At 42.8% G+C, this 144,179-nt stretch overlaps 2 protein-coding genes across 3 annotated transcripts in view; one reads left to right on the top strand and one right to left on the bottom strand.

Annotated features, from left to right (window-relative positions):
- Nucleotides 1–34,812: 34,812 nt before the first annotated feature.
- LNPK (lunapark, ER junction formation factor) lies at nucleotides 34,813–107,425 on the bottom strand. 2 transcript variants are annotated; one of them, XM_083154729.1, is made up of 13 exons: nucleotides 107,275–107,425; nucleotides 79,816–79,893; nucleotides 77,538–77,579; nucleotides 72,602–72,789; nucleotides 72,422–72,480; nucleotides 70,780–70,820; nucleotides 64,572–64,652; nucleotides 63,991–64,042; nucleotides 51,867–52,091; nucleotides 42,419–42,524; nucleotides 39,284–39,354; nucleotides 36,383–36,550; nucleotides 34,813–35,779 (listed from the first exon to the last, which is right to left on the bottom strand). In XM_083154729.1, the coding sequence occupies exons 2-13, from the start codon at nucleotides 79,840–79,842 to the stop codon at nucleotides 35,598–35,600; spliced, it is 1,242 nt and encodes a 413-aa protein (XP_083010855.1). In that variant the 5' UTR covers nucleotides 79,843–79,893; nucleotides 107,275–107,425; the 3' UTR covers nucleotides 34,813–35,597. The 2 variants fall into 2 exon arrangements, with proteins under 2 accessions (XP_083010855.1, XP_083010856.1); XM_083154730.1 differs by lacking the exon at nucleotides 34,813–35,779 and adding an exon at nucleotides 35,845–36,260.
- A 26,908-nt stretch (nucleotides 107,426–134,333) lies between these two features.
- The window catches only part of HOXD11 (homeobox D11), a 106,753-nt gene continuing 96,907 nt past the window's right edge, over nucleotides 134,334–144,179 (top strand). Inside the window, exon 1 of the transcript XR_014450658.1 lies at nucleotides 134,334–134,391. The gene's annotated coding sequence lies outside the window, so the exon portion shown is untranslated. The remainder of the gene's footprint in view (nucleotides 134,392–144,179) is intronic.

Raw genomic sequence — 144,179 nt, 5'->3', positions numbered from 1 at the left:
TTGGTGTCTAATAATTTTGGGATAGTTTGCAGATCACTGCTACTGTTGTTACTTACCACATCATTGGGGGATCTCAGAGTCCTCTCTTGGGCCCCTCATAAAATGCCCTCAAACCTTACCTCACACCTTAAAATCCAATTACCCTACAGATTGTAAGCTTAGAAATAGGGCCTTTTAACATCATTGTCTGTCAGGGCCAGAATAACAATATGGCAAATGGAGTTGCATCTCAAGGCCTCCACATAAAAATATTCTTATCATCATGACAGGATGATGATCACCAGACAGACACCATCTGGCCACACGCTTGGTAATAAATCAAACAAGTATTAAAATTGCACTTCTATTTGTACATTTATGCACTTTTTGTAGTTATGAATATATAATATAGTAACAAGGATCAAAAACACAGGGGGCCAAACGTAATAGGGTGAGAGTTTCAGAAAGTGAGAGATTTTGGGAGCGTTTTCCCATTTGTTTTAAAGTGGCAATCATTTACACTGCAAAACCAGGTTGATTTTGCCATGTAAATGATTGCTGCTTTAAAAAATGGGAAAAACTCTCACAAAATCTCTCACTTTCTGAAGCTCTCACCCCATTACATTTGGCTCAGAGTCTCAGATGATGACTTTGTAGTTTATTCTCATCAGTAGGTACAGCATAGCAGGTGACATTCATATACAGTTGGTATCTCAGGCAGTAGACTCTTATAAGGCTCCAATGGTTCCTAATCTAACCCACACCCCTGGCCTATCACTCGGGTAGATAGTCCACCATCGAGAGCAAGGGGACTCTGCCATGGGAAGCCTTAAATCAGGACAATCAAGGTGCTGCTGATTACACTTGGGATTCTTCTACTGCTAACAAAACCTGGTCTAGATTCTCCAAATTACTTTCATGCAGGGAAATGCTGACTCTGCCACACTCCTCCCCACCCTTAACTTCAGCCACCCTGGTGAAGCTACAAAATTTTCAGGTTAGCTCTCATCCTCACCCACACCTACTTGTGTCATCTGCCCGAGTACACAGCCCTCCATCACCTTCCAGAGGTCGCCCACCTTGCTTTCTTCCTCCTCCCCTAGCTTCACCATAGGGTTGCTTGGAGGCTCAGGACCTACAAACCTCCTGGACAGGGCATCGACATTGAGGTGCTGTTTCCTCGGATGATGCCTCACCTTAAACTTAAATGGCTGCAAGGCCAAAAACCAACTGGTCACCCGAGCATTCATCTCTTTGTATGCATCCACGGTAAAGGTGCATGTGCTGTGATCAACAAAAACTCTTGCCCCAATAAATATTATCTTAGTGACTCAACTGCCAACATAATGGCCAAACACTCCTGCTCAACAGTTGAGTACTTGCGCTCTCTGGGCAATAATTTACGGCTAAGGTAGAGGATGGGCTTCTCCTCCCCATCTACCTCTTTGGAGAGAACTGCTTCTAATCCTGTCCCAGAGGCATCCGTCTTGTAAGACAGTCTTGGTACACAAAGATCGTCTTAAATACTGCCAACTAATTTCCACTGGTCTAGACCACATTATTTTGTCCGGGGACTGTTTCTTAAGACATTCGGTTACTGGAGCTTAGGTACTAAGACAAATGGATTATTCCACTCACTGGTGGATTCTTCTATAATCCCTAGGTGTAACATCTCTTCCACCTCTTGCTTTACTGCTGCCTGCTTTGCTTTGGGTATGCGATTTGTTTAATGACCACCCCGGATGGAGTCACAACATCATGATAGATGATCTGTGTCTTTCCCGGGATGGTAGAAAACACATCTTGGTAGCGCTTCACCAAGCTCACCACTTCCCGTTTTTGTTCAGGAGTAAGCATGACTTCTATAGGCACCTGGAATTCTGGAACCTTTTTAGCTACCAAGTTTTCTCTCAGGGTTTTAACAGGTTTACATGGTACATCAATCCTTCTGTTCCTGTCGGACCCTGTAATTAACTGGTCCCACCGCCTCTATGATCTCATAAGGGCCTGCCATTGTGCATACATTTTGCTTTCTGTGGTGGGTACCAGGACTAACACTTTGTCTCATTGGTTAACAGACCAGATGACTGAGGTAACCTTTGTTTCTGACGATATCTGGCCCTTTCCATGTGTTTGTTCAGTAGTTGCACAATCTGCCTTAGATGGCAATATAACTGGGCCACAAACTGAACGACATTGGGGTCCTGGCATGGTTGGTCTTCCCACCCTTCTTTTAATAAATCTATAATTCCTCTGAGCTGTCTCCCATAGAGGAGCTCAAAGGGACTAAACCCTGTAGAAGATCGGGGCAGGGGCGGATTGGGAATTAAAAGCAGCCCGGGAAATATCTTGAAGCAGCCCCAAAGGGGGGAGTGTTGTTGCGCGCCGGAGGCGCGACCGATTTTCTTAGGGGGCGTGGTCTATCAATATGGGGTGTGGCCTATTTAAACGAGGCCACGCCCAATTTTTGCCGCTGTAAGGGTATGGCTAGTGGCTCTCTGAGCTGCTGGCTATGTCCCCAGCCCCTCAGGCTGCAGAATAGGCGCATGCGTACAGCGTTTATTCTGCAGCCTGTGGGGCTGGGGAGATAGAGACAGGGGGTGGGTGACAGGGGGTCTCCCAACACAGTAGAGTGGCAGGGTGGAAGGAGATGCAGGGAGGGAGGGGGGGACAGAGGGTGGCGTAGAATGCTGGGAGGGGAGATGCAGAGTGTGAGAACGAAGGGAGTGAGGACTTACACAGGGTGGCACAGGACGCAGAGTGTGAGGGGGGCATGGTGGCACAGGATGCAGGGTAGGAGGGGGAATGCAGAGTGGCAGGGGATGCAGGGAGGGTAGTCACAAAGTGGTGGAGGATGCAGGGAGGGGAGACAGTGATGCCCATTATACATATGCCACACACCGTGATGCCCATTATACATATGCCACACACCGTGATGCCCATTATACATATGCCGCACACCCTGATGCCCATTATACATATGCCGCACACCGTGATGCCCATTATACATATGGCGCACACCCTGATGCCCATTATACATATGCCGCACACAGATGCCCATTATACATATGCCGCACACAAATGCCCATTATACATATGCCGCACACAGATGCCCATTATACATATGCCGCACACAGATGCCCATTATACATATGCCGCACACAGATGCCCATTATACATATGCCGCACACCGTGATGCTCATTATACATATGCCGCACACAGATGCCCATTATACATATGCCGCACACAGATGCCCATTATACATAATATTAAGAAAAGAGTAGATGTGTCAGGTGCGCACCAGCTGCAGGGGTGGTTATATCCCTAGGGTGTTTCTCTGACACCCAGAAAGACAAGTGTATAGGAAAAAAGATGGGATCAACCTCCACCAGCGCTAGATAAAAAGAGAAACAACTTCCCTTGTTGTGTATATCAACTCCTCTTTGTAAGATACCGGCGATACACAGATTCTCCTCAGCTCACATTCAGGTGTACATGTGGAGAGAATATATAATCCACATAGTGTATACCGGTATTTTTAATAACACAACATATGAGTACATCAAATACAGACAAAATGACAAGTAAAATCAAATGCATGCACACAATAAAATCCAAAAAGCAAGTGCAGATGGACAGGATAAATGCAGGGAATTACCAGCTATAATGTGAACCATACGAATATAGTTCAAATTGCGTATGTATAGTCACCAGGTGGCCCGGGTACCATCAGGATCCAAACACCGCAAAAGGTAAGACGTCCTTCACAATCCGTCCAATCTCCTTCGCTTGGCCGCCGACGCGTTTCAAACCCTGTCTGGGTCCTTTTTCAAGGCGTAATCAGTGTGCATTATCAAAGTCTTTTTATATCATTTCTATTGGTCCCACGACGTTACGCGCCGCCGCTGTGCCGTCCGGCACTTCCGGGTACGTCGCGGCGGTCGCGTCATTCACGTGATGACGCGCGCGTTCCATGCGTCATCACGTTATCCCACGATGGTGCTATGGGCATTTGGAAGCTCCGTAGCGTGACCTCATATGGGTCACGTGATCGGAGGAATATGCCACTGTCCAAGTCCATAGAGAAAAGAGCAGGCCGGCTCCACACGGAGTCACCTGACCTACAGGCGGATGGTCTCAATAGGCTGATTCAGGATACTTCCGCCCTTACCTCGTCCCTATACATAACATCATGACCTTAAAGGGAAATGGAAATATAATATAAATGAATATATAAATATGATTAAAAGCACGCATCATATTGCTAAAATCCATAAAAAGGTAGAAAAAAGGAAATAATTGGAAATTTAAAGAAACCATTTTAACTCAAAGTCAGAGTTGATACCGTGAGGTTTTAAAGTATTAAAATTGTAGATCATCTGCATTTCTAGTTTGGCTAATTGTACATCCATGTCTCTCCTACGGCAGTGTCCCTCTACATATTTAATACCTAAAAACATTTTAATCTGTGAGGGGGAGCTGCCATGATGTGTTCTGAAATGCTGTGATAGTGAGTGGGTCTCCACCCCCTTTTTTATATTTCTAATATGTTCACTTAATCTTATGAAAATAAGATTAAGTGAACATATTAGAAATATAAAAAAGGGTCAACCAATCCACTCAAAAGACACGGAAATGATTGGGAGGGGTGCCAGTGGAGCCCTAAACTCTGGCCGTGGAGCTGTCCTTTGGCACACTGGGCACACATTCCTGACAATACCTCTTAATGGAAGCATAGATGCCAGGCCAAAAGAACTTTAGCTGGATGTGTTGCTGTGATTTCTCCTCGCCCAGATGGCCATGCCACAAATGCATATGTGCGGCTTCTAATACCAACCTCTTCAGTTTTCAGGGAGCTAAAAGTTGATCTACCCTTTTCTCTTGTACAGTAGCAATATAATATAGCAGAACATTTTTCAAAACAAAGTAGGGTACACCCTCTGATGGTAAAACATCAAATACCCTGCCATTAACCACTTTAACAGTCTCAAAGGCGAGTACCAAATTGCTATCATCGCATTGATCTCTCCCAAACTCCTGTAGTGATATCTATTCACCAACTGGGTTCCACTGGGCCTCAGACTCAGTCTCTTGGGGTGGTTCAGGACTGGATGCATCTCCCCCGGATGCCAAACTTTGGTAGTCTCTGGCCCCTGAGTTGCATAAGTGGCTGACGGTTTGTTGAAGTCATGCCAGGTAACCAGCTCCTGCAACAAATGGAAAGTCATGGCCCAGGATCAGCGGTTAAGGTGGTCTGGAGTTCCACCTTTAATGACCGAACTTGAACGGTCAGAGGTAAGTAGACACATGGGCACTCCTCCACATCGCCATGGATGCACAGCACCCTGGCAGAAGGCTGGACCTTGTCAGCTCCTGGAAGAACCACGTTGGCCGTGAAAATGGTGAGTTCATCAGGGCCCAGATCTCTCGGTCTTCCAACTGCACCAATACCCGGAACAGGTAGGACTCTGCTTGGGATACACCCACAGCTGCCATGCTGACCAACAGCTGAGCCATTTTCTTCACACTGCAATCCATGGGCTCTCCTTGTTTCGGGCAGTCCCGCTGCACATGACCAGACTTGCCACACTCAAAGCACACTAAGGGAGGTGGAGCCATTGGTTTAACCACTGGGAGCCAAGTTCTGGGTTTCAGTATTGGCACATATCCTGACCTGGCTTTATTCTGCATTCCCAGCGTCAGGTACCACTCAATCACCACCATCAACTGCTCAAATTTCAGGTGTGCCAGCCTGTCAGACCATTCCTCCGCAGGCCATCCCAACCGTGTGGCCATGTGCTCAACTGTGCAAAGGAATGCCTCCATATTATCAGCTGGGCTGAGCTTCAGTAGCCTTTCCTGCTCTGCCTCACTTTATTTAAGGGCTTTTAACTCATCACACAATATTTGAATTTGAGTCTGCTGACTCTGCAACTAGGCTTGCTGACTTTCAGCCAGATGTTTCTGACCAGCACCCATCTTCTGCTGCCCCTCATATAATCATCAAGGGGGTATTCTGATTCAATTGGTCCCCTGCGCGTTCGCACAGGGGACCAATTGTTTGTGACTGCGTACGCACATAGGTTTTTATGCTCATGTGCAGCAACTGTGTGCAAACGCCCAAAGTGCTCGCACACAGAAGTGCAGACGGGGGGGGGGGGGGGGGGGCTGTGAATGGATGATTATGCAAATCATCCACTCGCATGCCTGTGGAGGTTCTGGGGGTGGGTGGCTGTGCGGGTGCCGGGTGGCCCTTAGTGGACTTGCAAGGCTGCGAAATTCACAGCCTTGCGAGTCAATCAGAATAAGAGCCATTGTGTGTGGGTGACAGATACACTTATATCCAGACAACTGCAGCATGCACTCAGACGATTTTCAGCACTAAAGTACGGTAGAAATGAAGACACAACCCATAGGCTATGTTGCCAACGTTTCAGACTGTTACATCCTTTATCAAGACATATAGTAAGCAAAATACAAACACTTGTGGTGGGTGGGTGTTCAGAGGGCGCTCCCCAATAAGACAGCAATTTTTGATAAAAACATAAATTTAATAACACTTCAAAACGTCCATTTGGATCAGCACAATGATTCTTTTGTTCACAGTTGTCAGATGTCAGAAACACAAGGGCCACTTGTGTTTCTGACATCTGACAACTGTGAACAAAAGAATCATTGTGCTGATCCAAATGGACGTTTTGAAGTGTTATTAAAGTGTTATTAAATTTATGTTTTTATCAAAAATTGCTGTCTTATTGGGGAGCGCCCTCTGAACACCCATTGTTGCATATTTATATATATATAGTATGGGAGAGCGCGGCACTCGGGACAGGGGTAAATGAATATACGTAGCCGAAATCCTCGGTTAACGTTTCAGCCCTTTAATGGGCTTTTCTCAAAACAGCTTACATAACGGGCTGAAAAAAGGGCTGAAACGTTAACCGAGGATTTCGGCTACGTATATTCATTTACCCCTGTCCCGAGTGCCGCGCTCTCCCATACTATATCATCTGGACTCGCCGCGGCGGCTCCAGCTTCGAAGGCACCGGGCATTTAACAACAGGCAAGGAGTCGAGTGCCGGCGCACCACCCCCATTATATATATATATATATATATATATATACATATATATGTATATATATATATTGTGACATGTAATCACATACACTGGATAAGATGAAGTCTTGGTCTTTATATATTTTGTAGCAGCTAAACAGCACAGGCAAGGATGGTTACAGCATTACAGCATACAGATGTCACAGCATAGTACAGACTCCTCAGTATGTTCCAGTGGTCCCTACCATAGCCCACAACCCAGCCTATCACCTCTGCGGTTTTTCCACCATCAGGAACAATGACCTCCTACCCTGGAAACACTTATATCAGAAAGCCACAGGTGTTGCTAATCAGTCCAACCCTGATCACAGCAGTTAGGAAACCTGGACTGGTTCTGATTTTCCTGCTGCTGCTCTAAAACTTGGTCTGGATTTTCCACATTATCCTCATGTAGAATATGCTGTATCTGCCACAATATATACATAAATATAGAATTTGATGTCAGTTAAAAACCCCTAGTCTGTACTAAACCCATTTTTGTCAGGAGCCATTTAGTATATTTTTGGATTGTTGGAGAAAACCAAAGTACCTGAAGGAAACCCATGAAATGTGGGGAGAATATACAAACTAACCACATTTATAGACATGCTGAGTATTGAACCCATGACCTTAGTGCTGTGAGGAAGTAATGCTAACCAATAATCCATGCACACTGCTCTAAAATGCTGGAATTATAGCAAATGTTTTATTATGCTAGCAATAGCTGCTTGAAGAAGCGTATTATCACGGCTAAAATATAACAGTATAGATCTACGATTTTAGTTTAAAGCATGTCATACATCGGAACGATTTCAGAGCCAAACGCGAAATTTCGTTGGGTCGTGCGATGCATTGTGTGTGTTTTGAGTGCACATCGTGAGGTGTTTCGGTACGATGTACAGTTCCGTGGGTGGTGAGGTCGATCCTGTGATCTTGTGTGCTGCACGTAAGATATGAAGATGTTACTAAAGATTTAACAAGAGACCTTATAATGATTTGTGTGCTGGTCATTCTTTTGTAATCAATGCAATGAAGTTCTCTAGACTAGAAGAAATACATACAAACATACGTTTTTTTCTTTCCAGTATTGAAAAAAAGATACAATTTACAATAATACATACATTTAAAGATACCAGATAGTTTAAAACTATCTTAGAACTTTACAATAAAATGATTTTAGAAAACCATTCGACAAGCAAAAATTATTTGAAAGCCACATTACTGCAAGCACTTTCGTTCTACACAATTTACCTGTAAAGATGGGTCTAGAAAAATTTTTAAAACATCATTCCAACCTGCGCAAATAGAAATGTGACATGTTTACCATGCTTGTCTGTTCTACTTATCCTGCTTTACGGTTTCATATTCGGAGCAAACATACAGTCTCTTCTCCCCAAGGGTTCCGGAGGGCATTCTATTTCATTTCTTCAGAAAATTGTATCTCAGGATTTCAATCTTCTTAGATGGAGATGACAAAATACAATATCAACAACACTTATGTTTTTTATTTCCCATATTTTTAAGAGCATAAATAAAAGATCAGTGAACATTTAGGTCATGCAATGACAAATGTGAGAAAAAAAGACAAATGACCATACGGTGAGAAGGATTACAATGACCACACATAAAACTGTTCGGGTTATAAAGGTTGCAGGCAAACAATGTTTGGTACAAAGAACAAAGGCAAGTTTTTGGAAGTGATAGCGGAGGAATCACAGTTAGAGAGGGAACATGTAATGAGCTCCTAGCATACAAGTTTGTAATTTTGTTAAGTGACTACTAGTACCGGTCGCCTCACAGTTGAGTCTGTATTTATATATATGTTTATATGTTTATTCTAGAAAATTTAAATTTAGGGTTTAATGAAACCCTAAGATTTTTTTTTAGATATATATATATTGGACGGGTTTCCTATAGTAAATGTTGTAGATATTGGGCCTAATTCATCATGAATCGCTAATCTTGGATGTTGCAGTTGACTGCGAAGACAAAGTAAAACGTCCCTTGCAAAATTGCTGGAGAATTGCAAATGAATCGCCAATCGCAATCTACTCGCAAATCCATACACAATTCGTAGAGACTCTGTGCAAATTTGAGTAGCTCGGGGGATTCTACTTATCTGCAACGGGGACAGGCTGAACAAAACTGGCGCTGACATCCGAGAACCACCCTGAAAATACCTGCATTTTTTCTGACACACCAAGAAAATGGCAGGTTTCCGCCCCCAAAAGCCAACTTCCTATTCGTCAAACTGCAAGTGGACTGTGTTTTCAATCCATACTCATTTTTTTGCGATGCATATTTGCAAATTAGCTGATTAGCGATCCATGTTGATTTAGGCCCATTAAACTCTATCAAGCAGTTTTGAAACATATAAAAGGATGTAGACCAATTGCTTTCAGACAGGTCCTGGGAATCCAAGGAGGCTTTTAGTATCCATGAAAAAATATTCTAAATTTATATGGATTTTCCAAATAAACACTGAAGCTCCACCAGTCAACATTTCTGACATTGGCCCTTATTGTAGTTGAATCGGACGGATGCGTATTTCGGACAGGAACCGAGTGTTCTTAGCCCCGCCTATCATACAGATCGCTCACACCGTCCAAATGTGGTAAAACGCCAACCGAACAGACCGTGAGTGGATGTTTCATGTGAACACCTCCTTCATCTGTGGGAACCTACCCCATCCTCCAATGGTCACCGACCATCGAATGATGGGCCGAGTGGTCAGACAGCACCAAGTGCTCTAGACCAGGGGTTCTCAAACTATTTTGCTGTGGGACCCCATCAGGCAATAAAATTAATGACAGGACCCCAGCAAAATACTGCAGAAGGTCATCAAATCACATGTGTGGTCAGCAGACAGCACATACATGGCAGCATTGTGGAGTCACAACATGATGTGAGGAGTCTAATATTACAGACAATTCAACAGACTTTTCAGACTCCTTGAATAACTGACTGAGATAAGAAAAGTAATCAGCCAGATGATCAGCAACATGGAGTCGCGACCCCATGCTGAGAAAGTCGGGACCCACTTTGGGGTCAGGACCCACAGTTTGAGAACCCCTGCTCTAGACCACTCTGACATTTCTTCGTATAAAAGCAGGGATATGGGCGGGCAGCTGGCATCCGGCTATGTCCGCTGTCCACCCCCACACATGCGTCACGGCCGCATTACCATGCGTACGCCCGGTGTTTTCATGGGAATGCCCATGAAACGCGGGGGGTACGCATATGGTAATGAGCCCAAACAATCCTTTACGCCCCTCTCCACCCCCTGCTTGGATAGTTCCGTACGATCATTTTCTGCACGGATCTCACGCCGTGTTATCTCTGGACATTTATTATCAGTGATCAAACCAATTTGGTAGATCCAATTTGCAGACAAGCCTTTTCATATACATCATAAAACATTTCTGTATAAGTTACAGTATGGCTGGAATAGTGCAAGAAGAAGTACCTCGAGATCGTAGGAGAACCTCAGTTGTTAAATGAGGAAAAAGTTGTTGTGATGTCATAATACATTTTAAGGTTTTAGAATAATCCAATAACGTGTGAAACAAATTACAATGTATTAGAATGCTTTATATGTTGGAGGTAGCAATGGTTTTTCATATGACATCATCACTTATGAATTCTAAACATAAATCTTCCGCTCCTCATTGATGGACTAAGAGAGAGTAGTGAGCCATTAGATTTTATATCACCCTTCCGGTATTTCAGTAGACTTGCCCTCACTCTTTGAGACATGGGGAATCTTAAATCTTCCAAGACAGTTCTATAGATGGACAGTTCCTCAAAGAAGAGGCGCTTATCATAGCAATTCATAATAAAGATAATTCTTTATATAATTGTTCAGTAAAAAAAAGAGGTTACACAAAATATACACAACAAAAATTATAAAAAAAAATAAATGAATAAATAAATGACCTCCCAGTGGTATAATAAATCAATAAACCATAACTAGTGGCTAAGCATTATAATTATGCAAACACTGATAAGAGTTGCGTGTGGATCATTTGGTCGACACAAGCATTAGGTCAACACGGGGAAGCTCAACAGTGAAAGATTGACATTCACGATTTTTGTCCCGAATGTTGAAACAGTCGACAAGGACACCGTATTGGTGCTTCTTTTCTTTGGCCCTCCATGCCCTAGTGGATGGTAGGGCATGAAATACCACCTGATGGCACATGTTGGCTCAAAAAAAAAGGGAAAAACCCATGCTAATGTTTGTGTCGACCTAATGACCCCGTTGACCTAAAGTCCATGTCGACTTTTTGAGAGTGTCGACCTAAGGTATGTCGACTATCAGTAGTCAACTTTTCAATGTCAACCTAGTAACCATATCCCTAGGAGTTAACGTGCACTGCCCTTATTGTAAAATGCCAACTATTTGGTGCCCAATCAATCTGGCTCACCAAATAGTTGATAGTCCTCCCAAAGGTCTATTAATCCAAATTAAGAATGTGGAATAGGAGTAGATCAAAGGAAAATATAACCCAAAATCTCAGCAATTTACTGACGCACACAACAATATTCAGTCAAGCCCAATAATGAAAAAAAATATTAAATTTGTTTATGGGAAGGGCATCTCCTGATTGATATGAAAGATATATCACAGGTGTGCTAGTGTCATTCAGAAAGGTTTATACTGTCCTATGTGTGTAGGTTGCAGTGAACATCAAATGAGAGGACACAATTGCAGTCAGAGAGCACAGAATAAGTACATGGACATCTGCTTCTGGACAGGCCACAATGTACTAGTCTAGTGATGGCTAACCTTGACACTCCAGCTGTTGTTAAACTACAGATCCCAGCATGCCCTGTATCAGTTTAAGCATGGCCAAATAGAAAAACTGAAGCAGAGCATGCTGGGATGTGTAGTTCAACAAGGTGTCAAGGTTAGCCATCACTGTCCTAGTCTACGATGTAAAGCAACAGTGCAAGGAACAGTCAGTGAGAGGTACCAGCAGTGAAAGTACCATAAAAAAGTAGGTAAGCAAGGTTTGGAAGATTTAAACTAGCTTAATTCGGCAAAAAAAAAAATGCATGTCATTGCAAAGGTTGAAAAAAATGGCCTTCAATTAATAATAATAATAATAATAATAATAATAATAATGATATTTATGTATCACTTTTCTCCCAATAGGACTCAAAGTGCTGTACCATTGTCTTTACAGCTCAAAATACAAAACAAGCTTAACAGTGGATGTCAGCGAAATGTTTGAGTAACTAGATATGTTTTTAGTCTATTTTTAAAGGATTCTACAGTGGGGGCTTCTTGCACTGTGCGAGGAAGAGAATTTCCCCAAGATCAACTTTTTAACCCCTTCCCGACATTGCCTTTTATGGTAATTTTTTTTTTTTTCCTCCTTGCGTTCAAATAAGCGTAACTTTTTAAATTTTCCGGCTATATAGACACATGAGGGCTTTTTTTTTGCGGGACAAGTTGTACTTTTTAATGGTACCATTTACTATACCGTATAATATTCTGGGGAATCAGGAAATAATTCAATGTGGGGTAAAAAGAAAAAAAAACGCAATTCCACAATTTTGCGCTGGTTACGGTTTTTTTGGAGTTCATAGTTCGTTTAAAATGATGGGTTATCTTTATTCTATGGGTCGTTACGATTCCGGTGATACCAAACTTATATAGTTTTCGTTACATTTTACCACTAAAAAAAAAAATAGAAAATGTTACGGTTTTTCGAATTTGCGCCGCGTCGCCATGTTCTGCGGCTTATAACTTTTTTATTTTTCCACCTACGGACCTGGGTGAGGGCTCATTTTTTGCGGGCTGAAGTGTACTTTTTAATTTATACCATTATGGGATATGGGGGACTTTCTGATCTCTTTTAGCTATTTTTTTTTGGGTAGGCGATGCGACCAAAAAACGTAGTTTTGGCGTTGGGGATTATTTTCCGTTTACGCCTTTAACCGTGCGGGATAACTAATGTTATATTTTAATAGATCAGACTTTTAGGAACGCGGCGATACCAAATATGTTTTTTTTTTTTTTTATTATTTATTTTTATTTGGGAAATGGGGAAAGGGGGGTGATTTGAACTTTTTTTTTAATTATTACTAATTTTTTTTTTTTTTTTTAAACTTTTTTTTTTTTTTTACTTTTACTACAAGGCCCCCTAGTGTACTTGACCACTAGGGGGCGCGATCGCCTGTACTAGGTTCAGCCATAGAGCTCTATGGCTGAACGTAGTGATTTTATGCACTTCCTATTACATCCTGCCTCAGGCAGGATATGATAGGTATGCAGACACGGCCAGCACAGGGGTCTACATTAGACCCCTGGCTACCATGGCAACCGATCGGCACCCTCCGATCTCGCTGCGGGGGGCCCCGATCGGCGCCGGAGGGGGGCGCCCCCCCTCCGATCAGCTATTTAAGCACTGCGGTCGCTTTGCCCGCGGTGCTTAAAGGGTTAAACGGCCACGATCGGCGAACTCGCCGCTCGTGGCCGTGAGAGCAGGGACCTGGCTGTAATATACAGCCATTACCTGCTCTCTTTCAAGCCAGCTCACTCCGTGAGCTGGCTTGATTCCCCCGCAACCGACATATGACGTAAATGTACGTCATATGTCGGGAAGGGGTTAATTTTTTAAGCACCAAATATTTACTTTAATGAAAAATAATAGCTTTTTATCATTTTTTACCATTTGTGAAAGAATTTAAGTATTCTCAAATTACCCTAAAATCAAGTTTTTCTCTACTTTTTAGCATTTTTCATTTAATTTATTTGTAATTAAATCAAATTAAATTGCTTTTTACCTTTTTTTTTTTACTTATTTAAAAAAATGCACAAATCATCCATTTGACATCTATTAAGAGCAGGGCTGGGCAACACCGGCCCTCCAGATGTTGATGAACTACACATCCCAGCATGCCTTGCATCAGTTTCAGTATGGCCACATAGCAAAACTAATGCAAAGCATCCTGGGATGTGTAGTTCATTAACATCTGGAGGGCCGGTGTTGCCCAGCCCTGATTAAGAGTGACTAATAGTCTTCTATGTGATTCTGCTAATTAAGATGTCACTTATTTGGGGTCCAGTTAATTCTCCCCATTTTTTCAGGTACTTCACCTACTGTAAATCTCATTTTGTAAAAAATGTGCACACCACACCACAACTACCACAATTTGGACTACCACTATTTAGCATTTCTAATTACATTTCTTAGGTATGCGCATTTGTGCAAAGCATGTTTCATGAAATAAACTCACATTCACAGCCTCTCACCTGATTGGCTCGAACCCTATGCTCTGTTCCAATAACCGTAAAGCATAGTCAACCCAACCATCACTATATGTCCAGTTTGGGGCAATTGACCTAAATCTTCATGTTTGTAGTTTTAAATCCAACACTGTTGAAAAGCTGCATATCGCTTTGTTAGCATGTCGGCATGCCAGATTCAACCTCACAGTTAGGAAGATTTATTACATCTTTGAGAGAGATAAAAAGGAGAGAGATAAAATACTAGCAGTCTGCAAAATTACAGATGCTGATTAGTTGCTACAGGCAACTTCACTTTATCTCTCTCGAATCTTTGGCAAGCTGTGGGCAACCCAGTAATATAAAGAGTCTAAATACTCTTTTTCCAGGAGAGATAGAGCTATAAAGATTTCATATTTGTAAGTAAAAGCACTGAGAAAGTTATAAGCCAATGTGAGCAATATGGAATATCAACTAAAACAACAGAAGAGCATTACAACAAAATGTTGGAAGAACACAAGCTTGGGAATCGGACTTGATCGTTTTTTTTTTCCTTACAAAGAGATCGATGACAAACAAGCAACGTTCTTAAGGCTTCTAGATCTTGAGATGAATCTGATTCTCTATGTTTTATCTTTATAATACAGCAAAACATCAATAAAGATACAATTTTAAAAAATGAACCCTGGAGCAGAGTTGTCTAAAGGGGTGTACACATGGTGCGAGGAGGCATGGGCAATTTTGCCAATTTTGCTGATTTTTACTTAGCCCATGGGCAATTTGGACTATGGCTGATTTGGCCAAAAACACTACACTGTGCATCATAGTCAAAATTACCTTGCCTGCAAAGTCCATCACCATAGGGCCACACATTGCTATTGCCCGGAGTGTATACAGAGTGCGACTCTGGCAAAAGCACTTGCAATGTGTGTACACGGCACTAGGGGGTGAATTCTCTCAGCTGCTGGACCAATTGCTGACTAGCACAAATGCAATAGGTGCAGCCTTGGGGCTTACTGCAAGCTTACTACGCACAGTGGCCTTCATTCAGATGTGGATGCAGCAGTGATAGCACTGTATGTAAATGCAGCAGGAGGCATCTATTAGAAGTAGACGCCTCTACTCTCTTGCTGCAATAGTGATCTGAGATGTACCATAGGAGGCAACAATGGATCAATGCAACACCATTGGGCAGCTTGCAGCAAGCCACCTGTTGTAGACCAGGACATTTCCACCCAGTGACAGAGATCCTGGCCTCTTACCTCCCCCAAAATGACAAATATACCTCCCGTTTTACAAACAGAGGCCATTGCAGCCTTTTCTCCACCTCCAAACGGCATCTGATTGTCAATCGTTAGTCACAGTCACATGATTCATCTAGGGATACAACTGAACTGAATTCCATCATTTATGTTAACAAAAAGTGTGATAAAGCAAGATAATTAGTTTTAAATGTACACAATATTATTTATGGTACTCTTTACCTAGCACGGCGCCCACGATTTTGATCGTGGGCATCGCAGGTAAAAAAATCGCGGGCATCGCGGCCATTGAATGCACTAAAAATCGGGTGCGACGCGACCGACGCGATGCCCGCGATTTCCTATAGGGAACAATGTTAAATGTCTCAATTGAACCGATTTTCATGTTCAATGCCTCAATTGACCCGATTTTTCCATAGGAAACCATGTTAAATGGCCCACAGAGGCCAAATAGCCACCCTGAAGTGTGAAATGGCCCCCACAATTGTTAACGCCACCCCACGATCAACGTCAACCCGAAGCGTGGCGAGCGCAGCGAGCCCGCGAGGGGCGGCGGTACGCGTCCTCTTTTCATACCCCCACTATCCACGCCGGCGTGGAGTTGAGAATAGAATAGTGTGGCGAGCGCAGCGTGCCACCGAGCCCGAAGCGTGGCGAGCGCAGCGAGCCCCGCGAGGGGACGCGGATACCTTCACAGGTAAACGCGTCTCTTCGCGGGCTTCACAGGTATGCTCGCTGTGCTCGCCACGCTTTGGGCTCGGTGGCTCGCTGCGCTCGCCACACTATTCTATTCTCAACTCCACGCCGACGTGGATAGTGGGGGTATGAAAAGGTCGTAGGACACGTACCGCCGCCCCTCGCGGGCTCACGTTGATCGTGGGGTGGCTTTAACAATTGTGGGGGCCATTTCACACTTCAGGGTGCCTATTTGGCCTCTGTGGGCCATTTAACATTGTTTCCTATGGAAAAATTGGGTCAATTGAGGCATTGAACAGGAAAATCGGGTCAATTGAGACATTTAACATTATTCCCTATGGGAAATCGCGGGCATCGCGTCGGTCGCGTTGCACCCGATTTTTTAGTGCATTCAATGCCCGCGATGGCCGCGTGATAAGTAAAGAGTACCTTATTTATTTATTATTTATTAACAGTTATTTACAGATGGAGCGCCTTTAATGTTTGCAGGGGCTGGTGGTCGGATCGCCAGCCGCCAGCCCCCGCCAGCCGCCAGATGGGGATGTGCGTTCACGAGAAGCATGCACATTCCCTTCAACCGGAGCTCCCCCCGAGTCTCCGCCACCTCGTCACCGGTTCCCAATGCCGTCCCCCCCCCCCAACTTCCTTATCCCTGACCTTCTCTCTGAAGCGGAGACGGGCAGGGTTCGCGTCCTGGCCCGCAAAATAACGGTGACACGCATGCATGCATCCCAGTCAGATGGAGCACCAGCTCGCCAGCGGGGGCATTCTGGTGAGCCCCAGTGCTGAACAAGAGGCGCTCCATCTGTATATCGCGCACACATATTCTGCATCGCTTTACAGAGAATAGTTGAACATTCACATCAGTCCCTGCCCCAGTGGAGCTTACAATCTATATTCCCTACCACATATACATGCACATACAGACATTCTAGGGATAATTTTTGTTGGAAGCCAATTAATCTACCAGTATATTTTTGGATTGTGGGAGGAAACCGGAGAACCTGGAGGAAACCCACACAAGCACGGGGAGAATATACAAACTCTGCACAGTTAGGGCCATGGTGGGAATCGAGCCCATCACATCAGTACTGTGAGACAGTAATTCTAACCATTACACCATCCATGCTGCCATATATTATAGGTTATGTATTCAGAGCATTCCATATGTATGTCTGTAAGTTGAAACAATAACTAAATGAAAGGAAACAATACTTATATCTTAAACAGTTACATTTACAATCCTAAACTGTATATTTGGCCCGATTGGGATATGGACGACATTTGCATCAATGTTGCATCTTTGGATGCAGTAGAGATGCAAAAATAAGCTAATGCCAAAGGTGGAGTCTGCAGACACCAGAGCCCACTTCTGGCATCCTAGACATGAGTGCTGTATCTGAACATTCCATATCAGATCATCATCGCAACTATCAGTTGCTGCATCAGCTCCTGAGTCCTGTCCCGGATCCTCTCCGGCATCTCTGTCTCTCCCCCTGTGCATGTGAAGTGATGACGTCACATGTATTATGGAGAACGCGGAGGGGCGGAGGGAGGCAGAGACCAGCACTGAGGTAAGACTCGGGGGGGGGGGGGGGGGGGTGTTAGGGTTAGATAGAAGAGGCCATAAGGATAGTCGCTACTTATGTAATATCTGGACTCCCGTTTTTCTTATGAGACCGCGTCCCCTCGTGGGGCTCGCTGCGCTCACCACGCTTCAGGCACGGGGGCTCGCTGCGCTCGCCTCACTATATAAAATCAACTCCATGCGTAGTTGGATAGTAGGGGTATGAAAAAATGGGGTGCATTTAACATGGGAGTCCAGATAATACATAAGTACCGGATAGTCTACAGGGTGGGAAGGTAAGGTTTAGGTTGTGGGGATGGAGGGTTAGGCACTAGTGGGAAAAAAAGTTTCTATATTATCTCAGACACTGAATGTGAATTCCAAGCAATCATTTTCTTGCACATATTTAGTGCCAGTTACATATCATGTCCCCAGTAGTTCCAGTTACATATCATGTCCCCAGTAGTGCCAGTAATAGATCATGCCCCCAGTAGTGCCACTTACATATCATGTCCCCAGTAGTGCCACTTACATATCTTGCCCCCAGTAGTGCCAGATACATATCATGTCCCCAGTAGTGCCAGTTACAGATCATGTCCCCAGTAGTGCCAGTTACCTATCTTGCCCCCAGTAGTGCCAGATACATATCATGTCTCCCCAGTAGTGCCAGATACATATAATGTCCCCAGAAGTGCAAGTTACATATCATGTCCCCAGTAGTGCCAGATACATGTCATGTCCCCAGTAGTGCCAGTTACATATCATGTCCCCAGTAGTGCCAGATACATATCATGTCCACATTAGTGCTGGTACAGATTTCCCCAGTAGTGCCAGTTACATATCATGTCCCCAGTAGTGCCAGATAAATATCATGTCCACATTAGTGCTGGTACAGATGTCCCCAGTAGTACTTTAGCAAGAACAATCAAGAAACAATACCCAGCACAAAATGTTCTATATATAGTCCAGATAACGTCCCAATGTGTGCAGCTTTTCAAAAGGATCCAACCACGAATCCAAAACAGAATGCTTATGAAAGAAGAATAAGTAAAGCACACCAGTCAGCAAATGTATTAAGTAATTTACTATAAAATCAGCTAACGTAATTTGTCACCCCCTAACGAAGTCCTTCTATGACGAAACGCGGTGGGTGTGGCCATCTGCGGTCTTGACGTTGGACGTCCTTCCTGGTCTGTGTATGTTTGCAGAGATCCCGGTCTGTGGTCGCTTGGTTGCTGGACCCCTTGCCCGGTGGAGCAGCGAATTAACATCTTACACGCTCCTGACGAGGCATCGTGATACCGATACGGCAAGCTGTTTTATCTAAACCCCCATGTACGTTACTTAATACATTTGCTGACTGGTGCACTTTTCTTATTCTTCTTTCATATATATATATATATATATATATATATATATATATATATATATATATATATATATATATATATATATATATATATATATGTATATATATAGATAGATAGATAGATAGATAGATAGATAGATAGATAGATAGATAGATAGATAGTAAACTCCACTAGGGCAGAAACGGACTGATATGAACAACTAAATATTCTCTGTACGGTGCTGTATAATATGTGTGTGCTATACAAATAATTGTTAATAAATACATAAAATAAATGTTTGATAAGCATCAGTAGAATAAACAATACGAAATAAAAATGCCCAGACCACCAATCGGACTCACTTTAGAGAAGATATTTGACTTGTAAGGGCTATTTCACATGCTCCGGCTCCTGCTGGTTGGCGAAACCCCGCACACAGTAGTTATTAATGGACACGATTGTGTCCATTCACACGGGACGGCCACGGCCCGGTCGCCCGGTTGCAGCTGGATCCCACCACTAGAAGGGACGGCTGCCGGGTTGTGGCCATCCCCTCCATTGCAAACTTCTCAGTGCGGCACAGCTTTTTGGCCATGCGGGGTTTCGCCGCCCGGCAGGAGCCGGAGCATGTGAAATAGCCCAAAGGCCCCATGCATCAGATATTTAATGGGGCAATACTCCGATCAGTTAACTGCCAGGTCAAGGGATTTGGGAATATTAAACATGCTTATATATCCTCCTTCCCTGTTCTCAAACTGAAAATGGACAGGATCAGCAATATGTTTAATTTCCACAATTCCCTGACAGATCTCTCTTAAGCTGTGTACACATGCTTAGATTTTCCCTGTTTTCGATATAGAAGCAAAATCGAATCCACATCGAATGGTTTTTAGGACACTTTCAATCTGCATTCGATTCGATGCGCGCTCCAGTTTTCTCAAAATCGAATAGAAAAATCTAATGTGCAGCCAAGGAAATCTCGAATTCGATCCAGTAAATCGAATGAGTACATTGTGCCTACATTTCGAAATCGAATCGAATGCAAAAGTACAGATCTAATGCCAAATCGAATGGGACAATCTAATGCCAGATCTAATAGAAAATCGAATCTAACATCAAATCTAAAGCAAATCTAAGCGTGTGTACAGGGTTTTAGTTCTAGTTATTGAACAAACTGATGCCAGTTTTTACTATACCTATATGATATTCTCAAGCTGATGCTCCCATTCATGTGCTCACAGGTAGAAAGACTAACTGCCCAGTTGGAACCCAAGGCTAGATGTATAAAGCAGTGATAAGAGAGGAGAAGTGAGCCAGAGGAGAAGTGGCCCATGGCAACCAATCAGCTGCTCTGTATAATTTTATATTATGCAAATGATAGCTGTTACTTCAGTGCTGATTGGTTTGCCAGGGGCCACTTCTCCTATGGTTCACTTCTCCTCCATTATCACTGCTTCATACATCTAGCCCCCAGACCCTACTGAACCTAGGGCCTCATTCAGCATGGATCGCCAATTCGATAATTGAGCTATTATCGAATGACAGCGCATGCACAGCATTCACAATGCATGCACGGGGACAATTAGAGAACAAATATCCATACGATAGAAGTTACCACAGTTTGATTGACAGGAAACAGGCATTTAGGGACGTAAACATGGTGTTTTCTCACTCTGTTTGTGAAGACGCACACGTACCCAGGCGTTTAAACGTTGACCGTTTCCAGCCTGGTTCTTGAACAGATTAGTGGAAGCTCTGGACTGGCGCAAATGGAAAAAAGTTCAGTATTTCGGTTTTTACAAATGGATCTGAGAATACATCACTACTTGCTATGTATGCGCAATTTTGTAAGCGGTTTTTGTTTCTTTGTGGCGGCTTTCTGCTCACAGAACACTGCAAATTCTCCGCTTAGCGATTCATGCCGAATTGGGCCCCTCCTGTGTTAACATTTTCACCATGGCCATTATATACTTTGGGGAATGCAGATGAGCTATGAAAAAAAGAGCGTAACAGTAAATATTTGCTATATAACCAAATGTTAAATTGCATATTTCCCCATTACAATATATAGAAATGTTTTAATAAGCATATATTTGCTTTCGTTTAGGTTGTTGTAATAAATCACCTATAAACAACACAACAGCGAGAAGATAACTTGTAATGCAAAGTGCAAACTACACGAGAATTGCCTATTGCACAGAGGCATTAAATGAAACAATTTCTACTTTGAGGGTGATTAAAGGTCTCGCCGTGATAGCCTGCAATGCTCCATTTGCTGTTTCAAAATTGAATGAGTCAGTTACGAGGTTTTCAGCCTCCTTAGTCCAAATGGACAAAGACAGGCAAAAGACCAAAACTATTTTCCTTCCCTAAGGATTGTTCCCTATTTATGTTACAGTTGAGCTGTTTCAATCTCAGAGTATTGTAACAGGTCTTTGATGTCAAAAGCCATATCAAAAGCAGCATATTATTAACCATTCACACATCTTGACAGTTACCTTCAACTTGAGCACTTGTATTTGTTTCTGTAATATATAGAGGGGTTTGTTTATATGTATTGCATCCCAGGAAATCAAAAGTATGCATGCATGAATTATGGGTAATAAATGGTGAGCTAGTGTTTGGATTACCTAGAAACAGCAATAAATTGTGCAAAATTCACACACTAAAAAAAAAAAAAAAAAAACTAATTTGTACACAGATGTTGCACCATAATAAAACCAAAATTGCTGCACAGTTACAGCCATGGTGGGAATCTAACCCATGACCTCACTGCTGTGAGGCAGTAATGCTAACCATTACACTGTGTATGCTACCATCATCATAATAAAACTAGATGATACAATTTTTCTGCGTTAACACATACTCACAGTACTGGTCACACCCACATAACAATGATCACACCCACACCGTCACAGCTCCCCTTTTTACTGTACTTTTTACTCTAGGCGCATGTGTCCCTAAATCTAACCTCGATCAAAGTTCAAAATATTAGTGAGAAGATCAAACTGAACAAATGTACATTATCTCTACTTATATCAATAAAACGTATATAGCCCAATACAAAATTGTCTATCCAAGTGGCAAATGCAAGATTTCTAGAGTGGGTTTCCAAATGCAGTCCACACTCTTCCACTCTGCAGAACTGTGGAGCAAGAGTCTGGGGGAGCGGTAAAAGAACCAATGTTTACATGATTGGTCTTTATACATTAATATTTACCACTATAGATGGTCTATAGTACATCCGGTACTTAAGTGGTATCTGGGCGCCCGATTTTGTGATCGGGTCGGAAAATCGCATCGAAATCGCATGCGATGCGATGTGATTCGATGCGATTTTGCATAGGATTCAATGTTAACAAGGTCCTGTTCATTTCCCCACTATCCAAGTGGACATAGAGTTGATTTTATATAGCGTGGCGAGTGCAGTGAGCCACCGAGCCCGAAGCGTGGCGAGCGCAGCGAGCTCCGCGAGGGGCCGCGGATTACTTAAAATGTTTTAGGCGTCCGCTCGCCAAGCTTCGGCCTCGGTGGCTCGCTGCACTCGCCACGCTATATAATATCAACTCTATGTCCACTTGGATAGTGGGGAAATGAACAGGACCTTGTTAACATTGATTCCTATGCAAAATCGCATTTTGCCGAAAAATCGCGTCGAATCACATCTGATTGTATGCCTTAAGGTAAGGCATACAATCACAAAATCGGGTGCCCAGATACTACATAAGTACCGTACATCCTGTATCAAACAATTACATTTTATAAATAAGTGGTCAGAAAAAGGTTAAACGTACCGTAATAAATAAATACACAAACATAATAGAACAAGCACTGCAGTTTCTAAGCTCACATTCTCCCACCTCATGGTAAGGCTCCTGTCTCTTTTTGCTGGCAGCTACTCTCTGGTCCAGTGTACTGACATAGGACACAGATCCAGACACACACACAGTGAACTTGGTAGAAAAAGCTCCTACTACTGGTCATGTGCAGTTCAGCTCAGCTCTGTACCATACACTGCATGATGTGGTGGCATCTCTAGTAATATTATGTACCATTGCTATTGCTGTCAGGCAATTATGTACCATTGCTATTGCTGTCAGGCAACTGGAACCCCCCACCACCCTGCATCTGTCTATGTACCCTTCCTCATCATGCAAGAGACTCCCGGAGAACTGCAGAGGCTCCTGCAGATCTCCTGGATTCCCCACTGCCCCATCACTAGTTCAAACAGTGTATGCATAGATGATGGAATGCAGACGTTACTCAGAAATATAAGGACCAGCCATCTTGGAGTTATGGTAGCATTTGCCTTTTCCCAGAAACCAGGAAGGTTTATATCCTGATTGGTTGCCTAATCTTTGCTAGCAGCTACTACTGTACTGTATCTGTGCTTATAAAGTGGACAAATTTGGAGAAGCTAGTGGCCAGTAAGAACATTAGGGGTCAGCTGTTGTGGCCACAAATTGTGCTCTTTAGAGTTAATTTTTTTTGGAGATCTATTCCAACAGTAAGTGCTGTACTACTTAAAAATTTTCATCCATCTGGAGTTACTTGACCACTCCTTATGTCTACTCCAGCAGGGTGATGAAACAGGGCTACCTCCAAATCAGTGCAGCACTGAAAAAGTCCAGCATTACAGGGACATTTTTCTTTTTACTCTAGTGTCTATATGCTAAATAAACTATTGAAGGTACCAGTAACAGCAATTGGGTCCTAAGGCGTAGCCCAAGCTTTGGAAAATGTCAGCTGACAATGACATGGAATCCTTTCTTGCCATCTTCGAGAGAATGGTGAATAGGGCAAAATGGTCACCAGAAGTATGGGTGGAGAAGCTGGCATCATTATTTACCATGGAGGCCCAGTAGGTTTATATGAACTTTAATGAGAAGAAGGCATTGGTATACGTGATCTTAAAGGCTGAGATACTGGCTCTTGACTGGATTACTAGACCAGCCTCAGTGCTTCCATGAATACTCCAAAGATACACCGGTCCAAACTCAGTTGGCCGCTTTAATCAAAATACTGGAGTCTGCAAAAGTGGGTGATACAGGCAGACCGCCAAACCCGTAAAGAACTCTTCATGCTGGGGATGAGATTCAGGGCATAGCATCAATGGCCAAGCCTCCTGACTTTGTGCCAAAACCTTTGCCAAGACAAAACTGTGGTCTTCCTCATGGAAAAAGAGGTGAACCACAGGCTGGCTAAGCTAAGATGTTTTAAATGTGGGAAATCCAGACATGTTTGCAAGGAGTACCTGACACTGCAGGAGTCTATTGCCTGCTCCTTAGCCCAGGAGACTAGGCCAGTATACCCAAGCTACTGTATCTGGAGTGTACAGAATGGTAATGGGTTATTTCAGATAACAGTCTGTTAACCAGAATGTGGTCCTGGCCTTGATGGATATATGCAGTAAACTCACTTTGGTTTCAGTTCTATGATCACAGTGGAGCCAGTGCCTCGGTTGACAAAAGTGAAGGTTCATATTAATGGGTCATCAGATAAATACCAGAAGACCCTCCTGTCAATCATCCTCAAGGGCAAGACTGTATGGATTATGGTGTCCATAGCTCCTAAGCTCATCTTGGAATGTGACTTCCCATTATTCGAGGAGGTGATCTTAAGGTGGCCATACATTACTATGAGTTACTGCATGCCTCTCTTGCATGCGTTACTCTGCCAACTGGGCACTTTTCACCTGCTTTCTCAGCCTGATGTGTTGAATTTGGGTGAAAAGTGCCCAAATCGTATTAGTGTATGGGGGCCTTTAGAGTAGTTCCTTCCAGACATACCAGCAACTCTTAAAGGCATGGACAGCGTGTGTTTGGCCTGTCAATATGAAAGGGTGAGGAGAAATCTGGTGTACTTAAGACCTCTTTAGACCATTTGTCAGTATGGCCAATGCCAGAAAGAGGCTGATGAGTAGGGAGTTGGTCTTTGTTAGAAAATGATGGGGCTATTAACATCATACTCTGCTAAATTACTGTTTTGCAGTCATCAAAAAGAAATAAAACAGCGGTGAAGGTGTTTGGAATCAGTGTGAATTAGGCTGCATTAACGCGGGTCTGTGTTAATGCAGCCTGACTCCTGCATCCTCAATGTGCAGGGCAGCTGCTGCTTAATTAAACCATTAGCTCTGTGTCCTGTGTGTCAGGCTGCTTACCTGTAGTAAGTCTCATTGTTAAGGAAGCTTGTCAGCCTTGGCTATCCTGATTGGGAGTGTTTCCACTCATAAGTTTAGCTGTTAATTACCACACACACACGGCATGTGGCTGTATGGTTCTGAAACAACAGCAACACTAGCATGTGATTAATTTGGTTGACCTTTCACAGTCCTATTATCTCTGCCTTGCAGAAAGTGGTCTTTGCATGCTTGCTCACAGTTACAGGGCTCTACATTTTGGGCTAATGTAGGAATAGTTTGTTATATACTTCAGTTGTCTTGATATCTATAAAAGGTCTTGGTACTTATGTAATATCTGGGCTCCCGTTTTTCTTATGAGACCACGTCCCCTCGCGGGGCTCGCTGCGCTCCCCACGCTTCGGGCACGGTGGCTCGCTGCGCTCACCACACTATATAAAATCAACTCCATGCATAGTTGGATAGTAGGGGTATGAAAAAATGGGGTGCATTTAACATGGGAGCCCAGATAATACATAAGTACCAAGGTCTTTATTGCATAATATATAGAATATAACAGAATGCATAGTTCCTACCTACTAATATCAAATGTATCAAAATGGAAAAGTAGCAGCATCTTCAGGAAAATTACAGATAAAAATGTATTCAGATGAAAAGGAATGTACAAAAGGGGAACGAGGCTGGCTTTTGATGTGACCAAAGCTACTACCAGGGCCATAGACTAGACACAAACCTTTACAAGGGCTGGGTTAACCATGCAGGTACACAGCTAGAAAACCAAAACATTTTTAAGTGTACATCTACTCAGGGCAGTAAAGAGCCTGGCTGGGCCAGGGTACTTTCCAGGGGGTATGGCCTAACCCTGGGAGGCGTGGTCATAGACATCATAGATAAAAATAGCACTTTAAGCAGCTGGGTTGAGAATAGCTGCAGCCAGGTAATGGGCGCCACTGGACCTCTCTCTCAGACCTGCGCATAGTGGCATATTTATAATGGTTGCAATGTACATGAGACCCAGGGGGGCCACACTGCACCCATGACTTACCTAAGAGTCTGGCGATGAAAAGCAGCAGCGATGCCAGAATCGGCATAAAAAAATGGCTGCCTCGCCAATTTTTTGGAGGTCTGCGCATACATGGTAGAGTCTGAGCACTCTTGCGCTGCGCTGTGGGGCGCTGCGGCCGGCAGAGAGGAAGAGTCCCAAACAGTTGAGGCTGTACGCAGGCCTGCTCATCTCTTAAAGCTCCTCTGCCTGGGTCTGGGTAATTAGTACCCCCCCCCCTCCCCTATCTTTTGGCACCACTGCATCCATTATGCTTCATAAATAAAGTTTAGAATGTGCCTTCATTTTTGCAAATGGGCAAAATCTGTATTGACTGCTGGATAATGTTCGAACAGTTGGCAGCAACAGCAGATAGTATATCGTTAAGTCATTTAGAAGCTTTAGTAAATACTAATAAACATCGAGGATACACACTTATTTAAATTGGCTCAGTCAGCACAAAAGCTGCATCCGTTACGTGTAAACTATAGCTACACTACCATCTGCAGACATTCTCTGCAAGGACCATCAGCTTTAAAATATCTTCACAATAAATGTAGCTCTATCCAAGTGTGCGATCATTTCTGCAATTATTTGAAACATATTAAAACAGTATTTATCTAGCCATAAATATGCATATTTTACCTAAAGAGTAAAAAAAGGTTATTACTTTTGCTAAGATCATCGATAATAATCAAAGTAGGAAATCATTGAATTGTTCATGTATGCTATAAAAAAAAAAAACCACCCACACGAAAACCCTTCTAAAGGTCAAACCCAAGACACAGATCAGAGCTTAAAGAACTACAACTTGTGAAAAACACATTACTGGAAATGCTAACATATATAAAGATCAAAATGTTGCCTAACTGTGATCCTCTTTATGGCTGGCGTAATTAATAAACCCAGAAAACAATTGCTAAAGAGATAGAACATCTTCTCTGGTGTAACAAAGGTAATTGCGTAGTTTATTGGCTGTGTCATATTGATATATTACTATGTATCACAGGTCACAGTTCTGTACTCGTACATTATCAAATTTAGAGCAATGCCTGATTCTGGACAATCTTTAAACAACTCATGGTACAAGTAGAAATTGATTTTTCTTTGTTAAAGGAAAGATTTCTGAGAATGAAGCAGATGTTTCAGTTAGCAACGGATCAGGTATTTAGGATGGCCGGGTTAGAAGTCATTGCAAGGATCTATTGAGACCATTCATTATGATAGAATGATCACAAGCATAAACATTTTAATCAGGAAATATGAAATAGTCTCAGGAAATATTACTATTTACAATGGAGTGACACCCTTTGTATAGAAATATTAGCTGAATACTCACCGTCTTTATTTTTTTTAAAATAGTTTCTTTATTACTTTGAAAGCAGCAAAAATGACATCAAGAGCAAAACATAGATAACACCAACAGTTATGCATTTGGGTTATACAAGTAGATTAATAACAGAGGCAACATGAGTAACTGTAAGTATTGATCAGATGCAGAAACATATAGTACCATCAAAAAGGGATCGAGAAGAAAAATAAAAAACAAACAAAAAATAGATGCAGTATAAAAAAACATAAGCCAGGGAAAATCGGGGTAATAGAAAAAGGAGCAGATCTGCTGGGAAGGTCAACCCCACTGCCATCCAGGGTCTTCATGCCTGTACAATTAGTGTTCCCGCTAGGCTGTTTTAGCGGGGCGCTTCGCCCTGCCCAGTTTTTAAAGGGCAAAATGCGCCCTGCCCCTCTAGCAGCGCCCTGCTAAAACAGCCTTGTGTCTGCCCGACACACCGCACGGGGAAGCCCAGCGCCGCCGTAAACGGCAATGTGCAGCGCTTTCATTACTTTCATTACTTCGTGGCCCGGGCATGCCCCTTTTGTGACATCAGTGGCCCGGGACCGCCCACAGCGGTGACATCGGCGGGCCTGGTCCAGCCCCCGGCGCCCTGCCCGCACAAAATCCTAGAGGGAACACTAGTACAATGCAGGTGACAGGTGCCGGGCCTGGCGCATGCTCAGTATCGGCGATGGCACAAGCGCAAATGTCAGGTTTCCGTGGGCTGCATCGGCTTCAGCCCACAGACGCTGGATAGGGCAGCTAGGCTGCCCCATTTTCAACATACACAGAGCACTCTGCTCTGTACACCTGTGCCCCAAAACATTGTTTTGGTGATGTACATTTCTTTAAAAACATGCTGCAAAGATTCCACTGCGTGCCACTCTCTGTTTAGTTTGGAAATATCTACACCTACCAGAGGGAAATGCGGCAGATGATTGAATAGAAGTTTGACGTTTGTTATAGCAATATATATACATGAATAAATATATATACAGTTGTGCTCATAAGTTTACATACCCTAGCAGATTTACTGGCCATTAGTCAGAATATGAATGATAACTCACAAACTTTTCTATCACTCATGGTTAGTGGTTGGGTGAAGCCATTTATTGTCAAACAACTGTGTTCACTCTTTTTAAATTATAATGACAACAGAAACTACCCAAATGACCCTGATCTAAAAGTTACATACCCCATTTAATAATACAGTGTATTGCCCCCTTTAACATGATAGAAACTTTCAAAAATATCAAGGGTTTCAACAAGGTACAGGTGGGAGACATTCTTCAGAGGAAGAGGAGCAACAGAACACGAGGACATGCACTGACACTAGAGGGAGGAAGATTCAGGGGAAATTTGAGGAAAAATTACTTAACAGAAAGGGTAGTGGATAAGTGGAATAGCCTCCCATTAGCGGTGGTAGATGCAAATACCACAGAGCAGTGGTAGCCAACTCCAGTCCTCGAGAGGTACCAACAGTCAAGGTGCACTCATTACTCACTAACAGATTTACAAAGATCCACAGGTGGAGCTAATTACTTCACTTGTGATTCTGTGAGGAAATCTGGAAAACATTAACTGTTGGTAGCTCTCAAAAACTGGAATTGGCTACCCCAGCTGTAGAGCAATTAAAACATGCTTGGTATAGGCATATTGATAACCTTACAAAGAAATAAGGATCAAATATAGTTTGGGTTAATATGTTTAAAAAAGGGGCAGACTAGATGGGCCAAGTGGTTCTTATCTGCCGTCACATTCTATATAGAATTTGTCTCCTATATAATTAAATGTGTTTAGGCATCTTTTGTTAATTTATTTGATTAACTATTGGGATGGTCAACAACATGTGTGCTCATTTGGGGTCAGTTATTTAAACCCTAGACCAGCACCACTTAAACCACTTTTGCTAAAGCTGCACTTAGCGGTGAAATGTGTCAGTCTATTTTACCAGCACACACTGCCATTTTTTGGGATCCACTTTGAATCACTGGTAATCCATCTGGACCCACTTTGGATAACTCATCTCAAGACAGCTGGCACATTCACAGACTGCCTATCCATCTAGACCAGATAATATAGACAGGATTTTTCCTGATACTGCAACAGAATCCAAATAACGCACCATTGGATCAGGTCGTTGGTAATTTTATTACAATATTGACTGTCTATGAGGAACATTCCGTCTTCCATGTCAGTATATCCGGTCCACTCCAGTGAATTATAGGAACAAGTCCACAGGTATTATACTCCAATATGGCAATCAGTGGTTGGGTTTTTTTTATCACTTTTTGAGTAATATTTATGTATAAAAAATTGCTAATTTATCTTGATATCCAACTATTTATTTGTTTATTGAGCGCAGCTATCTATTGGTTTTCTGTGTTTGCATATTGTTGGGTCTAACTACCCCATTTTTTTTTTATAGCAGCAACTCACCCGAGAGACCGCCAGCGCCCAGGTCTGGTTCCCTTTTGAAAGTTTCTTCTTAAGACAAATTACATTAAGACAACATAGAACATATACAATTTACCTAAATGTAATTGTGTTATTGTATTATAATGAACTGTGAAAGGGTTCTATGCAGTTGTTTCTTGAATGAAAATTACTAATTTTGCTAGCGTAGAGGTTTTCTATGCACTAGCCTTCTATAAGTGCCCACCTAAAGACCATTGTAAGAGTACACTCTTGGACTGCAGCACGTTTCTGCACTGCAAGGAGAGAGAGATCACATGGACCAATCATAACCACATTACTATGTAAACTGACAGAGGAGATCCCTAGACCAATGCACAGCTTTCATCCTGGATTTAAACTGAATTGGGTGTTTAATTGAGCAGTGCTTGATAGTGGTAAAAGAGATTTCCCATTATTAATGGTAGGGAAGCTCATCTGCTTCTCCTTAGTGCTTAATGATTGTCATTGTTTTTTTAATAGGCCGATTGCTTATTAGCATCTAGACAGTATGTAGTGGTGAATGTGAAAAGAACAGTAAAAGATCAAATCGAATATTTTCAAAATCCCTTAAAAAAAGCATTGATGGGGATTTAGACGGTTAAGAAAAGCAATGGAATGCATGGGGGTCATATATCAAGAGGGGCATAGACAAATCCAGGAGGCATTGTCATACCCCCTTGGGGAAAATTATTATATGCTTTGCCCTCTTGTTTGCTATAAAATGTCTGGTTTGACCACTTCAGCAGATGGCCCAGTCCACTCCAACAGCCCCAGGCAATTCGTACCCACTCAATCCATCCCCATCTTGATGCCCCCCCTTGCAGATATTCCAATCATTATTGAACACAATTATATAAAGAAGATTTTCTGTTTGATGTGTACAACTTAACACAAAGCATAAGTCTTGGGTTGGTATGCATACAAGACAGATGTCCTTGTTAAGGACATTTACTGTGCGCAAAGTTCAGACCACAAGATTCTTTTCTTAGGATGTTTTGCAAATTGTGACAGCTGAAGAATTTACACTTGGTGAGAGCCAAGTGTAAAAATTATTTCTAAACATTTTCTATTCCTGTAAAAGGAGTGCAGATAACTATAGAGGCTGCAAGACCATTTCCATTGATTGGAGGGCATTAAAATGTACAACTGCAGGAGCCATTGCATTTAAAAAAAAACCCTGTTCTTTGATATTTTATTTCTGCTACTTCCCACACACATACAGTATACAGGGCCACAAGAGTGCAACAAGCCTTTCGCTACTAGATGCCATCTGTCCCAAATCCTCTTTGCAGTGACAAATCTATGGTATTGGCAGGCTTTCTGAATTATTCCAGCTAAACATTCTCCTGCTATGGTGTAATGGTTAGCATTACTGCCTCACAGCACTGAGGTCAGGGGTTCGATCCCCACCATGGCCCTAACTGTGCGGAGTTTGTATATTCTCCCCGGACTTGCGTGGATAAATAAAATAAATAATACTTCTAATGATCAGGTTGTGGCTGTTATAACAGTAATCAGTTATTAGATCATTTTCATTCTGCCATATTGCATCACCACACAAACTCTAATACCAGGTAATTGCCGGGTTGGTGACGTGTCGACCCAGTTCAAGGTGTGGTGTGAAATCACCAAAGTTTCTAACCCGCATCGGCTAATACAGCAATTCAACACAGGTTATAAGGAGGATTAAAACCAGGGTCATCCTCTGTATAATGGGCAACCTGGCTTTAATGTACAAGCGCCAGACCCAGAATTGCAATTTGAAAGGAGAATAAATTTCCATCTATTAGGGTTATCTGTTTTTTCTAAAGCACCAAAATTCTTGAAAAGCAACAAGTTTATTGATCAATAGTTTGAATAAAGTATCACCTGAATTATTGACAGTAGGAAGTTAAGATTTTGAAAATGCATGACGTTAAGACCATCCAACTACTGTACTTAAAGGGTAATGCACACTGAGCGATTCTTACTTGTCTAAGCGAATTTCCTGGGGGTGGACGGAGTTCCCTAGCAGGATGCTAGGGAATGCCGTCCACCCAGACGCTCATCTGCTGGTAATACCAGCAGATGAGCGATGGCGGCTGGCAATGATGAGCGAGCGCGCATCAGTGCTCATCGCCAGGTCGTACACACTGGGTGGCTTTTGAGCTGAAAGCAACTCAAAATCATCTAATGTGTATGGGCCTTTCCACTACTCTTGTAGTGTGTCCTCAATATCTTTAGCACGTGAAAGTCTCTCCTCTTATAGGCCTGAGAGAGGACTTTTTAGAACCACCTAGCAGGGGTATTTTTTTCTTATGCAACAAGAATCAGAAGAATTCTTACGTGCCTCTAGCAGAACCAAAATTACTTTAAATGAGATGCCAGATTTTCTCAAGGATGACCAGTCAACCAGTTAAATTCATGAAGTAAAGAATGTTGAACCAGTCTCTTATGTAGAGGACATTGCCACATCTGCTCTGGAAGCACAAATTCTGCTAGTAGCAAACAAGTTATTCAAGGTCAGCCACAGAATTATGGTTATTGTGTTGCTTCATTTATCATTTTCCTAAATTTTATTCCAGAGGTTCCCACACATGGTCCTCAAGGAACCCTAAAAGCTCAAGGTTTTCAAGCCATACATGGCATGGCACAGATGATTAATTAAAATTGACTGAAGTACCATTCATTCATCTGAGGACAAACATAGATATACTTAAAACATGTACCATTGTGGTGTCTTGAGAATTATATTGGGGAACCTCTGACTTGTCTAAATCTTCATGGACTGGTCAGTGCATCGGTTTCTTGTGATCTCAGATACCTGTACCGTAACTTTTCCTTATCGGTGTTCTATGCCATTATGTCTTTTTGAGGAATTCTGCAGTCTGGACCCTGGATTCATTTGGTAGCAATTGAGGTAAACTACTATCCTATTACATTTCCAAGCTACATGCAGGGCTGACCATTATAGGACCGTTAATAATTTGGCCAGACTTACAACTTCTTGGTTTGCTTATAAATGCCAACACAACTGGTCTTGCTTCAGGATTGTTCCCATACACTTTTGTGTGTATTGGCCTGTACAGATGAGCTCAGTGACTTCTTATGAGACTTTTATTAATGCTATATACAGATTCTGAGAGGGATACTCCCATTCCCGGTAAGCTTGGGTCTTGCTACCAATGGAGAGCGCTTTTTATACTCCAAATTCCATTTATTACATTATTCAAGATCTTTGTACTATGATACTACTGCTAGCATTTCTTCATAGACCTCATATTAAACATTTACAGATGGTAGAGGAACACATTGTTAGACATACAGGTTGAAATGTAATAGAAATTAGAGATTCAGAAAGTGAGAGACTTGGTAAGAAATCTCCAGGTTTTTTTAAAGCGGCAATCATTTACACTACAAAATCAAACTGCTTTTGCAGTGTAAATGATTGCCGGTTTGAAAAGAAAAAAAAAAAAGATTTCTTACCAAATCTCACATTTCCTGAATCTCTCATCCTATTAAATTTCACTAACAATCTTGTCAGAAATATGTTGCGAGTATCATGAGACCACTTATACTCTTGGACAACATCTTGTGTCATCCTGCCTCTATATGGTTACTCCAGATACGCAGTTTGTTGCTGCAATTGATGATCCACCAGTTTTTCTGTAGAAGGCCTACTGCCGCTTACATTGTGCCCTGGGTTTTGATTCTATTATAATACTGTCCAGTCACAAACTAAAATACTGTTTTTTTTGTTTTTGTCTTTGGGGGGGTGTATTAACCATGATCATTACGGAGAAACCTCTTGTTCTAAGCATAAAGCAGTTTCAGTAGTCGTATTAAATTAAAACAAATTCTACTTGTAACTATGTAGACACAGAACACCTGATTTTTTTACTAATACTCCTTTTACACCAGCCTCAATAACCCGGGTTTTAGCACAGGAGCATGCAAAAAAAACATGTTTGCAGGTGGTGTAAACACACCCATTTGAAATGTTCCGGGTCTTGATACCCTGCATTTGTACCCGGGTAGCGAGCAGGGTGGAACACGAGTTCAACCCAGCTTGCTGTGCACTTTAAAGGGGAAACATACCCATTCACTGCAATGGAAAAGCCGGCGCTAGGAGATGTGATCGGATTCGGTATGGAATCCCGGCGGTCGGAATCCCGGCGTTCGAAATCCAGACAGGGGGGGGGGGGGGGGGTGTTAGAGAGAACGTGGAGCGCCCCCCCTTGCAGGCTCGCTGCGCTCGCCACGTAGTGGGCCTGGTGCCTCGCTACACTCGGCACGCTAATTTATTCTCCCTCTATGGGAGTCGTGGAGACCCATGGAGGGAGAAAGTTTCGGGATTTCGGAAGTCGGGATTCCAGCGTCGGGATTCTGAACGCCGGGAAATTGACTGCATCCCATGTGATCATATCCCAGCGCCGGCCTAAGACCCACCCCTGGTGACACCACCCCTTTCGGCATTATGCGGGGTTGGGAGGCAGGTGTAAAAGGGTTCACAAGTCGGGTTGCACCTGGCTTAGAGCCGGGTCAAAAATCCCGGGTACGACCTGGCTTGTCGGTATAAAAGGGGTAGACCTTAACATTAGAATTGTATTCCTAAAGTGCCGTGAGAACAAATGAAATAAAACTTTTCTGCAAATAATTTATAGTCCCCACGCTAAATAAATCAGACTTTATTTACACTTAACAAAACCAAAACAAGACACACAGAGAAAAAAAAAAAAAAACTCACGAAAGGCGCAACCCAACTTACGTACCATCATTGTACAATTATAAATATATATAGTTCAGTCTCTTCAAGTACATTACAAGTTCTTCCTAGGTTATTTTATGTAAACATGAACAAAACTGCAAATGCAGGTAGATGGTCTGTAAGTGAATTACAGAAGGACACCCAAGCACTTACCTACCAAGTAGGTGTTATAAATATTACTGTATGTTTTCCTTAGATCATAAAACCACAATACATACACTGTGGTGTATCTTGTGACGTTTCTCAATTCACAAGTAAGGTACCCAACAGTAGTCTCCGTTTTACCAATCAGACATATTGCCTATATCTGCAATTAAAAAAAGTCTCCCCAGTACAAAACCAGTTTACCCAAACACCCTGCTTTCTTGCTGCTACTTGTAAAATAAATAAACCTGAAAGCTTATTACCTTAAAATACTCAAATGGAAATAAAAAAAAAACGGTGTTGGCTATATTTGCTCCATGGTAGGTGATAGGCCAGGGAAACATATAGGCCCAACGCTAGCGTGATAAGGGGTTAAATGTCAAGTATACATTCCAAGTGCTATACAGCTGCAAATGTCCAATAGATATGGCACAACATTCTGGAAGTGAGGCAGTTCTAGCTATGACGAGTTGAGGTTTAATTCCTTGTATTCCTCAAGAAACAAATTGTAAGCTGCCATAAAATAAGGGAGGCACACAGTACAATCATTCTGTTTCCATGAGAGAATCTTCGCTTTCATTCACTTTGACGTTAATTGGGGTCTTCGTTTCAGTCGCGGTCATTTCGTCGCTTTCCTTTTCCGTTTCATCCCTCAGCTCCTCAGTGCACGGAATCTCCTCTTCAATTCCTTCCTCAGCACTCGGGGTGTCGCCGGTCTCTGAGGAGTCTATTTATAAAAAAAAAAAAAAAAAAAAAAAGAGGGTTGTTTATATCAAATAGTTCCTAAATATTTGATTGAATACAAAAATACACAAAACAGCATAAGAAAAAAAAAAGAATAAATAGGCGTCACTAACTCAAGCATAATGTATTAGAGACGCAAGACATTAGCTTGGCATTAGTAATGAATAGCGACTCCCTAATGTGCATCTTTTGATCGTTCTGCATTGAACATCGTGCCTTAAGGTGCGTACACATGGTTAGATCTGGCATTCGATTTCGATTCCATATGCCGTTCGATTTCTACTATATAATCCATAAAGAACTTAGCAGAACAGCGTTTCACATTCAGTCTGTTGGGGCAGGAATGCTGAGCAGGAGATGCACTAAGAAAACCCTAAAGTTGCAGCTAACAAAGTCACCTGGTGTCAAGTAAAAGCTTGATCCAGATCAGATTGGTCCGAAATAATTATATTGCAGAGAGAAACCTACATATAAAATTTATAAAAAACAAAAACAGAAGAAATCAACCCACCGAAACCTTTTAACTGTAGTAAAACACATTTTGTCAGGTTACACAAATAAATACCGGCTTTATTAATAATTATACCTGGGGATACTTTGTTTTCTAATTCATCTGCGGCAACCTGCATAGAACTAGTAGAACCCTGAGAATCCATTCTTGGCCTTCTTTCGAGATTTAACTCTTGAAGTCTGGGGGCTTGTGGGCGTGTTTTCCTGGCAGGATTCAGGAAGTAACAATAGGCGCATCTAAAAGCTAGAAGAGAGAAAAGCAAAAAAAAACAATAACCCCCTATAAATGTAGCAAACAGACAAGTAATACAGGCAGAAAGGTTAGGATAATATTAATAGACGTATTGGATTATAACGAATCACAATAAAAATAAAATAAAAGTAATACCGTACAGTTTATTGGGTTATGGGTGAAAGGGATGACATGCATTAGGTCGACAGTCAAAATATCAATAGGAGTTTTTAACTTTTTTGTCCTGAATGTCGACTTGGTCTACTTGGACACCATCTAAGGGGGATAGTCAATCCCGGGTCATGACTGTGGGGATGTCCCGGCAGTGGTGACCCTGTCCCGTTCTCGGCCCGCTCGACAGCAAAATGGGCAGGTGGGATTTTACGTCCCGTCGAGTGCCAAAGAGTGGGTGTGACCATGAGAAACGGCTGTGGACCGACCACATCCGGCCGTGAGCTCGACAATCCACAGCCGGTCTCGGCAAAACGAGCCCCCCTGCTTTTACTCGTTTTGCCAAGATGCCTCTTCAATATCCCGTTTATAGGTGGTGGGGGGGGGGGGGGGGGGGGTGATTTATAGATGTGTTTGGATATTCCGTTTTTCTTAAAAAAAAACCACAGCATTTATAGATTTGCGGGACAATAATGGGAACGATCTTTGTGCCCAGAAAAACTAGTCTATATATGGGTGGTTGGGGGCAAAGTTCCCTCTAATTTTAAGAAGACTGTGTGCGGCATAAGATTTTTGCTGTGCAACTTTGGAAGGAAAATTTTAATTTTTGTGCGTCACTTATATATAACTGGAAAATTACGTTCAGCATTTGTGTTAACTTAACTTTACTTCAAAATGATTTTAAACATTTAAAACATAGCACACAATGTAGTGAATGGGTGAAACACATTTATTGAGTCCACAACTGCAAAAAGGGACCACTGCTGCTTTGTGCGTTCTGTTGTAATGTCTGTGCGCATGCTCGTCGAGTTGTGTGTGCGCACGCGCACGCACAGCTTAGAGGGAACACTGGTTGGGGGGGGGGGGAATGAACAATACTCAGAGCTGTATTAATTGCAGTAGGACATTATGCATAGGTCTCTCCCAATTCACAATCATTAATCAATATTAGATATAGTATATTGATACTTGCTAAATTTCAAATCGCCTGGCAGATGTGCAATGTGTTGGTGTGTTAAAAGCGTTCATTCTAGCACCCTGCACCTTTAAAAATAAATGCAGTTTCTCTTTCCTGCCTGGGGTGTCGCTGTCTGCTTTGGTGCTTCAGGTACAGTCTGTTCTGTATTGAGAAAGAGGCCACAATGTGATAGACACCACAGCAGACAGCGACACCCCAGGCAGGAAAGAGGAATTGCACAGGCTGTGAAAGATGCAGGGTTCTAAAATGAACACAATGTTTAGAGTCTTTCGTTTTATACATATTTGATGCATGCACAGTATTTTACTTTATCCATGATCAAAACACTGGTCCACTGTTAGCATGGACTGTAGAGTATGGTTAATGCTGTCCTTGCACTCAAGGTCACCAATTTATTTTACAATATTTCAATATAGGAGCAGGGTGTAGCATTTATCCAATGAAAGTTTTAGGATGAAGATGTTTTTTTTTTTTTTTTAAAGAAACCTTGCAGCATTTCTAATGTACATATCTACCTGAACTATAGGACTAAATGAACTCTAACCATAAATGTAACAGATGAGTCCATGTTTTTATTTTGATGTATGTGTCATTTTATCTTGTACTTCAGAGTATTGTACCCATTACACTATATGCAGTTCTCTCTGCGACCTGTGTTTTACTATTATTGAGCTGGTAATCTTTATTGTAATGAGCTGGGGAACTATATTGCATACCTACTGATCAAGCTTTTCTAATGCCTATGTCATTTTACATATACACAATAAAAAGGTTGCATGCATGCATACATGCACTGTGGTGCGGTGTAAGCCTATTATACAGGTACATTATATAGTGCTGTTCCTGATCAAGTGATGCATAGGATATATTTTTTCTCAACTCTCATGTAATTTAAGATATTTGGTATATGGTTCTGAAAAATGTCAAAAATAGACAAATTTTGGCACTTGAGCATACAAAACAAAAGTTTCTCAGGCAAGAATTAACCATTTCAAAATACACACACAAAAACAAATACAGTAAAAGGCTGTAGTTTAATATACCACATGACTAGGTTGAAGGACATCAACAAATGTAAAAAAACATAGTGAGTAATTCAATTCAGGGTGTTTTAATCATGCATAGGAGGTGCAAGGAAAAACTGGCACAGATGACTTTACCGTATTATCACCAATAAGAACCCAGCGGCAAATAGTCTAAACTGAATCCCCCCCCCCCCCACACCCCTGTAATGCAATTTAATTGCATGAGGAGCCCCAAGGCTCAATTATTGTGGATTTCTGCTGCTCACACCCTCCTGAGGCTTTGGGGCTGGCAGCAGGGGACAGTTGCACCATAACTGCAGCAAACCCAGGTGCCTATCTTCAGAGAAGCCACTTGACACAGCTAATTCTGTGCATGAGAGGGGAGGAGGTGGAGGGTTGGTTGTGCAAACAATTGAATCACCCCCTCTATAAGGTTGTAGTGTATTAAATTAAACTGTATATATGACATGAACGTACTGGACCTCTAATATTTTAACAAATGTTTATACAATTTGAACATAACGCACTCTAGATATGGCTCACACAATGTCACAGATAAAGAATGCTCACCAACATATTCAAATTCTTCCTTGAGCGCCATTCCATTATGAGAAAAGCATTGCTGGCAGATCAAGGCGTATCTTCAAGAGTAAGAAAATGTTAGTCATTGACTAAACTTCATACAGACTAAACATAAAAAACCTAGACAAGTGAGATTCAGTACAATTGAATATGCTCCACATTTTAATATTTTCACCTTTTGAAGTGTTTATGCTATTTTATAGCAAAAAATATTCACATTCTAGCAAATAATAGTCACACCGGGGGGGAGCTTCATGGTTGCACGGAAAGGGTTCATAAAAAACGATGCATAAAACCGTATGAATCATAGATGCGTTGTTCTTTCACAAGCTCTACTGTTCTACCATCCCCATCTTTAGCCTTAAATGAATTCCGAATGGCTTGATCTGCTTTTAAATTTAAAGGCCCGTCCTGCATCGCCATGGTAAAAATAAGGAGGTACGCTGCAGCACTCAGAGGAAACCATTTAATGCAATCAGCGGAATGAACTCCTTATTTTCATGTTCATCACCAGCATCTAAGACATCACTCTTACCATCTCTCTAGCTCCCAAAAGCATATTTTAAAAGCAATTAGGCTTTACTCAATTTTAATACCATGATTATATTTCATTCATTCTCCATTTTAATGATGATCAAATTAATGACCTCTTGAATAACGCATCTGCAACTTATTTAATGTGTATAGAAAAGCTATTATAGCTATTAATGATTCATGAAATCTCCCACGTAATCCCATATAGAACCCATATTTGCTACATTTAATCTTGCTGTATTCGTACAAAAGATAACTGCACAATTATTTTTACCCATTCTGTACACAATGCACAAATTATATACAACACACAAACTTTCACGTTAATAAATGCAATAGATTAAAAACCTTCTAGACCACCATACAGAAAGTACAGGTCTCTATACCTCCGTAACACAAAAACTAAGTAAGCAGGAAGGGTACTGTATACCACAATGACCGTAAAACATTTCCCAGGAGATTTCTACACAGATACCTAGAGATAGTCATTATGAGGTTTATGTATAGTTGAACGTGTGGCTGTTTATGGAAGGTTTCTTGTACTACGTCTGTGTCGTTCTCCCAGGAAGTTCAATGAAAGACAGTGATGCGCAGGCATGCGGCAGTGATGCGTACGTATACAGGAAGCAGAGATGCGAATCGTGATCGCGGTAAGGCAAGCTGCTCTACACAGGACAGCTTTTGAATAAAAGGGACGTTCAGGCAGGGAGTTCTCTATATAGAGAACTCATGTTCATAACGGACACTGCTTGCATCCCTTCTGCTTCTAGAATAGGGCATGTAGAAGTGGGCACTGATGAGGGCTAGCGCATGCGCTACAGAGTACATAATACCCTTTCAATCTGGGGCTCACAAGAATTACACTGATATTGTGGCTGGCTAAATTAAAGCCTGAATTTCACTTGGTATGATCAGTCACAGAACGTACAAAGTCATAGGAGTCAATAGATATGGCCAACCACAGAGATGCAACCACATCTCAAGCTGTATACAGTTCTATATATAAGAGCAAATTCTTCTGTGCACACTTCTATTCAGCAACATGGACCCAATGTACAGACGAGACCTCATACACCGCACATTATGAGATGCATGGTGAGTGTGCAACTCGGCTAGCGTTCAGCATGTTTTTTTGCCAAAAACACATGGGACTGGGTTCCTGCAATTTCGACTGCGCCCCATGTGTAATCAAGATGTAGTTAAGCCATCAGAGTGACGACTGACTACTTCCTGCCTTCCCCAGTGATGGCCAAATGCGCTGCGCAGGTGACATCTAGTCAAAACTTTCTTGCCTGCGCAGTCTATTTAGCCGGGGCGATAGCGCCGCACATCGCTATAGCCAGGTTCTAGCCAATTTTGATGATAGCCCCATGTGTACACAGCTTAAGGTACAACACAGAGGCCATGACGCATCAGGCTGACTAATTTGATATGTGACACTTGTATATATATCTGAGTGCTTCCAAGTCTGTATATGAGGTACAAAATTGGAAATATCAAAAAAGCATGGCTGCTGCACTTCATATGCAGATCCATAGGCTCAGTCAACATATAACTAACGGTTTCATATCAAATTAATCAGCAAAGTCTTGTAGTGCCTCAGTTATGAAACAATAAAAAATAAACGACAGAAAAGAGACGCCGGATGCAAGCAGTATCAAAGAACATTGCGTGCCAAGAGAGGCTGTTTGGTGCAGAGTTGTATGAGAACACTAAAACATCTAAGCAGTGGGTAGCACCTCCAAATCATATTTAAATGGCATTGCTCCATATAAAAAATAGTCACAACGTGGAGATAAGAGGGTGATTTAAATAATACTTTGAGACTGGTGCAGGATTCATGTTTGTACAAGAAAACACCTGGACTTCTAAATGTGCGTCATGCAGTGTGTGTTTGCTCCAAAGGATAAACCTAGTCTTAATATAGAATATTCAATATTTGGGAGCTGCCTTTATACAATTCTGATATAAAGCACAAGAGAACGGCAGAGTACGCTAATTAATTATTTAACAGTTGCACCAAATATGAAAAAAAAAAACGCTCGTCACACCACTAACTGGATAATGCCGACCCACATATATTGTAAGCCTTTTGTAATGGACAATAGCTATAGTATATACCAGCCCGAGCCAAAAATTGAGGACGTTCTGTGCTGATCTTTGCATTTTAAGACTAACATTCCAACAAAATAACTAAAGCCACATACATACATACTGAGACATTTAGTTTTGTGTTCCCATGTTCGCTGGGCATTGCAACCCACTGCAATTACCATTAAGTAAAGGTGCCCATACACTAGTAAGATTTATCTTCAGATCTGGTTGGTTGGAACAAATACATGGTTATGGATGAGTGACAGTTTGTCAGTTTTCCAGTATTTCCAAGCAAATGGTCAACTGTCATTTGCTCTCATCCATAACCATGTTTTTGTTCCAACCAGCCAGATAAATCTGCATGTGTATGGCCACCTTAATAGATGACCAGGCTAAAGGAGAACATTTATGCACTTGTGGTCTTATAAGCTAGTGTACAGTACACAAAGTAAAATAGACAAACATACATTCACTATTTTTTGACGATTCAGTTACCTGTTCTGAGGACCGTCACCAACCAGGTATTCAACAACTTTATCCAGGGCACCCCTCTCTCGTGGAAGGATTGGCCTAGCCAATGGAGGCCCTGGTGGATGGATAGCTAGAGAGAACATAAGGACACATTGACAAAATAAGTCTTCTAGCAAACCCAATGGGGCGGATTAAAATGATTTAGCGCTATTCAAATGTAGCTTCTGTTCGGGCGCGTATGGCTGCCGGCACCCTCATTTCAGCTTGCACCACCAGGGGTAGCGAGCTGAAATATACAAAAAAAAAAATCAAACCCTTTTGGGGGTGCAAACGGGACTTTTTATAACATGCCCATTAGTCTGGTCAGGTTTTGCCGCTACGTACACCTCAACCTGACCTAATTGGCATAATCAGTGCTACAAAGGAAGGCATTTGAATATCGCCCAAAAATCTCAGCAGAATCCAATGTTCATCTTAATAGAATAAGTAAATTAAATGGAGGTAAACCTTAATTTTACTTAGGTTGTTAATAGAATTTAGCTTTGATCATCTTCCTACATTAAGTTTGCAAAAACAGTGGCCCTGTCATTTTCATTCTGTTACTTAGTTTGTTTCACATTTAGTAAACGCTACAGATGTCCACTAGGGGCCTCATACTTACTGGTAGGAAGCAGAAGCAACCTCCAAGTGGTTTGACCCATTCAATAAACCACATTCTGATTTCTACCGAACAAACAACGCCAGCCAACATGTGCGCAGCTGTGGTCTGAGACCGACAAAAAAACTGCTCTGTTTGACAGTGGGGTGCTTTTTTTTCCTCTGCATTTAATGTTGGTGCTGCATTTGACAGATATTATGACAAACGTTAAGGTGTATTTAGTATACTGGACGGAACACTCACAATAAATATTTTTCTTTAGCAATTAATACATCCTCAAAAGCAGCAATGGATATACGTTCAACATTTTAGAAAACAAACTACTATAACGTCATAGACCAGCGCTTGAGAAATTCTGGGCGACAGGCTGCCATAGCGACTAGGATTTTACACCTGGCGACCAGACTTGCTGAGACCCCAGCCTTTCAGCGATAAATGTAAGGTTTGGTTTATAAACAAAACTCCTTTCCATCCACTCCACATTGCATGACAATTGCCTCTAGCAGTAGTCATGCAAATGAAAACCCTCGCCCATTGTGCAATTAGTGAAGAGTTTTCTGAATGGGCCTGCAAGATGGCTACAGCGCTGCAAGAGTGTTGGACAGGCCCTCCGCACAATCTTGAAGTCCCCAGCTGCCTCCGATCTGCATTCTGCCATTGCAATTGAGGCTACCTCTGGGGTCCCTGGCACACCTGATGGACAGTGTAGGCTGGTTTGTCAGGAAGAACCTTTGGCTTCTCACGGCACATGTGCTCTTCCAACAGAGCGCAGATGTACACTAGCCATCAGTGACAGAGTCCAGGCTGCTGCATGAGACAAGCTCCCAGGACTCCTTGATAAGACTATTACCAGGATGAGCTCCACATAGTCCACCAAGTGCTCCTGCAGCTGCCCAACTACAAATAAGTAATGTACTTGTCCACCTATGAAGACTCAATAAGCCCATCCAGGTCATTATACTGGTGTCCAAGATCCCAGCCCAGTCAGAAGATAGTATGCCTGCCTCCTTGTACTATTTAATTTATATGATGCCCAAAGGACACAATTTGGATGCACTACGGTGTAGCATACTATGTATTGGAGAAACCCATGGCACCACAGTGTGGCATACTACATATTGAATCTACCCCTGAATGTACTTTCACAAAATGTTAACCCAAATGTACTGTCGAAAAAATACAGATGGACTGAACGCCATCTTTTATGGAAAAAAAACAAAAAAAACTTTCCAAATAAAAATGGTTTCCAGCATTTGCAAGCCTTTCTGGAAAGCTTAGGAGCAACATTTCCACATTTATATATGGCAGATTCTGCTTCCTGGCGACCAGATTTTTTGCCACCAGGGATGAAGCAGAATCTGGTCGTGGGCCAGTGTTGCCTGACCTCCCTAAACCCCCTCCAAACAGAGCTGAGCAGCGGCAGCATTGCCCGACCCCCCCCCCCTCCCCCTTCTAACAGAGCTGAGCAGCGGCGGGCAGCGTTCCCCTCTCCCCCAGAGCTGAGCAACGGCAGGCAGCTTTGCCCTCTCCCCCAGAGGTGAGCAGCGGCGGGCAGCGTTGCCCAAACCCCCCTCTAAAAGAGGTGAGCAGCGCAAGCAGCTTTGCCTGCTCACCCAGAGCTGAGCAGTGTTGCCCCGACCTCCACCTCTCCTAACAACTGAGGAAAAGAAGCCAGCAACCGCACCTCTTCCTCACTGCAGCCGCCGACACCACACTGTCCACCTCGTCGGGACACAGCAGCGCTGTGGCCAGCACACTCCACCCAGCACCCCTCACTCAGCAGACTATCAGCGGCGTGATTAAACACACAGCCTGGGCAACTACAGTACAGGGAGCCTGGACCAGGGCTGCATCTGGCAAAGCACCATTGGTCCAATAGAATTAATTTAATTTCAATTACTTCAGCCAGGTTTGTTTAAGGCACCAGTTGGGGGAAGGTTAGGGTACACATATATGGCTAGAAATATTATATATATATATATATATATATATATATATATATATATATATATATATATATATATATATATATATATATATATATATATATATATATATATATATATATATATATATACACACACACACACACACACACATATATACACACACACACACACACACACACACACACACACACACACACAGTGTGGGCAGTGGTGGGCAACCCCCGTTTTTCCCCTAATTTTTTTAGTAGGTGATATAGTGCCCTTACATGGTACGTTTTGTACAGAGCGAGGGAATGCGCTCTCTGAACAGTGCATGGTACAAAAAGTATTGCATCTAGTAAACCGCATGATGTTGTAGCACATTGCATGCGTTTAATGTGATGCGATTTTAAATAAAAATGTATGGTGCACATCGCACCATATATGGGCACCCTTAAACTTGTCTGGCTCCTAAACTATTGTCCTGGCTCCTAGAAATTGTCAAGCCCTGATATATGGTATATACAGATGGAGCCTTCTTCAGCTAGCCTTCGCTGGATAGCCATGGCTCACCAAGGCCTATTGTTCTCAGCTGCAATACAATACATAGAACAATACAGTAGGGGATAGAATAGGGTTACGTCCGATAGCGATGGCTCACTAAATCCTATTAAAGGGCTAGACGAGGATGGCTCTATCTGTATACTAAAAAAGGCACTGTGAAAACATTATTTAAAACCATATGGATTGTATGTGGCTTAAATAAGAAACCACTGTCACATGGAGACAGGTGAAAGGATTAGAACTCGTCCTATGCACTTCATATTACCAAAGAGCACTGCACACCTCCCTTTAGTGGTCATCGTCTGGTGATCACTATCGATTTAGTGAGCTCGCCAAGAAAATACCCCTTAAATCACTACGTGTAGGCCCCATAAATCCAAAAATGTGCACAGATATCCCAAACAATTTTTTAAAATGGTTATGTCTTGTTGATCCAATGTCACACACAAATGCATTTCATGCACCTTAAAAAAGTGCAGATTTTTATTACGAATTAAGGTGGAATCTCAAGAAATAACGGTTTTGTTTTATGGTAAAAAGGGGCTTTTAGTTGACATTCTGGAAATAATAATTAAAGAAAAACATGTTTTGCATACATAACGGCTAGTGATAGAATGTAAAATTATAAAGAAAAAAATCATGTGACCAAGACAAATGTAAAATATCCACATGTATAAGGTCATCAAATGGACCACAAAAAAAAAACAACAACCCACTATCGAAAAGTTCATAGTCATACTGGCAGCTACAAGCGATATTAAATTTCCTCGAATTAATTCAAGCTATGAACTAAGTATTTGTATACTTTACTAAAGCCATAACATCACTAATGAGAACATTTACATCTAAACCCAGCAATACGCCAAAGTTCAGTTTCAGTGTTTAAAGAGAAATTCCATGAAGTGCTGGAGAAGAAACGAGAAAAGTTCTCTAAACAAAAAAAACAATCTTAAAATGGTCTAATTTGGATTAACGCGCCTCTCCAGCCATGCATCTTGCTATTCATGCTGTTACCGACAACAGTAATTAATATGAACATCAGAGCAATCATTGTAGGACGACTGGTCATTTCTGTAGGCTTGGCGTACACTCAACTACCTGCTGGTTATTCATTTTCCCAACATATGGGAGCGCAGTAGCAAGGAATTATACAATTGATTTTTTTCCCCTCCCGCCACAATGATGTGAAATATGAATAGAACTGTTTAATAAAGATAATCAAATCCATTTACCTGTCTGCAGCGTGTGCATTAGTGACGAGGCAGAGTATAGGAAGCAGATGGAATAACGTAATGATTTAGATGCATTTAGTATAGCAGTGTAACCTTTGTAAATTATTTATTCGCTGCAATTTAACAGTATATTACAATCCAATACTTTTAATGTACAAGTGACTGTGGGAAACACTGTAAAATACTGATCATATCAGTTTGAGGAACATGTACAGGTCGGCCAAAATGAGGCATCTGCTACTCGGGCTGGAAATAGACAAGCTTGCCATATGCCCTACACACAGCAAGAGACCCTGCACACAATAGCCCAACAAGCCGGCTCTTTCATTCTTCTCTCCCTGCTCCAGCTAGGACCTGACGACTGTGCAAGCAGCTAGAGCCACTTCTCTAATATTAATCCAATGGCTGTCATGTACATCCTGCAAATGAAAATGCATATTCCACAACAGATTTAACAGCATACTGCTTCCCACATGGGGAATAACTGACATGAGAATAGATTCTCCCCTTCCTTACTTTCAAGAAAATAAAATCTAAATCCATCTATATACACACACATATACAAAAACTGCACACATGTTTTGATAGACACTATTTAGATCTGAGTAGATGCATTGATGTACAATAAAAGTATGATCTGGATATTGTTTCAGGGGATATGGGGAAATCACAGCAGCCTATTCATTGCTGCCGTTTCTAACAGCATTGAAGGCGGATTCTGACAAAACAGATCAGACTTTAAACACAAGTCTGTTTTGTTGGAAATGGACTTAGGGGGGTATGCAATGTGTGTCGACCTCCCGCAGCCATCTCCCGACGGGGGAGATGGCTGCGGGGCCCTATTCAATGCTGTCTTCTGACAGCATTGAACAGAGGTTCTCCGCAGAACGAGCCCGACATCATAAGCCGTCGGCTCGTTCTGCCGAGAAAAGCCGGAAATAGGCGAGTTCCCTGCCGGAGCTAGTCTGTTTCCGTCCTCAACTCAAGGCCACGCATTCATCTCGCCGCTCAGGGGCCGGGACATTGAATCCCGACCGCCGAGCTCACGTCGAGCAAAGCGAGAACGGGACAGGGGCACGGCTGTCGAGCTTGCTCGACAGCCGTACCCCTGACATTGAATACCCCCCTAAGACTGTTGAATTCTTTGACGATTTTCGACATTCTATGGTCATTTGCCCTGACACCCCCACTTTCCGACAGTCAGAACATTGAATTCCGACTGTTGAGCGGAACGATAACTGACTGGGATTCCAACAGTCGAAAACCAGATTGAATACCCTCCTAAGCACGTTTGCAACAATAAGGTGGACCAGTACACCAGTTTAAAAAAAATCCCCTTCCGCTCCACAGGCAGTTTCTGTCCTCCCTTAAGGTGACCATACACTTATGCAATTTTGGGCGATTTCAGACGATTCCTATGGATGAGACCAAGAAATCATGGTGAAAAGCAGCCAAATCGCATGGGTTCAACATTGGATCCAGAGATTAAACCTTCTGCAAACAAGATAAATTGGAATCGCAGCCATCAGTGCACATCGCAGCTTCATCCGATTTATCGCATCAGGTTTCCCTTAACCCCTTCAGTGGTGGGGTTTTGGAAGTGCTTCCTTAAAAAAAAACAAAAAAAAACACCACTGTCTCTTACGGGACCAGGCATCGTAGCTGAGCACTACATCAGCGGTTGCCCGGCCCTGCCCGGCGTGACGTTAGCAAGCCACAGCAAACACAGCCAGGGGGAAGGAGGTTGGGCCGGGCAGCCGGAGCCAGGCAGCAGCTGAAGCTGATTCAGCGCTCAGCGGCGCTGCCCGGCACTAAGATACAGACAGTGACAATCCCGAGAATTTTTATGGGTTTGCCAAACTGGGAACTTTAGCATAACCCAGAAAATTCTTGGGAGTGCCAGTGAAGGAGTTAAAACTCCCAAGGCAACTCCCTGGGAGCCATTCAATGCTGTTTTAACACGCAATAAAAAAAAAAAATCGCACTAATGGCATAAATGTGAGGACACATTGGTGAAAAACAAATATTGCCTATAAAAACGGTCAGTCCCATAGTCATAAATTACTTTTTTTAAATGTATTATTATTATTATTAGTCGTTGCACGCGACCGTTAAATTGAGCTCACAAGGCCAGAGCCAGTGTACTAGATGCCGTCCGTTTCATAACACAGGCGGTTTCCCACTTGCAGTCAGCATGCTACTGCCAGTGAATGGGCTGGTACCAGAGCTAATGAATATTCATTGCTGCCCAGAATATAGAGCAGGAAGTGCCACTAAATGTATCACATTACAAATTCTTACGGAAATAAGTCAGGTTAGGTTTGTAGGGTGGCCAATCCCGGTATCGGCGGGATCCCGGGATTTGGTGCCAAAATGTCCAGGATTTCAATCCCGGTATTGGAGTAACGCTGCCCGGCTGTTCCCAACCACGGCGTGTGGCTCTGCACACCGTGACTTTGTCATGGGTCACGCTGTGCAGGCCACACCGCCGCCGCTGAAACCGTCCGCCTCCCGACGACCGTTCCTGTTGGCATACAAGGACCTCAAACACCCATGTAACACCCGACTGCCTCTTCCTGCCCCGCTCCCCCCATGTAAAATTAATGTGGGGGAGGAGGGCATTTTTCTTTTAGGGATGCCAATCCCAGGATTGAGCATTTTGGAATACCGATTCCTGGGATTGAAAAAATGCCCCAGGATTGGCATCCCTACAAACTAATGTTCCAGTGGAAAGCAAGGACGGGACATTATGAAGAAAGATGGTCCTTTATCAAAACAGAAACCATGATTTGAAAAAAAATGTAAGAAAAATAAAAAATAGATGACCAAAACCATCTGAAACAAAAGAAAAATCGGTACTTGTTTCCTAGAAGGGCACCCATCGCAGGCATCGCATGTACATCGCATGCCATTGTAATGGCATGCGATGCGACCGATGCGATGGCCGCGATTTTACATAGAAATGCATGGTAAAATGTAAATCGCGTCGGTCGCATCGCATGCGGCCAAAAAAAATCGCATGCGATGCGACTGACGCGATTACCGATTTTACATAGGGAACAATGTTAAATGGCCCACAGACCCCAAATACCCACCCTGAAGTGTGAAATGGCCCCCCCAATTGTTAACGCCACCCCACGATCAACGTCAACCCGAAGCGTGGCGAGCGCAGCGGTACGCGTCCTCCGACCTTTTCATACCCCCGCTGTCGGCGTAGAGTTGAGAATAGAAAGTGTGGCGAGCGCAGCGAGCCACCGAGCCCGAAGCGTGGCAAGCCCCGCGAGGGGACGCGGAATACGAGCCCGAAGCGTGGCTAGCGCAGCGAGCGGACGCAGAATACATGTTAAGTAATCCGTGTCCGCTCGCCACGCTTCGGGAGCGTGTTCCGCATCCCCTCGCCACGCTTTGGGCTCGGTGGCTCGCCACACTTTCTATTCTCAACTCCACGCCAACGTGGATAGTGGGGGTATGAAAAGGTCGGAGGACGCGTACCGCTGCGCTCGCCACGCTTCGGGTTGACATTGATCGTGGGGTGGCGTTAACAATTGGGGGGGCCATTTCACACTTCAGGGTGGGTATTTGGGGTCTGTGGGCCATTTAACATTGTTCCCTATGTGAAATCGGGTCAATTGAGCCATTTAACATTGTTCCCTATGTAAAATCGCGGTAATCGCGTCGGTCGCATCACATGCGATTTTTTGGCCGCATGCAATGCGACCGACGCAATTTTTTTCCTTGCGATGCCTAAGATCAAATTCGTGGGCGCCCTTCTATGAAACAAGTACCGAAAAATCATCATCACTTGATAACCGCTACAAAAAATAAAATAAAATGTAAACCCTTGCTACTAACCTAGATGTTAAACAGTGTCCAACTAATGCTCAACAAAAAAAGCCTAATGGTGTGTACACACGTTACATGTGCCTTAAGATCCTATCCATGATCTGATCAGATCGTGGATAGGATCTTAAGGCACATCCGATTTGCATCCTATCTTGACTATATAGTGCAGATCTGCACTATATAGACAAGGCAGCCAAGATTTTCTGGCTTCCGATACGTGAACGCGCATTGGGATCGGGATCGCAAGGGTTAAAACCCTTGCGATCTGCATCCGATGCCGATCCGATGTTGACTATATCGTCAACATCGGAAAGGAAATCGGACCGTGTGTACACAGCATAAGACCTCTAAATGTCGACATTTGTGGCCAGCCATAATTTACACTCAAATGGTAAAAAAAAATAATAATAATACTAAAAAACAAACTATACTATGGGACATATTTGTCAAAGCTTGCAGAAAGTTAAACTGGAAAAAGTACAAACCAATCAGCTGCTAAAATGTAATTTTTCAAATACAGCCTGTAACACGGCCGCTAGAAGCCGATTGCTCTCTCAAATATTGATAAATATATATATAAATCATTTATGGGGAATCTCTCATTACAGGACACAAACACTTGGTGGTTTCCTAGAGCGATCTTATTTAAAATAAACTTTGATGAGAAGATCATCATCAACTTTCCAAATTAAGGAACCATTCCAGCTTTCTACAGCTGAAAGTTTTTTTTAAAGTTAATACTATTGTCCACATTTTGCAACCCAAACGGAGAGAGAGAACTCATCAGTTTTAACAGTCCAATTAGGATGGCTTAATTAAAAATTTCTAATAAACTGCACACACAAAAATAAGTGTTAAAAAATCCTGCAGGTATTTGTAAAGTAAGAACATATATTCTAGACGTGTTTGGCTTTATAACGGATCCATATAAATCTGAAGCTTTCCTAAACCCAGGGCTGTAAAAAGGTATGTTATATATCGTTGACTACAGAAAACGGCAGAGTTTTATTGCCGTTTAAACAAAGAAGCCATAACAGTTAAACGAGCTATAGCAATAGGCTTCAGTATCACAAGGTGCCAGCTGTAAAGAGTTATGGCTAATTGAATATGGAACTCCTGCTTAATCAGATAACTGTGCTCCTATTTCCAAATGAAATGCCATTTCCATGGTGTCTGAATATTACCTGGTTTATTGGTAACCAGAGAAAACTATATAAACTGTAAATAACAGTAAGTGCTCTGTTTACCCATTCCAGATATCAGAGTGGCAGGCGATCCGGGGCGTCTCTGTATGAGGCCTGCCTGTAATCCTTGCTGAACAATCCGCTCTGGGGGTCCGCCAGGAGCTGAAGTGTCCCTTTGAAGACCTGGAGTCGCTGCCAAGAGCCCTGGAACTTGCGGAGATCCCTGGCTGGAGTTTACTGGGGTAGACACACTTATATTTCTTTGAGCTGCCGTCCTCTGGCGCAGATCTGAGGGAAGGGTGTACAGTACATAAGAAATTTAATGATTCATTACGCACTGCTGAAAGCAAGTCACAGAGCTCGTGTAACATTATAAAAACATGGTCACGCAAGAATGAGGTGGGGGGGGTGAGGGGTGGGGAGTTTACATAAGCTACATGAAAAGGAGAGATGCCAAATAGTGGCATGACAGAACAAAAGGAAAGCAGGGAACATGTTGGCCAGATAACTAACATACGGCACTACAATTTACATCAAGCCATTCAAACCTGTGCATCAAACTGTCCTAATTATATTATATAAATACAATTTTTTTAAAAATTATATATTACACACTAATACATACTTACTAGATCAACAAGCATTCAAGAGACCAGATGCACTAAGCTTCAAAAGTGATACAATGGAGAGAGATAACCAATCAGCTCCTACATGACATTTTCCAAACACCGTCTGTGACATAGAAGGTAGGAGCTGATTGGCTGGCTGTCCAAGGTCTGGGAAAAGGAAATAGACTATCGCCAGAGAACAATGGGCCTTATTCGAGTTCTTTCTGACAAAATCCTTCTTAGATGGACAAAACCATGTGCACTGCAGGGGGGCAGATGTAACATGTGCAGATAGAAATAGATTTGGTGATTTTTTGGTGAATCTTTGCAGGGTAAATACTGGCTGCTTTATTTTAACACTGCAATATAGATCTCACTTTGAAGTAAAACCCCACCCAAATCTAATTAGATCTGCACAAGTTACATCTGCCCCCCTGCAGTGCACATGGTTTTGTCCATCTAAGAAGGATTTTGTCTGAAAGAGTGAACTCGAATAAGGCCCCTAGTCTGCTGTAATTCTTTTCCTGAACCATGAGTGCCGGCTGTACCATTATACTACATAGGTTTTGGGAAGGCAACCTGCCAAAATATGGACATTGCTGTGCCAGCATATTAATAGATATCTTGTACAGTCCAAGACGCAGGTACACAATTATAGCTCTGGGGGGGGGATTCAATTAGCCACAGTAATTATGAAGCTAATTAAGCCCCCGAGACAATTCAATTCGAGACGACTGTAGTTAAAAGTGATTTTTCCAGTTAACGGCAGACCCAAAAAGAAATCCCTGTTTTTGGGGTTCAGCAAACCGGTTTAAAACGGCTGTCTAGGAGCTTGGATTCCAAAAAATGTGTATTAAAATCTGAAAACCGCTAAATTTACTCTGCAAGTAAGGGGCTCTAATTGAACAGGATGGGTGGTAAAGTCTGAAGATAGCACCGTTTTACACCCCATTAAATTAACAGGTTTAATTGAATTGCTCCCCAAGACAACAAAATAGATGTTAATCTCTGCAAACATATATACATTTATAAAATTGGACCACAAATGATAAATGTAATATACATGGTGTAAATTTTGATCAAATGGTTCTTGAGCCCCACAACAGCAAGGTGACATCTTGATGATATACATTCTCATAGCAATAAAGGGTACATCCTTTTAGAAGGAACAATTTGGAGAAGATCACTCGCATGAATCTTAAATGAAATGTTCCTCAATACAGAGACCTACGCAGATCAAATGATGTATGTAAACTGCACCAGTTTCCACTTATGGGCAATTCAAATTATTTGGAATAAGGAAAGGCTAAGAAAAAAAAAAAGGAAATGGTCAAAATAAATTGGGTGTTTTTCTTTAACTATTTTATGATCATTTTATGATTATTTAAAACCGTGTCGCTCAGTTATGCTGACTAGGCATTATAAAATTGTCCAATCTTTCTGGCTGGAGTAAGCTGGTAATCAACCATTTGTTCTCATTAGCCATAAAATGGGCACCAATAGTCCTTTGGATACATTGGTTAAATCAATTTGTCTAAGCAGACATTTTTTTCTGTTTTCCCAGTGTTTGGAAGCAACTGGTACACTGCACCTCAGTCGATCTGCTTTAACAGTTAAGACTCAAGCGTGGATACCCTTAAAACCTGAACTGTAATTTGGTTCAACCGATTCGGATTTTACTTTGCATTCTGGACGGGCTGCTTTTGAGAACTGCCTTCACCTGCCATGAGCGCTAGCCTAACAGCGCTAATTGGACCCTGGCAAGCCAATCACCCACAGTAATCACAGGTAATTGGATCCCCACCAGAGTCATTCCAGGCCAAATCATCACAGCTTCCTACTCAACCATCTCCACTTTCATACAATGTGGTAGGATGATAGATCATGTAGCTTTCATATGTAAAATGTAAGCAAACATGACAATTGTGTTTTTTAATTTATGCTTACAAGGACCATTAAAATAAATCACTATGCTTTCTAATCATGGTAGAATTTTCATGTTGGTCTTTTTTTAAGTTGTTTTATATATTTATTTTACTTTTGGGAATTTCAATCCTATTTGTTCCTTAGTACTTTGCAAGGATATTCTCATGCCCATACCATGCATGTTTAAATTGCTGTATCATCAGGACGTTCCTCTTACAGAATGCTAAAAGAAAATGATCTGTTCTGATCATTTCTCAGCTAGACTACCGTCTCTTCACTGGCCTCCCATGTCCCCATTGCACTCCCCTCCAGCCTGTTCTCAATACCGCAGCTAGACTTGACTTACTCCCCAGGCCACATCCACCGCTATCCTCTGCCAAAACTATGGCTCTCACCCTCACATACCGTACAAGGCTCTCTAATCTCCTCTCCCTTCATACTGGCCCCTCCCCTTCCAGGCAGTCAATGACTCCCACCTCTCCTCCACCCTTGTTAATTTATAGCAAGCGCGGAACCAAGATTTTGCCCGTGCTGTGTCCCCCCTTCACTGAAACACGCTCTATCAGGCTCTCCCCAACCTTGCATAGCTCAGGTACAGAATACCCACCAGTTCAAAGCATACTCTTCAAACACATAACCAAGCCAGCAAGTTCTTCACTATACTCACCAGCCATCTCTACCTCGCTTACTTCCTGCAATCAGGTCCCTATCCACTTACTCCTGCCTTGTGTCATCAGATTGCTTCTATAAGCTCCAATGAGCAGGGTCTTCATCCCTCCTGTTACCTCATCCCTATTCTCTTGCACATCGCCTACAGCCTTCGCCTAGTCAGTGGCCGTTTAGCCTGGAATTCCTCTCGCTCCAAGCCACTCCTCATCTGTGCCAGTAGCAGCAAACCTGCTTGTGGCAATAATATAATATAATATAATATATATAGCATGAAACGTTTCAGTATATTCAGAATATCTTGGAGACTGTATTAATAAAAATACCGAAAAATACCGAATCGTTGATGCAAACACAAGTTTATGTCATCATTGAAACAAGTAGCGTGAGTGCCACTTTTGAGCATTATATGTGGAGCTGACCGGGCTGGTAACTTGGACAGTTCTATGAGGGCCCCCCCTCAAGCTACCCTCTGTTGTGTGAGTGCAGGACATTGCAAGCAAACAACACCAAAATATATATATCTATATCTGAAAGATTCATCCATGTGCAGAAGGGAAACAGATATAGTGACAGATGACATGAAGAACGATGAAGTACCAATCAGCTTCTCTCCCAAATAAGCAGCTGCTTTAGGGCACATCTACAGCTGTGACTATTGACCAATTGAGAGCACACACATCAGTGGAGAAAACAAAAGGTTATTCTATATTTATCTACCAGTTATGAAGTTTCCCTCCTATTTTCCAGCTGCAATGCAAAACTATACAGGTTTCAAGGTTAGTAAACTAAAATAAACTAGGTCAACAAATACCCAACACTGAAGTACGCATATATGACCAACAGAGCAAACATTTAAAAGAAAGCATATATAAGGTGGTGGAGAAGATTTATACATGCAGGCTAGGCAGAACATAATTAAATGTCAAGTATGTACATATATCAAGTGTTAACAAGTGCTTCAAGGCCATGCTATGTAAATGAGAGGGAATCTCTACAAACGTTTAAACATTTCAATCCTACAGAAGACCTACAACTTGACACTTCGTTCTACATGTGGTAGAACTTTTTTCTTTTTATGACCTTTCTTTTTCCTAGTGAAGGGCATTACAAACAAAAATTATGATGTATCAAGAAGTGAAAAAAAGTGGAGAAAATGAATAGTAAAGGTGCTCACAGCTTCTATCATTTTATAGAATGCACTTTACAAATGCCAAGTCAAATCTGATCGGTAGCTATGGGCAATTTCGCCACGGGGCCACTTCTCTCTGCTAGAAACAGGAACTCCTAACCAATGGATTAACACACAAAAAAAACCTCCAAAAAAATATAAAAATGTAACAAGCCTAGTTTGTAGGACTAAACCAAAACTACAAATAGACTACAGGTCTATTTAGGTATTTAGCTATAATGGAGTAAATGTATGAAGCTTGGAGAAGTGGCATCTACCCCCCCCCCCCCCCCCCCCATAAAGAATGTTATATGCAAGGTGATATTGTACCAGCCAATCAGCAATCAGCTCCAATATGTAATTTGACAGTTAGGAGCTGAATGGCTGGGACATTGTCACCTTGCACATAGCGTTTTTCATGGGGATAGATACCACTTCTCCAAGCTTCACACATTTACTTCTCAGCTGTGATAAGGGAGGAGAAGCTATAAAATGCCTGGTACTTTATCACTGGCCAATCAGCTTCTAACTGTCCTTTTTTAAACCCAGCCTATAACTTAACAGTCAGGAGCTTATTGGCCAGTGATAAAGTACCAGGCACTTCTCCTCCCTTATCACTGCTTCATACATCTACCCCTCAGTCTCTTGTTTATTTGTCCCACTTATTTTAAAATATACAAAAATCGGTACTTGTGTATTATAGCGGCGCCCCCGATGTGCATCGCGCAATGTTTTCATTGCATGGCATGCGATGCGATTTTTGCCCCCTATGCGATGAAAGATCGTATAAGCACCATAAAGGGTGCTTTTAAGCACCCTAATGGGTGCTTACAATGTGAAATGCACCCCCACGCCCCCCCCCCCCCCCCCCCTATAAAAGTGAACCCGAAGCGTGGCGAGTGCAGTGAGCCCCGCGAAGGGACGCGGATACCAGGCACTTTATCACTTCTCCTCCCTTATCACTGCTTCATACATCTACCCCTCAGTCTCTTGTTTATTTGTCCCACTTATTTTAAAATATACAAAAATCGGTACTTGTGTATTATAGCGGCGCCCCCGATGTGCATCGTGCAATGTTTTCATTGCATGGCATGCGATGCGATTTTTGCCCCCTATGCGATGAAAGATCGTATAAGCACCATAAAGGGTGCTTTAAAGCACCCTAATGGGTGCTTACAATGTGAAATGCACCCCCACGCCCCCCCCTATAAAAGTGAACCCGAAGCGTGGCGAGCCCGCGAGGGGCGGCGGTACGCCTCCTCCGACCTTTTTATACCCCCCACTATCCACGTCGGCGTGGAGTTGAGAATAGAAAGTGTGGCGAGCGCAGCGAGCCACCGAGCCCGAAGCGTGGCGAGTGCAGCGAGCCCCGCGAGGGGACGCGGATACCTTCACAGGTATCGGAGTCCCCTCGCGGGCTTCACAGGTATCCGCGTCCCCTCGCCACACTTTCTATTCTCAACTCCACGCCGACGTGGATAGTGGTGGTATGAAAAGGTCGGAGGACGCGTACCGCTGCGCTCGCCACGCTTTGGGTTCACTTTTATAGTGGGGAGGGGGGGTGGCGTGGGGGTGCATTTCACATTGTAAGCACCCATTAGGGTGCTTATACAATGTTTAATCGCATCACATTGTATGGCATTGTATGCCATGTACAATGTCATACAATTTTAAAATTGTATGACATTGTACAGTATCGCGCGATATCGCATCGCATGCCTTATGGGATGCGATGGGCACCAACAAAATACACAAGTACCCAAAAATCTATGCTAGCATATAAAACTACCATTAGATGCATGTGAAAAACGTGGTAGCCTGGGGCTTTAATGCCTGGGGCTATACAAACTAGAGCCCCCTTTTCATCAGGTAATTTCCTGTATTAACCAACCAGTTAAAATTACCTTGACGAACTGATTTCCCCCCTTCGTATTTAGCAAAAAAATGCACCAAATCCATACACTAGGTTTTCATCAGAGTAAACGAACACAAATCTTAAAATGGATGCTAAAACCTAGAAAATGGGACCTAGGTAATAAAATATTCTAGTTTTAAAAATAGGAGCTCCAGATTAGTGGTAGAAAAAAAAATCCCAAACTGAACCTTTCCTACAAAGTCCAAAAATGGGGGGGAGGAGTTTAAATAATTTCCAAAGAGAGACCCTCAAAAAAAAAGTGCCGACCCTTCCGCAGTGATAGGAGTCAGATGGTGCAGTGTAATACTCTACCGCAGCACTCAGCTCCTGTCACAGGTAAAGAGCCAGTAGTGCAGATAGCCTAGTCTCTGGGGATGCTAGACATGCCCATGGAGTGATGAAAAACGGGGTCGTAGTAAGGCCTTGTTCCTTTCAATTAGGCCATGCCCTTTTTGCCTCTGGCACTAAACAAAAAAAATTACAAGCACCCTTGCCAACTCTAGACTTCTAAAAATTTTAACCCTTTCAGATCCAACATCTAGTCAGGATCAACAGCCCTAGCACTAGTAGCAGATCCAATAGTGAGCCACTTTAAAATAACATTAATATGGTTCAACATTCAAAGTAGACCATTTTTGAATAAAAAACAATAACAACTTACAATTAATTTAAACCAGACTTTTCGAATTGCAAAAAAAAAAAAAAATTTGGACTGCAAAGGGTTAAGAACCACATTTACTGAGCAGGTAGACAATTACAAGGCAAGCAAGGCATGGTGGGTTTACTTCCCTCAGAGGTCCAACAAGTCAATATTGCCCATTACCTGTATGGACGCAGTGGCTCGATGGCAAAGTATCCCTGAAAAATATTATGAAAGGTTGGCTATCGTGCGGTTTGTGCAGATCAAGCCAAAAAATATACCCAAGAACAGAGGAAGCAAAAACTAATTTAATCAGTTAAAAAAAAAAAAAAAAGGCTAGTGCATTGGCAATATTAAAGATCCATATGCAACTACAGCAGGTCTTAAAAGCTACATGTCCACAACATGTAAAATAGGGCAGTTTTGAGATCTCCATGCACACCTGAGAACTGCCACATGGGGCAGTATTCAAAAAAATCTGGATTCTTTTTCTGTGAAGGGGCATGTTATTTTTATTCATGTGCTTATAGCACATAAATATATATTTAATTTTAAAAAAAATATTTTTTTAATTATTATTTTTTTTTTACACAGAGCAGCCAGCAGGGATCCGGAGCTCTCGAGCCGCTCATTAGATATTCATATATTCACTGCATCCGATCATTACATATGCACGATCGGGTGCAGTGAATACTGGGTCCCCCGCTGGCTATAGGGGGGGGCAGCTTGTGCTGCCTGGGTCCCGGGGAGCCCACCTCCCCTCCACATATGTTCTGGGGCAGCCAGGGAGACTTTAATCTCCCTGGCTACCACCGTCCCACGGCTCCCTGCCAGCTCCCTGCCACTCGTCCGCTGCAGGGGTAAAGACTCGCCGCGAGTGGCGGCGAGTCTTAACCACATTGAATAGAGGGAGCAGAAGTGGCAGCGAGCCCTCCGGAACAGGGCGAGTGCATGGCGAGAGAAAAAATCGCTCGCCATGCACATCAAATTTTTTTCATTGAATACTGCCCTTAGAACGCAGAAACCAACAAGCACTCCATACACAAATAGTTAACCAGAAGATGAATGGCCATCACATGACAATAAAAGAAAGCAGGAGCTTTGGGACAACAATTGGATCTTCTGATTTGTTTTATAATCATAGACCCGTACACACTAGGCGATACCGCGGATAACATTAATGATATTGGTGGTAAGTCCGGGCCATAAGACATTGTGCGTACACATTGAAAACATTGGTAAACGATAAAGTTGGCGTCACCTGGCACCCTCTGCCAGCATAGTGCCTTGTTGACGATCTTGTCAACATGGAGAATGCTGCACAGATAACAGGCGTGGGGGGCCTTTGGGGAAGTGTTGAAGGCGGGGTTCACTAACGATAATTGAACATACACACTGAACTTTTTTTTTTAAATGTTATCGCTCAGAAAAACCCTTTCAAGCAATATCTTCTCAAAAAAATTCTCTAGTGTGTATGGGATTTAACTTGTTCAATAGATATTACCTTGCTCTGTTTTAGTTCTTCAGTGACGGTTTGGTTTAGTTCTGTGTATTGTTCTAATGTATAACAAAAGTACAGTGCTGTGAAACATTATAAATAAAATATAACACTCATCCAGCGCAGATTTTTCCAAAAAGGTACACTACTATAACGGTGTCATCATCCATGTACACATTAAATACTTTTTAATGCTGCCTAGCCACAACTGTAAATAATTAGGATAAAGGAAACCTTGCTCTGTTGCTAATCTCTATGTAAATGTACAAATAAAGTTTGTCGAATAAATAACTTAAACATGTAATCATAACTACTTAAGCTAGAAGATATTTTGGGCAGTGTAACAAAATGCTATTTTCGGCACGCAAGATTTACAAAAGCAAATTCCTTTCTGAATGCGCACGGGGGTGTTACAGTCAATTAGGAGACAGATTGGGCCAGGAGAGAGACAGTGTTCCAAAACAGCCAATGCAATACAGACGCACCATACGCTCTCATTTTTGCACTAGCATGCAGATTACTAAGGCTTGCCATCTGCTATCCGATGGTTGAAAATTACCTCCAACTTAAATTCATTCAACAAGAACAGACATTGTAGTTCAGTGAGCTAATGTAGAAGATGCAATGGTAACATAGTCCAAGAAACTTTCGAGACACATTCCGTTACATGCAAGATTGAATATAAACTGTGGCGGGATGTTCAGTGATCATGCGACTCGTACATATGGGAACCCAGCATTGTGCATTTTCCTGCGCACTCCTTATACGTGTGTAAAGTAAAACGCACTAGGGATCTAACTGTGCGGAGTTTGTATGTTCTCCCCATACTTGCGTGGGTTTCCTCCGGGTGCTCCGGTTTCCTCCCACAATCCAAAATATACTGGTAGGCTAATTAGCTCCCAACAAATTACCCCTAGAATGTCTGTGTGTGTGTGTACATGTGGTAGGGAATATAGATTGTAAGCTCCACTGGGGCAGGGACTGATGTGAATGTTCAAATGTTCTCTGTATAGCGCTGCAGAATATGTGTGCGCTATATAAGAAACTGTTAATAAATAAATGATGCACTGGCTAGGAAACGTACTATTGCTGGACTAATTAGAACAGCAGGATTGTATGCATCACCCTCACATTACAGGTGTCATCTCCAATATCCAACATGGGACCTCAAGTATTTTGGATATCAGATTTTTCTATACTTTGGAATACTTGCAAACCATGATGAGATAGCTTTAGTATGGGACTCAAGTCTAAACACCCAAAGCATTGGTTTGGGTTTGCATTGCACATTATACACATAGCCTGAAGGTTAATTTTGTGCATAATACAAAGTTTATTTACAAATAGAAAATTAAATTAGGTTTCATATACAGTCTAATGCTCAAAACTATTACAAATATTGTATTAAATGATTTTTAAACAAAGTTTATGTACACTGAACCATCAGAAAGCAAAAGAGGTCACTATCCCAGCCTTTCTCAAACGGGATAGGTCACTAGGCCGACCCTATGAAAGTCGACAGGGCTTAGGTTGACACTGGAAATAGGTTGATGCAAGCATAAGGTCAACATGAGTTTGTCATGGGTTTTTTTTTTTTGCCAACAGGCGGTATTTCATACCGTGCCATCTACTATGGTGTGGTGGGAGACTATATATTAGTGTGCCAAAGGCATCGAGGCAACATGCCCTAAGCATGGAGAGTGCGAGGATGCAGCATACTTAGACGTGTCCATGTCGACTAGGTCGACATTCGGGACAAAGACATTTTAAAAAGTGTAAAACTCATGTCGTCCCTCCAACCCTGATGACCTTAGCCATGTCAATCTATTTCAGGTGTCGACTTAAGCCCTGTTGACCTTCATTGAGTCGACCCTTTCAAACAAGTCAGTATTTCAGAATTTGGGATATGGTAGACTCCACCTGTACCCATGTAACTTATTCCCATGCATACTTGATAAGAACACCTTTCAAGGTGGCTTTCCAGAGTGGAGGCGCGGTTTCACGGTCAGGATTCAAAAACAGGTGTTCATACCGTACCCGTGCCATTACAGAACAGGTGGCAGATCCGTCTCGCAAGCTTGTGCTTACAATTAAGCAAAAGCTCCATCGTAAGAAGAGTTTCCATGTAGTTCATTTCTGCAGTGGTTCCTCATTCCGGAATATGTGCTACAGTAATGGAATTCTACGGGTTTCCCATGATACAAACTCCACCCCTGTACACAATTATTACTACTAGAAAAGCTTGACCTTTACAGATATGTAGTAGACTTTTACCCAGAATGCCACCCTATGGGCCCGATTCAGGTCAACGCCGCCAGGCTGTTCGCACCCCCCACCCCTCCTTGCTACCATGCTAGGGATGTGCCTGAATGGAAGAGACATCATGTGAAGGCTGCGGACCATTGGATGATTTTGTAGCCTTCACTCTGAAAAGTAAATCCATGCTTCAGGTGGCCGCTGATCTCTGAATGTCAGCCGTCCACCCCGAGCAGGCATCGTCACGCCAGCGTTCTAAGGGAGAAAGCCCAGTGTTTTTATGGGGACGCCAATAAAATGCTGGTAATTACCCTGCTATCAACTCCTTCCCCCTCACAGTGCGAATGCCTCGGCAAGTGTGATGCTCGCCGAAGGCATTCGCACATAGGCAGACCCCCACAGTCGAAAAGCTCTGAATCAGGCCCATGTCTCTTCAAACTATTCCACTCCCTTTTCAACTGAGGTTTTTTTTTTTTTATTAGATAGACTAAGCTTCCAATGTGCTTCCAATGTGCGTTTGGGTCATTGAGACATAGAATTTGATAGCAGATCAGTCTGCCCCCCCCCCCCCCCCCCCCTTTTTTTATCCTTTAGGTATAATCTCAACCCTTTTTGATCCTTCCTTCTTGATAAGGATATCATCCCAAGCATGTTTAAATTGCTCTACTGCAAACATGTCCAAACTGTGGCCCTCCAGCTGTTGTGAAACTACACATCCCAGCATGCCTTGCCATAGTTTTAACATTCCCTAATAGTAAATCTGTTGCAAGGCATGATGGGATTTGTAGTTTCACAACAGCTGGAGGGCCAACATTTGGGCATGCCTGCTCTACTGTCTTGGCCTCAGCAACCTGAGAGGAGGCTATTCCACTTAGCCACTACCCTTTCTGTGAAGTCCTTTTCCATGAACATATCCCTCCAGTTTCAGTGCATATCCTCATGTTCCAATCCTTCTCTTCCCATGAAGGTGGTCTACCTCCTGAACCTTGGATCATAACCACACTTCCCCGCAACACTTAAAATACCCATAGCCTAAAGGCCCTATGGCTCACATTAGTCCCAGTTACACACCCCAAACACGTCAAACCAAAAAGACTCAATGCCATCTAGCCAATGCTGCGCACCTCCCCCAAAGCCCAACTATTAGAACTTCCTGTTCCCAAATACTCTACAAGAAAAGGTCTCAGGGAATTCCTGTCCTCATACAGAAACACTGGTAATCCCCATGTTATGGGGGCAACACATCCCTTAGATGCGTATTGATGTCATGCACATGTGGAGTTGAAAATTAGAACCACATGGACGTCTCCAATCTGCTTATGACCATAAAAAATAAAAGGTCTATATAATAAACACACCTCGGCCAGCCGCCTGTAAATACCACCCAAACAACTATTACACATAATGCAGTTATACTTTGAATTCTACCTCAATAGCGGGTTACGATTACCACCCAAAATATATTTACAGATCAAAAAGGTCATAAATAATTCAGAATATGCAGTACCTTGGCCAGGTCTGGGTGTATTCGGTGCTTCAGAAACTGAAAGTTCAAGTTCCTTGGAGGGAGAAAGATAAACAAAAAAGGTAAATATGAAAAACACGCGAAAACTAGGAGATATTTACAAACGACTTAAAAAAAAATTGCATTAACCCCAAGCAACCAACTTTGATTTCTGTAGACTTTAATCAGGATCTGTCATTAGGTTCTATGCTGCCTTTTTTTTTTTTTTACTTGTGCCTTGATGTAACAATCATAGTAAAAACAAAAACCACATGGCTCCTCTATGACCCCCTTTCTCACAGTTTGAGAATAACAGCTGCGAGGTATAGAGGAAATCTGACTAGGAGACTCCTGAAGACAGCCGGACTGTTTATGAGCCAAGTCGTCAGATTGGAGATGGATAACATGCTCTTCTCACAGGCAAATTACAGAGTGCACCAAGCACAATGTTCTAAGCACACAAAATTCCAATGTGGTGGCAGGGTCTTACGACAAGCAAATAGCAAGTCAGTTGCTTGGGGTTCCAGCACATCATTGTTCATACATAATACCCATAATAAGAGTTCTTCAATACCATTCTTTACCTTGATCTTTGTGTCCGGATCAAATCTTTCTAGGATCAGCTTGGCAGCCTTGTAAGTTTCTTTTTCCCTCACTTCCTCAAGCTGCAAGTCAAAGAACATTAAACGCAAGTGTCAAAAATAAAACTGGATTTGAATCTACATTGCTATTTGTTAGACCGACAAGAATAGAGTCAGGATGTTGCGCAGGGCCCGGAATCACTGCATCGCATGTACCACAACAACAACAACAACTGGTTTTCTCACCAACATGCAGCAAATACCTAAAGGGAAATGTTGAATTTCCATGTTACATTTCTACACCATGAGAAGAGCCCATCCAATATAATCAGAAAAATGAATAGTAATTCTCCATCTCCCCTTCACCCAGTTCCTCACAGGTGACATACGGGCACTCACCTATTCAATGCTGCCATTAATGACGGCATTGAAGGGAGTCAGATCCAACTTTTATCAAAGTCTAATCTGTTTTGTCTGAAACGGCCGTGGTTTCGCCTATCCACGGATTTTCCGACACTCAGAACATTGATTTCAGACTGTGGAGATACTGTCGGATCAGACGAAAAAAGCACGGGATTCCGAAGGTCAGATTGAATGCACCCCTTACAATGTTAGATCACTAGTATTACCAAAAAAAAAAAAGATAATACTCACTACCAGAACACAAAACTACAATTTAAAAAAAAAAAAAAAAAAAAAAAAAAAAAAAAAAAGGTAGAATGATGTGATTTTACAGACCGCACTGGACAATCTGCCAAGGGCCTACAACAGCCAGGTCATGATTGAGAATATATAGAGCAAAGAGTACATGAAATGGTCAGATATTACTACACTTTCTGTTCAACTGTTAAAACCGCTGCGCAAACAAAATATTGATGACCCCTCCTATATTAAAAAATATATATATTTTTTTATTTACATTGCTAAACAAAGTTAAATTTGCAAGATGCTTATCAACAAAGATGACATTGAATATTTATGGATGCCGTTATTTATTGGAGACTCCTTGGAAATTAAATTCTTATTTTTTTACCCCTTTCTTGTAGTGTGAGCGGCTGTTGAACACACGAACACACACACACACACACACACTAATATCATAATCTTATTTAGTTATCGGCAAATAAGTACCATAAAAGGAGAGCCCAGTTTTATTATTAGACACGGATCACGATACATTAATTCAGAAACGTTTCCCAATTAAACTATTTTGGGTGATAATGTAGAACGGAGTTTCAGAAATGAATATTCTAATATTGTGAATACATGGAGGGGAAAAAATGGTGCCCATTTACTTTTGATCAAATAAATTTCAGAACTGTGTACTGTATGAATATATTCCAGGTGGTTACAGTGATTACAGAACACTGCATTTCCATAGAACTGGCCTGAGACTGAATTCTAATCGCTTCTGCTGAATAATGGTGAAGTTAATGCCTCCTCTACAGCCATCGCATGTAACACTGAGCAGTACTATTCTTTCCCAGATCTTCCGTTACTTCAGTTCTTTAAAAAAAATATTTAAAAAAAAATAAAAATAGATAGAAATGTATTGCTGGTATTTAACAGCTTTATTGCAAGGAAACACCAAATGTTGCTAATTGTTTACATATAATGAGGAGAATAATTACATGCAGCAACTTCAATAATGGAATCTGCAAAAATCTATCAGCCATCATTATCGGAAGTTATTAGACATGACAGCGAATGACAGGCAATTCCTCAGATTTATTTCCTCGTACCATTTAATGCTATTAATTTAAAGAAGGTCGTTAGCCAAGCGCTTTGCTGAATAAAGTCTCTGTGCCAATTAACTGCTGTCAGCATCGATTGTAGATTATTTATTAGCAGAAGCAATTAGCTTGCTCCAAATGCTGTGAAAACTCAATAAGAGGAAAACATTTCTAAACTTGCCGGCTTGTCTTAAAAAGGTTAAAGCTTCATTTTCAGAGAGGGCTGGAAAAAAAAAAAATCTTTATTTCGCTTTGCAAGGCGCTAAGTAGATAGCTGTGCTTGAAGCTTTCCCTCCCAAGTCTCTAAATAAAGTGTTTGTGTAAAAGCAAAATATTGGCAGCGGGTTTATAGAAAAAGGTTAAGAGTCAGTTGAACGCACTTCAAAATAATTATATAGATACAAATTTAAAGCAAAAAGTTCACAGGCTTAGGAGATCTGTGAAACCCCCTTTGTAGCAAACAATGCTGAATTTACACTAGTTCTACTCATCGAAAATATGCATTTCCGTAAAATATAAGTTACTAGTCCTAAGGCCCGTCTTGTTCCACCTACCCTTCCAACCACAGCAGGGTAAAAGCTGCTGCAGCAGCCAGAGCAAGTCCCCAGCTATCCACCTTGCATTCCCAACCACAGAAGGGCAGAAGCTGCTGCAGCAGGCACAGAAGATCCTGAAAACTCTCAATAAATAAGCAATCAATCAATAAAAGAGGGTACTCTTTACCTAGATGGGCGCCAGCGATTGAAATCGCGGGCGTCGGGGGTAAAAATCGCGGTCATCGCGGGTAAATCGCGGGTACATAAAAATCTGCTACCCGCGATGACCGCGATTTTCCCATAGGGAACAATGTTAAAAAGGCTGATTGAGCGCGATTTTCATGTAAAATGCCTCAATGCCCGCGATTTGGCCATAGGAATCAATGTTAAATGGGCTACAGAGCCCAAATAGGCACAATTAACCCTTAAATGTCCCCCCAAATTTTTAACGCCACCCCACGATCCACGCCAACCCGAAGCGTGGCGAGCGCAGCGAGCCCGCGAGGGGCGGCGGTACACGTCCTCCGACCTTTTCATGCCCTACTATCCACTAGGGCGTGGAGTGAGAATAGAATAGTGTGGCGAGCGCAGCGAGCCACCGAGCCCGAAGCGTGGCGAGCGCAGCGAGGGGACGCGGATACCTTCACAGGTAGACGCGTCCCCTCGCGGGCTTCACAGGTGTCCGCGTCGCCACGGACACCTGTGAAGCCCGCGAGGGGACGCGTCTACCTGTGAAGGTATCCGCGTGCGCTCGCCACGCTTCGGGCTCGGTGGCTCGCCACACTATTCTATTCTCACTCCACGCCCTAGTGGATAGTAGGGCATGAAAAGGTCGGAGGACGCGTACCGCCGCCCCTCGCGGGCTCGCTGCGCTCGCCACGCTTCGGGTTGGCGTGGATCGTGGGGTGGCGTTAAAAATTTGGGGGGACATTTAAGGGTTAATTGTGCTTATTTGGGCTCTGTGGCCCATTTAACATTGATTCCTATGGCCAAATCGGGTCCATTGAGGCATTTAACAGTAAAATCGTGTCCATCGGGCCTTTTAACATTGATTCCTATGGCAAATCGGGAGCATCGCGTCGCGGGCATCGCGGGTACATTTATGGCCGGCCGCGACGCGACCGACAAGATTTCCATGTTTAACATGGGTTTCAATGGGAAATCGCGGGCATCGCGTCGCGGCCACACATAAATGTACCCGCGATCACCACGACGGGCGCCCATCTAGGTAAAGAGTACCATCAAGAGAAAAAAAATAACTGACTGGGGATCGATCTCACAACGATATCTACAGTGTTTGATTCAAAGACCACTCTGCCGATGAGTCGCTTATTAATTTTAGTTTGTCAAACGTTTTGTAAAGTTAAAAGTTTTCCATTTAACGGACCCTTATAGGCCTTTAAGGGTCTACGTAAGGGAGTCCGTTTATTGTTTTGTATTCCGAAAGTCAGGAGCTTTTCAACCACAGACCACAATGCATGAAAAACAACAGAAATAGCATGGACCCTTATGACAGCACCCTTAAGAATTCCTCCAATTAAACCCATCTTCAAACTTATATACTTATATCGGCCCTCAAGATAAGGAACTGTGCAAAGTTTGAAGATGATTAGTTAAAGCATTCAAGAGTTATCAAACATCGTTCAATTATACTTATGTAGAATGTTGGCCAACAGACACTGGTCCCAAGAATATAAATGTGCTTAAAGCAGTAATTACTGATACAATGTAACTCTACTGGTTAGGAGGGTGGTGGATGTTAAAGACTTGTTTTTATTGGGCAAAGGATGGCAACTAGATGCTTAGATTGATCACTGTAGTCTAGCATTCAATAGATTGCTGTATAACATGCACAGAATGCAGTATTTATAGTAACCACCTCCCAAGTAGCCACTCATCAGCTAGGCCCACACCGCAAGACAATAAAATAGTACAATTAGTAGTAAGATTTGTAACATACATATACACACACACACACACACACACACACATATATACATATCTAAAAAAAATAAAGGGAACACTAATGATCTGAATGAAATATTCTTATTAAATACTTTGTCTTTACATATCTGAATGTGCGGACCACAAAAATCACCAATGGAAATCTAATTTATTAACCCATGGAGGTCTGGATTTGGAGTCAAAGTGGAAAAAGTCATTACAGACCGATCCAACTTTTATGCAATGTCCTTAAAACAAGTCAAAATGAGGCTCAGTAGTGTGTGTGGCCTCCACGTGCCTGTATGACCTCCCTACAATGCTTGGGCATGCTCCTGAAGAGGCGGCGGATGGTCTCCTGAGGGATCTCCTCCCAGACCTGGACTAAAGCATCAGCCAACTCCTGGACAGTCTGTGGTGCAATGTGGCGTTGGTGGATGGAGCGAGAGAGGATGTCCCAGATGTGCTCAATTGGATTCAGGTCCAGGGAACGGGCGGGCCAGTCCATAGCATCAATGCCTTCATCTTGCAGGAACTACTGACACACTCCAGTCACATGAGGTCTAGCATTGTCTTGCATTAGGAGGAACCCAGGGCAACCGCACCAGCATATGGTCTCACAAGGGTTCTGAGGATCTCATCTTGGTACCTAATGGCAGTCAGGCTACCTCTGGTGAGCAAATGGAGGGCTGTGCTGACCCACTGACCCGGTCATGCTGGAGGATGTTACAGGCAGCAGAACATTCTCCTTGGCATCATGTCTGTCACGTGCTCAGTGTGAACCTGCTTTCATCTGAAGTGCACAGGGTTCCAGTGGCACATTTGTCCATCTTGGTGTTCTCTGGCAAATGCGAAATGTCCTGCATGGTGTTAGGCTGTAAGCACAACCCCCACCTGTGGACGTCGGGCCCTCATAGAGTCTGCTTCTGACCGTTTGAGTAGACTTGCGCATTTGTGGCCTGCTGGAGGTCACTTTGCAGGGATCTGGTAGTGGTCCTCCTTTTCCTCCTTGTACAAAGTCGGAGGTACCAGTCCTGCTGCTGGGTTGTTGCCCTCCCACGGCCTCCTCCGCATCTCCTGATGTACTGGCCTGTCTCCTGGCCTGCTCTGGACACTACGCTGACAGACACATCAAACCTTCTTGCCACAGCTCGAATTGATGTGCCATCCTGGATGAGCTGCACTACCTTAGCCACTCGTGTGGGTTGTAGAGTCCGTCTCAGGCTACCACTAGAGTGAAAGCACCGCCAGTTTTCAAAAGTGGTCTGTGGTCACCACCTGCAGAACAACTACTTTGTTGGGGGTGTCTTGCTAATTGCCTATAATATCCACCTGTTGTCTATTCCATTTGCACAACAGCATGTGAAATTGATTGTCAATCAGTGTTGCTTCCTAAGTGGATGGTTTGATTTCACAGAAGTGTGATTGACTTGGAGTTACATTGTGTTGTTTTAAGTGTCCCCTTTATATTTTTTTTTAGCAGTGAGACAGCACCATCTGTTTTAAACTAGATTTGAAATTATTGCACTCAAAATTTCTTGGGAAAATGAAAAATCTCAAAAAAGATCTAAAGTTTCCACTCATTTTCAATTAGACATGGAGTTTGTGGAGTTTTACCATTTAGCAAAATGACTGTGTAAACAAGGCGCCCATAGCTGTAGTTAGACTGTTTAGTAGCTCAAACAGTCCCAGCTAGACCTTGAAATTCCAGTTATTAAAACCACTAGTTTTGATTTTAATATCAAAAAGTTCTACCGCTCAGCTTCTAAAACTGTCCTCTGACCCCTGTGTGCGCTGAGGACTAAGTTTAAGAACCATCAATCTATAGGAGTCTGACAAAGGTAAGCATAGTGCAAGTATGAAATAGGAAATAGACTGTTTTACACAGTGATGTAAATTTAATAACAGAAGTCAACCTGCCCCAACGATGCAATGTTCAGTGGGGGGAGGAGGATAATTCAGTTTTACATGGGTCTGGGAAACCATAAACAGTCTACTCACAATTTTTTTCTTCTGTGCTTTTAAGTCTTCTAGTGCCTCATCTGTAATTACATACAACAAACAGAATTAAAATATAAATAGGAAAGGTACTTCAAAACCTTTTTTAATATAGAACACACAAAAAAATGTTACTTTTAGAGGTACCCTCATATCTTTGTTGAAGCTACACCAAGTTACACACAAAGTCAAGGGAGAATCTTATAGCATCTGGCATATTTGCCCTTTTTTTGACTAGGATGCACAAAGAGACTCTGCTGATTAATGCTATGGCAATTGTATATCTGGGTGCGACAGTCTCTGAATCTGAACACGAAGTGCTACAAGGTAGCAGCAGTAGTTTTTCCCAATACAAGTTGTCTTCTGCTCTGTATACAGACTCAGTCATACACAATATACAAGTGTCATATGTCCAACTAATCTGCATAGACTCCTTGTGAATCCTGGTTGCAATTAAGATGCATTTTCATCAACAACAAAAAAAAAAGGGATGCGTAAATTATACGCAGAGTTGCATAGGAACTGGGGGCTCTCAGATCAATAGAGCTACGTATTCTTCAGCGCTGTACAAAGAATATTCACATCAGCCCCTGCCCTAGCGGAGCGGACAATGTATATTCTGTACCACATGTACATCATGCACACACATTCAGGTACTTGTATACTATCACGGCTCCCATCGCATGCCATATGTAATACTCTGCTCCCATCGCATGCCATATGTATACTATCACGGCTCCCATCGCACCCCAAATGTCATTTTTCACACTGTACCACCCCCACTATCAACGCCAACCCGCAGCGAGCCCGCGAGGGGCGGCGGTACACGTCCTACGACCTTTTCATACCCCCACTATCCACGTCGGCGTGGAGTTGAGAATAGAAAGTGTGGCGAGCGCAGCGAGCCCGAAGCGTGGCGAGCCCCGCGGATACCTTCACAGGTATCCGTGTCCCCTCGCGGACTTCACAGGTATCCGCGTCCGCTCGCCATGCTTTGGGCTCGGTGGCTCGCTGCGCTCGCAACACTTTCTATTCTTAACTCCACGCCGACGTGGATAGTGGGGGTATGAAAGGGTCGTATATATTTATTTTTACACATAGCAGCCAGCAGGGGGCCGGGAGCCGAGCCGCTCATTAGATATTCATATATTCACTGCACCTAATCTTTACATATGCCTGATCGGGAGCAGTGAATATACCCAGTCCCCTGCTGGCTCTGGGGGGGTAGCTTGTGCTGCCTGGGTCCCGGGGAGCCCACCTCCCCCCCACATACGTTCTGGGGCAGGCAGGGAGACTTCCATCTCCCTGCCTGCCACCGTCCCACGGCTCCCTGCAGCGGATGAGCATCCGCTGCAGGGGTTAAGATTCGCCGCGAGGGGCAGCTCGCCCCTCCGACATTGAATACAGGGAGAGCCTCCGGAACACAGCGAGTGTGCAGCGAATTCTAAACAGGATTCGCTGCACACAGCGATATTTCACATTGAATACTGATGCGAAAGAGCTATGTATTATCACGGCATATTTTTAAAAAAAAAGTATTTTTATTCTCTATCATTTTTATTATTATTAAGTACATACATACATACATACATACATACATACTATGGTTGACAATTACAAGGAGGAACTAAAAAAGACAACTTACTATTTCTCTCTGTTCGTTTGGAGAACCATACAATTAGCAGCTTTCTAACGAACCATATTCTGTGTAAAATGGAGTTGGGGGAAAGGAGGGAAATGTTAAAAATATAAAAACTATATATTGCATTCTAGGTAAATCTGTTACAATGAAAAAAAAAAAAAAAATCGCACTCTAACAACTCACAATACTGGGAAAAGCAGAAACAGAGCAACAGCGAGGAGTCTTCCCGTTAATCCATCTGGAAGGTACCACAGGTAAACACCGACACACGTGATGAGGTAAATAATTAGGGAATGGAAAACAAGTCTTCTAATCCAAGTCTTCCGCAGCTTCTGATTTTTATCCTGGAACTCTTCTAAAGACTGGATTTCCTACAAGGAGACATTAGTAAATGTAGACTCTGGGGTAACCAACATCATAAAATATTCAAATAAATCAAACGGAATGTCCAGAATAAACTCGTACAAATAATCCCACACTCATAAAGGGCCACTAAAACCAATAGCTGTGTAAGGAGGCCAGAAAACAGGCCATCTGCACCCCGGCTTGATCTGTATGCCAAAGTAATAAAGAGAAGAGCAGCCTGAAAGGGAAAGGCTGAGGCGACGCACAAATACGTAGCAGCCAAACATAAACGTTTAATACAGCTACAAAAACTAAAATCCAGATTAAGAAAAAAAAAAAAGAAGCCTCTAGTAAGGTCCAAAAATACCATTCCTCATGAGGCTGATGGTTGGCACCGACAAGAATCAAAACAGAACTCCCCTTGTCATGTTTTAAACTTCAAAAGTATTATTTAAAAAATTCACAAACATTCGAAATAGTAGATTATTGGTTTAATAATGGTTTTCATGCTTGAGACTTTGCCGCAAGCAAACACGCTATCAGTAATGCCTTTCTAGAAGGCAACTTGTGATTTAAACTTAGAGTTTCTTTAACCCTTTGAGTGGCAACATCTGTGATGTGCAAAATACACGCTAAAAATGTTATACAAATTCAAATAAAAAAATGTTGTGTAAAATAACTAAAAAGTAAACATTACAGGTCATTATGATGACAAAAAATGTTTGCTTGTCAATTTTCACACCAATTTAGACAAATTTACTTGGCACTGAAAGGACTTTGTGCCCTTTACCTGATCAGGAGAGCAGAATTTCTCTATTTAACCATGTAAATAATCATCGCAATCAATTTTTATATGGAAAAAAAAAAAAAGTAACAACATCAGTGAAGCCAATGTACTGAAATAATACCGGATAGATGTAAATTTAAAACAAATTAATGCAGATCAGAGGAAAAATGACAAACCATCAACAGCAATGAACAAACAAAAAACAAAATAACTTATGCGCCCACAGGATGTTCCCTCCATGTTAATTCTGGGGTTATGCTCTGTATTATAAAACGATGGATATTACTGCCTAAACCAGGCCTAGCCAACCTGTAGCTCTACAACTTTTGTAAAACTACACATCCCAGCATGCCCTCCCACAGTTTTAGCATTCCCTTATAGCTAAGCTGGAGAACTATAAGTTGGCCAGGCCTGGCCTGGCTTGGCCTATACTATCATGACGAGCCCTTCAGAAATTCAGTGATAAAAGCCCCTCTCTGTGCTAGAAGATATTTGGTTTATAATAATGACGCTTTAAAGTTCTCCAAAGCATAGATTTAGAGCGAATTACAAATGCAGCGACAGACGCAATCTAAATGTCCTACAATGCAATAATAATTGAACATTTGAGCCACTTCCCCCTACTGCACAGATTCAAGTTTACTATTCAAATTATCAGACTTAAATCAGGTATACTTTATATTTAGTACTTCCAAAAAAAAACCTTCTCAGTCCTCCTAATGTTCCATACATTTAAAAAGGTATTGGTAAAACAGTCTGCATGTATTGATGTTTTCGCCAAAGTGACTTTATGGTGCCCCAACTTATACGAAAAACAAAAAATAAATCATAGCTGAAAACCTTTAATGGGTGAAATCGAACAAATTGTTTTTTTAAAAGTGGAACTTCTCAAAAGACACATATAGAACAGACTCCTGCCTAATAGTTGAGACAAAGAGGAAAATTTACTAAAGGAAATTTGTAAAAAATAGGTGTATTTGTATCCAGAAATACACTTTTTTTTTACATTTACTATCCCGAAAATACGGCAATTCGTATTCGCTATCAATACGAATTGCCGTATTTTCGTGATAGAAGATGTCAAAAATAAGTGTATTTCTGGATACAAATACAACTAATTTTTTTTTACAAATTTCCTTTAGTAAATTTCCCCCAAAAGCTTTAACAGCAGCAGAGACTATAGATGCTACAACCCTAGTACACCAACAGGCAGGATTATCAGCCCTGTCCTCATGTTGTGCTAGTAAATAAAGGAATGTTTCGACCATTACATAGTCTACTTCAAGGGGAAGAGGAGGTGCATGGGTCGTGATGTTTAAACCAGCTCTGACTAACCCAAGTCCTTTATAAACACAAATTAACATAAAACATGTGTTTTAAACATGTTGGGTTTAAACTCATTAATGGTATGACGGACAACTTCTAGCTGCACTGAACTTGTGTAGAACAGTGTATATATGTGACACCCGGCTAGTGCTGGGTATGGCAGTGAAGTAAGAATAGTACGCCAGACCTCATCGCAAACAGCAAGCAGTTTATTTACAATTCAGACAGGGTTTTCACGGAAAGAACATTCATTCATTGTTCTTCTCCTCCAGCCCAACATTCGCATAGATTACATCAGACTACATCAATCCAGCAAATCCTTCCTGGAACATGAACAATGATGGGACAGCAGTACATAACATACCAGTGTATTCTGGGACCGCTAATGCGGCAGCCACAAACTGGGACTCTTTTTGGTCAATCTTTCTAAATGGGATTTCTCATGGACTTCTCAATGGGGGTCTTTTGCACGCTGCGTGGTTTACAAGCGAGTGGTTTACTCACCCAGATCATGCTCTCCTGACACTTACACCTCTCATTCTTCTAGGGTACCCCTAAAGGTGGGGATCCCCCTTCTTTTTTCCACTAATCCCTGCATTCTGCTGCCCTCACACTGCGATCTCTCTCTCAATAAGGCCAGGGACCGTGGTACCCACTTTCGCCAGTCCACGGTCCCAGAACTGGCTGCCCTCCATCTCCATTCATCTTACACTCTCCAACAGCATGTCCTTTGTCCTAAGTACCTCACACTTCCTGTCCATCCCCCTGCATGTGAAAGAATCTGGTTTAGGCCATGAACTCCTCCACTCAGTGGACAAGACTGCATGGCTTTTTAAACTGTTCACTATCTGCTAACCCCTGCAGCAGGCCTGTAAAGCCTAGGAAGTCACATTTACAGTATTCATAGGTAATAAATTATATACAAAAACAAGAGTGCAAAATGACATCAGACCCACCTTCCCTTATGCATGGATGTCCCCCGGACCTGCTAATCATGTGCACATAGTCCTGCCTGTGGTTCCACACCATAATGTGTCATACTTAATGGCCTTAACTAGTATACAAGGAAGTTCCCACATATTGTGTTCTGGAAAATACATCAGATCTGCCAGATGCATAAGTGGGCAAACTAAAGTGGCATTATTGGCTGTGATGAGGATATGAAACACCATGGATTTACACTTACCGTGGTCATCTTAATTAATGTGGGAAAAACAGGAATAATTTGAAATTAATTTAACGAAGCCAATAAAGATATATACAAATTAGTATAGATAAACTGTATGTCACAATAGGCATCTTATATGTTCAAATGTCCCCTTTAATTTTGAATATGAAACCAAGGATGTTATATCACCCCTGAATATAAGGAATAGACGGGCAAAAAGAAGTAGCATTATTTGAATTAATAATCGACTTGGAAAAATGAACCAAGTGTATGATATAAAAGCAGATATCTTAAATGTGGCAAAATTGGTTTCTATGAAAGCAATGCCTTAGACATTCTCAAATTAGAAAAACCAAATATGGAAACGTAAAATAGTAGATATAATCTTCCAAATCCTTAATAAGTGTAAAATAATTATTTTAATAAATAAATACAAAATGACGACTGAATCATGAGCACCTATACTGTAGAGAAGTTAAAAAAAATAAATAATGATATACACACACCATAATATACATACATACACTAATGCACAGCACTCACCATTCCTAGATTTGGGGTGCAATACGGTTTGTGACCACATTGTTTTAATAGAAATCACAGGGGCGCCGCACTCACTATATTAACTAACAAATATAAATAGTGGAGATTTAGTTCATGTATTGTACAATGCAATTTAAGACTGCAGCCCCGGCAAGGGAGGCTTTTGTCTCACATCTATTTAGCAGAAGTCCATTCTATACCTTCTTTTGAGATTGGTTTACACTAAGGGGGTATGCAATCGTGATCACGGCTGTCGATCTCTCCAGACAGCCATGATCGAGGCCCATTTGCAGTTTGCCCGACAGCAAATAGGCAGACGGGATTCAATGCCAATTGGGGAAAAGGGGACGTGTCCGCGAATATGGGCCGTGGATTGTCGATCTACGGCCAGGATTGCAACAATCCATGGCCGTTATGAGAAGAACGGGCCCGACAGCTCTTCAATGCTGTTGGTAAAGAGAGCATTGAATAGGGCCCCGCCGCTATTTCCCCTGTCAGGAATAGCAGTGGAGAATTGCATAACCACAAAGACTTTTTTCACTGTCTTATGATACATGTTAAGCACATGTCTTCCTAAAACAAAAAGATGGTACACCATAAAAAGATACTTGGGTGAATACATCTATACAAGATAACAATACCTTTGAACAGATGGAACATCAAAATGACAGATGGATTGTCAGTCATTTCATTAAAAGAGCTTATTTTATTTGGAGTACCTATATGAATGCCTCTTTTCATTGCTGGACCTTGATCTGTATTAATCTAGGAAATACCATGCACTATTAGAAGATCATACAGTATATTTGCACACTACTTTAACCAATATAAAAGACATTTTTTAGGACATGGGTCCAAACCCACCAAGAGCGATTCTTTTATTTTTTTTTAAAAACCATAATTACAGGTGGGTGCTTAAATTTTGAGTGAATTTGATAAGTTTGTAATACCTTTTCCATTTTCTCCAAAACTTCGACAGTGGAAGGCTTCGCCTGTAAATTGTCAAAGAAACAAAAAAAAAAAAATGTATGTAAAAAACCGTTAGTGTAGATTTTACTATAACAAATTATCAACAGTTTACTAGTTAAGACATAACTGCTGAAAAGTGTTACCAGTGCAATCTGAACAGGATTCTGTGCCCAGATCATCGTAAAATAAAAAAAAAGGATTTAATATTAAAATGTTATCAATGCACAACAAAGTGTGGAGTAGGCTACTGTAGTATTAGTTATACTTTCATTTTTGAACATGTATTTTTTTTCGTGAGGTGCACACAAGCCGTGCTATTTTAATAGATAGGCATGCTCCTAAACTGGATTCCTGTTCTATTCTGTGTATTCCGACAATGATGATCAGGAACACCTATCTTTGTGTACAGGAGTTACAGATGTTTAATCAGGTGTTATATCCTATACATGCATTCAAAACAGATTAATTGCTTCTGGAAAAGACCTTATATTGTGTTACTGAACTCAAACAATGGCCAGTGGAACGTAGAACTGGTGTAGTTGGTGAGGATAGACTAGTTACTTCAGTAAAAGAGAAGCAGTTGAACCCCAGGGTGACCATGGACCAGTTATAGAAGGAGATGGGCATCTCATCAGGACCCATCTACTACTAAACAAAAATCTTGGCCTCAGAAAGGTTTCTGCACACTGGGTGCCCTATCAACTAGAAAACAGAAGGAGACACGGATGACTTGGTTCTGCAACTTGATGGCCAGGTTTCATACCGTCACTTTGGGACTGGTACACCAGCCAATGCCTGCTGCAAGTACTAATGCTCCATCATGACAATGCACCTGTCCACAAGTCCAGGAAACGGTGGATTTCAGGCCTATGAATGCAATTAGGAGCTTGGTTATACATTGTGTAGTCCAGACCTGGCCTCAGGCGATTTCTTCACGCTCCCACAAATCAAGCACAAGATATACAGTATGGTTTTTGTTCCGAGTCATCAGAAGCTGCAGTGCAGAAGACAAATGTTTTGGGCTGCTCCAGTTGGTTTACCAAGAAGTTTGAGAACCATCTACAGTGCAACATTGTTTTTTACCCAGTACTAATTTTCTGTGGATGTAGCAGAAAAAAAAAAGTCTCCTGATACTTTGCAGCCAGCACACTGAGGAGGACACATGTTCACAGGGAGCCAGGAATGGTTGTCCTCATCTCTTGTGTAAATTATTCAAGATAATCGGATAATCTGTCATTTGAAAAAGGTACTTATCAGGTACCTTTACATTGAGGAAAATGAATCAGCACACAATATTTGATGTAAGATCGCCATTTTTTAAAGATAAACGTCCAGTGTATGGTTTATCCTATATCTTTTGAGAGTCTCTGTTCATTTAGATCCGTGAGATCTTAAATAATAAAATAAAAAAAGAACATAAGAGATTCTTGTAACTTACAACACCCCTGATGAAGTCTCCATGTGGGACGAAACGAGTCGGATACATGTTTCAACTGTATCAACGATTTATTCTGGCTACAAAGAACCACTGTAAAAATGCCTACATTTATTGTATTGTATTTTAATATTTATAAATATCCTTGTTTATATTATCAGGGAAAGGCATTCCTTAATTAGAAGGTTATATCGGTAATACTAGGGCGTTATTTAACACTATTGTGGATAGAGATATATATTTTAGAAAAATAGGCACTCAAAAAATATTTTTTTCCCCAAAGTACATTTTGGCCCATGACAGAGTCCGGAACCTGGGCCCTGATGATGGCATATGCAAAAAGAGGCTCAGGAATGGAGTCCCTGCTGAAATATAGTACTGTTTTTACCAAAGTAAAAATTGTTCCGCATTTAATTCGCTCTAATGCTGAAATCTGCCCTATGTTTCTAGGATAATACGTTCTTTAAATAGTTGACTTCATATTTTATTCAGTATTTGTGCAACTTAATGGACTTAAATGTTAATCATGTATGAACCAAATGGACATTATAGTTTGAAGGCTGTTGGACTAAATAATAGATAATTCATAGAAGCACATTCACAACACAAACAAATTAAATCTCCAGTTACAAAGCTTTTTGGGGAGCCTATATAAGCCTTCTATCGCAATTGAACGTTCTGGAGTTGATCAGCTCTGTAGCATTACTGAATTTATCAGTGAAATACAGATTCCGAGCAGCGGAAGTCTTTGCATATACAGGTCTATAATAGGCAGATAGGCTGGTAAGGAAGAGGTTAGCTATTAATTGTACAGATGTACTTACCTTCCACCTGGAAAGGAGTGAACCCATTATGAAGCTGAAACCAAAACGATTGCTTCGATCAGTAAAATAAACAGCAACCTAAATAGAAAAATAAGGGGGAATCACTATAGCTGAAATCTGATTAATACAAAACACAACTGAAACTGGAGTTTACTGTCCACATTTGCATATGTTGTAGTTTCAGGTTAAAAAAAAAAAGAACAGAAAGCACTTATTGATCAGCTAAGATTTGACCATACAATATATATATTACCTCTGAGTGCCAACATCTGTGAGCAATGTGCAAAATATCCACTAAAAATGCCAACCCCACTCACATTTGTTATAACCAGTCAAATAAAAAAAAATAAAAAAAAATGTTGTGAAAAATAAGGAATTTGGTACTTACCGATAATTCCCTTTCTCCGAGGCAGCAGGGGACACTGCAGTACTGACGTATGAGATAGAGTGGGTGCATAGGAGGAGTCGGCACTTAAGTGAAAATTTCGTCTGTGGCTGGCTCCTCCCCCCTCTATCTCCCTCCAGACACCAGTCTTAAAAAACGTGACCGAGAGAGGAAGGGGACAGGCAAAGTAGAACCACAGACTGTAAACAAAGAATATTAGGTAAACCCTTCAACCAACAGACCTGCATTCATGAAACCAAACAATACAGATAAATAATTCAATCTGTCAAAATACAGAACTAGCAGGACCCCCAAACAATCATGGCAGGAACGGTACTGCTAAAAAAGAACCAAAGCGCTGGGCGGGCGTGCAGTGTCCCCTGCTGCCTCGGAGAAAGGGAATTATCGGTAAGTACCAAATTCCTTATTTCTCCTACCGCAGCAGGGGACACTGCAGTACTGACGTATGAGATGATACCAAAGCCACTACACCCGGGAGGGCGAGCGCTGAGGATCCTGTAAGACAGCTCTGCCAAAGGAAGAATCTTCCCTGGCAAACCTATCAAACTTGTAAAACCTAGCAAAGGTGTTGGAGCCCACCCATGTGGCGGCTCTACAAACCTGAGTCAGTGATACTCCCCTGGCAGCCGCCCAGGAAGTACTGACCGATCTGGTAGAATGGGCAGAAACATTCGGAGGAACCTGAATGCATGCTTTTGCATACGCCTCCTTAATAGTAAGGCACAACCACCTGGCCAGAGTCTGCTTCGACGCTGGCCAACCCTTCTTTTCTGCCCCAAACAAAACAAATAAAGATTCCGTCTTCCGAAAAGAAGCAGTCCTATCCACATAGATGCGTAAAGCTCTTACAACATCCAAACTTTCAGAAGACCCAGACAAGGCCGGAACCACGATCGGCTGGTTCACGTGAAAGGAAGAGACTACCTTGGGAAGGAATTTAGGATTAGTCCTTAGCTCTGCACGGTCTCTGTGAAAAACCAAAAATGGAGGACGGCAAAGCAGAGCCCCCAGCTCTGACACTCTCCTGGCTGACGCCAATGCCAAGAGCATCAGAGTCTTCCATGTTAACCATTTCAAGTCTACTGAATCCAGCGGTTCAAAAGACTCAGATTTGAGAAACTCCAACAGGAGCCCCAAATCCCAAGGCTCAGTCGGAGGAACATATGGAGACTGCAACCGTAAAGCTCCCTTCAAAAAGGTCTGCACCTCCGAAATGAGTGCCAATTTTCTGTTGAAAAATACAGACAAGGCGGAAATTTGGACCTTAATAGAACCTAACCGAAGGCCCTTATCCAGCCCTGCCTGAAGAAATTCCAAAAGGCGAGGTAGCTGAAAAACCGCTCTCTCCACCTTCTTCCTCTGACACCATGCCACATAAGATTTCCAAATACGGTGATAATGCTTGGAAGTTACCTCCTTCCTAGCCCTGAGCATGGTGGGAATTACTGTCACTGGAACACCCCGCCTTTTTAACAGGTCGGCTTCAACAGCCACGCCGTCAAACGTAGCTGCGTCAAGCCTGGGTAGTCGAACGGTCCTTGCTGCAACAGATCCTCCCTGAGAGGAAGACGCCACGGAACATCGGCCTGAAGAAGCTTCAAGTCCGAATACCAAGCCCTTCTCGGCCAATCTGGGGCTATTAATATCGCTGAAGCTGACCCTCTTTTTATCCGTTTGAGTACCTGTGCTAACAAGGGAAACGGAGGAAAGATGTAGATGAGGTCGAAATTCCAGTGAATCGAGAATGCATCCACTGCCCAGGCTCCCGGATCTCTCGATCTGGCACAGTAAAGAGGAAGTTGGTGATTCAGTCTGGACGCCATCAAGTCGATCTAAGGCGTCCCCCAGCGCCGCGTGATGAGCTGGAAAACCTCCGGATTTAGGGTCCATTCTCCTGGATGGAAATCCTGGCGACTTAGGTAATCCGCCTGCCAGTTCTCCACTCCCGGCAGGAAGACTGCTGTGAGATTTGACGCAGAAGCTTCTGCCCATTGCAAAATTGGACGAACCTCCTTCATTGCTGCCCTGCTCTTCGTCCCGCCCTGACGGTTTATATAAGCAACCGCGGTCGCATTGTCGGACTGGATCATTATTGGCAGACCCTTGAGCAGGTCCTGGGCCTGGAGGAGTGCCAACCTGATGGCCCTGAGCTCCAGAATGTTGATCGATAACTTGGCCTCCTGGACAGACCAACGGCCCTGAAAAGTATAACCTTGGGTCACAGCTCCCCAACCTCTCAAGCTGGCATCCGTCGTCAGAATAGCCCAAATGCATGGTCTGAAACTTCGGCCCTTCAAAAGATGAGAAGTTGACAGCCACCAGTTCAGAGACAGACGCGCTTCCCTTGAAAGAAGGATTCTTTTGTGGATCTCCAAGTGGGATCCCGACCACTGGGACAGAAGATTTTCTTGAAAGGTCCTTGTGTGAAAACGACCATATGGTAGAGCCTCGAAAGAGGCTACCATCATTCCCAGTAAACGCGTGCAAGTGTGCGCTGACACCCTTCGTAAAGACAAAACGAGTCTCACCATCTTTTGAATTGCTCGCACCTTGTCCAAAGGAAGCGAGACAGTCTCGTTTTCTGTATCCAAAATGAGTCCCAGGAACTTTAATTTCCTTGACGGTGTTAGATGAGACTTTTTGAGATTTAGAATCCAACCATGGTCTATCAAGAATTTGCAAACTACCCTGGCGTGCTCTACCAGCTTCTCCCGACTTGGCGCTTTGATTAGCAAATCGTCCAAATACGGAATAACTGTTATTCCTTGGAGCCTGAGAGCTGCAATCATACACGCCATGATCTTTGTAAAGACTCTGGGAGCCGAAGACAGGCCAAAAGGAAGAGCCTGAAACTGGTAATGGCAATCGTCTATTGCAAACCTCAGAAAACACTGATGGGGTTCCCAAATTGGCACGTGCAGGTAAGCATCCTTGATGTCTAACGACATCAAGAATTCTCCCTTTTCTAGGGACGCCACCACGGACCGAATAGACTCCATCTTGAACCGCTGATAACAGACATGGAGGTTTAAATCCTTTAAATTCAGGATAGGCCGCACCGAGCCGTCCGGCTTGGGCACCACAAAGACGCTGGAATAGAAACCTCTGCCCTGCTGTGAGGGCGGGACTAAAACCACTACTCTTGCGTCTAAAAGACCCTGGATGGATCCACGCAGAGCCTGACTTTCCTCCTCTTTCCTTGGCAAACCTATCCGAAAAAATCTTGAGGGGGGGGGGGGTCGACGTGAATTGCAGTTTGTATCCCTGGGAAATGCTGTCCAGAACCCATGCATCCCTGCAGTGGGACCTCCAGATTTCTGCAAACTGCAACAGACGCGCGCCCACAATGGAATCCCCCACGTGGGCTGCGAGACCGTCATGCCACTGGTTTGTCAGTGGCCTTGGGATCTGGCCTGCGGGCAGTGGCGGGTGCCGCAGAGGCCACTCTGGCACCTCTTCCTCTACGGCCTCTGAAAGAAGAGAAGCCCCCTCTTGTCTTACCTCTGAAACCTGATGGACCACGAAAGGCCCGAAAGGAAGGCGCCACAAACTGGCGCTTAGGAGGCGGAGCTGCGGAAGGTAAAAATGCAGACTTACCCCCCGTAGCCTGGGCGATAAGTTTGTCCAGTTCCGCACCAAACACCACATCACCTGAAAAAGGCAGAGCCTCGACCGCCTTTTTAATTTCAGCCTCAGCCTGCCACGGCCGCAACCAAACGGCCCTCCTGGCCAACCGCTGAAGCCGAAACCTTAGCTCCAAGAGACGCTACGTCTGCAGACGCTTCCCCTATATAAGTGGAAGCATCCCTGATAAACTCAGCCAAGGACAATAAATCCTCCTTAGGACTGTCCTGCTCCAAACCAGACACCAGCTGAGAAGCCCATACCTCCATGGCCCGGGCCACCCAGGCAGAGGCCAGCGCTGGTCTCAACAAAACCCCCGCTGTGGAGAAAATAGTTTTTAAGGTAGTATCTAATCGCCGATCTGGCGCCTCCTTCAAGCCGACCGCCCCCGGCACTGGAAGAGTCGACTTCTTTGAAAGCCTAGAAAGAGACACATCTGGTGAAGGCGGAGCCTCCCATTTTTCCCTGGATTCAGGGGAGAAGGGATAGAGAGATTTAATGCGAGAAGAAATTTGAAATTTCTTATCCGGAACTTTCCATATATCTAACAGCGGGTTATCCAGCTCAGCCGAGTCTGGAAAATACACTGGCGTCTTCTGTACCCGACCAAAAATAGAAATCTGAGGCGGAGCCCGTGTCTCTTCTAGATTTAAAGTAGACCTAACGGCCCTGATAAGGCCGTCCACTCCCTGAGCGTCCTCTTCATCCAAAAACTCCTGAGGAGATTCCTGAACCTGTGGCGTTACATACTCACCATCCTCTAAATCCTCTAGCCCATCATCATCATCTGAATGCTGAGGGATAGCCAAGGACACCCCTGCCTTCCTCTTGGCAGCTACCTGTGAAGTAGGCATCCTCTGTGAAGTGCCAGCCAGCGACTGAGAAAGAGAGTCCACAGAAGAAATAAGTGTCCTGGCCCAAACAGGCTCTGCTGCAGCCATGCTAGAAAGCTGAGACTGCATCAGCTCCCTGTCCTTCCTAGAGGCCACTAATTCAGCAGTAAGATTAGCTAACACACTGTGAATAGGATCCACAGCAGACTGAGGAGTCTGAGGGACAGCTGCAGAAGCCTTTGATAAATCATAGCAGGGAGCACCGAGTGAAACACCCTTCATGTGCTGAGTATATTGCCCCTTGCAGCTCTTACAAGCATACAGCTTAACAGCTGCCTTGGAAGAAGTACCCTTTCCAGCCATAACTGTACAGGTGACCCAGTATATATATATATATATATATATATATATAGACACACAGGCTCACCCACAGACACACACACACACACAAAAAACACCCCTTAGAGACCAATCTCCCAAAAGAGAAAGCCTAGAGTCTGGGTGTCAAACAGGGAGAGAGGAGCCACAAACCCTCCCAATGCGTGTGTGTGTAAAGCACCTCCGCTACTTACAGTACCCCTGTAGAAAACGGAGGACAGCACTGAAATGAAGACTGCCGGAAAGTAAACCAGCCTGCAGAACCTCTCAATAGCAGCAGTCACCTCTCCCAATGGCATCCGCGCGGACGAAGTACCTCCCACAAGCCACCTCTTCCCGCGCCCGCCGGAGACTGATGACGTCATCGTCGCGCTGACGTCGCGACGATGCTGCCCGGCCAGCGCGCTCTCTCTGGCCGCCCCCTGTATGGTGCAACGCACCTCGCTCTGGATGAGGGGGAAACCGCCGTGGACCCGTAACGCTAGCCGCAAGCAGCTGCGGCGGGTCCCCGGAGCCGATGCTCCGGTGGCTGGGTACTGGAAGGTAGCTGCACGCAGTACCGACCAGACCCTCCAGAGCCTCCCACGAAGCAGGCACCCTGTTCAGGGATGCCTGTGTCACTAAAAACCGATCACAAAATAAAAAAACACAAATAAAAACCTAGTCTCCTGAGGAGACCTTGCCGAGGATACCGACTCCTCCGGCACTTTTTTAAGACTGGTGTCTGGAGGGAGATAGAGGGGGGAGGAGCCAGCCACAGACGAAATTTTCACTTAAGTGCCGACTCCTCCTATGCACCCACTCTATCTCATACGTCAGTACTGCAGTGTCCCCTGCTGCGGTAGGAGAAAAAAAAAAAAACATTATACTCCCTATATAAAAAGGTAAACATTACAGGTCATTATGATGTATAAAAAGGTCTGCGTGGCAATTTTCACACCTATTTTGCATAATTCACTTGGCACTCAAAAGGGCGTATTCAATTATTTTTGCTGATCCCCTGCACACGCAGTTTCCCCCCCTCGCTGGGTTTTTGTAGCGAGGGGGAAACGGCATGTGCTGCCGCTAATATAGCAAGGCTCGCGGCTAAATGCAGCGGGCTCCCTGCATTAGCCGTGAGCCTCGCTGTTTGGAGTTATCCTCCCCATCCTGTGACAGCGAGGATTCCCCCAGAACGTAGAATAGCGCGAGTGGCCGGCGTGGGGGTTAAACGGCGAGGATCGCTTGTTTTCGGCAATCCCATCCATTTAACCCCCTCGCTGGCCGCATTGATTACGGCCCTAAGAGTTAAAGACAAGTGGGGACAAAACGTGCACTCCAATGCCATTAAATTCATATGGTCAAGGCTGGTTTCAGATATAACAAGTTGAACTTGTTTATGCTATGAACATTCTATGGAAATGATTGTTAAGTCTGCACCTAGTAACACTGTCCTAGCCACAGTAACTGAGACAAATAGACAAAAGGCCTAGTTCTAAAAGAGGTTATCCATGTTCTCTTGTTAAGCCCAACTACCCCATTTACTAAATAAGATGGCTGTGCTTCCTATTGGGAGATCAACATAAAACACACAAAACCATCACCACGTTGTGCCATGAGCTTAATGAGTGCATGTAGAACAAAGTCCAGAAAACAAAAATATTTACAAGCTGCAGAGGTGATGCAGGCAAAAAAACAACAAAATTACAAACCTAGACTATTATTAACTTACAACCTACCAAAGGAGACTAAAACAAAAAGGTCTGGGATTGTGCTTTACACACACATAGTGTGTGCACACGGTACAAAATGCCTCCCGATGTTGACGATATAGTCAACATCGTGTTGGCATCGCATGCAGATCGCAAGGGTTTTAACCCTTGCGATCCCGATGCGCGTTTACGTATCGCAAGGCAGATAGTCTTAGCTGCCTTGGCTATATAGTGCAGATCTGCACTATATAGTCAAAATTGTGCCATTACATGCATGCCATGCGGTGAGAGTCCCGCATCGGGACTCACATAGCACGGCATATCCTACCGTGTGTACACACCAATACTGTACAACTCTATAAATATAAAGACATGTTGGAGGCTTAACATGCAAGACTCAATTAATCCATAACTATTCAATTAACTTTAACATAGCATTATAGGTGGAAGGAATTAACTCATGTGGAGGTACAGCACTTACTGAAAGATTCTACCCAATAGTGTACATATTACAAAACACCTCTTGTAAGACACAATTAAGGTGGTGGATTAAATTCGGCCTGCAGCACATTGCGCTGGTAAGGAGAACCCGCAGCTATGCAATTCAGCGCATTGTTAAACTGGAGAATGCTGGTGCACGCAAGGGTGTTAGTTGCTAAAACAGGCATTATACAGTATGTCATTTGTGCCACGCTAGGGGCCAAAAACCAGCATTGCAGTAGTTCAATCAGATTTATGCTAGCACCCCAGGAGTACGAGAAGAAATCCTGTCAAGCATAGTAGTATGCTGAATTGAATAGCTATGAGACCTCCTCTGCTGTTCTATTCACAGTGCGCTGTATTGAAACCCACCCCTCAAAAGGTTTGAGCTTAACTACAGGGGAAGGTAAATCATTTTATCGTTGAAAAATGGTCCAATGATATTAACCCCTTGCGTGGTATGCCCAGAAATTTTCCGGGCTCAGCTGCACTGCCGCAGCTGGCTGTTCCGGAAAATTTCCATAACACAAAATATGAAATAGGTGTGCGCCAGTGGTGTCCAGGTGTGCACCACCTTTAGAGCTCCTCTTTACATCCCCCAGCCCCCCCAATCACCTGTGCTCCAGCGATCATACGCCAGAGCTCTTCTAAGCCCTGCCGCTCCTCTAGCCGCCCGCCACCATTCATTTTGCAGCAAAGACGTAGGCGGCAGGCTCGGGGGGGACGACTCTGGAGCAGTCAGGCGCCAGAATCCTCCGGAGCCGCCGCAAAACATCCCAGAGCCTGCCACCTGTGTGATGACTGACAGGAGGCTGGGGCAGGACAAACCTACCTGCCCTGGTAGGTTTGTCCTGCCCCAGCAAAACCCACCGCTCAAGGGGTTAATAATGAGAACTGTTCCCTTCACGTTCTTCAGGTGCATACACTTGTTGCAATATGTGCCTTCAATTTAGTACATATCGCATAGTATCAATACAGCTTGCGATGCCGATGTGTGGCCCCATGAGGTCGGTATCACAAGTAAAAATAGAGTTTGCAGGTCAATTTTTACTATATTGTATACAATTCGAATTTTTGCCTAGTCAAAATCTCTCAGAATTATTAAAAATTTCAGAAATATAGCGATAAAAAAAAAAAAAAAAAATTTAAAAAAAAAAATATTCAGTGGTTCTGGGCTCCAGAGAGTTCAAGGGAAATCATAGTCAAAATCATCCATAACCAAAATCGCACAGTGTGTATGCACCTACAGCACAATGCATATTGTATTCATCTGCCAATACTTTGCTTGACTGGAATACAACCACATGAACTACAGCATGGACGGTGCACCAAAGAGTTTATTAGGAATGAAGTTGAGATTTCGTGCAAGAAAAGCCAGAAGAAATACCGCAGTATAACGAGAATTAAAGTGATCATGTTTAAAGGCTGTTTTGCTATTAGTAGCAGTATGCTCTAAAATCATTCAACACAAATCCTAAACAAAGTACAGATAAGTGTAAAGAAAAACACAACACAAATAAATAGGATTTTAATACCTACCGGTAAATCCTTTTCTCTTGAGTTCTTATGGGATACAGGGAAGTCGTTCATAACGATGGGGAAAAGAGGGTTTCCGTAGGAGACAGGCACTTGTACAGGGTGTACTGGCTCCTCCCCTCCCTCTAGCCAGTTAATAGAAACTGTGCCGAAGGAGAAGAACAATATGAGAGGAATATGTGTAATATTCAATGTGGTGAGATTCATCCAGCACACCCATACATAACTTTTCAACATACAGAGACCACTGTAGCGACCACAGAACATGTGGAAATCTCAGGGCCTTAATAATAGGTCAACTATTGACAATTTGTAAAACACTATGGGGCAGATTTATTAAGCTTGGAGAAGAGATAAACTGGAGAAAAGGTAAAAGGAGATAAAGCACAGCCAATCAGCTGTGTTTGAAAAAGACAGTTGGGAGTTGATTGGCTGGTGCTTTATCTCCTTTTACCTTTTCTCCGCTTTATCTCCAGTTTATCTCTTCTCCAAGCTTAATAAATCTGCCCCTATGTGTTCCAACTGGAACAACTTGATAAGAAATATCACCTAAGTGACAACATACACTCGTGAACAGCTGAGGTACACGATGTAAACAATAAAGGTTACCTTGGCAACCGCCACCCTTATGACCGCAAGGACACAGGGTAACAGGAGGACCCAGTATTGGTCCACGTCTCACCAGAGTGAGTAAGGCAGAACTCCGCACAGAGGCGGGCGCGCTGTATCCCATAATACTCAGAGAAAAGGGTTTACCGGTAGGTATTAAAATCCTATTTTTTCTTACATTCTTATGGGATACAGGGAAGTCGTTCATAACGATGGGGATATACCAAAGACATCAGAACAGGCGGGATTGTGCGGAGATTGCCGCAGCACCGCTTGCCCAAACTGAGTATCTTCAGTGGCCAAAGCATCAAATTTGTAAAACTTAACAAAATTGTGTTGGTCTGACCATGTAGCGGCTCTACACAATTGTAAGGCCGACACTCCTCGGGCAGCCGCCCAGGAAGTCCCCACTGAACGAGTTGAGTGGGCTTTCACCCCAGCAGGCATAGGAAGCTTTGCCATCACATAAGCCTGTTTATTGGTTGCACAGATCCAGCGTGCAATCGACTGCTTAGAAGCAGGACACCCGATCTTTTGGGCATCATAAAGGACCTAAAGTCCATCAGTCTTTTTGAATCCTTGCTGTTCTCCTGTATACACGGAGAATCCTTACCACATCCAAAGATGTCGGCACCTCAGACTGAGGGCCACTAGCAGGAACCACAATTGGCTGGTTCACGTGGAATGCTGACACTACCTTGGGAAGAAAACGCGGGTTAGTGCGTAATTCTGCCCTGTCTTCATAGAAGATCAAATATGGGCTCTTGCAGGTGAACGCCCCCAGCTCAGAGACCCTCCTAGCCGAAGCTAAGGCTAATAAGACCACCGTCTTCCATGTAAGATATTTTAAATCTATTTCCTCCAGCGGTTCGAACCAGGAGGATCGTAAGAACGTCAGAACGACATCCAAGTCCCATGGTGGAGTAGGGGCCACAAAAGGAGCCTGTATATGCAAGACGCCTTGCAGAAACGTCTGTACTTCAGGTATATTAGCCAGCTTCTTTTGGAAAAAGACAGACAGTGCAGATACCAGCACTTTCAAGGAGCCTAAACGTAGGCCCAGATCCAAGCCAGATTGGAGGAATTTAAGGAATCTTTCAAGTTTAAACTCCGCCGGAGCAAACTTCCCTTGTTCACACCATCCTACATATCTCCTCCAGATATGATGGTAATGTGCAGCCATTACTGGCTTCCTAGCACTCATCATGGTCTTGATGACTGATGTGTGAAATCCTTTCTCTGTTAGGATCTGCCGCTCAACCTCTAGGCCGTAAAACGCAGCTGCTCTAAGGACCTGCATGAGCAGGTCTCTTCGCAGAGGTAGGCGCCCAGGAGTCCCTTTGAAGACTTAGAAGATCTGGGTACCACATCATTCGTGGCCAGTCCGGAGCCACTAAAATGACTTCGGCTCAGTCTCTCCTTATCTTCCTTAACACCCGAGCCACTAGGGGAATCGGTGGGAAGACATAAATCAGGCTGTGGAACGCCCACGGTATGGAGAGGCCGTCCACTCCTTCTGCCTGAGGGTCTCCCACCCTGGAGAAGTACCTGGACACTTTCCAATTGTGTCTCGATGCCATCAGGTCTACTAGTGGGGTCCCCCACCAAGCCACCAGAGCACTGAACACCTGGTGGTGTAGACTCCATTGCCCGGGGTGAAGCTCGTGGCGACTGAGGAAGTCGGCTTCCCAGTTGTCCACCCCGGGTATGAATATGGCAGATAGAGCCTGACAGTGACTCTCTGCCCAGGACAGGATCTTTGTTGCTTCCCGCATGCAGGACCTGCTTTTGGTCCTGCCCTGCCTGTTCAGAAACGCCACAGTAGTGGCATTGTCTGATTGGATGCGGACAGCCTGCCCGCTGAGGAGAGGGGCCGCCTCCAGGATTGCATAATACACAGCACGTAACTCCAGGTTGTTGATATGGAGACGTGTTTCCCAGTAGGTCCATTTGCCCTTAAAGGACTGACCCATGGTTACAGCACCCCATCCCAGGAGGCTCGCATCCGTGGTGACTAAGACCCAATTTTGGATGCCAATCCTTCGCCCTGCCAGCAGGTTGGGCGTGTGGAACCACCACTGGAGTGATGGTCTCGTCCGAGATGACAACACAATCTTCCGATGCATCTGAAGATGTGAACCGGACCATTTGCTCAGGAGATCGAGCTGGAAAATCCTGCTGTGAAACCTCCCGAATTGGAGGGCCTCGAAGGAGGCCACCATCTTTCCTAGAAGGACAATGCACTGGTGCACTGACACCTGGGGGTGTTTTCAACAGATCTGTGACCAGCTTTTGAATGGCCACAATCTTTTCTTGTGGCAGGAACACTCTCATAAGAGCCGTATCCAACACCATCCCTAGGAACTGGAGTCTCTGCGAAGGGATCAGAGAGGACTATGCTAAATTCAGGAGCCAACCGTGACCCGACAGGGTCTGCATGGTAATCTGTAAGGCTGCCTGCAGCTCCTCCGACGTCCTCGCCTTTACAAGCAGGTCGTCCAAGTATGGTATGACACAGATCCCTTGTTTCCTGAGAACCACCATCATCTCCGCCATCACCTTGGTGAATATGCGCAGGGCTGAGGACAGGCCGAACGACAGTGCGCGGAACTGATAGTGATCGTTCAGCAGTGCAAACCTCAGATATTTTTGATGAGGTGGCCAAATTGGGATGTGAAGGTAGGCGTCCTTCACATCCAAAGATGCCAAGAACTCCCCTTCCTCCAGTGCCGCTATCACGGCCCGCAAGGACTCCATCTTGAACTTGGTTACAGACAAGAATGGGTTCAGGGATTTTAGGTTTAGTATTGGTCGAACCAACCCGTCCGGTTTTGGGACCACAAATAAATTTGAATAATAACCCTGCCCCCTTTCCAGGGGAGGGACCGGGATTATTACTCTGGCCTGTATTCGTTTTTGGATTGCGTGCTGCAAAACCATTTGGTCCACTGGGGACACTGGAAGGCCTGATTTGAAAAACCTGTGAGGTGGTTGTATTGCAAACTCCAGCTTGTAGCCGTGCAAAATAAGAGCACGTACCCAAGAATTGAGGCACGAGGCTTCCCAAACATGGCCGAAGAACACCTGTCTGGCTCCCACCTCGACCGGAGCTATAGGTGTGGAGCCCCACCGTCATGCTGCGGGTTTACTTGCAGCTGCCCCGGATGGCCGCTCTGTGGTGGCCGAAGCAGAAGGCTTCCTGAATTTACCTCGGGAGCCTCTGGCTGCATTTGAACCACCCCTGGCTTTTGGGCGGAATTTGCCGGTCCGAAAGGACTGCTGGGTGTGAGAAGGAAAAGGACGCTTGGGCGCCTGTGGGGTCGATGGCAGGAAGGTGGACTTCCCTGCTGTGGCTTTAGAGATTAACTCATCTAAATCGCTGCCAAACAACCGTTCGCCTGTGAAGGGAAGGTTTTCTACACTCCGTTTGGAGTCAGCGTCAGCCATCCACTGCCGGAGCCAGAGGGATCTGCGACCCGATACCGCCATGGCTGAGTTACGGCCGTTAATGGCTCCTAACTCTTTTTGCGCCTCACACAGAACTTTAGCTGTGTCCTGAATATGTTGTAATTTCTCAGACACCTGCGCCACTGTCATGTCACCCAGAAGGCCCTCCTGAATCTGGGAGGCCCATGTGTATATAGACTTTGCCATATAACAACTTGCTAACACGCGCCACTAGCAGTAAAAATGGACTTAAGGGTATTTTCAACCTTTCTGTCCGTGGTGTCTTTCAAAGAGGAAGACCCTGGTACTGGAAGCACCATCTTTTTTGCTAGACGAGACACAGAGGAATCCACCTCAGGTGGCTCCTCCCACACTTTGCGTCCCGCAGGATCAAAAAAAACGTGGCTTTAAATTTCTTAGCCACTTTAAACCTCATTTCTGGGTTTTTCCATGCTGACTTGAAAGTATTCTCCAAGTCAGTCTGCTCAGGGAAAACAACCTGCTGTTTTTTCTGAGTGGCAGAGAAAGAATCCCGTTCAGAGGACTCAGCTAAGGGAAGGTCAAGCACCTCCCTGATTGCCATAATTAATGGCTCTGTGCCCCGGAGCAGTGACTGTGAAGCATCAGGCTCCTCACCCCCCATGTCTGCTTCTTCAATATCATCCTCATCCCCGTCCTCTGCACCAGATTCAGGGGTTTGAGAGCGTGCACTTCTCTTACGAGATACCCCAGGAGTAGGAGTCATTATATCCACTCTAGCAGAAATGATTGCAAGCTCCCTCTGCACTCTCTGGGTCTGTGCTGCTGTAGCAGCTAACTGTGTAGTTACAGTTTCTAGCATGGATTTCATCCCTGCTGCCCAGGCAGGCTCCTGTGAGCTGTCCTGTGTGCTACTTTGCTGTCCAGTAAGTTGTGGGGGAACCCCACTACCTTGGGGGGACATGCATGGCTCACAAGTAACTTGTGATGAAGAAGCTGGCACAAACTTATCACTGCACACCATACATGTAAGTTTCCTCACCATTGTGACAAACCAACAATCTCCCCTCACACACAGAGCAAACACAGTGGATATGCAGTGTGATTTAGACACAGATAATTACTATGTGTAGTACTATCTGAGTAGTCTATAGCTTAACAAGCTAGTGGGGTAGTGTACAGAGGGTAATGGAGGGGACCAAAACACCAAACAACCTGGGCTCTCCAATTTTAAGAGCTGGTATACAGTACAGTAATCTAACAGTACTTTACAGTGTATGCAGGCAAGTGTACAAGCGCTGAAAACCTGATGCTGTCTCTGCAAGCAGATTCCCTCTGTTCCACACCGCTGAGGAGTGTCTGGAGCAGTACAATGGCGTTTCCAGCAGCCAGGGAAGAAGCAGGAAGCAGGTTTTGGCGCCCTCACAGAGCTATGGTCCCACTCTGGGTAAGCTCCGCCCAGCGTAATGGCGCCGGAGCTTACCTGCATTTTTATACTGAGACTGACATTGAAAAATGTCCAACCCGTGGTAAACTGCCCTGGACAGTACAGGAGGCAGTACCCTGTCCCAGTGTAGGCAGGGGGTTGCGCGGTCCCTGTGCAGGGCACCGCCGATACCGCCGCCGCCATCTTGCCGCACAGTCACCCGGGGACCCCACGGCGGGGGACCCCGGGGTAGTACTCACCACACGACGTCTTCAGACTGGGCTAGGGGTGTGCGCGGTAACATCACCCACGCAGGACAGTGGTCCTGTGGCAGGGACAGCTCGGTACCATGAAGTGGCCTGCAGCTGAACCCTTCCCCCAGTCTCCCACGACGCAGGACTGCTGTTGAGTCCAAAACAGCAGTCCCAAAATAATAAAGAAATTAAACAGAAGATAAAACTCTCTGGAGCTCTTCCTGATGCGTGCTTCTCCTGAGGCACATTTCTTAAACTGACTAGAGGGAGGGGAGGAGCCAGTACACCCTGTATAAAGTTTTATAAGTGCCTGTCTCCTACGGATACCCTCTTTTCCCCATCGTTATGAACGACTTCCCTGTATCCCATAAGAATGTAAGAGAAATTAAATTTTTACCAGGAGTTATTTGGGGCAGCTTCAATCACCCAAAGGTTGTGTAGTGCATTACGATAAAGTGTCAGAACTTTCAATAACGAGACCTACGATCAGGTAGTCCCAAGGTCACATACTGTATAATCAAGATGGATGTTAAATAGACTGCCCACTGGAAAACTATTCACCCATATTGCACATGATGCTCCCAAACAGACTGATTTGGGTGTCCAAAATGCAGAAATTTCTTCTTGCATATCCATAGGCTACAAGTAGTAAAGTCACCCTGTCTCCCAGAGCATCAATTGCACAATCCCCCCGCACCCCACCCAAGCAAAAACAACATTAACCTCATATCACTGGGCAGGGCCAGGGTTCACACCAGAGAGCACTGGCCCAAACAGATCGTTAAGCACACAGCACTGTCTTGCTGAGTGATCTAGCATCACTGAGAACGCTCAGCAAATCTCTACGCGTGTAGGCCCCTTAGGGTGCATTGAGGACAGAGGGATGTATTCAATGCGGATGGCGAGGGGGTTAAATGGCGGGGATCGCAGCAGACCATTCTCGCTGTTTTAGCCCCTCACCCTATTCAACATGACCGGTAAATCCTCGCTGTTAGATGACGGCGAGGATTCCCCCAAACAGCGAGTCTCACGGCTAATGCAGGGAGCTCGCAGCATTTAGCCGCGAGTATCGCTGTTTCAGAGTGAGGGAAACACTAAAATACACCAACGGTGCAGTATATAAATATGCCTACGTATTATAGCGCAGAATTTCTTTGACATGCAAATACTGTAGAACATGCAGCCCACTGTAATATGATGGCGGCACTGGTCTACAATCCTCTATAGCTGCAGCTCAATCTACATGAGACAGACGGCTATACTTCCATGCTAAAAGCAAAGACTTAGAGCACTTCAGGCATTCCCTGTCCCAAAGAAAGCCAGCATGTATGAATCATCATGCGTCCCTCCTGGAGGGTGCAAGTTACAGGATATGAAAGATTTCTTACGAGGATTACAGCTGATAAATTCTGGTTTAAGCATATAAAATAGACTGCAACTAAATAAGATGATCAGAAAGATATATTGATGTAAAGCAAATAGAGTTCCGAGTGGGTTGGCTTATTAATATATATATTAACAGGGATGCGGCGGCACTCGGAAACAAAACCAACATGAGACCAAGATAGTCACCAACGTTTCTGAGCCTTGATAAAAGAGTCTTGTGCACCTTGATAAAAGAGCTGCAATAGCTCAGACACGTTGGTGACTATCTTGGTCTCATGTTGGTTTTGTTTCCGAGTGCTGCCGCATCCCTGTTATTACAGGTATCCAGGCAGTCCAACTCGGCTGTCTGTCATCTGGAGGGCACCGGGTTATTTCACTATTTGGAAGCCGATATTGGAGTGCCGCGCCTACACACACACACACACACATACATACATACACCAAATATATGTTTTACCCCCACGCCCCGAAGAGTTGCCTGTATGCACAAATAAACCTACTTCGGTAGTTTTTCACCATCACCTGAGTGCCGCCCGTCTCTGCTTCACATATAGTCGGCCATAGAACGTGGCCTTAATCATGACCACATCTTTGTGGCCGAAACGTCGACATGACATGTATGTAAATATGTGTGCCCTGCTGATGAATTAAAGCAGCAAATTGGTTATGGAATATCAAGCCCTGGTGAGTGCAATCTTTATTTGTATGTATTGTATGGCTCCGACGTGGGACCATTAGAAGGCTACCCCAGGCATTTACACATGCATCTATAAAAGTGAGTGCCAACCTGCTCCGGGGGGGGGGGGGGGGGGTGGGGGGTGGAGAGGGAGATAATAATAATGTAATTTGCCGATAAAAGTGTCTGAAAAACAAATTCAATGCGTTTTGAAGGACATATCTACAAGGGAGATTTACATGTTAAATTCTCCAAGTACAATGAGGACAGAAGAGCCAGAAGTTACTTAACATAGTAACAGTCGCCTTAAAAATAGATCCAGTGAAATGTCAGGAAGTGCCAGCTGCTCAGCGTTTGAAATAAATTCAAAAAATTATTGCATAAGAACAAGATCTGCTTTTCAGGAATCTACTTTTTAACCCAGCCGATGAAGGTCATAGCCAGTCCTAGGCCCGGATTAAATGTGGAGGTTACAGTGGTTAAAGAAACCATAGCGCCCAGCTCCGTAACGAAAGGCATAGGGAACGCCCACAAACTAATGCATACGGCAGGACCGGTGATTCACAGACAGCTGTGCCCTTGACAAAACATGGACTAGAAGCATCAGAGCTGTCAAATGCAAAACTAAAAATTTTAGTCACACAACATTCTATGTGGCTGCTGTATGCAGGCAAAATGAACCTTTTAGCTGACCGACTCGGGAAATACAATATAGATGTGACCACAACAGAAGCTAAAATTTCTAATACATTCAAACAAGCAGTTTACTATTCCAAATGCTCAAGCTTCACTATGTATAATTTGTGCGGCGATAATGTTACTAAAGTGGTTGCTTTCATGCTACATTCCATACTAAAGTGGGGTCCCCTGTTCCAGGTAATATCAGACCAAACTGCCATAGAACTCTGCAACTGTGCCCATAGCCCTGGTTGGAGGCTATGGGGGAAATTTAATTGTTTATGCCCATATTTCAGTCTAAAAAACTGTAGATGTAGAGGGACTGTAGATCTGGGGATGATACTATTCAATTGCTTTTTGCCCTGCAGTGCTGAGTTTAGCTGTGTAAATTGGCTAAACCAGACTAAAGTTCTTGGCGTAAAGCAAAAAAAGTGCAATTTGGAAGCACAAACCAGTCACTTCAAACACTTCTGTTCACCACAGACATCTGTTAGTGCCCGAACTGAGCCTCAATTTAGTTGCTACATCAGATGCCCGCAAGTGACAGCCGCCGTCAAAAATCTGTGAATTACCCCCTATGCACCCACACGGCCAAGCCATGACAAAAACATTCTGTATGATGAACTATAGAAAATATTAGACCAGTACCTATATAGAAATCACATGACCATACTACTAATATCGTTCAGTGTGTATGCACTATATTACTCTCCCACGGTAATCACTGTGTAACCAGCTTTACCCCTTTGCAGCCAAACACCATGCTGATGTTAAGCTGCCCACCACCCAGATGTGAATAACCGCTTATATTTTAATTGAGATTTGATGCTCACACTTCTCAATATAAATAACTTTTTTATAGGCTGAAAAAAAAAAAAAAAAATTACCTGTTATTTAACGATTATCATGAAAGGCTTCAATCAATATGAAGTCTGAAACTACTAAGATAACACATACACAATTTACTTTCCAAATCCCATCAAGTATGGGGCAGCACGGATGGTGTAATGGTTAGCATTACTGTCTCACAGCACTGAGGTCATGGGTTAAATCCCCACCACGGCTCTAACTGTGCGGGGTTTGTATATTCTCCCCATACTTGCGTGGGTTTCCTCCGGGTACTCTGGTTTCCTCCCACAATCCCAAAAATATACTGGTAGGTTAATTGGCTCCCAACAAAATTAACCATAGAATGTCTGAGTGTACATGTGGTAGGGAATATAGATTGTAAGCTCCACTGGGGCAGGGAGTGATGTGAATGTTCAAATCTGTAAAGCGCTGCGGAATATGTGCGCGCTATATAAGAAACTGTTAATAAATAAACATTAAATACAAAGAAGTTATTGAAGCATACAAGTATAAATGGCTTTCCACCTTATACCAGCTATCTTATCTTTAAGACAATTTCTATGACAAGAATGATAAAAGTAAGCTATCGTAGATAAATGAGTCAAGGGTGAAGTGTGTGTAATGTAAAGTGTAATGTGCCCTACACATGGGGCGACATGCAGGCATTTTCTGAGTGAATGCCTGTAAGTCGCTGTGTGTATAGACCACACAGCAATTTAAATGCGCGACCCCGCCGGTCTGAATCCGGCGGCAATTAATAATTGCACGTAGGTTATTAAGCGGTCAGGGCCAGTGTTGTCAACAGAGAACACTGACCCGGACATCTCGCTCAGCACACAGCGTTCTGTAGCGCTGTGTGCTGAGAGAGGTCAAGCATTCTGTCGCTCAGAGCGCTTGTTGGCCCATTCTTAAGGAGAACTAAGGTACCGCATTAGTATCCTTTCAGCTCCGATAATATACTATCCTTGTTTTTCGTGTAACAATAATTTAATCCCCTAAAACATTTTAAACACCATTGGCCGGGGCTCCAAAAAATAGCCCATCCATTCAGTAAGCCCCATACACTAGGTGACCCTGGCTGATGCCAATCTAATTAATAATATCATCCACAGCCACATACACTAAATGACATCAGTAAGAGATACCGTTCAGTGACGTTATCTGGGACCCGCTAAACAAGCAGGTCGTTTGCTATATAGTCAATGTGACCTGATTGTTCAGCCGACGGCATTCAGTGTATTCAGAAAGCCCTTTGAGTGATATCTTCCTATATCTTTTAGTGTGGGCTTTACAAGTGATCACTAAAGTGTCCACTTCAAGATTTAATAGTGTTCATTCTAGCACCCGCTATCTTTGAAAACCCATGCAGTTCCTATTCCCTGCCTGGGGTGTCGCTGTCTGCTGTAGTGCTTCTAGCACAGGTCTGGTTTGCATATCAGTGCTGATATACAGAATACACTGTGCTAGAAGCACTGCAGCAGACAGCGACACCCCAGGCAGGGAAGAGGAACTGCATGGGTTTTCAAAGATAGCGGGAGCTAGAATGAACACTATTTAAGAATATTTTTGGTACTTGTGTATTATAGCGGCGCCCCCGATGTTGGTCATGCAATGTTTTTATCGCATCGTATGCCATACAACCAATGGCATACGATGCGACGCGATTTTACACCACTATTCGATTAAAAATTGTACAAGCACCCTAATGGGTGATTTTAAGCACCCTAATGGGTGCTTACAATGTAAAATGCACCCCCACGCCACCCCCTACTATAAACGTGAACCCGAAGCGTGGACAGCGCAGCGAGGGGCGGCGGTACGTGTCCTACGACCTTTTCATACCCCCACTATCCACATCGAAGTGGAGCTGATTTTATATAGCGTGGCGAGCGCAGCGAGCCACCAAGCCCCGTGAGGGGACGTGTATACATGTGAAGTTATGCGCATGCGCTCGCCACACTATATAAGATCAACTCCACGCCTACGTGGATAGTGGGGGTATGAAAAGGTCGTAGGACGCGTACCGCTGCGCTCGCCACGCTTCGGGTTCATGTTTATAGTGGGGGGGTGCATTCAACATTGTAAGCACCCATTAGGGCGCATTTAACATTGTAAGCACCCATTAGGGTGCTTAAACAATTTTTTTTATCGCATCCCATCGCATTGTATGCCATACAATTTTAAAATTGTATGCCATTGTACAACATCGCATACCATCGTATGCCTTATAGTATACGATGTGATGGGCGCCGCTATAATACACAAGAACCATATTTTTACATAAAATGTAATATTGTAGCTTATTTTTATTTTTTTTAAATCAGGGTGTTAAAACCAACATTAACCATATCTTCCAACATGAAGAAAAGAAGAGAATATTCACTTGAACTGCATGGCAACATTCAAACACTTTCTGCAGGTGGCTATACTTATCGGCAAAATGCAAGAAAAAAAATCCATGGTTTAATGTAAGTTTACATAAGTTCCATACAAAGAAACAGGTACAAACGCGAGTAGACAACCCAGTTGTACATTAAAAAAAAAAAAAAAAAAAGTGAGATTATTAGAACGAGTAAACAAAACGAAAACCTCCCATCAACTGCAATCTAAAGAAAATCTCAAAATTAGACAAACTCCAGGATCATTTGATCCAGTTAAAAAATATCTGCATAGGTCTAAATATCTCAGGGGTCTCCAACCTTTAAGGATGTTTCTAGCCAATTTGGGTTACTGTGCAAACATATGCACCCCCCCACCCCATATATAATTTGATCATTTGCACACACGCTCCCAAAAAGTGGTGTGTCCTAATTATAAGGGCCGTGGTCTAATTATAAGGAGCGTGAACTAGCAGGAGAACAATTGCCTGACACTTCACTTTTGCAACCTGCATGACCAGACATTGGTTACCTCAGGATTGGTTATTGTCCTCACACACTTAATTTGGCTCAAGACTTCACAGTGACATACAGTATAAACATGAAGGTTCACACAGTGCCTAGTACGCCTCACAGATCAAGCCCAAACAAACAATGACAGGCTACTTAAATCGATATGCACTGTTTATCTGTAATGTATCATTGTGCAACACAATGTAATGTCCATTAGACATTATGCCACACACCGTAATATCCATTGTACATTATGCCCCACACTGATGCCCATTATGCCACACACCATAATGTCTATTAAACAAACCATAATGCCGTCAGTATTCCTACTTATACATATGATGCCCCAGCTGTGCCCCTCATACAATGCCCACAGTAATGCCATTTAAAAGAGAAAAATGGCCTTAAAGGTGTCACATTATGCTCCCACCCCACTGTGCCTTCAGTACATATTATGCTGTGCTACTCACCCTCTTGACCCATCAGGACCAGAAGGTGGAGGGGGACACATCCAGGTTGGACCACTGTTCTCCTCCCGCAGCTTCGCCGGGTCCCCTGCTCCCGCAAGCCTTGCCTCCTCCTCCCGCAGCTTCGCCGGGTCCCCTGCTACCGCCAGCTGTGCTGGATACACTTCTCTCGCCGGCCCCACCTCCTCTGCCTTGCCTGCAGCCAATGAAAATCAGGTAGGCAGCACCCGGAGGACTCCATTACGCTGCCTCGGCAGCGTTTTCTTTTACTTTAGAAAAAATAAATAAATCCCTGGTCTAAATGGTCACACAGCTTGCAGAAAACCATTGTTAAGATCTGTAAATAAAGTAAAACTCCTTTGATGGGCCAAAAAACACTGGTATTGGACACTCAATCAGTGGAAAAAAGTATTGTGGACCAACAAGCCCAAATTTGAAATGTACAGAACCAGAAGACGTCATTATGTTCAAAGAACGATTAATAAACGTTTGTTAATGAATTGTACAATAAGTCATACAATTAAACATGGTGGTAGTCAGGTCATGACTCAGGGATAGTTTTGGTGAAGGAAGGTTGTAGATTTAGTTCAAACAACAACAACAAAAACAACAGATGAGAAACAGTACATCACTCTGTGCCAAGTAGAACTCAATATATTGGAAAGGAGTTCAACGTGCATCAAGATAACGAACCAAAGAAAGCATCTAAACTGTGTATCAATGTTGCTTGTATTTTACACTCAACCATTTGAAAAGTAACAAAAAGCAGAAGGCTATGACATTTCTTAGTCAGTCACCTGATCTCAGTAACACTTCGAGAAATCGATGATTTACACAGAAAAGTTTGTGAAATGGCTCTAAAACAGTGGCCAAACCGGTCCTCGAGATCTACCAACAGTCCACGTTTTCCAGGTTACCTAGCTGGTGCACAGCTGTAGTCATTACTAACTGTCACATTTTAAAACATGCTGCATTCATTCCTACTATAGATCCACATGTCTGGCCTGGAAAACATGCACCGTTGGTAGATCTTGAGGACAGGTTTGGCCACCCCTGCTCTAAAAGAAAAGTTGGTGCCCTGAATGTTCAAATTATGTCAAGCAGCAATATGCCCCCACACCCCACTCTAGTGCCTAAACCTGACCAGCATACTCATATTAAATTATTTCCTGCAGTCTTCAGGACCCATGCACACCCATCGGTACTATTCAAGAGTTTCTGGTGGCGCAAAACATAGTATACTTTGTATGTTTTAATTAAAAAAAAAAAAAAAAAAAAAAAAAATATATATATATATATATATATATATATATATATATATATATATATATATATATATATATATATATATATATATATATATATATATATATATATATATATATATATATATATTAATCAATATAAAAAAAAATGGCGTCACTGAAATCGAAGCCTAATAACTTAGGACTGTTAATGTTTGAAAGCATGAAAACATGGTTGAAGTAAACACAAAGCAGTCTGTTTTGTGTGTTTTGAGTGTGTAACAGGTGTTGTCAGCGAGAGCAGCTTTATTCTCAGATGTACAGCCTCTTACAGGGGCCATGTTTAGAAAGAGAAACAGCAACTGCCACAGTACTGGTGCAAGTGTTGATGCACGGATAGTGGCGTGTCAAGAATCATTGGTAGTTTTACAGCATACAACACTTGAATCCTTTGGCTCGCGTGCATCCCCACTGGGCATATATTAGAGCTATTCAATTGTTGCTCTGATCAAACATGCAATTAGTAGATAACTAATTTCATATCTAAAAGTAGATACCAGCTTTGGATAGATCCGCGCACAGTAGCTAAACTCATCTAAAGATTGAACATTTAGGGCTATGTCACACTTTCCGGCTCCTGCCGGACAGCGAAATCCCGCACAGCTTAAAAGCTGTGCCGTCTCTGCAGTGTGTAATGGACAGCTATGTGTCCATTCACACGGGACGGTCACGGCATGGCTGCCGGATCTTACCACTGCAGTGTCCGGCTGCCGTGCCGTGGTCGTCCCGTCCTCACAGGTCAGTGTGTGCTGAGGGCCTTTCACACACAGACACACACCGGTCATTTGGTGTCCGGTTTTAGCTCTCCACCGCCACCAAACTGACGTCACTTCAGTTTCTACCCTCAAATTTACACAGCACTGGCTCACGGAGCCGATGCATGTGAAAGAGACAACTGTCAGGCAAAAAGCCGGACAAAGTGTGTCCGGCTTTTTGCCTTCCGGTCACAACCGGAGTGTGTGAAACTAGCCTTACAGTCCTGATTTGGGCGCCCAAACTATGGACTTACACACATTTTCTCTTGCAAAAAGATGTATGCTCCGGCTAGTGGGAGGCAAGAATAAAATTGAATAGCTCCAACAGAAACCAATTCGTATAGACAGCCAGCATGTGAGACGTGTCGCAATTGAATCCTCAATAATGTAGCCAAGTTGCTTACTCGTTACATTTGAGGACAAGCCATATTTTTTGCATTCCAATTCTATTCTTAGCCACGAGACTATATTTTCAGAAATCTGATACACATGTACAGTATGACATTCATAAATAGTGCTAAGTTCAACGGTGTTACTAGGGAACTAATAATGCCAGTGTAGAATACTGTAAAAAGATTTTTGCCTTAATTATGCTTCATTAAAATGCATGTTCCTTCTTAAGGTGCCCACAGATGCATCGATCCCGGCATGCGTTCTGTGCTTAACTAGCACACATAGCATCGCATTGTATGCCTTGTGCATGCGATGCGATGCTATGCAATAAAAAGCATGTGCAGCACATACTTTTTGTACTGTGCGATGAGGTGCCGCGGGAGCGCGCACCCCATCGCATAGCATCGCACCGCCAGGATCGGTGCGTGTGTGGGCACCATTACATATGTGCCAAAATATTAAAGCAGGTTAATTTATTTTATTATTTTTGTCACCGACAATTACACCTAGATTTTATAAAGCAAAAGGTCATCAAAATCACTGATCAGCAAGCTTGCGCAGTTTTTCCCCAAAATACAGGATCATGGACAGGAAGTTACATGTAACGCCTGCCCCTTATCGTATCATTACTGGCTAATGCATGACTAATTGTGCAAGAGCTTCCGATAAGAGCTGGCCCATGCGAAGACAGAACTTACCAGTTTATGAACGCGTGCATTGGCCAGCAAATGCATATTTGAGGTTAGAACTTATGTTTTCAAAGCTGAACTAAGTGGGACCATGTACTTATTGAAGCTGTGTGACAAAAGTGAAAGCAATATTACCAACTTTAAATAAAGAAATCTTTATTGCTCAAAATGCTGATGGTCAGAACACAGATGGTTTTTGTATTTTATTGCAAATCTAAAGGCCCATACACACAGGGCGACTGATCAGAAAGCAGCTCAGTTTTGCCATTTGAGTTGCTTTCAGTTCAAAAGCCATCCAGTGTGTACTAGGCACCGATGAGCGCTGATGCATGTTCCCGCATCATCACTGGCTCCACCGCTCATCTGCTGGTATTAGCAGCAGATGAGCAACTGGGTGGATATACACACTAAAGGTCCATGCACATGCTGTTTCAGCTCAAAGTCACACAGTGTGTATGGGCCTCAAGTGATATTTTGAACGATATTGCCCCTTCTGAGCGATATTATTTGTGATATTGCTTATGGTAGAAGCTCAATATTGTTAACGATGCATGCTCCCACAGGTCGTTAACGACACACACAACCCCCGGTACTTATGTAATATCTGGGCTCCCGTTTTTCTTATGAGACCGCGTCCCCTCGCCACGCTTCGGGCTCGGTGGCTCGCCACACTATATAAAATCAGCACCATGAGTAGTTAGATAGTAGGGGTATGAAAAAATGGGGTGCATTTAACATGGGAGCCCAGATAATACATAAGTACCCAACCCCCTTCTCCTGTCTGTACATGTACCTCGATCTAGACAATATCGTCAATGACTACATGCATACCCTCCAACTGCACCGATTTAGCCGGTACAGTACCGTTTTTAAATGGTCTGTACCGGCTAAATCTAACTGTACCGATTGTACCGGTTTTTGGAGGCAGCTCCGAGTCCTGCAATTCAGGGAGTTGTAGTTTCCTTGCTGGCCGCTGGCTCTGCTCTTTCAGCAGTGTGAGGGGAAGTGGCTGGCAATACTACATCTCCCATAGTGCCCTGCGGGTGGAGTCAATGGGCCCGCCTCCCCCTGCTCATTGATTCCTCCCTGGCGCGGCAGAAGAACACCTCTCCAGAGTCCCCTGTAGTCACAGACACAGTGACACAGCTAGCAGCATATCTATGTGTATCACTGCAGGGGGTCCCACAATGCAGCACTCCAGGATGGGGGGAGCAGTAGCCTCTCCTTGTCCTTTTCTGTTAGTATTGGGTCTTCACAAGTTCCCTGTAGGCAGATCCTTCCCCCCAACATGAACCTTCTGCACCTAATTACAGAGAAAGTGCAGCGCAGGTCCAGGGCACAATGCATCACCCAGATCCTGCCCTGTAAGTACTGCTGCATGGGGTGCCCGGCACCCTTGCTGGATGGAGACAGCAGCCAGAGAGTGAAGGTGAGCAGGAGGACAGTGGTGGTGCAGTAATAACTGTGTGTGAGCAGCCAGGTACTACAAGCAGAAGTAGCTACTGATATAGATATATATCTGTATATACACAGGTAGGGGCAGGCCCCTTTAAAAAAAAAAAAAAAACATGCTCAGCCCACATTCGGAAAGTGGAAAGGGGGTGTGACCATGCCTACTTTAGCTTTGGCCATGCCTAAGCTACATGTTGGCCAATCCCATGCCTGGTTGTGTACTGATTTTTGCCCTTCAGATGTTGGAGTGTATGCTACATGTACAGCAGGGGAGGTGGGGGAGCAGGCGACGATATGTATGTACTACATAGTTCCCCTGGGTTTTCAAGGGATATCCTCAAATGACATCGCTCAAAGTATATTATATATGTCTGGTGCAGCGGTTCTCAAACTCTTTTGCTCTGGGACCCCGCCAGGCAATAAAAATTATTTCAGAACCCCAGCAAGTTACCACAGAACAGTCACACATGTATGGTTAGCAGACCGCACATACATTGCAGTACTGTGGAGGCACAAAATTATGCAAGGAGTCTGAAGTAACAGACAATTCAATTGATTCTTCAAACTCATTGGATCACTGGCTGAGAGATTAGAGAAGTCATCAGCCTGATGATCAACATAGTCGCAACCCACTTTGGGGTCAGGACCCACAGTTTGAGAACCACTGGTCTAGTGGATATGGGGCTTTAGAAACAGAAAACTCTTTCTTATATATTTATTTTTGTCAATGACCGGTCATAGTACAATACTCCCTACACATGCACAAATACTCAGCATACTCTGAAGTCACACTCCATTGACATGAATGCTCCACAAACCAAACAGTGAGCAAATGCTCGCAAGGATGCATAGATGCAGGTAGGGTACAGCCATCCCTAGCAGGAGCACCACTTCCTAAACCTGATTACTACCAGTCAGATAATGCTGAGGCCTGCCATCAGCCAGCACTGACTGCAACCTGTCCAGCTCTTAGGACCAAGTCTCTTAGGGGAAACTGCAAGTCCCAGCGTGCCCAGTATAAACACCCTAACAGGGCATGCTAGGACTCACGGCACCAGCACATATATGGCAGCCACTTCGTGCCAGCAAACTAGTGACAGAGACTTCCCCAGAGAGAACAGTCAGAGACAGCCGAACTGTCACCGGGCCATGTCGTGACAGACAGTGACAGCAAGTTGCCAACACACAGCGATTCCAGCCCGCGCCACCACACCTGTCATAATAACCTCCCCCGTCAGGTAAGAGCCCGGTATTACCTGCACACCCACCGCTGCCTCCTCCTCCACCTGCTGATGATGATGCCTCAGCTCAGCAGCTCCTCCAGCCCCGCTCTCTGCTGCTGCTGCTGCTGCTGCTGCTGCGTCCACCACCTAGCACGTAGCCACGCCCTCTCCCCGTGAAACGCAGGCGTCACACGCACGGCGCCAGCAGCAGCCAATCAGAGGAGGAGGCTCGTTCCCGGCACGTGGCTGCCCTGTGGCTGTGACGTGGCCGTTTCCAAAAAGGCGGGAGCCCCCTGTCAGAGAGCTGCATGTCACGTGATGGAGAGGCGCTTGGGGTTTGCTTTGCTGTTAGTGTCACTGTGTCTAGCTGGCTGGTACAGCAGGGAGATGTTGGGCTGTGGTTAGTATTGCACAGGCGTCCTTTATGTCCTGCTTTTGAAGCATGCTTACCTACCTGACCCTCTCCATGAGGGAGAAAATGCTCTGTTCCTGGACTTACCTGGTAATGTAGGATTGCATACCTCCCAACTTTTGAAGTTGGGAGGTCGGGACGTTCGCGCGGCGAAGCCGCGCGCGCTCCCTAGAGGGGGCGTGGCCTTGAGGGGGCGTGGTCTCACTCCGGCCACGCCCCCGTTTTCGCCGCTCGTCGGCGCTGAATAGATGCTGTGCGCATGCGCACAGCGTCTATTCTCGGCAAGCTGGGGGGGCTCCCAACTGTCCCCCCCACCGCGGGACAATGGCGGCCCCGGGCGGGACGCGGGAACGTCCCCGAATATCGGGACGTTCCCGTGGAAATCGTGACAGTTGGGAGGTATGGGATTGCCATCACCTGTGGGGAGCTAGGTAATTGATAAGAAAGGTTTCACCACATCCTACATTACCAGGGAAGTCCAGGAAAAGACCATTTCTCCCTCATGGAGAGGGTCAGGTAGGCAAGGATGCTTTGAAGGGGTTACCTGCCCAGTGTGAGTGTTTTTGATTTATCAATATATTTATGAGGTACAGTTCAAATTTCTAGAGGGTAAGTGTTCAGGCGCATCAGGACTTTCTCCCATTTATGGCTCGGGCAATTATACATTACCACTATTGTTTACCAGTGTGAAATGTCCATTTTGTTTCCTGATCGCTCATTGCGGGACTGTCCCTTTTTTGGGGGATGGCAGCGCCCATGACTGGCAGTGTCCCGCAGTGGACACTGCACTATGTGTGCACAGTGTCTATTCATGGGAGGCAGAAAGGCTGGGGCATGGCCAGCAGCTCATACAGTGCTGCCATGCCCTGACAGTGGCAGAAATGGGGGCGTGGCTTATTGGTCACGGCTATCCTGCAAAGTCATGGCCCATACATGGTGGGGCACCATGGAGTCCCAAATAGGGAGATTACATTGTTGGGAGGTATGCTGATTTCCTCACTTTGACATTGGTTTTGAAGGTGCATGGTAAGATTTTGACCTCCACAAGCATAGTTGGGAACCATCAGCCAGGGCGTAACTAGACCTTTGTAGGCCTCATAGCAAAATTTTTATAGGCCCCCTATATAAATTCTTATAGGGCCTCATATAGGGAGCAAGGAGTGAAAGTGGAGGATGAACATTGACATGTCCATTATACTAATATTCAGAACCAAATTACAAATGGGGCGGATGAAGTTGCAGTTGCAGCAATAATAGTAATGATAGGCGCAGTGATAGCAGCTGTGTTAGGGCATAGTAATGGTAGCAGTGATAGGATTAGCGGAAGCGATAATGATGGAGCAACGATAGCGGGGGTAGTGGGTGCTTGTGAATACAGGAAATTTTGCACATTATTTTTATGAACACAGTGATGCTGCCACTATGACCCATTTTGAAAATGTGAAAAAATGCCTGTTTTATTTGAACTGAGAAATCAGTTTGGCCCGGCGTGTATTTACAGGGAGATGGGAGGCAAAGTCGCTTCTTCTGCAGATTCCAGCAGTGTAGGGATGGCCATCGACACATCCCCCATCGATGGTTGCCATCAATGGCATTTAAGGCAGCTCTACATCAGTTTGCAACTGATCCAGACTAGCCCCAGATGCCCTCATTGTGCCTTCCATCTTCAGGAGTAGAAACTTTCTCCACCTGATTTAATTCCAACCACCAAGTATATCCGCTATGGTGGACTGGACTCATTGTTTGGACCAGCCTGAAATACAAACCTCAGGAGGTGTACAGAAGTGCAGGACTGCTCATTCTTCATTGGTGAATGGTAACTAATACTACTCCATTCAGGCACTTTAAATACACCAAAGGGGACATAATGGGGATGGACAGCTCCTTTATTATACTCACCAGAAACTGTGTGGGCCATTTCATTTATGCTACATATCCAACTGTGTTTTCAATTTACATACTATTGATTGGTCACTATTGTGTATATTAATTGTATTTTTATTAAATATATTTATTTTTTGTAAAATCAGTCCAATTGATTCTGTAGGATTACTTTCCATATCTTTAATTGATTATGCGTTGCTAACCATTTTTCTTTTGAGTTCTTGGGATAGGCAGTTCCATTTTCAGCAGCTGCTGGTTAGAACAGCTCCTGTCACAGTGCCACCACCACCCTCTAGGGGGCCCTAGAGAGTTGGTTTTGCCATGTAATTGAATGGCGCTTTAAAAAATGGGAAAAAACGCTCCCAAAATATCTCACTTTCTGATTCTCACATCCTATTACATTTGGGCCATTCTGTAACACTGATTTAGGTATAAAAGTGATATATCGGATAATTTATGAAACATATCTACAAACATGTAAAAAAAAAATATATATATATATTCTGCATATGATTATACACATGTATCAGATTATATATTATTGTATATTCATGTAGGTATAACTAGCCATTGATTATGTGAGGAGAGAGAACCCTCTGCCATAAGCTACATGGTTAAATTAATGAATTTATACAGTGGTGTAGCAGCATGGTTTGATATCAAGATATCGGTAGGGCACTAAGTGGAAAGGAGTGGTTTAACTCGAGCAGAAGCAAATTAAAGGGATATCAAACCCTTTTAAACATGTAATAGAACAAAAGAAGGTGTGGTATGCTGCGTTTTATCAAAATAAAAAACTGTATAAAGTTAATAGCAGAATATACTCAAATTTAATAAACAAACAAATAAAAATGCATGTAGAGCATGCTCAAAAAACATGTTAATACACATAAAAAACAGATTTGTATATTGGATAATAGCAGCGGTGCATGTAATGTTGTTATAGTCACCAATGTCCTCTGGCTTGTCCAAATGTTAAGGGAAGTCCTGTTTATGAAGATGTGCAATGAGTCCGTTGGTACCAACATATAGAGGGGTTCCTCAGACTTGTGAAGGTGGCATTCCTCTAGTGAGGTGGCAGGTGCTGTATGGTGGCAGCAGGCTGGATATACCGGTCTCACTTGGTGCCCATTAGTTGAGGATAAGTTCCCAAGTGCACAATGAAGAAGTAAATCAAGTTGAAAAGGGACTCCTGGATCATCAGCCGGGGCAGAGATTATGGGTGACTATGTCACAATGCACCTAATCGCCGACGCGTTTCGCTGTATGGACAGCTTTTTGAAGGTGAAAAAAGATATAGCTCAGAAGAACATAAAATCACTTTTTTATAGCAAATGAACATTAGCTGTTAATCACAAGTCTACCCTGACTTATAGGATTGCATTCTCTTGGTAGATGTGCATGTCTTTAGGGCATTTTCGGCATCGGGTGTAGGCGGATCAAGTTTCGTCACTTTGCAGTTTGCCGTCAGCTCAACAAGCTAACTCTAACACGCCAGTCTGGCCTTCTGCATATTCAGGATGAATTCTATGTGGAACGCCTCCTGGTGTGAAAACACACAAATGGTTGTAAAGGGGGCATGTACAATTTGCCTGACCGCAATTCCACCATTAGCTTCTGCAGGAGAGGTTCTCTAGCACTATTGGTGAGTTTCACTCTGTCTTGTGTATGTGATGTGTTACACAAGCTGTGGCCCCACAGCCGCCAGGTGCCTGGAAGGTAGGATAGCAGGGGACGAGGAGGAAAGCTGCCGGGTGCCTAAGCAGGGGATCAGGGTGGAGAGGATGCAGCGTCCGGGTGCCTTAGTGTGAAAGTGGAGGAGGGGTAATATAGCCGCCGAGTCTGGGTGTCTGAAGGGGGAGCGGAGGTATGCGGAGCGAACTTGCATGCTGTGTGGCTGAGCCGCTGTGTGAATGAGCAGAGTTGGGGTTCCACAGCCGCTGGGTGCCCAGAAAGTTAGGATAGCTGGGGAGGAGGAGGAGGACAGCTGCCGGGTGCCTAAAGAAGATTGCAGCTAGATGGGGACTCTGACACAAATAACAGACCATCAGCTGCGAAGGAGGCGCATGGCTGTGATGCTCTGCACTTGCCTCTTGGCGCAGCAAGCATCCCATACCCGGTGCTCCCCGCAGACCCCATCAGCGCGAGCTCCCCCAAGCCACCTTGGAGTCTGTGGACTCATTGTTAAGCCACTGTGCTGTCCTCCTCCTCCCCAGCTACCCTATCTTCCAGGAACCCGGCGGCTGTGGGACCCCAGCTCCACTCATTAACACGTCGGCTGATGTGCTCTCCCCCTGTTTCGCTCAGCCATACAACATGCGAGTTCAGACTAGAGATGGCCATCCACTATAGATGTACCCAAAACATTGATGGTCGGGACTTAGTGCTCGATGTTTAGGACATAGATAGGGGAGGGTCGATGAATGGCATGCAATGGCAATTTTTTCCTGATAATTCGTCAGTCTCCTCCCTACCACTGGTCCCGTTCTTGCAGACTGTTTGTGGCTCTTTTGGCCAGTGCTGATGCACTAGGCACTACAGCGGCAGAGCTATGATATATGGCTGAGCAGGCGTGTGCGCAGTGTCAGCATCCGGGCGTCACTGTCGGCAACTACGCCTGTTTCGGATCCCGCCCCTCTGTCCTTCCCTTAGTCACAACCTACTCCCTCCTCGGCTCACCGCTCCTCCCCCCACTACACGGCCGGCTGAGATTCAGGTGGCCGGGAGGTGTGCGCATACGCAGAAGAAACTTTAGATTGATAGGGGGATGTGTTGATTTACATCCTTATATCAGACACCCAGACCTGGTGGCTATATTAACCCTCCTCCCATTCCACGCTAAGGCACCCGAACGCAGTGTTTTATTCACCCTCACACCCTGCAGCAGACACCTGCAGTAGCAACTAGTTCCTACCACCAGGCACACAGCAGATGATGTGTCGGGTGTGCCCCCCCCCCAACCAGGTCTCTGTTTAGGCAACCAGCACCCTCCCCCCCTTCAGGCACCCTGACCCAGCGGCTTTGTCGTCCCCCGTCCCCCCCCCCATATCCACTCCGGCACCCGGACGCTTTGTTCTCCCCACCCCCACCAAGACTAGGCTAATGCTGTCCCTCCCATATCAAGCATCCAGCAGCTGATGGCCCCTTCAGGCACGCAGACCCTGCAGATATGTCCTCTCCATCCCTCCCCCACCAGTCAAGCATCCTACTGCCATCCCTCGCTATGTTCCTCTCTATCCCTGCTGTCATTCTCTCTGTCTCTGTTTTTTGGCTCGTACTGTGTAGCAGAATGTAATTTTTGGCTCATTCTGTGTGGAATATTGTGATTTTTTGCTCATTACGTGGTGTGGCATAATGTGATTTTGGATCACACTGTGTGGCATAATGTGATTTTTGGCTCATACTGTGCAGCATAATGCAAATTTTGTTTTGTAATGTGGGAATTCTGCTCATTCCATGGGAACTTTGGGTCATTTGGTGTGGCATAATGTGTAAGGGGCACTAGTACTAGATAGTATAAGGCAGGGGTGTCAAACTCAAATTCATCGGGGGCCGCATCAGCAGTTTGGTCACCCTCAAAGGGCCGGTTGTATCTGTAGGACTATGTGTCCACTCTTTATTATCATAAATTATTGTCACTGCATTCAATTATTGTATACTCAGCAGTAGCATTTCCCTCCTGCTATTGCTGTGAACTGCAGTGCATTAGGGCACACGCTGCCTGCACAGGGGGGCAGCACTCAGTCTTAGGGCATATGTCCTGCTTATTATCATGGGACACAGCAATTAATGATGGGCTGCAATGTGCCAGTGCACACACACACACACACACATAGGCAGAGAGTTTGACACTTACCCACTCTGATGCGTCCACTCCAGTCTGAGCTGCTCCACCACCAAGGACACAGCTGTGCTCTCACACAGGCGCATTTCCCCCTCCCTCCTGTGAGTAGCGCTCCTCGCACTATCTATCCAGGAGTGGGGGGCAGCGTGCTCCCGATCACTGTGCAGTGCACACTCAGCAGTAAGTGACCTGGAGCGCAGCAGCACCATTCACCACAACGGACCTGCTCTTTCCTCTCTCTGGCTCATATACAGCAGGTGGGAGGAGGGGTTGACGAGCGGCGGCACTGCGCTAGAGGGCAGACGTTCTCTGGCTTGTAGGCTGCCGCACATGCGCTGAAGAGGCGGCTTTCTTGTTTAAAAAAAAAATCGAGAATAAAAGGTGAAGGCTGGCAGCGGCTGCGCGGGCCACATGAAGAGGTCTGGCGGGCCGGATTTGGCCCGCGGGCCTTGTGTTTGACACCCCATAAGGGGTCCTACTATTGTGATGTGGTTTGGTACTCTACACTTAAGGACACACCCCCTCCCCATCGTTGGATGTCAGCTGCCTGATCTGTTCATGTAGCAGGGCGCCACACCCAGATTTGCGAACACTTAAGAAATCATTTGATGGTCGGCTACTATCGAATGATTTCGGCCCCGCACGCAAGGCTTTAAATGGATGTTTATGCAAAACATCCATTTGCTTGTTTGCAGGGGCATTCACCATGTGTGGAGGGAGGGCATTTGTGTGGGCACCATTTATATAGCAGCTTTGCGAGTCAACGAGAAGGACCACCAATGTGTATAAATCAGACATTAGTAATTTTTCATTCTGATGGTTATATGCATAATATACAAATCCTCTATATTCTGGGACACATCAACACATGACACAGTAGACAGTAGTGTAAACAAGGCCCACACATGCCGAGCTACATACACAGTAGCACGGTAACACACAAGAGTAACTTGAAACATACAACTTAAATCATTACCACACTGTAAAAATGTTGATTTTTATTATTAATGGTATGAATATAAAATAATACTTCAATCATTACTAAAAGTCTTTAATATTATGAATATCATGGTTCCTGATGTTTTTTTTTGCAGGCAGCAAATAATGTCTTTTGCCATGGGGTAGCATGATTGGTGTAATGGTTAGCATTACTACCTCACAGCACTGAGGTCCTGGGTTTGATTCCCACCATGGCCCTAACTGTGCGGCGTTTGTATATTCTCCCCATGGGTTTCCTCCGGGTACTCCGGTTTGCTCCCACAATCCAAAAATATACTGGTAGGTTAATTGGCTTCCAACAAAATTAACTCAGGAATGTCTGTGTGTGTGTAGGGAATATAGATTGTAAGCTCCACTGGGGCAGGGACTGATGTGAATGTTCAAATATTCTGTGTAAAAAGCGCTGCGGAATAGGTATGCGCTGTATAAGAAACTGTTACTAAATAATAATACATTTTACATTTGCAGGTGGTCTAAAATGATAAAGACATATTTAAGGGGTATTCAATGTCCCTATTCAATGCTATCTTTAGTGACGGCATTGAGGCGGGATCATGTAATAAAGAACATTTAGAAGCTGTCGGGCCCGTTCTGCTGATAACGGCCATGGATTGTCGCGATCCCGACTGTAGATCGACAATCCATGGCCATTTTCGTGGCCATGCCCCCTTTGCGCTGATCAGCAGGAGGGACAATGAATCCCGCCTGTCGGGCTGACCGCAAACGGGCCAAGATCACGGCTGTCGGCAGGGATGGACAGCCGTGATCCTAGATTGATTACCCCCCTTATAGTTGCAGATCCCATAATTTATATAGGTGGTAGCGTGTAATGGACACCTCAGATGTGCACGTTTGGGTAATGTGTGCAAGTTTCAAGAAACAAACTCACATTTGCAAACTTGCACATAATTGAATTGCCTCCTGTTTATTGTGTATACAAAGTTTTTTATTTGTGTTTTCCTGAGGTGCTTTATGTGGTGTGAATTATTTTTACGATTTACATTGTATACATTTTTTTTAATTGATCACCTGCGTCCCATTACCGAAGCATGCCAAAAAATATATTTTTTGATTCTTATAAGTAGAAACATTTTGGAAATATGTATCGGAATTTTTTGCGTATTTTCAAACTAGAATAAAAATGTCAAACATTATTGAGTGATGTCAAGTAAGATCAATTGAGTTGGAATTCTCAAGCTAACATGGACCCTTTGCTTAGGTCATGCGGGAGCAAAACAAAAATGATAGGCGTGGGAAAATGTTGTCTGCATCATTTTTGTTTAGCTGCTTAATGCTGAAATTGACTTATACTTCACACAAACATAAATAATTTTAGTTGAGGAATAATGTGAAGCACTGATAAATTATACCGTATGCAGATTCCACAAGTAAAAAAAAATTTCCACAGTTATCATGTATAAAATTTAGAAATCTGGAATTCATTGGAGTCCCTTAAAAATATATGTAATTTCAGAGATTTATCTTACTTAAGTCCTTATGGGATATAATTACATCTGCTGAATTTAGTGCTTATTCAGACATAAGTAGGGTAGCATTATCAGCAAATATGTGTGTTATATTTTTTCCCTTCTTTAAAAGATTAGTGAAGTTAAAGAGTATTTGGCAAAGTACTGAACCATCACTAACTCATTAACATCACCAGGCGGACCTACATAAATCCTCAAAATCATTTTTTTTATAGCATACTTGCAAGGATTAACATTTAGCTGTGATACATATTATTTAAAAAATTTCAATTAAATTTTATTATTTTATTTGAAGTTAGTTTATGTTTATTAATGTATATCTTGAACATGTGTTAATTATCTTTAACCCCTTCCTGACAGAGCTAGTTTTTGCGTTCCTGACAGAGCCATTTTTTTCAAATCTGACATGTCTCACTTAAGTGGGGATAACTTTTTTTTGCTTTTACTTATCCCAGTGATTTTGAGATTGTTTTTTCGTGACACATTGTACTTCAAATTAGTGGTAAATTTGGGTCGATACAGTCTGTGTTTTTTTGTGAAAAATACCAAAATGTCGTGAAAAAATGGAAAATTTAGCGATTTGCAAAATGTTAAATTTTCTGCTTGTGAGACAAATAATCATACCACTCAAAATAGTTAATAACTAACATAGACCATATGTCTACTTTATGTTGCCATCATTATTTCAACTTCCTTTTAATTTTTTTGGACACTAGGAGGCGTAAAATATGAATAGCAAATTCTCAAATTTTCAAGAAAATTTCAAACACTGATTTTTTTAGGGACCAGTTCAGTTCTGATGTGACTTTGAGGGACTTGTATGTGAGACACCCCCATAAATGATGCCATTTCAAAAACTGCACCCCTCACAGTATTCAAAACAGCATTTTGGAAGTTTGTTAACCCTTTAGGTGTTTCACAGGAATTAAAACAAAGTGTAGGTGAAATTTCAAAATTTCATTTTTTTTGCAGAGTTTCAATTTTAATACATTTTTCTAACGAATACAGTAGATTTTACTAGAGAAATGTGACTAAAAATTGATTCCCCCAATTCTTTTGTTTTCATAAATATCCTATATGTGGCCCTAGTGTGCACGGTGACCAAACCACAGGCTTCATAATAGAAGGAGCACCTACTTGATTTTGGAGCCTCCTTTTTATGAGATTATTTTTTAGGCACCATGTAGGTTTCTAGGCACCATAAGATGCTAAAAGTTAGGAACCCCCCCACAAGTGACCCCATTTTGCAAACTACACCCTTCAGGGAATTCATCTAGGGGTATAGTGTACATTTCAAACCCCCAGGGGTTTCACCAATTGTGGTACAACTGGGCAGTGAAAATAAAAAAAAATAATTTTTCATTTTCACAGCTCAGTTGTATCAAAATTGGTGAAACCCCTGGGGGTTTGAAATGTACACTATACCCCTTGATGAATTCCCTGAAGGGTGTAGTTTGCAAAATGGGGTGACTTGTGGGGGGGTTCCACTGTATTGGTGCAACATAGCACCCACCATTCATTCCACCAAAATCTGTGCTGCAAAATCCAAAAATCACTCCTTCCCTTCTGAGTCCTGCCATGCACCCAACTGGTATTTTTTGGTCACATGTGAGGCATTGCCGTACTCGGGAGAAATTGGGGCACAGATTTTGGGGTGCTTTGTATCCTTCATTCCTTGTGAAAATGAAAAATTTTGAGCCAGAACTGCATTTTTCTGTAAAAAATTACATTTTTTTACACAAAAATGCAGATCTGGCTCAAAATTTTTCATTTTCACAAGGAATGAAGGATACAAAGCACCCCAAAATCTGTGCCCCAATTTCTCCCGAGTACGGCAATGCCTCACATGTGACCAAAAAATACCAGTTGGGTGCATGGCAGGACTCAGAAGGGAAGGAGTGATTTTTGGTGGTGGAATGAATGGTGGGTGCTATGTCGCATTAGCAAGACCCCCGAAGCACCAATACAGTGGAACCCCCCCACAAGTGACCCCATTTTGGTCACCAGCTTTGGGAGGGGGGCTGGCGCTGCGGCTGGCGGGGGGGTGGGAGGGGTGCTGGCGCTGCGGCAGCCGGGTGGGTGGGAGTGAGGGGGGCTGCCGGGTGGGAGGGGGGGGGGGGCTGGCGATCGGTGGTGATCGGTGCTGTTCTTAACAGCACCGATCACCACCGATCACTGTGTTACCGAGCGGCTTAGCCGCCGGTAACACAGAAAACGCTGCAATTGGCTGTTCACATTTGAACAGCCAATCGCAGCGATCGCCGACCGGGGCTCAGGGACAGCAGACATCTCCAAACTGTCACCGCGTCTATGGACGCGGTGACAGTTTAAAACCATGACGTATATATACGTCTTCGGTCGGGAAGTACCTCCCGACCATGACGTATATATACGTCTTCGGTCGGGAATATCTATCTGTATATATATATATATATATATATATATATATATATATATATATGTATATACACACATATATATATATATATATGTGTGTATATACACACATATATATATATATATATGTGTATATACACACATATATATATATATATATATATATATATATATGTGTGTGTGTGTATATACACACACACATATATATATATATATATATATGTGTGTGTGTATATACACACATACACACACACATATATATATATATATATATATATATATATATATATAAAATCATTTCATTTTATTTTTTTTTTCATTTTTACTATGTCCCTAGTGCTGCTGCTGCTGGCGGGGGGAGGGAGGGAGGGAGGGGGGAGGCAGCGCTGCGGCGCATAACAGCACCGATCACCACACGGCTGCCGGGTGCCGGGTAAGATATAGTGCTGCCGGGTGGGAGGGAGGGGGTGTCCGCGGATCGGTGGTGATCGGTGCTGTACTTAACAGCACCGATCACCACCGTTTTCTGTGTTACCGAGCGGCATAGCCGCCGGTAACACAGAAATAGCTGTGATTGGCTGTTCACATTTGAACAGCCAATCACAGCGATCGCCGACCGGGGGGGGGCATTCCTGCCCCCCCCGGGCGGCGAGGGGGGATGTCTGCTGTCAGGGACAGCAGACATCTCCAAACTGTCACCGCGTCTATAGACGCGGTGACAGTTTAAATCCATGACGTACATTTATGCCATGTGTCGGGAAGTACTTCCCGACCATGACGTAAATGTACGTCCAATGTCGGGAAGGGGTTAATAATTTGTACAAGAGATATACAGTTTTTAATGTATGATATCATGCGCATCACTTCTACTCATAAGTATGTAACGTGTAATGAAGCTGATTAAGTCTAATCTGATGTTTGGGGGTAATATATCATATACTAGTGTGGGACAATTTGCATAGTATTGAAGTTACTATTTTTACAGTATTGAAATAAATAATCTTCAGACTTGGTCTAGTCTGACTTGTAAAACTATGAGAACAACAATCGGGCGCAATGACACTACTTATGCTCCGCTAATTAATCTCTATACCAATTTGTGTTGCTTTCAATGTAAAGAATGTTATGGCTGCTCCCAAAGACAATTCTGGAGATTGCCACTTGAAAATTGAGAATTTAGTTGGGAGTTAAACAATCAATTAGCTTTATGTATAGGAATATACTATAATATTACTAACTCAAAAGAGAGCGCCACACATCTGAATTGTAATATCAAATACATATAAAAAAATGTTATTATATAGAAGAGAAGAAGAACAATAAAATTACATAAAAAATCATTCATCATTCAATCAAGGATCTGATATCTGGACATTCATTAACCCAACTACTATCTGCAGAGATTCCCTCATACCCCGGGAGATTGCACGCCAAAGGAACGAAAGCACCTCCTTCTTTACAAGCGGCACACAGCCGGCCGTAGAAATCTGCTCAATCGAGAAGCTGGACACGGAGAACCTGCATAAACAAGACAGGTCAGTGAGGTTGCTCCCCGCCGTGCTACAAACATCAAAGGCTCGCTGTCATCAGCTGGAGCCGGGCGGGTAGAAGCGAACCCACACAGAGGTCCGCGGCGGAGATCACACAATCGCTGTGTACATAATAAGAGGTACCGTTCCTAAATTATTTCCATTGGTGCAGAACATCTCCTGCAAGCCCCTTTTCACAAAACAAGGAACACTTTATTGTATTGGATACATATCCTTCAACTAAAAACCATCCTAAATCAATTTAACCCTTTGGAGTGGAAAGGGCCGATACAAATTGACTTTATATGCATATCAAATAATATACATTTGTGCAGAAATACCATCTGGAGTTGGGTTATACCAGAATACTAACAAAAGTTACCATTGGCTCTTGCCTTTATTGCATCCTATTGAGGCTAAATTTTATTGAGATATTGTGTATTATGATTTTTTATGTAATTTTATTGTTCTTCTTCTCTTCTATATAATAATTTTTTTTTATATGTATTTGATATTACAATTCAGATGTGTGGCGCTCTTCTTTGAGTGAATAATATTATAGTATATTCCTATACATAAAGCTAATTGATTGTTTAACTCCCAACTAAATTCTCCATAGTCTGACTTGTGAAGTCACAGAAAATGACTCGATCTAATGATTGTGTGGATCCTCAAATTTATATTGCCTACAAAATTTCCTCTTGGTTCCTAAAACAGAAATGAGACGTGGTTCGGCTGTGTAACACATAAAGGTTAAGGGTGGATTGGAGTTCTCCAGGATTAAAGGGTCATCATCCATATAGCTTTAACAAAGTATATAATATCAAATATGCTAAACTGGTATTTAGATTGTGTTACAGAAAAGACACAAAGGGCGATATTCAATCCCAGGTCACGACTGCCGGGCTGGCTGAATCGGCAGGCGCGATTTAATGTCCCACCTGCCAAATGCCGAAAAAGGGGGCGTGACCACAAGATACGGCTGTGGATTGTCGAGCTGTCGGTCTGTTCTGCCGAGATCCCTGTTTAATGCATAGCGTTCTGTGGAACCGGAGTACAATTAAGACAAACTACTTTCACTGTAGATTCAATATACCGTATATACTCGAGTATAAGTCGACTCGAATATAATCCAAGGCACCTAATTTTACAACAAAAAACTGGGAAAATGTATTGACTCAAGTGGGACCCTCACTCGAGTGTAAGCCGAGGGGGCTTTTTCAGCATAAAAAATGTTCTGAAAAAGTAGGCTTATACTCGAGTATATATTAGGTTCATCATTTTATATTAGGTTCATCATTTTAACAATGTAATGCAAAGTAAACAATCATAACCTGATTATTGATGCTATGTGGTAGGGTAGTCATTACTAACTGATTCTTTCTTTCTGATAAATGAAACTTAGAACTGGTGTTAGAATTTACTGGGTCTGGGTCCTAGAAGTACTGGGTCCTTTTGCAAAAGTTTTCAGTGTTTTTTTATAGATTTTATTTTTATGTGGTGTTTCATAAGGGAAAAAAAAAGAATTATTTTAATGATAATTTTCTCACTTGGGGGGTTCAGTAGTCTGGTTCAGTTTATTTCCAAATATCACACATTTGATCTGTATTGTTGTTTCATCATTTATTTTTTAATAAAACATACATTCTCTAGTTTGTTCTGTAAGATGGTATTATTACTACAGTTTCTTAGAAAGTTAATGGATTCCTTTCTTATATTAAAAGTGATTTCAATGTTGAGATCATTCGAATTTAGCAAAATTCAAATTTGGTCATTCTCCGCCATATGAACAATATATCATGTATAGATCTATTCCACTTGACCGTCTGCCTCATTCATGGTATCATTGTTATTGTTGTTAAATGTTGTTATTTTACCAATGTGCTAAAATTTTACTGCACACATATTCTGCAGTGCTTTTCAGAGAATATTTGAACATTCACATCAGTCCCCGCTCCAGTGGAGCTTACAGTCTATATTTCCGACCACATGGACAAGCACACAGACATTTTAGGGTTAATTTGTTTGGAGCCAATTAACCAACCAGTATATTTTTGAATTGAGGGAGGAAACTGGAGTACCCGGAGTAAACTTACACAAGTACTGGGAGAATATACAAAAAGGACACAGTAAGGGCCATGGTGGGTGTCCAACCCATGACCTCAGCGCTGTGAGGCAGTAATGCTAACCATTACACCATCTAGTGTTCCCGCTAGGCTGTTTTAGCGGCCCTGCCCCGCTAGCAGCGCCCCGCTAAAACAGCCTGGTGCCTGCCCTGGCTGTGTGCATGGGGAAGCAAAGCGCCGCCTTAGACGGCGATTCCCAGCGCTTCCCCGGAAGCACGGTAACTTCGGCGGGGCCGGGCATGCCCCCTTTAGTGACGGCGGCGGCCGGGGCCGCCCCTTTTCATGATGTTGCAGCCTTGGCACGCCCCTTTTGTGACGTCGGCTGCCCGTGACCGCCCACAACTGTGGCGTTGGCGGGCCCGGACCGCCCCCCTTGCGCTGCCCCGTGCAGCGGCGCCCTGCCCGCCCGCATTTCTAGAGGGAACACTACCATCTGTGATGTGATATTGTTTTTAATATCGAATACGATGCGCACTACCGCACATCTTTAATGACAACCCCATTTATGATATTGTTCAGTGTGTATGCACTATATCGTTGTCTGGGAGCTCTGATGATATCGTTAATAATATGGCTCCTAGAACAAATCCTATTTTCAGACATAATTTTTTCCATTTGTTTAGGCTTTCTGTGATGTCTTTCAAATATCTTCAAAGATGAAATTGCTAAAAAAGGAAGATGATATAAATGTAAAAAGGTTGGTATTCAAACTATGCGTTCCCACTATTATTGGGCATCCAGATAGATATGTTCCACTTTTGTGAACTTTAGACAAAATCTAAATTGTCAAGGGCACTGGGTTTTACAGTATATTAAGAAATTCAAACTTTGTTTTAGAGATGTACTTGGTGCTTAATAGTATACTTAGTGAAACTACTCTTGATTCTATTAATAGTATCTCTTCTCAGTTTGAGATATAGGCTACCCCTTTGTTAATTGTCTGAGGATTTCCTTTGTCACAAGGTTTTATTACTATGTTATTGTCTTTTTTCAGAGCTTTAATAGCTGCTCTTTTTTTGGGGAAATATTATTTGATGTATTAATTAACTATGTAATCTAAAAACCAGCTCACTAAAGCCATCTATAAAATTTCTTTCAAATATGACCAAGAAAAAAAAAATGTTGTCTTTGGTTTGTGCATTGGGTGCACATTGAACTAATTACTCAATAAGCTATTTTCTGGTGATTGTCATCTTTTGTTATTTAAATTTCTAATATCATATGTCGAAGGATTTGACCTTGTGCAATTTCTTGTAGGCAGTACTATTGTTCTGGAAAAATAGGTCGAGGAACTTCAGGTGTGGGGGTGGATAAAACTTATGGAAAGTACATTTTGGCCATGAACAGGTTCAGGAACCCAGTTCCCGATGATATCAGGAACTGAGTTCCTGCTGGTTCCTGCTGAAAAATAGCACTGCTTGTAGGTTTATCTCTGAAATACCTATGTGTATTTACATTGCATCTTCTTTGGCAATACTGGTGGACTTGGGGTTCTCTCAAATGGTGCTTATCCTCTTTAAAGCACTTCTACAGGATTTGATGGACTTATTAGGTTGTGGGCCGGTATATTAATGGTATACCAATGTTGCAGTTAAATACTTAATTACAGATTTATCTAATCTTTTCTTTAGGTGTGGGAACATATGGTGCAGCCTACTGAAGTCTCAATTTGAGCAGAGTATGTATGTGTGTATGCATATATATATATATATATACAGGTTGAGTATCCCGTATCCAAAATGCTCGGGACCAGGAGAATTTTGGATAACGGATTATTCCGTATTTCGGAATATTTTAATATTTCAATTATGTATTTTGAAGTATCTTGCATGTATGCTGTATAAACACATAAAATACACACAAATATATTTTATTACCACATAAAATACACACAAATATATTTTATTTGTTCAAAAAACAAGGTTTCAAAACATGAAACAAAATTTGTGTACTATCTCAGATATTGAATTTGAATGCCAAGCAATCATTTTCTTGCACATATATAGTGCCAGTTACATGTCATGGCACCAGTAGTGCTGTTACAAATGTCCCCAGTGAGTTTTTAGCAAAAAAAATATTTTTTTTTCACTTTCTGGAATGTATGGTTTTCGGAATAATTTGGATAACGGATACTCGGATACGGGATACTCAACCTGTATGTATATATATATATATATATATATATATATATATATATATATGATCAAGGACGGTTGAGAATTTCTGCTGGTGCCCCAAATAGAGGTGTGATTTACCTAGCTGTAACCTATTGCCTGCTAAAATTAAAAAAAAAAGTATTTAGGCACTTGGCGTGAATAGATACAATATCACAACTGAGTACTACATAACAAATTAATATAACAATAACATACCTTTATATAATTTTGAAAAAAACACAGTAGTGTTGTGGTAAAAAAAGGGGTAAAGACCAACTGGGACAGAGAGAGTGTTGAAAATAGGAATTGACACAGAGAAATGACAAGGGCCTGACACAAGGGTGGATGCAAATCATGGTTGGCGCTTGGAATCTCAAGTGAGAAGCTTTGCAGATGTCAGCTTAAGCATTCCTCCTGTGTTCTTCCATGTGATGAACTGAGCAAACCTTGCAATGCCCCGCATGTGAGCAGTGCTCAACTGTGCTGGAAGAGGATTTCATTCCACCACTGACATACTATTGGGAGACAGAGAGAGAGTAGACACTTGGCACGCTGCAAGCTAGATTTACACACAAACATTAATTGTCAAATGGGAATTTTTTTATCCGCCACTGTTCAAATGCAAAAATAAATTACATATTCTGAAAAGATGACCACATCATCTAATATAGTAGTCACACTATTACAATTTATAAGAGATATATATATATATATATATATATATATATATATATATATATATAGTGGAACATGTTGTCAGGAGAGTGTTAACGTTGTTTATTATGTTGCTCCTATGCCTTTGGCTGAACTTATTAATCATCACATTCCTTGTCAAAAGCCTTGTGTTTTACTTTATGGATTCTACTACTACTTTGCTCTTGATTAATGTTTGCTGACCCAACTCACATTCAAACTATCCACCATTATTTATTTATTTATTTATTTACAGTGTCTTATATAGAGCAGCAGATTCTGTTACAGTGTCTTATATAGAGCAGCAGATTCTGTTGCGCTTTACAATAGTAAACAGTGATAAAACAAACTGGGTAACAACAGACAGACCTAGAGGTAGGAGGGCCCTGCTGCAAGCTTACAATCTTTAGGGACATAGGAGGGAAACACAAAGACAGGCACCAGTAATAGCATAGCAGTCCCACCAAGTTGCAAGTCCAGAAGAAAAGCTATATAATACATAAGTGCCTCAGATGGTTATGCTTGTGGTACTTAAACATGATAGGCTTGCCTGAAGATGTGAGTTTTCAGGGAACACTTGAAAGTTTGGAGGCTAGTGGAGAGACTTATTGTGCGTGGAAGGGCATTCCATAGGATGGGAGCAGCCCGATGAAAGTCCTGTAATAGTGAATGGGAGCTAGTGATCCGTGCAGAAGAGAGACGCTGATCTTGTGTAGAGCGGAGTGGTCGAGATGGGAGATATTGTGTGATAAGTGCAGAGATATATGCTGGTGCAGTATGGTTAAAAGCTTTATATGCGAGTAGAAGGGTTTTATATTGAATACGGAAAGATACAGGCGACCAATGGAGGGACTGGCAGAGCGGATCAGAAGACGATGAGCGTCTTGCAAAGAAGATCAGCCTAGTATTAGCATTTAAAATGGATTGCAGTGGCGAGAGTCTGTTCTTGGGAAGACCAGTTTGGAGACTATTGCAATAATCACTGGGGGATATAATGAGTGCATGGATAAGAGATTTAGTAGTGTCTTGTGTGAGATAGGGTCGTATTTTGGATATGTTTTTTAGATGCATGTAACATGATTTGGAGACCAGATTGAATGTGGGGGGAAAAGGACAGTTTAGAGTCGAGGATGACCCCTAGGCATCGAGCTTGTGGGGTAGGGTAGATTGTCGAGTTGATCTTCAACAGTGATGGAGATATCAGGATGGTAACTGTTCTTGGCTGGTGGGAATATAAGTAATTCTGTTTTGGAAATATTGAGTTTGAGTTGGCGAGAAGACATCCAAGATGAGATGGCTGAGAGACATTCAGTTACTCGGCCCAAAACCACTGGTGACAACTCTGGGGTTGATAGATAGATTTGAGTATCATCCGCATATAAGTGATCCTGAAATCCATCTATGGCTGTTACTGGCCTGGCTTATTAGTGGCTGCTTCTGATGTCAATGTCTGTATATTAACTTGACTCACATTTTAGGATTACGCCATTTTTGTTTAGCAGCACAGCTACATGTTTCTTCTCACAATTTGGATATTTAAATACTCTTAATATTGAACCATGCTGTGCTGATTACTGCCTGGATTACTATTGCCTGGCTTAGGAGCTTGTCTGATGACCTGGTAGTGCTCCAATTACTGGGAACCTTCATCCTCCTTTCATTACCTGTGAATTATTGGACTATTCTGACCTTCTATGAGCCCTGGTCTGAATCAAACAAACAAACATCTATATAAAGAGCTGATACAAGTTTGTAGAGGACATTAATCGAATCTGAGACAGCTGGAGCAGTTTGCTAAGGAAGAGTGGACCAACAGACATCTCATTGAGAGCTTCAGAAACCACTTAATTGCAATGATTACCTCTAAAGGTTGTGCAATACAATATTCAGACCATATAATTTTCAATTTTTTCATTATTTCAAATATTGTGTTGAATCAAAAATCTAATGCAAAGTTTTATTTCTACTAAAAATGGAATAAACAATGCCAATTTGCTTTGTCACTTTCAAGTTATTTCTTAGTACGTTCTTTTTTTCATGGAAAGGTATCCATCTCTGTAAAGGAAGGAAGTGGAGTAAGGCCTCAGAGTCAGCATGAAGTACATTGATACACTTGGAAATTGTATCGGAATTTTTTGCGTATTTTCAAACTAGAATAAAAATGTCAAACATTATTGAGTGATGTCAAGTAAGATCAATTGAGTTGGAATTCTCAAGCTAACATGGACCCTTTGCTTAGGTCATGCGGGAGCAAAACAAAAATGATAGGCGTGGGAAAATGTTGTCTGCATCATTTTTGTTTAGCTGCTTAATGCTGAAATTGACTTATACTTCACACAAACATAAATAATTTTAGTTGAGGAATAATGTGAAGCACTGATAAATTATACCGTATGCAGATTCCACAAGTAAAAAAAAATTTCCACAGTTATCATGTATAAAATTTAGAAATCTGGAATTCATTGGAGTCCCTTAAAAATATATGTAATTTCAGAGATTTATCTTACTTAAGTCCTTATGGGATATAATTACATCTGCTGAATTTAGTGCTTATTCAGACATAAGTAGGGTAGCATTATCAGCAAATATGTGTGTTATATTTTTTCCCTTCTTTAAAAGATTAGTGAAGTTAAAGAGTATTTGGCAAAGTACTGAACCATCACTAACTCATTAACATCACCAGGCGGACCTACATAAATCCTCAAAATCATTTTTTTTATAGCATACTTGCAAGGATTAACATTTAGCTGTGATACATATTATTTAAAAAATTTCAATTAAATTTTATTATTTTATTTGAAGTTAGTTTATGTTTATTAATGTATATCTTGAACATGTGTTAATTATCTTTAACCCCTTCCTGACAGAGCTAGTTTTTGCGTTCCTGACAGAGCCATTTTTTTCAAATCTGACATGTCTCACTTAAGTGGGGATAACTTTTTTTTGCTTTTACTTATCCCAGTGATTTTGAGATTGTTTTTTCGTGACACATTGTACTTCAAATTAGTGGTAAATTTGGGTCGATACAGTCTGTGTTTTTTTGTGAAAAATACCAAAATGTCGTGAAAAAATGGAAAATTTAGCGATTTGCAAAATGTTAAATTTTCTGCTTGTGAGACAAATAATCATACCACTCAAAATAGTTAATAACTAACATAGACCATATGTCTACTTTATGTTGCCATCATTATTTCAACTTCCTTTTAATTTTTTTGGACACTAGGAGGCGTAAAATATGAATAGCAAATTCTCAAATTTTCAAGAAAATTTCAAACACTGATTTTTTTAGGGACCAGTTCAGTTCTGATGTGACTTTGAGGGACTTGTATGTGAGACACCCCCATAAATGATGCCATTTCAAAAACTGCACCCCTCACAGTATTCAAAACAGCATTTTGGAAGTTTGTTAACCCTTTAGGTGTTTCACAGGAATTAAAACAAAGTGTAGGTGAAATTTCAAAATTTCATTTTTTTTGCAGAGTTTCAATTTTAATACATTTTTCTAACGAATACAGTAGATTTTACTAGAGAAATGTGACTAAAAATTGATTCCCCCAATTCTTTTGTTTTCATAAATATCCTATATGTGGCCCTAGTGTGCACGGTGACCAAACCACAGGCTTCATAATAGAAGGAGCACCTACTTGATTTTGGAGCCTCCTTTTTATGAGATTATTTTTTAGGCACCATGTAGGTTTCTAGGCACCATAAGATGCTAAAAGTTAGGAACCCCCCCACAAGTGACCCCATTTTGCAAACTACACCCTTCAGGGAATTCATCTAGGGGTATAGTGTACATTTCAAACCCCCAGGGGTTTCACCAATTGTGGTACAACTGGGCAGTGAAAATAAAAAAAAAAAATTTTTCATTTTCACAGCTCAGTTGTATCAAAATTGGTGAAACCCCTGGGGGTTTGAAATGTACACTATACCCCTTGATGAATTCCCTGAAGGGTGTAGTTTGCAAAATGGGGTGACTTGTGGGGGGGTTCCACTGTATTGGTGCAACATAGCACCCACCATTCATTCCACCAAAATCTGTGCTGCAAAATCCAAAAATCACTCCTTCCCTTCTGAGTCCTGCCATGCACCCAACTGGTATTTTTTGGTCACATGTGAGGCATTGCCGTACTCGGGAGAAATTGGGGCACAGATTTTGGGGTGCTTTGTATCCTTCATTCCTTGTGAAAATGAAAAATTTTGAGCCAGAACTGCATTTTTCTGTAAAAAATTACATTTTTTTACACAAAAATGCAGATCTGGCTCAAAATTTTTCATTTTCACAAGGAATGAAGGATACAAAGCACCCCAATATCTGTGCCCCAATTTCTCCCGAGTACGGCAATGCCTCACATGTGACCAAAAAATACCAGTTGGGTGCATGGCAGGACTCAGAAGGGAAGGAGTGATTTTTGGTGGTGGAATGAATGGTGGGTGCTATGTCGCATTAGCAAGACCCCCGAAGCACCAATACAGTGGAACCCCCCCACAAGTGACCCCATTTTGGTCACCAGCTTTGGGAGGGGGGCTGGCGCTGCGGCTGGCGGGGGGGTGGGAGGGGTGCTGGCGCTGCGGCAGCCGGGTGGGTGGGAGTGAGGGGGGCTGCCGGGTGGGAGGGGGGGGGGGGGCTGGCGATCGGTGGTGATCGGTGCTGTTCTTAACAGCACCGATCACCACCGATCACTGTGTTACCGAGCGGCTTAGCCGCCGGTAACACAGAAAACGCTGCAATTGGCTGTTCACATTTGAACAGCCAATCGCAGCGATCGCCGACCGGGGCTCAGGGACAGCAGACATCTCCAAACTGTCACCGCGTCTATGGACGCGGTGACAGTTTAAAACCATGACGTATATATACGTCTTCGGTCGGGAAGTACCTCCCGACCATGACGTATATATACGTCTTCGGTCGGGAATATCTATCTGTATATATATATATATATATATATATATATATATATATATATATATATATATGTATATACACACACATGGTTGCCTTGGTGACGGGAGCACAGACAGGACGTACACGTTGGTGACGTCATTACACAGCGCCAATCGGACGGGCGTGCGGTCCCGATTCCGGAAGACGCTGGTCCACACGGGGGTGAATATAAGGTAGGACATGTACTCTGTTTACTGTTGATGCCATGACCTGACGAAATTGCTGAAATAAAAGCAATGAAACGTTGTCCTAATTGGATGGCCTGATCGTGTTTCTGTGACAAGACGCCTGGAGTGCTGCTATTTCCCCCCCCTGTCTTCTGTTTATCTATTGGAGCGGGCACCCGGCGCAGACCAGCTTAACACAGGGAGAGCCGGATCTACCCCATTGAACTCTATATACACACATATATATATATATATATATGTGTATATACACACATATATATATATATATATATATGTGTGTATACACACATATATATATATATATATATATATGTGTGTGTGTATATACACACACATATATATATATATATATATATATATATGTGTGTGTGTGTATATACACACATACACACACACATATATATATATATATATATATATATATATATAAAATCATTTCATTTTATTTTTTTTTTCATTTTTACTATGTCCCTAGTGCTGCTGCTGCTGGCGGGGGGAGGGAGGGAGGGAGGGGGGAGGCAGCGCTGCGGCGCATAACAGCACCGATCACCACACGGCTGCCGGGTGCCGGGTAAGATATAGTGCTGCCGGGTGGGAGGGAGGGGGTGTCCGCGGATCGGTGGTGATCGGTGCTGTACTTAACAGCACCGATCACCACCGTTTTCTGTGTTACCGAGCGGCATAGCCGCCGGTAACACAGAAATAGCTGTGATTGGCTGTTCACATTTGAACAGCCAATCACAGCGATCGCCGACCGGGGGGGGGCATTCCTGCCCCCCCCGGGCGGCGAGGGGGGATGTCTGCTGTCAGGGACAGCAGACATCTCCAAACTGTCACCGCGTCTATAGACGCGGTGACAGTTTAAATCCATGACGTACATTTATGCCATGTGTCGGGAAGTACTTCCCGACCATGACGTAAATGTACGTCCAATGTCGGGAAGGGGTTAATAATTTGTACAAGAGATATACAGTTTTTAATGTATGATATCATGCGCATCACTTCTACTCATAAGTATGTAACGTGTAATGAAGCTGATTAAGTCTAATCTGATGTTTGGGGGTAATATATCATATACTAGTGTGGGACAATTTGCATAGTATTGAAGTTACTATTTTTACAGTATTGAAATAAATAATCTTCAGACTTGGTCTAGTCTGACTTGTAAAACTATGAGAACAACAATCGGGCGCAATGACACTACTTATGCTCCGCTAATTAATCTCTATACCAATTTGTGTTGCTTTCAATGTAAAGAATGTTATGGCTGCTCCCAAAGACAATTCTGGAGATTGCCACTTGAAAATTGAGAATTTAGTTGGGAGTTAAACAATCAATTAGCTTTATGTATAGGAATATACTATAATATTACTAACTCAAAAGAGAGCGCCACACATCTGAATTGTAATATCAAATACATATAAAAAAATGTTATTATATAGAAGAGAAGAAGAACAATAAAATTACATAAAAAATCATTCATCATTCAATCAAGGATCTGATATCTGGACATTCATTAACCCAACTACTATCTGCAGAGATTCCCTCATACCCCGGGAGATTGCACGCCAAAGGAACGAAAGCACCTCCTTCTTTACAAGCGGCACACAGCCGGCCGTAGAAATCTGCTCAATCGAGAAGCTGGACACGGAGAACCTGCATAAACAAGACAGGTCAGTGAGGTTGCTCCCCGCCGTGCTACAAACATCAAAGGCTCGCTGTCATCAGCTGGAGCCGGGCGGGTAGAAGCGAACCCACACAGAGGTCCGCGGCGGAGATCACACAATCGCTGTGTACATAATAAGAGGTACCGTTCCTAAATTATTTCCATTGGTGCAGAACATCTCCTGCAAGCCCCTTTTCACAAAACAAGGAACACTTTATTGTATTGGATACATATCCTTCAACTAAAAACCATCCTAAATCAATTTAACCCTTTGGAGTGGAAAGGGCCGATACAAATTGACTTTATATGCATATCAAATAATATACATTTGTGCAGAAATACCATCTGGAGTTGGGTTATACCAGAATACTAACAAAAGTTACCATTGGCTCTTGCCTTTATTGCATCCTATTGAGGCTAAATTTTATTGAGATATTGTGTATTATGATTTTTTATGTAATTTTATTGTTCTTCTTCTCTTCTATATAATAATTTTTTTTTATATGTATTTGATATTACAATTCAGATGTGTGGCGCTCTTCTTTGAGTGAATAATATTATAGTATATTCCTATACATAAAGCTAATTGATTGTTTAACTCCCAACTAAATTCTCCATAGTCTGACTTGTGAAGTCACAGAAAATGACTCGATCTAATGATTGTGTGGATCCTCAAATTTATATTGCCTACAAAATTTCCTCTTGGTTCCTAAAACAGAAATGAGACGTGGTTCGGCTGTGTAACACATAAAGGTTAAGGGTGGATTGGAGTTCTCCAGGATTAAAGGGTCATCATCCATATAGCTTTAACAAAGTATATAATATCAAATATGCTAAACTGGTATTTAGATTGTGTTACAGAAAAGACACAAAGGGCGATATTCAATCCCAGGTCACGACTGCCGGGCTGGCTGAATCGGCAGGCGCGATTTAATGTCCCACCTGCCAAATGCCGAAAAAGGGGGCGTGACCACAAGATACGGCTGTGGATTGTCGAGCTGTCGGTCTGTTCTGCCGAGATCCCTGTTTAATGCATAGCGTTCTGTGGAACCGGAGTACAATTAAGACAAACTACTTTCACTGTAGATTCAATATACCGTATATACTCGAGTATAAGTCGACTCGAATATAATCCAAGGCACCTAATTTTACAACAAAAAACTGGGAAAATGTATTGACTCAAGTGGGACCCTCACTCGAGTGTAAGCCGAGGGGGCTTTTTCAGCATAAAAAATGTTCTGAAAAAGTAGGCTTATACTCGAGTATATATTAGGTTCATCATTTTATATTAGGTTCATCATTTTAACAATGTAATGCAAAGTAAACAATCATAACCTGATTATTGATGCTATGTGGTAGGGTAGTCATTACTAACTGATTCTTTCTTTCTGATAAATGAAACTTAGAACTGGTGTTAGAATTTACTGGGTCTGGGTCCTAGAAGTACTGGGTCCTTTTGCAAAAGTTTTCAGTGTTTTTTTATAGATTTTATTTTTATGTGGTGTTTCATAAGGGAAAAAAAAAGAATTATTTTAATGATAATTTTCTCACTTGGGGGGTTCAGTAGTCTGGTTCAGTTTATTTCCAAATATCACACATTTGATCTGTATTGTTGTTTCATCATTTATTTTTTAATAAAACATACATTCTCTAGTTTGTTCTGTAAGATGGTATTATTACTACAGTTTCTTAGAAAGTTAATGGATTCCTTTCTTATATTAAAAGTGATTTCAATGTTGAGATCATTCGAATTTAGCAAAATTCAAATTTGGTCATTCTCCGCCATATGAACAATATATCATGTATAGATCTATTCCACTTGACCGTCTGCCTCATTCATGGTATCATTGTTATTGTTGTTAAATGTTGTTATTTTACCAATGTGCTAAAATTTTACTGCACACATATTCTGCAGTGCTTTTCAGAGAATATTTGAACATTCACATCAGTCCCCGCTCCAGTGGAGCTTACAGTCTATATTTCCGACCACATGGACAAGCACACAGACATTTTAGGGTTAATTTGTTTGGAGCCAATTAACCAACCAGTATATTTTTGAATTGAGGGAGGAAACTGGAGTACCCGGAGTAAACTTACACAAGTACTGGGAGAATATACAAAAAGGACACAGTAAGGGCCATGGTGGGTGTCCAACCCATGACCTCAGCGCTGTGAGGCAGTAATGCTAACCATTACACCATCTAGTGTTCCCGCTAGGCTGTTTTAGCGGCCCTGCCCCGCTAGCAGCGCCCCGCTAAAACAGCCTGGTGCCTGCCCTGGCTGTGTGCATGGGGAAGCAAAGCGCCGCCTTAGACGGCGATTCCCAGCGCTTCCCCGGAAGCACGGTAACTTCGGCGGGGCCGGGCATGCCCCCTTTAGTGACGGCGGCGGCCGGGGCCGCCCCTTTTCATGATGTTGCAGCCTTGGCACGCCCCTTTTGTGACGTCGGCTGCCCGTGACCGCCCACAACTGTGGCGTTGGCGGGCCCGGACCGCCCCCCTTGCGCTGCCCCGTGCAGCGGCGCCCTGCCCGCCCGCATTTCTAGAGGGAACACTACCATCTGTGATGTGATATTGTTTTTAATATCGAATACGATGCGCACTACCGCACATCTTTAATGACAACCCCATTTATGATATTGTTCAGTGTGTATGCACTATATCGTTGTCTGGGAGCTCTGATGATATCGTTAATAATATGGCTCCTAGAACAAATCCTATTTTCAGACATAATTTTTTCCATTTGTTTAGGCTTTCTGTGATGTCTTTCAAATATCTTCAAAGATGAAATTGCTAAAAAAGGAAGATGATATAAATGTAAAAAGGTTGGTATTCAAACTATGCGTTCCCACTATTATTGGGCATCCAGATAGATATGTTCCACTTTTGTGAACTTTAGACAAAATCTAAATTGTCAAGGGCACTGGGTTTTACAGTATATTAAGAAATTCAAACTTTGTTTTAGAGATGTACTTGGTGCTTAATAGTATACTTAGTGAAACTACTCTTGATTCTATTAATAGTATCTCTTCTCAGTTTGAGATATAGGCTACCCCTTTGTTAATTGTCTGAGGATTTCCTTTGTCACAAGGTTTTATTACTATGTTATTGTCTTTTTTCAGAGCTTTAATAGCTGCTCTTTTTTTGGGGAAATATTATTTGATGTATTAATTAACTATGTAATCTAAAAACCAGCTCACTAAAGCCATCTATAAAATTTCTTTCAAATATGACCAAGAAAAAAAAAATGTTGTCTTTGGTTTGTGCATTGGGTGCACATTGAACTAATTACTCAATAAGCTATTTTCTGGTGATTGTCATCTTTTGTTATTTAAATTTCTAATATCATATGTCGAAGGATTTGACCTTGTGCAATTTCTTGTAGGCAGTACTATTGTTCTGGAAAAATAGGTTGAGGAACTTCAGGTGTGGGGGTGGATAAAACTTATGGAAAGTACATTTTGGCCATGAACAGGTTCAGGAACCCAGTTCCCGATGATATCAGGAACTGAGTTCCTGCTGGTTCCTGCTGAAAAATAGCACTGCTTGTAGGTTTATCTCTGAAATACCTATGTGTATTTACATTGCATCTTCTTTGGCAATACTGGTGGACTTGGGGTTCTCTCAAATGGTGCTTATCCTCTTTAAAGCACTTCTACAGGATTTGATGGACTTATTAGGTTGTGGGCCGGTATATTAATGGTATACCAATGTTGCAGTTAAATACTTAATTACAGATTTATCTAATCTTTTCTTTAGGTGTGGGAACATATGGTGCAGCCTACTGAAGTCTCAATTTGAGCAGAGTATGTATGTGTGTATGCATATATATATATATATATATACAGGTTGAGTATCCCGTATCCAAAATGCTCGGGACCAGGAGAATTTTGGATAACGGATTATTCCGTATTTCGGAATATTTTAATATTTCAATTATGTATTTTGAAGTATCTTGCATGTATGCTGTATAAACACATAAAATACACACAAATATATTTTATTACCACATAAAATACACACAAATATATTTTATTTGTTCAAAAAACAAGGTTTCAAAACATGAAACAAAATTTGTGTACTATCTCAGATATTGAATTTGAATGCCAAGCAATCATTTTCTTGCACATATATAGTGCCAGTTACATGTCATGGCACCAGTAGTGCTGTTACAAATGTCCCCAGTGAGTTTTTAGCAAAAAAAATATTTTTTTTTCACTTTCTGGAATGTATGGTTTTCGGAATAATTTGGATAACGGATACTCGGATACGGGATACTCAACCTGTATGTGTATATATATATATATATATATATATATATATATGATCAAGGACGGTTGAGAATTTCTGCTGGTGCCCCAAATAGAGGTGTGATTTACCTAGCTGTAACCTATTGCCTGCTAAAATTAAAAAAAAAAGTATTTAGGCACTTGGCGTGAATAGATACAATATCACAACTGAGTACTACATAACAAATTAATATAACAATAACATACCTTTATATAATTTTGAAAAAAACACAGTAGTGTTGTGGTAAAAAAAGGGGTAAAGACCAACTGGGACAGAGAGAGTGTTGAAAATAGGAATTGACACAGAGAAATGACAAGGGCCTGACACAAGGGTGGATGCAAATCATGGTTGGCGCTTGGAATCTCAAGTGAGAAGCTTTGCAGATGTCAGCTTAAGCATTCCTCCTGTGTTCTTCCATGTGATGAACTGAGCAAACCTTGCAATGCCCCGCATGTGAGCAGTGCTCAACTGTGCTGGAAGAGGATTTCATTCCACCACTGACATACTATTGGGAGACAGAGAGAGAGTAGACACTTGGCACGCTGCAAGCTAGATTTACACACAAACATTAATTGTCAAATGGGAATTTTTTTATCCGCCACTGTTCAAATGCAAAAATAAATTACATATTCTGAAAAGATGACCACATCATCTAATATAGTAGTCACACTATTACAATTTATAAGAGATATATATATATATATATATATATATATATATATATATATATATATATATATATATATATATATATAGTGGAACATGTTGTCAGGAGAGTGTTAACGTTGTTTATTATGTTGCTCCTATGCCTTTGGCTGAACTTATTAATCATCACATTCCTTGTCAAAAGCCTTGTGTTTTACTTTATGGATTCTACTACTACTTTGCTCTTGATTAATGTTTGCTGACCCAACTCACATTCAAACTATCCACCATTATTTATTTATTTATTTATTTACAGTGTCTTATATAGAGCAGCAGATTCTGTTACAGTGTCTTATATAGAGCAGCAGATTCTGTTGCGCTTTACAATAGTAAACAGTGATAAAACAAACTGGGTAACAACAGACAGACCTAGAGGTAGGAGGGCCCTGCTGCAAGCTTACAATCTTTAGGGACATAGGAGGGAAACACAAAGACAGGCACCAGTAATAGCATAGCAGTCCCACCAAGTTGCAAGTCCAGAAGAAAAGCTATATAATACATAAGTGCCTCAGATGGTTATGCTTGTGGTACTTAAACATGATAGGCTTGCCTGAAGATGTGAGTTTTCAGGGAACACTTGAAAGTTTGGAGGCTAGTGGAGAGACTTATTGTGCGTGGAAGGGCATTCCATAGGATGGGAGCAGCCCGATGAAAGTCCTGTAATAGTGAATGGGAGCTAGTGATCCGTGCAGAAGAGAGACGCTGATCTTGTGTAGAGCGGAGTGGTCGAGATGGGAGATATTGTGTGATAAGTGCAGAGATATATGCTGGTGCAGTATGGTTAAAAGCTTTATATGCGAGTAGAAGGGTTTTATATTGAATACGGAAAGATACAGGCGACCAATGGAGGGACTGGCAGAGCGGATCAGAAGACGATGAGCGTCTTGCAAAGAAGATCAGCCTAGTATTAGCATTTAAAATGGATTGCAGTGGCGAGAGTCTGTTCTTGGGAAGACCAGTTTGGAGACTATTGCAATAATCACTGGGGGATATAATGAGTGCATGGATAAGAGATTTAGTAGTGTCTTGTGTGAGATAGGGTCGTATTTTGGATATGTTTTTTAGATGCATGTAACATGATTTGGAGACCAGATTGAATGTGGGGGGAAAAGGACAGTTTAGAGTCGAGGATGACCCCTAGGCATCGAGCTTGTGGGGTAGGGTAGATTGTCGAGTTGATCTTCAACAGTGATGGAGATATCAGGATGGTAACTGTTCTTGGCTGGTGGGAATATAAGTAATTCTGTTTTGGAAATATTGAGTTTGAGTTGGCGAGAAGACATCCAAGATGAGATGGCTGAGAGACATTCAGTTACTCGGCCCAAAACCACTGGTGACAACTCTGGGGTTGATAGATAGATTTGAGTATCATCCGCATATAAGTGATCCTGAAATCCATCTATGGCTGTTACTGGCCTGGCTTATTAGTGGCTGCTTCTGATGTCAATGTCTGTATATTAACTTGACTCACATTTTAGGATTACGCCATTTTTGTTTAGCAGCACAGCTACATGTTTCTTCTCACAATTTGGATATTTAAATACTCTTAATATTGAACCATGCTGTGCTGATTACTGCCTGGATTACTATTGCCTGGCTTAGGAGCTTGTCTGATGACCTGGTAGTGCTCCAATTACTGGGAACCTTCATCCTCCTTTCATTACCTGTGAATTATTGGACTATTCTGACCTTCTATGAGCCCTGGTCTGAATCAAACAAACAAACATCTATATAAAGAGCTGATACAAGTTTGTAGAGGACATTAATCGAATCTGAGACAGCTGGAGCAGTTTGCTAAGGAAGAGTGGACCAACAGACATCTCATTGAGAGCTTCAGAAACCACTTAATTGCAATGATTACCTCTAAAGGTTGTGCAATACAATATTCAGACCATATAATTTTCAATTTTTTCATTATTTCAAATATTGTGTTGAATCAAAAATCTAATGCAAAGTTTTATTTCTACTAAAAATGGAATAAACAATGCCAATTTGCTTTGTCACTTTCAAGTTATTTCTTAGTACGTTCTTTTTTTCATGGAAAGGTATCCATCTCTGTAAAGGAAGGAAGTGGAGTAAGGCCTCAGAGTCAGCATGAAGTACATTGATACACTTGGAAATTGTAGGAACAAGTACTAGACTACAGAGGAACACTGTATGGCAGTAATATTGGTGCTCACGAGTACACTTCTGTAACCAGTGAGTTGCCTGCCAGTTGGATTTGATTTTGAATACCTAAATTCTGTTCCATCCAGTCCACATACGTTTCTCTTTCATCTATCCTGGTGACGCAGCTTGACCTTGGGATGTAGGAGGGCCCAAAGGAGCCAGGCACCTATGCTAAACTTTTAGAGAGGCAGGCTCCTCCCTTCTGCATCCCAGAATTCCTCAGTTTCGTTTCGGTGCCCAAATGAGTGGGCGCTATGCTGAACAGGCTGCAGCAAGCAGACAGAAGAGAGATAGCTAGGTGTTTTTTATTTTCTTATTTTTACACTTAGTTAGGCAGGCACAGTGGCCCTTATTCTGGTTGGTGCGTATATTTCCGATTTATTTCGGAGAGGTCCGCACGCCACGCTGTGCGGACATCGTACGAAGAAACGCCCACCGGTCCTCCGCATTCGGACGGACTCACTCTTTAAGAAGAGGGCGTGTTTACGGACGACATCCAAACCTTTGCGTGTGCGGTGGACACACACATATTCTGCACGGTCTTACAGCGTATGCACGGTCTTACCGCGTCAGAACGGACGGGAACCTGCCCGTACGCACCAATGCGGTGAATTTCCGCAAAAATCACCACTATTATCTGAACACCGAAATCTGTGACATAACCCACTTAAGCAATTAGGCAACCTCATTAAAAAGGGATTGTTTTTAATGGTCATCTATTATTTCTCAAATTGATAATTAAACACTTTACTACCACTTTAGATTAACCCTTACATCATGCTAAGTTCACAACATACTTTCTTGCCCCTTTACGCCCATGTGTTATGTATGCATATTACATCATAAATTATTCTTCACATGCAAACACACACATACACATCAAAACACTATGTACATCTTTACATTACCCTTCACTTTCAACCACTTGTATGCAATAAACCCATCTATATACTGTATATACCTTTTGCACCTTACATAAATAAACATCACTATTTATACTTATACTGTAAAATTATACAATAACACACAGACCACTTCTAACTTTCAACAAAAAATGTATTTACATACAGCAGGAGGTCGCAGAGGTCCTGCACATCTGCAGCCAGGATCAGCAGGTGCTGGCGCAGCCTTAGGAGGGCCCCTCTCACACCCCCGCCTTCTTCCCGCTGGTCATCTGTGGGCATGTTAAAGGGTGTTCAACATTAATTATGCTATTCAGGTAGACCTTGTACAGTCAATCCTAAGTACCTACAGCATGATAAATCATACATACAAACAATTACATAGGCAATAGTGTTTCAAATGAAAAAAAAAAAAAAACTATGATGGTGCCACACACACACACAGTGGCTTACACTACAGAATATGTGACTGATAAAATTGCCAATGTATGTATCAAAATCACAACAACACTTGAGCTTCACTCACACTTGCCCTGCCTTAACACTCACCAATGTACTAGAAAGCTACATCCACTAGAACTTGTCACATTTTGCCATACATATAAACCTGCATGTCACTGCTTAATAGCTAAACTGCATGATAGATCGATAGATAGATAGATAGATAGATAGATAGATAGATAGATAGATAGATACCACATTAAAAGGCTAGGCTAGTCCCTCTACCCCTTACTTCATGAACCATTGTCACATTGCCAGATAGGTGAAAGTGCAGCACTAATCCTCTTCCATACACCAAACAATTTCTAAGGTAAATCCATCCTACATAATAGTTTTCAAATATACATGGCAACAACACGGGCCCACTGGCTAGAGGGGGGCCCAGGGGAACTGCCCACTTGTGACTCCATTATAAATCACGCCTGGCCATACTCCATTGATGTTTTATTTGTGCTTGTATAGAAAGACCCTCCATAAATAAACACTCATCACCTACATGAGCCTCCAGATTCCACGTTTGCAGCATGGCCCTATAACCCCAAAGTGTGTCTGTTGTTATCCATTTGTTTGGACTAGTCTTTACTATATTATAGCAAAATGTAATCAGCTGTGTGACATAACAAACTGTACCTAAATAAGTCAGTAATGAGGCATTACGTCTACTTACCACTGCCTGCCAGCTCCACACCCATTTCCGGCTCAACGTTGCTGGGTAGTGGGTAGTTGGGTAGGGGTAGGTCTGCCTCATCATGACCAGGGTAGCTGGGTGGGGAAGGAAGGGGGAATGAGGAGGTTGGTGAGTGGCTAGGGGGAGGGGTGTGTGTAGGGGGAGTGGAGGTGAAGTTTTCCACCTCATGGCTGCCCTCATCCTCCTCCATCTCCACCTGTCCCTCCACCTCCACCTGGCCCTCTACCTCCACCTCCTGGGCCACCTCCTGGGCCTCCTCATGGCCCTCCTCACGGGCCTGTCTGGCTCTCTCCCGCGCTGTGGGTTAAACAAACAAAATGGTTGAGTGTCATTTGACATTCTAATTACTATAACAAGTACATATCATATCCACATTAATGCATGTGATAGAGGAAGTATCACACATATAGTATATGCCATTTCTATATACTCAACACCAAATTGACCTCATGTTATATAATTATTTAATAATGTGAAAATAAAAACATTCACTGTTAAATATGTGTGTTTTGCGTCAATACTTACAGCGTTCAAGACGCCGCCTCAAACGCTGGAGTAAATCCGGCTGCCGCCGACGCAGGTCGGACCATCGCCTCTCCAGCTGGGCGACGGTCCTCCGCACATTTGTGCGGGCGAATATTCGTCGCCGGGCTGCAACGTAGGCCCGGTGCTTGTCCCTATTCGAAATGTAGGGACCTGCCTGCCCCAGCCTCCACTCCATAACGGAGACTAATGCCAGCAGCTCTGCAGTACTAAAGGCTGCTGCGGGCTGGTATGTTGCCATTTTAGCACTGGCACATGACAAATATTCATGTCCTGTGATTGGTTAAGTGTAGTATATGGTATTAACTTTATCATTCATTTTGACATGCACAGTGTGTATGCGCTACAAGAATCTGCTAAAACATCGCACCGCCAAGCAACGCATGCTATCGGTTGGCATCGCATAGCTGTACTTCGCATTACTTACTGTATGCATTTATGTGTATGCGTACATTTATAAGAAAAAACACATACACATACTTGCAGTTCTCCTGACTACACCATTATATTGGACACATTCTACACCTAAGCTGGCTGCCTGCCTGCCTGGCTCCTACTTCAAACATATTTAAAAAAAAATATATATATATATATATATATATATATATATATATATATATATATATATATATATATACGGAGACTGGAGGAGCGGCACTCGTGACTTCAATATTCATAAATCAATAACCACACCGTGACACGGTAATAGTGATCAACGTTTCAAATATCTTTGTATTTGTCTTCAGGAGACAAATACAAAATACAAAGATATTTGAAACGTTGATCACTATTACCATGTCACGGTGTGGTTATTGATTTATGAATATTGAATATTGAAGTCACGAGTGCCGCTCCTCCAGTCTCCGTATGTATCACCCCTGAGAGGGCACCGGCTGCAGCTAAGTAGCTGTTCCACGGGAGTGCCAGACCTCCGCTGTATATGTATGTATATGTATATATATATATATATATATATATATATATATATATATATATGATAATAAATATTAAATCTACAAAGAAAATAATCACCAACACATACCAAACATACATGGTGAAAAAAGTATAAAAAAACAATCTACTCACCAGACATGGATGATAATAAAAAAAGGGGGGTGTGTACCAGCGCGGGCTGAAAAGAATATAATAAGCAAAAATTTGCAGAACGGTATCCTTTACAATATAGAATTTATTAAAGATAAAATGTAAAAAGCTGTAATAGCATATGAAATTTTGCAAGTCATAAAAGGGGGTTACAATGTTGTATAAAAATGTAAACCTGTGGACATTCAATTCTCAGCACAATTTATAGTTTAGAGTATAGCATGTAATTTGCATATTACCACACTGACATCTGAAGGTGTAGTCCCATAATAGCAGGTGACCAGGTGGCCAATGGCGAACCCAAAACAGAGTCCAGATGGAGAATTAGGTGTCTCTGATGGGAAAGATGGTAGAACCTGGAGGATATGATGATTTCCGTGTCTGCCTCGGATAATGAGTCCGGATGGGATGGTGCAATGCACAAGTAGATGTCCTGGTTGGTGTGGATAAACTCAGGTTGTAGCGGTGTGCTGGAGGTAGAATGGTCCACTTGATAAAAAGGCTCAACGCGTTTCCCTGGGCCAAAACACCCAGCTTCTTCAGGAGCAGGATTATATCCTGCTCCTGAAGAAGCTGGGTGTTTTGGCCCAGGGAAACGCGTTGAGCCTTTTTATCAAGTGGACCATTCTACCTCCAGCACACCGCTACAACCTGAGTTTATCCACACCAACCAGGACATCTACTTGTGCATTGCACCATCCCATCCGGACTCATTATCCGAGGCAGACACGGAAATCATCATATCCTCCAGGTTCTACCATCTTTCCCATCAGAGACACCTAATTCTCCATCTGGACTCTGTTTTGGGTTCGCCATTGGCCACCTGGTCACCTGCTATTATGGGACTACACCTTCAGATGTCAGTGTGGTAATATGCAAATTACATGCTATACTCTAAACTATAAATTGTGCTGAGAATTGAATGTCCACAGGTTTACATTTTTATACAACATTGTAACCCCCTTTTATGACTTGCAAAATTTCATATGCTATTACAGCTTTTTACATTTTATCTTTAATAAATTCTATATTGTAAAGGATACCGTTCTGCAAATTTTTGCTTATTATATTCTTTTCAGCCCGCGCTGGTACACACCCCCCTTTTTTTCCTATACGTTTTGAGGACCTGACAAGTCCTAGTACCAGCTGCAGATAGTAGCGCACTGATCACCTCCCCCCTTTTTTTTCTATGGATGATAATAACCTCAGCTACAATATTGGAAACATAAAAAAAACATTTTAAAATCTATAAACAAGATATAAGTGTGACCTGCAATATTGGTCTAAAACCAATACACCTCAAACATAATACGTAGTGCAATTGATATTGGCATTAAGAGGCCATGGTGCCTAATTGTCAATTTCGAGGACACAAAATTAACATACTTTTCCACCTTGATGGGTGTAATTGATCAGAAATTGGGTTGGTCTGTACAACATTCAAAAATGTACCTGAAGAATCTTTGGGCAACAGAGTCCCGCAGCTGGTATCCCCGACGGCTTTCCGGGGAGCGGTATGGGGGCAGGGGAGGATCTTGCGGCTCAGATGGTACCTCCCACTCATCAAAGGGTATCTCACGCCGCACAGCTATGTTGTGAAAGAATGCACACAAGCCCACAATCCTCGACACCATTTCAGGCGCATACTGTAAGTCACCACCAGTCCGGTGGAGCACTCTAAATCGACCCTTTAACAGGCCAATTGAGCGCT

This window comes from Crinia signifera, chromosome 7, assembly GCF_055691185.1.
Source record: "Crinia signifera chromosome 7, ASM5569118v1, whole genome shotgun sequence".
NCBI lineage: Eukaryota > Metazoa > Chordata > Amphibia > Anura > Myobatrachidae > Crinia > Crinia signifera.
This window is presented reverse-complemented; position numbering and strand designations above follow the sequence as displayed.

What these genes read in the sequence shown, in the direction of transcription:
- LNPK (XM_083154729.1), bottom strand. Translation starts at nt 79,842, where the DNA reads ATGGGTTCACTCCTTTCCAGGTGGAAG. An exon ending in TACACCCAGACCTGGCCAAG is followed by an intron (nt 52,092 to 63,990) that starts GTACTGCATATT and finishes CCCTTCCCTCAG; the next exon opens with ATCTGCGCCAGAGGACGGCA. An exon ending in GGTGACGGTCCTCAGAACAG is followed by an intron (nt 39,355 to 42,418) that starts GTAACTGAATCG and finishes TTACTCTTGAAG; the next exon opens with ATACGCCTTGATCTGCCAGC.